Source organism: Schistocerca nitens, chromosome 4 (genome assembly GCF_023898315.1).
Source record: "Schistocerca nitens isolate TAMUIC-IGC-003100 chromosome 4, iqSchNite1.1, whole genome shotgun sequence".
In the NCBI taxonomy this organism is placed as follows: Eukaryota; Metazoa; Arthropoda; class Insecta; order Orthoptera; family Acrididae; genus Schistocerca; species Schistocerca nitens.
This window is the reverse complement of record NC_064617.1, coordinates 969,080,698-969,224,876: the sequence shown is the minus strand read 5'-3', so window position 1 is coordinate 969,224,876 and position 144,179 is coordinate 969,080,698. Positions and strand designations below refer to the sequence as shown.

General features: G+C 41.5%; 1 protein-coding gene across 3 annotated transcripts; it reads left to right on the top strand.

Annotated features, from left to right (window-relative positions):
- The first annotated feature begins 46,573 nt into the window (after positions 1-46,573).
- Positions 46,574-120,768, top strand: LOC126253658 (histidine--tRNA ligase, cytoplasmic). Of its 3 annotated transcripts, none has more exons than XM_049955173.1 (8): positions 46,574-46,713; positions 51,917-52,099; positions 80,705-80,917; positions 83,965-84,186; positions 84,492-84,698; positions 84,787-85,081; positions 94,083-94,369; positions 115,514-120,768. In XM_049955173.1, exons 2-8 carry the CDS (start codon positions 51,989-51,991, stop codon positions 115,721-115,723), a joined length of 1,545 nt encoding a protein of 514 aa, XP_049811130.1. In that variant the 5' UTR covers positions 46,574-46,713; positions 51,917-51,988; the 3' UTR covers positions 115,724-120,768. The 3 variants fall into 3 exon arrangements, with proteins under 3 accessions (XP_049811130.1, XP_049811129.1, XP_049811128.1); XM_049955171.1 differs by lacking the exon at positions 51,917-52,099 and adding an exon at positions 46,929-47,228 and having other exon boundaries at positions 46,591-46,713; XM_049955172.1 differs by lacking the exon at positions 51,917-52,099 and having other exon boundaries at positions 46,582-46,713.
- The last annotated feature ends 23,411 nt before the right edge of the window (positions 120,769-144,179 follow it).

Sequence of the window (144,179 nt, the reverse complement as noted above, 5' to 3'; positions counted from 1 at the left end):
GTCATCTGCAGAGCTAGTTGGCATATAAACTTGTACTACTGTAGTAGGCATGGGCTTCGTGTCTACCTTGGTCACAATAGCGCGTTTACTATGCTGTTTGTAGTAGCTTACCCACACTCCTATTTTTTTATTCATTATTAAACCTACTCCTGCATTACCCCTATTTGATTTTGTGTTTATAACCCTGTATTCACGTGACCAAAAGTCTTGTTCCTCCTGCCACCGAACTTCACTAATTTCCACTATATCTAACTTTAACCTATCCATTTCCCTTTTTAAATTTTCTAATCTACCTGCCTGGTTAAGGGATCTGACATTCCACGCTCCGATCCATATAACGCCAGTTTTCTTTCTCCTGATAACGACGTCCTCCTGAACAGTCCCCGCCCGGAGATCCGAATGGGGGACTGTTTTACCTCCGGAATATTTTACCCAAGAGGATGCCATCATCATTTATGCATACAGTAAAGCTGCATGCCCTCAGGAAAAATTACAGCCGTAGTTTCCCCTTGCTTTCAGCCGTTCGCAGTACCAGCACAGCAAGGCCGTTTTGGTTAATGTTGCAAGGCCAGGTCAGTCAATCATCCAGACTGTTGCCCCTGCAACTACTGAAAAGGCTGCTGCCCCTCTTCAGGAACCACACGTTTGTCTGGCCTCTTAACAGATACCCCTCCGTTGTGGTTGCACCTATGGTACAGCCATCTGTATCGCTGAGGCACGCAAGCCTCCCCACCAATGGCAAGGTCCATGGTTCATGGGGAAGTATTTGAATCAAGGTTGCTTTGTCAGGAAAGAGGGAAGGAGAGGGAAAGACAAAAGGATGTGGGTTTTAAGGGAGAGGGTAAGGAGTCATTCCAATCCCGGGAGTGGAAAGACTTACTTTAGGGGGAAAAAGGGACAGGTATACACTTGCACAACCCCAGGGAGTCACACCTAGTGATACGTGGCTGGCAACCACGGGGCCCCAAGCTGAGTCCTGGCATTGCTTCCACTTACTTATGCCAGGCTCCTCACTTTTATCTTTCCTATGTGGCCACCCTCGGCCAGCTCTTGTTCTTTTCCGACCCTGACGCTATTAGGTTTCGAGGGCTAGGGGTCTTTCATTTTCCAACCTATACTTCTCATGCAGCGTCTGACCCGGAGCGGGCGGCTGCAAAAGGCGTCTGTATCCCATGTTAGGGGCAGCCTCCAGAACTGCGGAAGGCAACAGAATACCACCGCAGATTATCTTCCCTGCATAATGCAGTCTCCATTTTATGCACAAAAAATGGCTTCCTCTCATGTTAAATCAGTGTCTGGAGGTAAAATAGTCCCCCATTCGGATCTCCGGGGGGGACAACTTGAAAGGAGGCAAAAAATCAAAACGAGAATTGGTACCTGGAATGTCAGAACTCTGCTGCAAGCAGAAAAACAAGAAAACCTTAAAAGAGAGATGGAAAAGAATCATATGGACCTCGTAGGAGTTGCTGAGGTAAGATTGAATGGACATGGAGAGTTGCAGTCAGATGAATATGTATTCTACTATTCAGGAGGAGAAGTAAAAGGAATTAATGGAGTAGGAATGATTATGACAAAGGAATTGGCTAAATGTGTGTAATATGTAGACTATGCAAATGACCGGATTATTGGTGTAAGGCTGAAAGGAGCACAAAAAGATTTACTGATTGTCCTGGTGTATATGCCAACTTCAGAACATGATGACCAAATTGTAGAGGAAACGTACAATGTAATAGAGAGAATAATGGACAAAAATAAAAAATGCTGCAAAATAGTAATGGGAGACTGGAACACCATTGTGGGAGAAGGGAAAGAGGGAAACATAGTAGGCAGTCATGGTCTTGGAAAGAGAAATGACAGAGGTGAATGGTTAATTGACTTCTGCAGGGAAAGGCAGCTGATAGTGGCAAACACATGGTTCAAGAACCATAAGAGGAGCCTCTACACTTGGAAATCACCAGGGGATAAATACAAAAACCAAATCGATTTTATACTGGTAGAAGAAAGATACAGGAATGGAATCAAGAAGGTGCACACATTACCAGATGCAGATATTAATAGTGACCAAAACTTACTTATGGCAGAAATAGAAATAAGAATGAAAAAACTGAAAAAGGCGACAATGGTGAAGAAGTGGGACCTAGAGAAGATAAGATCCAACAAAGAACAAATTCCAGAAATGCTGTCTCGGGACTTTCTAAACACATTACGAGACAAAGAAGCACCTGATAATGCCAACGAGTATTGGAATATGCTGAAAGAAGGAATCATTAAAGCAGAACAGCAAAATATAGGATATGTAAAAGGGAAAAGGTCAAAAAACCATGGGTCACACAAGAAATGATTTACACGATGGAGGAGAGAAGAAAATTGAAAAACAAGAACACTGAAGATGCAAGAAAGATATACTGAAGGTTAAATAACGAACTGCGAAGAGAAACAGAGCAGGCTAGGAAAAAATGGCTAAAAGAGGAATGTGATGAAATTGAAGAACTGGACAGGAAGGGAAGATACGACTTACTATACAACAGAGTAAAGACTATGACATGGGAACAAAACAGAGCAGGAAGTGCTACTATGGAAATTTTGAGTAAAGACGAAGAGGTAGTGTACAAAGATCGTGACGATGTCCTCCAGAGATGGGAAGAATATATAAAAGAGCTATATGACACAAATAGCAAACCAGAAACTCTGGAACTTGAATCACACAACAGTGTAAGTGATGAAGAGAAAGGACCGACCATCATAATGGAAGAAGTAAAGTCTGCCATTGCTGCAATGAAAAATGGCAAAGCAGTAGGTACAGATACAATACCAGGAGAAATACTAAAATGCTTGAACCACAATGGAATAAGAGAAATATTGAGGTTATGTAATAAAATATATGACAGTGGTGAATGGCCTGAGGACTTTTTGACAACAGTAATGATTCCATTACCGAAAAAAAACAAGGAACCAAGAAATGCAGCGAGCACAGAACAATCAGCCTCATTTCACATGCAGCCAAAGTGATGTTAAGAATAATTAATAAAAGACTTGAAAAAGTAATAGAGGAGAATCTCAGCGAGGAGCAGTTTGGCTTTAGATGGAATACGGGCACCAGAGATGCAATAGGGCTCCTACGAATCTTGGGAGAAAGGTTTATTGAAAAAGGAAGAGACCTATATATGTGCTTCATCGATTTAGAAAAGGCATTTGACAATGTGGTTTGGGACAAGCTGGCGACTATTATGAGGGAAAAGAGAGTGGACTGGAAAACCAGAAGACTTATAAACTCATTATACCTTAATCAAAAAGTTTCAGTTAATGTGGGAGGAGAAAGTACAAACTGGATCAGACTAGGGAAAGGAGTAAGACAAGGATGCTGTTTATTACCTACTCTTTTCAACCTGTACTTGGAAAATATGATTGACCAATGCTCATTAGATGACAAAGGAGTAGAAATTGGAGGAAGAAGAGTAGGGTGCTTGAGATTTGCTGATGACATGGTCCTTCTAGCCACAGGGGAAAAAGAATTACAGGATTTGGTGGACACCATTGCAACTAACGGAAAAAAATATGGAATGAAAATTAACACAAATAAAACAAAAGTATTGGCAATAGGAGGAAATAAGGAAATAAAAATTGTGCTGAATGGAGAAACACTAGAACAGGTGCAAAATTTTTAGTATCTTGGAAGCAGGATAGACACTGACTGGAAGTGCACCACAGAAATTAAAACAAGGATAGCAATGGCAAAAGAGGCATTTTATAAGAAAAGGAGAATCTTCTGCAGCGGTCTGGACAGAGAACTCAGAAAGAGACTCATAAAATGTCTTGTATGGAGTGTTCTTCTATATGGTGCTGAAACGTGGACTATGAGGAAAAAAGACAGAGAAAGGCTGGAGGCTTTTGAGATCTGGACATGGTGGAAGATGGAAAGAATAAATTGGATGGACAGAGTAAAAAATGAAGAGGTACTGAGAAGAGTGGGAGAGAAAAGACAGTTACTAGATGTAATAAAGAGAAGAAAAAGAAATTGGATTGGGCATATATTAAGAAAGAATGACGGACTGATAAAAACAGTTTTAGAAGGTTATGTAGAAGGGAAAAGGAAGCGAGGAAGGAAGAGATTCCAGATACTGGATGACATGATGGACGGTACAACATACAGCAGCATTAAGAAGGAAGCAATGGATCGCAGAAAATGGAGAGGCAAAGGACCTGCTAATATAGCAGATAACTGATGATGATGATACACACACACACACACACACACACACACACACACACACACACACACACACACACATATACAGACAAACTTGTGTGTGTGTGTGTGTGTGTGTGTGTGTGTGTGTGTGTGTGTGTGTGTGTGTACCTGTCCCTTTTTCCCCCCAAGGTAAGTCTTTCCGCTCCCGGGATTGGAATGACTCCTTACCCTCTCCCTCAAAACCCGCATCCTTTCGTCTTTCCCTCTCCTTCCCTCTTTCCTGACGAAGCAACCTTGGGTTGCGAAAGCTTGAAATTTGTGTGTGTGTTTATGTGTTTCTTATTGTCTCCTATCAACATACCAACGCTTCCGTTTGGTAAGTAACAGCAAAGAGTTGCCTTTAAATATGTCTGCTTTTGTCTGTATATGTGTGGATGGATATGTGTGTGTATGTGAGTGTATACCTGTCCTTTTCCCCCCTAAGGTAAGTCTTTCCGCTCCCGGGATTGGAATGACTCCTTACCCTCTCCCTTAAAACCCACATCCTTTCGTATTTCCCTCTCCTTCCCTCTTTCCTGATGAGGCAACAGTTTGTTGCGAAAGCTTGAATTTCAAACATTCCACGTGGGAAAAATATATCTAAAAACAAAGATGATGTGACTTACCGAACGAAAGTGCTGGCAGGTCGATAGATACACAAACAAACACAAACACACACACAAAATTCAAGCTTTCGCAACAAACTGTTGCCTCATCAGGAAAGAGGGGAAGGAGAGGGAAAGACGAAAGGATGTGGGTTTTAAGGGAGAGGGTAAGGAGTCATTCCAATCCCGGGAGCGGAAAGACTTACCTTAGAGGGAAAAAAGGACAGGTATACACTCGCACACACACACATATCCATCCACACATATACAGACACAAGCAGACAAATCAGACAGATCAGTAAAAATTTGAGTACAGTCGATATGATAATTTTCGTTTTTTTATGAATGTCTTTCCACCCTTTATGCACATCGACTGGAGGACTACTACAAGTAGGCCAGTGCTCCTGCATTGTTGTTCACCACCGAACACACGTCAAAGCACCTTTCTAAAGACAGTAACAAACTGAGATCAGACGTGAACACTCGATACAGCACGATAATACTGAGCTTTCAACTGTTCTGCAGTACCGCATCGCTAATGGTACCTACATGGCACCAAAGCCGAGAGGCAGGTGAATCACAGGCCGCAGCCCCTGCTGGCGACAGGCAGCGGCTGTGACCTTGAGGACTCTACTTTCGATGCTGGCCACTATAGCTAACATATCTTCCACTCTACTCTGCTTGATCTTCAACACCTGGTTCCACTTTAATATTTGGTAGCGCTCTGTGAAGAATGGGCTGCCATTCCCCAAAAAACCTTCCAGCACCTAATTGAACATATGCCTGCGAAAGTGGAATCTGTCATCAAGGCTAAGGGTGGGCCACCACAGTATTGCATTCCAGCATTACCGATTGAGGGCGCGACGAACTTGTAAGTCATGTTCAGCCAGGTTTCAGGATACTTTTGATCAAATAGCGTATGTAAGAAATGGGCATAGCTTCCACACATCATGTCTGTAACATTCCCTCGTTCGATGTACCACTTTTTAACATCTCCTCTGCAGAACGACAAACCCTAACTTATAACATACTGGTCTCCTTGGACTGTCTGGCAGAGTAAGTGAGAGATTTACTGGGCTGTGTGGGAGGTCCTCTTTGTGACTTACCTACGCGGTGACAGCGTAGTCACCTCCACACTGTCTCGACCTATAATCTTAAATGTTGGTGGTGTTGGGACAGCAACCAGCCACAAATTTACTTTGAGTTCCTTTATTCAAAGGAAACCGTTACTGGTTTCGAATCGTTGCGATTCATCATCAGACGGTTTACACGCTTTCTTTCTACATTTGGTGTGTTTTTATAGATTAATTGTCCTAAAATATAAATAAAACATAATTACAAACACGCCACACACAGATGTTTGTAATTATGTTTTATTTATATTTTAGGACAATTAATCTATAAAAACACACCAAATGTAGAAAGAAAGCGTGTTAACCGTCTGATGATGAATCGCAACGATTCGAAACCGGTAACGGTTTCCTTTGAATAAAGGAACTCAAAGTAAATTTGTGGCTGGTTGCTGTCCTAACACCACCAACATTTGTCTTCAAAAACAGCCACGGTCTCCAACATGTCATCATATGACAAAATTGCAATAATCTTAAATGCCCTAACCTGCAGTTCAACTGCTCGTACAGTGTTCGGCATCCTGTGGATTCTGGACTTAGCAAATACATAGAACTAAGTTTTGGAGAGAAATTTCGATGCTAATAAATAATGCAACACAGCCCTAATAAAAGCAGTTATATTCTAGAGACACGTTGGCCTCAAAATCCTTTGATACAATTTATTACAAAAAAATTCCAAAATTGTAGTTTACATGCCAGAATCCACCCAGGCAGTGGTCAGACGAATATGCCCCACTAAGTGGGTTCAAGACCACAGTCAGATACTGATTGCATTTGACTGTTGTCTGTATCAGGCTAATCCCAATTGTGATCGTATTAATATAATTCACTCAGCTGCCACGCAGGTCTTTTAATGCATAAGGCCAGGATCTTATATTACCAGATGCCATGCAACTCAGTCTTTACTTACACTTACTACTCCACACAAAAATAAGCATGATCATAACCAATTGGTCGTAATGATCACTGGCAGAAAACAAAAACAGAATTGCAACAGCAGGAGTGAGCGCTGTAGCTGACTTCGTGTTTTCAATGACTGTCATGTGGTTGCATTCAATAAGCTTTGCTCAGTTAACTATTTGTGTCTATGTCTCAGTAATTGTCACATATAAACATTCATTTACAGTCAAAATAACTTCACCCCTTACACGAACGTTCTTTTGTCACAGTCTTAATCAGATTTAGCCAAAAAGCAAAGCTTAGAATGAGATTTTCACTCTGCAGCGGAGTGTGCGCTGATATGAAACTTCCTGGCAGATTACAACTGTGTGCCCGACCGAGACTCGAACTCGGGACCTTTGCCTTTCTCGGTCGGGCACACAGTTTTAATCTGCCAGGAAGTTTCATATCAGCGCACACTCCGCTGCAGAGTGAAAATCTCATTCTGGAAACATCCCCCAGGCTGTGGCTAAGCCATGTCTCCGCAGTATCCTTTCTTTCAGGAATGCTAGTTCTGCAAGGTTCGCAGGAGAGCTTCTGTAAATTTTGGAAGGTAGGAGACGGATACTGGCAGAAGTAAAGCTGTGAGTACCGGACGTGAGTCGTGCTTTGGTAGCTCAGATGGTAGAGCACTTGCCCGCGAAAGGCAAAGGTCCCGAGTTCGAGTCTCGGACGGGCACATAGTTTTAATCTGCCAGGAAGTTTCATATCAGCGCACACTCCGCTGCAGAATGAAAATCTCATTCTGGAAACATCCCCGAGGCTGTGGCTAAGCCATGTCTCCGCAGTATTCTTTCTTTCAGGAGTGCTAGTTCTGCAAGGTTCGCAGGAGAGCTTCTGTAAAGTTTGGAAGGTAGGAGACGGATACTGGCAGAAGTAAAGCTGTGAGTACCGGGCGTGAGTCGTGCTTTGGTAGCTCAGATGGTAGAGCACTTGCCCATGAAAGGCAAAGGTCCCGAGTTCGAGTCTCGGTCGGGCACACAGTTTTAATCTGCCAGGAAGTTTCAGCAAAGCTTAGTTTGTAATCTTGCGGGAATGCACATGCCGGCCATCCGTACTGCTCGCCGGTCGAACAACTAGTCCTCAACAACGGCATGCTGTGCACCCTTCTCCACCACTCAGCCGCTTGTGACATCAGCCACCAAATTTTCCCTTAAAACAGACAAATTTTAATTTATACTTTCCCTGTTGCTTTCTGCGCATGTACACTTTTGATTTACTCGTCTGCCAATTTTACTCTGGCCCTCTGCTCTAGTTAAAGTTTTTTCAGACTACTTTTTTACCCTTCAGCAGCCTCTTGTTGGAGCAGTTCACCTTCTCCATCCCTAAGTGGTGTCCGCCTGAGGATACTGCATTGTATTTCAAAGTTACCCCTGGATTTTCTGCATCCTTCTGCCTTCACTTTCTTGCAAGTCACCGTGGCAGCCTACTGCACCTGACTCTGCTCTTATCGTAACTCTTTGGCATACTACCCCCGCTCTGGCCATCCACGTGTCTGCTATCCCGCTGAATTCTAATCAGTGCTTGCTTAATTAAAAAGGCTATAACTTTAGTTTCATTGCCAGTACAACAACTGCGTTTCTTTCTGAAGCCATCTCATATTCTAAGCTATCGAATGAAGTTCTTAAAACTATTGCTTATCTGACACATGGTCATTCGTGCACAGCACAGTGTCATGTTTCAGGTCATGTGGTCTATCATTGACAGAATGAAATGGTAACCACTCAGAGAGTGGTCCTACAATGCCAATGTGGACATGCTGGAACTTCCCCTTTGGAATTGAGAATTTACGATTGGGGGGGGGGGGGGGGGGGAGGGCTGTGTGTGATGGCCAGTTTTTGATTGCTGGCAAGGAATGCAAGTGCTGGCCCACATGAGACAATCCTTTTTAATGTTGGACCGACAAACCAATCCGTGATATGGGACACACCTGGGATGTGGAAAAGGTAAAAAATTGTCCTGCGATACAGCTCTGGGATGATTGCTCAGACTGGTCATTCAAAATGTCACACAAAACTTGCTTCATCGTGCAAGGTAGCATGCTTTGTTGCAATTGGTTTGTGGTGTCTGGTTTATTAAACAAGCTGTGGAGATTGCCATGTATTGCTTGTGCATCTGCGATTCTATCAAGTCCACCTGGGTGGAGGTAGCTGCGAAACAGGAATGTTAGTCGGCCACAATATTGTCAGCACTGTTAACATTTTGCGTATCAGTAGTTAACTGTGCTACAAAATATAGGTGATGGAATCTCCTGGGTGCAGTGGAGAATCCTCCAATGGGTTGTGGAATGCGTCTGCCAGTGGGTAATAAACTATGTGCATGGTAAGGGGTCTCCCTTCAACATCATTTTGAAAGTGACAAACTGCTTCATATATGGCTAGTAGTTTACACTCAAATGTGGATCATTTTTTTCTGGGTGTCGGTAAGTTTGCGCGAGAAAAACCAGACAGGCTGAGTGATTCCAACAACCTCTTGCCATAAAGCAGCCCTGATTATTCCTAGCTTCAGATGTGTTAATTAAATGTGCATTGGGTTATGCAAAGGTTGGGGTCAAGGTGTGTAACACGTGTTCTTCCTTTTTGTCAAAGACTGCCTGCATTTGTGATATCCAATTGAGGTGTCGCTTGCCTGATGTACTCTTGCCCTACAATGCTTAGGTGAGTGGTAGCATAGTCTCGGCTGCGTGTGGCAACTGGTTCCTGTAGAAATTTATGACTCCCAAAAACCAGTGCAGTTACTGTAGTTGTTGGGAAGTGGGAGGAGGCATATCTGGTCAGTTTCCTCAAGAGTAGGACGCACCCCACATGCATCATTATGGTGTTTGACAAAGGTCACATGGGGTTGCTGAAGTTGGCACACATTGTATGAGGTGTAATGATCCACATTTGAGTCCAGGAGGTGGGGTGCAATATGATTCAGTCACTGTTAATGACACACAGCATTGTCTCAGGAGCGCACTCGAGTTTAGATTAGATTAGAGATTAGATTAGTTTTTCGTTCCATAGATCATGCTGAGGAGATCCTCGTGGATGTTGAACATGTCATAACAATGGCCACTCGCCTCCGTAATAAAAGTTAGTCTAAGTGCCTTCAAATTCGCACAGGACAAAACATCGCGTTTTTCAGTGCTAGTGATTATGAGCGTTACGACACTCACATTAACGACCTGAACCATACGGACGCTTCCCACAGTGCCATTACAGTTGAACAACAATAGCCCACGCCATACGACTCCATTGTTCTGTTTCGTTATCCATTTGCCAATGGACCTTTCAGTGCCTTTGCTTTTCGGTTATCGAAATGCGGTTCTGACCGTTGTGACTAAAACCAAGTTCCGTGAGAGAGACTATGGCGTCACTCATATCCCAACCGCACCAGGCATCACAACTGACTTGCTTCCAGTCATGCACTGTGCTTCGCATTTGCACCATCCACACCCAGGACCAAAACCAACTAGGGACTCTGAGAATGTTTTCTTTTCACAACCTCACCTCGGCAAGGTCAGATATCACTGCCTCCTGGTCGGCCGAGTTGTGAACGACTGCACATCCACATGAACTCTCTGAGACACGGACTGTGCCACTGGATAGTAAATGGAGCACGCCTTCCTTCTTTACGGTGTCAGGACCTCATGTGCACCCTCACATACATTTTCTAGCATCTGAGACATCTGACATCGGGAAAGTTGTTCCTACCCTATTGGCTTCAGAACTTCACTCACACACGGCGCCGTTCTTCGAATAGCCACCCAAGTTCTATTCACATTGCTGTGTGGCTCTGATACCACCTGTGCCATGACGTAACTCGCCTCATCACATGCCTCGCTACGTCGAGCCACATTTCCTGCCCATCTTGTGCACCGATGCTCCTATGCCTCCTGCTTCTCCCACCCCATGCCACACCTACTCTGCAATGGTGCCTTACAATCAAACCACTGATTGCCATCATATTGTCCACCACCATCTGAAACTCGCATTGTTCCACATCGATTCTCCCGCAATGTTGTTTACCCACTTGGGGAGCTTTAATAACCTGAGAAGTGTTTGAAGTAGAAGTGCCACGGTCGTGATCGCTGTCAAGATGGTGAAGGTCATTGGGATACTGTGGAGCTACATGTAGTAATGCGGTGGCGTGCACAATTCGTCTCTGTAGTTGTTCATTGTTGAGGTATTTGACCTCATTGTCATGATGTAATGAGGAGCACTTGGCTGCCTTTAAGCGCAGCTGGTTGAAAAGTGCCTCACTTTGTAGCTTCAGGTCAAGTGGTGTGCTAAGCAGTAGAACAACCACCAAGTGTGTTGCAGTGCCAGCAGGCAGTGTATCACTAACAACACCACGGTCTACAGCTGGCCAACCCATCATAACAAATCTGGCAGTATCTGGTGGTGCCAGAGGAAGTCAGCTCTCAGGACTGATTCAACTCTCCCTGCTACTAAGAATGTCAAAGGAATTTGGGTATCTGTGCTGAGTCGACCATGATGTGTGCAGTTCCAGCAACTGTGATTACAGTCATTGGCCATGCACAGCAGCAGCAGCAACACCGACAGTGTAACAGGTGTGAGAGCAAGTGGTAGAGCGCTCACATAAGCCCCAGTATCAACAAAGAGATACATATAGTATATAGAGAAGTTGCAGCATTAGAAAATTGTAGTGAGATGCAGGAAGATCTGCAGCGGATAGGCACTTGGTGCAGGGAGTGGAAACTGACCCTTAACATAGACAAATGTAATGTATTGCGAATACACAGGAAGAAGGATCCTTTATTGTATGATTATATGATAGTGGAACAAACGCTGGTAGCAGTTACCTCTGTAAAATATCTGGGAGTATGCGTGTGGAACGATTTGAAGTGGAATGATCATATAAAATTAATTGTTGGTAAGGCAGCTACCAGGTTGAGATTCACTGGGAGAGTCCTTAGAAAATGTAGTCCATCAACAAAGGAGGTGGCTTACAAAACACTCGTTCGACCTATACTTGAGCATTGCTCATCAGTGTGGGATCCGTACCAGGTCAGGTTGACGGAGGAGATAGAGAAGATCCAAAGAAGAGCGGCGCGTTTCGTCACTGGGTTATTTGGTAAGCGTGATAGCGTTACGGAGATGTTTAGCAAACTCAAGTGGCAGACTCTGGTGGACAGGCGCTCTGCATCGTGGTGTAGCTTGCTGTCCAGGTTTCGAGAGGGTGCGATTCTGGATGGGGTATCGAATATATTGCTTCCACCTACTTATACCTCCCGAGGAGACCACGAATGTAAAATTAGAGAGATTCGAGCGCGCACAGAGGCTTTCCGGCAGTCGTTCTTCCCGCGAACCATACGCGACTGGAACAGGAAAGGGAGGCAATGACAGTGGCACGTGAAGTGCCCCCCGCCGCACACCGTTGGGTGGCTTCCGGAGTATAAATGTAGATGTAGATGTAGATGTACCTGTTATAAACGAATACTCAGGAACCCTCTGCCCATTGAAACGCTGCATCGGTGCAATTTTGTTGTGATGTGCACAGGCGTCCTGTTAATGATGAGCGACTTGTTGTACCTACATCAGGGCGCTGCTCTAATTTACTTAGGTGCAGGTTGCCTTTAGTGCTGTGTGATCTGCCCAAATCTGGTGTGAAAGTGGCGATAGCATTGCTGTGTGTTGGAAATGGAAACAGTTGATGCACTTGGTCGACGCGGCTTTCATTTATGCACAGAGTTTGGGCAGCAGTCAGCCGTGGGGGACGACAACCTCGGCTGTCACTGTGGGCAACTGTTGTCCGCTGCAGCCATGACAGGTGCTCGGGGTGGTAGAGCCCTGTTCCGGTTGGTCTGGCCATTGTTGGGCAGTCCGCGGTTGTGCAGAACGTCGTGGCAGCTCAGAATGGATTGTGCAAAATCGGTTTCGGTGCAAGGGTCATCTGCAGCGTAGTGTTGTTGACTGTTGATTAGAATGTGGTGTTGTGATAGTGCCCCTATTCTGTCAGCGAGTCGAAGTTTCAAGTCCAGTGGTGTCTCCACATGCACTAGCATCACTGTGTGGATGACCACTGGCAGTTTTAGGAGACAACGTGTCCATAGCATACGGCCAGGCAGGAGCGTTGGGTCAATACAACACACAGGCGGTGTGCTGTTCCCCAAAGTAGTCTTGTTGGTGACGAAATGTAGCTGCTTCTCAGACGTGTGTGATAGCCATTGGGAGTTTCGTATTTGTGAGAAGCTGGAATGTCCAAAAGCAAGTCACTAATAAGGTCCACACTGTCTTCGACGTGCTTCAAAAGATTGGTGAACTCCTCGTCATCCCCAATGATGCCACTGGCTGACAGCAAACACTGACTGTGGGTAAACAACATTGTGGGAGAATCGACGTGGAACAATGCGAGTTTCAGATGGTGGTGGACAATATGATGGCAGTCAGTGGTTTGATTGTAAGGCACCATTGCAGAGTAGGTGTGGCATGGGGTGGGAGAAGCAGGAGGCATAGGAGCATCGGTGCACAAGATGGGCAGGAAATGTGGCTCGACGTAGGGAGGCATGTGATGAGGCGAGTTACGTCATGGCACAGGTGGTATCAGTGCCACACAGCAATGTGAATAGAACTTGGGTGGCTATTCGAAGAACAGCGCCGTGTGTGAGTGAAGTTCTGAAGCCAATAGGGTAGGAACAACTTTCCCGATGTCAGATGTCTGAGATGCTAGAAAATGTATGTGAGGGTGCACATGAGGTCCTGACACCGTAAAGAAGGAAGGTGTGGTCCATTTACTATCCAGTGGCACAGTCCGTGTCTCAGAGAGTTCATGTGGATGTGCAGTCGTTCACAACTCGGCCGACCAGGAGGCAGTGATATCTGACCTTGCCGAGGCGAGGTTGTGAAAAGAAAACATTCTCAGAGTCCCTAGTTGGTTTTGGTCCTGGGTGTGGATGGTGCAAATGCGAAGCATATTGCATGACTGGAAGCAAGTCAGTTGTGATGCCTGATGCGGTTGGGATATGAGTGACGCCATAGTCTCTCTCACGGAACTTGGTTTTAGTCACAACGGTCAGAACCGCATTTCGATAACCGAAAAGCAAAGGCACTGAAAGGTCCATTGGCAAATGGATAACGAAACAGAACAATGGAGTCGTAAGGCGTGGGCTATTGTTGTTCAACTGTAATGGCACTGTAGGAAGCGTCCGTATGGTTCAGGTCGTTAATGCGAGTGTCGTAACGCTCATAATCACTAGCACTGAAAAACGCGATGTTTTCTCCTGTGCGAATTTGAAGGCACTTAGACTAACTTTTATTACGGAGGCGAGCGGCCATTGTTTATTGTGATTCCCTGCTGCTCTTTTGTCTGAAGTACCAGAAATAGATTGACTTGATGGCAAATCTGGAATGTTTATGGTGAAGTCACTTTCTAAATTCGACACTCGTCGTGGCACAGTTCGCTGATTGGCATCGGTAGTGATGCGAGCTTGGTCCGAAGATGTGGTGAACAATGAAGGCATTGTAGTTACGTTGTTCGGAACTCTAATGCCGTTCAAGCATTGGCATTTATTTAGCGATTTTACACGCGGAATGTTCGCGGAATTCACGAGCACTTATTGACAGATGTTGTCGGCGCTGTCAAAGAAACAGTTTGTAACAGCATCATTCTCGATGGCATAACCAACGCGACAGATTTTCGACTTAACAGGAAAATCGCGGCGCGATGCAGAAATTTGGGGTCACCTCTGTGGGAAACGAAGTACCAGCGGTGTGACAGCAGAATAGTGACACAGCATAGGGATACAACTTCCACAGTATTTATTGGTACGCACAATATACATAACTAGTGTAGTCGTTACGAGCGTACAGAGCATACTAGCTCGCACTGCCTCACAGGGCAACAATGCTACTTTTACCGAGTCAGTTAAAATGTATTTTTTTTTTAATTTATAAGGCTTTACAGCGTAATTTTCAATATTGTATGGAGTTCTTTATATTCGTTTATTTTTCTTCCTATTATTCTTCTGTCGTTTGGATTCTGTTTCTGTCGCCAATAATCTGTAAAATCTGCCACCCAGGACTGCTCATCAGTTGGTAATGCGGCGTCTGATGAGGCCAATGCGAGGATAGTTTCAGATAACTAATGACGATGAGAAATTTCACTATGTTTTTACCACTGAAATTGAAATATTTCTGCAGAAGATTGCTGTGCAAACAAACATATTAGGAATTTTTTGTCTTGAGTTTGCTAATAGCGGTTAGGCTTGAACTCCATGAACAAAGATCTCACGATTTTAGTTCTGCCGCATATACGTTTTTTCAGATACATTGCACATCACAATGTAGTGGTTAGGTTAGGACATGAGTTTAAACTGAAGACTACAAAACATATCTTCTGCTGTAGTTCAATTATTGGTCACTTAAAATCAGTCGACATAACATCTACCATTTCTGTCATATGTCTGCTGCTCGTGGTCTAGTAGCTAGTGTTGCTGCCTCTGAGACATGGGGTCCCAGGTTCGATTTCCGGCCAGGTTGGGGATTTTTTCCTTCCGAGTAATGGATGTTTGTGTTGTCTTCATCATTTCATCATCATTCAGGACAGTGGAGAGACTGGATAATGAAACGAATGGGACTTTGTAAGGGCACTGATAACATTGCAGCTGAGTGGTCCACAACCAAATATCATCATCATCATTTCTGACACACCGCACGGTGGCCACTTCGAACATTGCTCCACATTACGCAATAATAGCATTTAGTGTGTGAAGTGGCCCACCATGTTTGTCTGTTACCTATGACCAAGTGGTAGGTGGTTGTGGGTGTTGCAACACTGTATCAGCAAGTGACAGATGTCAACTATCAAGTAATTTTAAGTGAACTGGATTTTCTCTACTCCGAATTTATTATAGTCTGGAAAATTTTTATGTAAATATACATTTGCAGTTGTTATACTGCTTTTAACTTTGCTCAGAGGAAACCGTGCACTATTTTCCCCATGCAGACTCCTTGTTTTTCTCCAGACGCCTAAAAATCAGAACAATCTTGAGTGTGAAAAGACGGTCGTTTGAGAAGAGCACATTAATGGGTCTATAGTCAGTTTTTCTGGAAGACTGAAGAGAGTACAAGGAGCACAGTACCATATTCGTAATCCTGGAGTCACCGTGGCTATCCATAACAAGTGCAAGAATATTGCAGAGAAATGTGAAGAAACAAATTATGGTGTTTTTTTGTTTGAGATAAGTTTTCTTTTGCAGGTTGGGTAAAATTATGCAGTAGGGACCAATGGAATGAGGCACTGCAGTTTTTAAAACACTGACCTCATATTCGAGATTATGAATTTAGTTATTCCACGGTTTGCCTAAATAAGACACAGTATAGCTGGTAATTTTCGTTATGACAGTGAACAAAATGCTGGAAGTTGACAAGGAGATGTCAGATCTCATCCCACTGAAAGACACAACAACAGGTCTAAACATGTTTGGCGCACTTGCAAGCTGTTATGGAGATGTCTTGTCTGTCATGGGAAATATTAACGCCTGTAGTAACAAACGGTGCTCCAACTAGACTGGCGAAATCAGTGGCTTAGCAGGGCATGTCCAGAGAAAAATGAAGAATCATGATCTCCTCGACATCCATATACATTGCCTGTTTCATCAAAAACATTTCCAAAAGCGTAAAACTGAGTAATGTAATGAGCTTTGTTACGAAATGCACTAATTCTATTCTAGCAAAATGATTCAATCATCGCTGTTCAAAGCGGTTCTGGGCGGTGCTGTTTGTGAATAAGATTTACCTTATCACTGTGAGGTTCGCCGGCTCAGTGATACTAAAGTTCTAGAGCGCTTTATGTAAGTGCGCAAAAAAGTGTCGTTATTCACGGAAATGAAGGGAGAATGTGCTCCTAAACTGTTGGATGATAGATGGATTTGTGATTTAGCTTTTCTTAAGTGATGTGACTGGACATCTTAGCGACTTGTTTGTGTCACTTCAAGGGGAGGATATTCTCATCATCCATTTCTGCAACAAAATAAATGCATGCAAGACGGAACTATTACTCTGGGAAAGGCAGCTGAGAGCATGAAACGTCTCTTATTTTCTGAAACTGTCAGCATTAACAAACATTGTCATTGATGCAGATTTTGGAGAGTATACAGATCTTTTAAAAAAATTACGTACTGAATTTGAAACAAGATTCACTGATATTTCGCGCCTGAAAACAGATTTAGGAAGTTTTTCTACTCTTTACTCTGTGGACGTCGATTCTATAAGCCACCCTCTTCAAATGGAAATTGTAGATCTTCAGTGCGATTCAGAACTGAAAGATAAATATCAGATCAGAAAAACGTATGTGGCTTTTACGAACATTTGTTCACAGAATCGTTACCTAAAACTCCATAGCCATGCAGAACGAACACTTAATCTGTTCCAATCAACGTACAGTTGTGAACAGTTATTTCTCTAATGAAACTGTATAGAACACGACTGAGAACCTCTGTATCAGATTATCACATGAAATGCGTTTTGAATCTGAGCTGTGCTGAGTCAGTCATTCCCAATATTGAAGCTCTTACCTAAAGGAAAGTAAATAAAAGTAGAAAGCAGCAACAGAAAACTGGGGTGGATTAATTTCGTATATTTTCTTTTTTATTCAGTTTCCCTGTTTTGCCTTCTAGTTTGCCATCTTACATTAACTTCCGTATTTGATATATACACTACTGGCCATTAAAACTGCTACACTAAGAAGAAATGCACATTATAAACGGGTATTCATTGGATAAATACAGTATACTAGAACTGACATGTGATTACATTTTCACGCAATTTGGGTGCATAGATCCTGAGAAATCAGTACCCAGAACAACCACCTCTGGCCGTAATAACTTTCTTGATACGCCTGGGAATTGAGTCAAACAGAGCTGCCCATGCAGCTTCAACTCGATACCACAGTTCATCAAGAGTATTGACTGGCGTATTGTGACGAGTCAGTTGCTCGGCCACCATTGACCAGACGTTTTCAGTTGGTGAGAGATCTGTAAAATGTGCTGGCCAGGCCAGCAGTCGAACATTTTCAGTATTCAGAAAGGACCGTACAGGACCTGCAACATGCAGACGTGCTTTATCCTGCTGAAATGTAGGGTTTCGCAGGGATCGAATGAAGGGTAGAGCCACGGGTCGTAGCACATCTGAAATGTAACGTCCACTGTTCAAAGTGCCGTCAATTCGAACAAGAGATGACCGAAAAGTGTAACCAGTGGCACCTCATACCATCACGCCGGGTGATACACCAGTATGGCGATGACGAATACACGCTTCCAATGTGCGTTCACCGCGATGTCGCCAAACACGGATGTGACCATCATGATGCTTTAAATAGAACCTGGATTCATCCGAAAATATGACGTTTTGCCATTCGTGCACCCAGGTTCGTCGTTGAGTACACCATAGCAGGCGCTCCTGTCTGTGATGCAGCGTCAAGGGTAACCGCAGCCGTGGTCTCTGGGCTGATAGTCCGTGCTGCTACAAACGTCGTCGAACTGTTGTGCAGATGGTTGTTGTCTTGCAAACGCCCCCATCTCTTGATTCAGGGATCGAGACGTGGCTGCACGATCCGTTACAGCCATGCGGATAAGATGCCTGTCATCTCGACTGCTAGTGGTACGAGGCCGTTGGGATTCAGCACGGCATTCCGTATTACTCTCTTGAACCCACCGATTCCATATTCTGCTAACAGTCATTGGATCTCGACCAACGCGAGCAGCAATGTCGCGATACGATAAACCGCAATCGCAATAGGCTACAATCCGACCTTTATCGAAGTTGGAAACGTGATGGTACGCATTTCTCCTCCTTACACGAGGCATCACAACAACGTTTCACCAGGCAACGCCGGTGAACTGCTGTTTGTGTATGAGAAATCGGCTGGAAACTTTCCTCATGTCAGGGCGTTGTAGGTGTCGCCACCGGCGCCAACATTATATGAATGCTCTGAAAAGCTAATCATTTGCATATGACAGCATCTTCTTCGTGTCGGTTAAATTTCGCGTCTGTAGCACTTCACCTTCGTGGTGTAGCAATTTTAATGGCCAGTAGTGTATTTACATTCATTTTATCCTTCTTTGTTTACTATCAATGTTTACTTGAAATCGAAAATCTGTTTGGGATTAAAGGTATTGTGATAATCGACTTCATTAAATGTTCAACGTGTATAATTAGAACTATGGTTCCTTTAGTATGTATATCCCCAAACTGCTTACCAGAGTATTGATTTACTTGTGTCTAAACAATTTCAAATGCTGTATTCTGTTTACGACACAACAGTATTCCACAAAAGCAGAAGAAGCCAGATTTGCGCAGCCCCTCTTCGCTATCACCGTCAAGCTAACACTTTAGTGCTCCATGCTCCCGCTCACAGACCTCCGACAGAGCCAGCGCGAAGAGCGGAATCACGCTGCTCAATTGAGCGGTAACTTGAGCGGCCTAAATCGTTTCAGGTAAATGCTGCGATGGTTTTACTCAGCAAGGCCACGGCCGACCATTTGTCCTGTCCTCATAAAAACATCCTCAAATATTTTAGAGGCTGTACGAAAATTCCCGTTATAGACATCTAGGACTTGTAGAAGGGAGTGAGTTCGTACCATTTCCGTTCTGCAATGGTTTCAGTTCAGATCTTTAACTGATCCATTTCTGCTTGAGGAATTGAATTATGCGTGACACAGTACATTTATTGGGTAACAATTCGAAAGAAAACATAACGACACATCCATTTATCACTTAAGCACATCTGTCTATATCAACACTCAAACATTACGTATTTACATTATGAGTTAAAGATATGTATTGAAACCGTCGTAGAACGATGTGTGTCTGGACATGGGTTCCTAGAAATTCAAAAAAGTCCTAGAAGTTTGTAGCGGGAATATCTGAACACCCTGCACATAAAAAATCCCATCTCATTACGTGATGAAACGTGGATGGATCAGTGAATATAGTCTAAAAGAGATCAGTGTCCAACAGTTGATAATAAGCTGATGACGAACAAAGAAAATAAAGAATATGACTAGTCTACAAACTATATTATAGCTGCACCACCGTTCATGTTAGGGAATGTTAGTTTTGTGCGATATTCCGAGCACAAGTTACAGCCAGGTGCGGGCTGGATTGCAGTAATTTACACTGAACAGCGGTCGCGAAGTGGAATGGAGGCCAAGGGGCCATCAAACCGCTGAAAAGAGTAAACGCAGCGATTCGCATGCCGAAAGCTATAGGCAGAAGGGGACCACTGGCGCAATCGGGGTGCGAGGCGTACATGACTCGGAGCGATGCGTTAGCGAAACAGAGCCGCACAGCCGAGTATGAACAGGTGTTGCTTTCTAATGAGATTCAAGTGTGGCAGCTCCTCTGGGCGGCGGGGCGTGTCACACTACCGGCGACACGCGGCAACAGATGGGGCGACAGCGTCCCAGTCCACGGCAGGTCGTTGGTTCGACCCTCTGAGGCCGACGCGGGGTCCGCAGCCAGCCAGGGCGGGCCAATCTTCAGCTCGCTACCGCAGGCAGTCGTCTCGTCTCCTGACACACGTCAGACACTTACAAGGTGAGGGCCACAGGTTCGGATGCCAGAATGGGGGCGGTCGCTGCCGCCGCGTTCCCAGCTACGCCCGCCGAGGAAGAAGCCGCAGCGGGGCTGGCCTACAGCTCCTGGCAGAGCAGCGCAGAGTCAACAGGGATGGTGGCTGCTGAGTCGGCTGCTGGCGCAGCCCTCCTGACGTAATCGGAAATCTACAGCTGGCGAACAAGGCCGGCACGACACAGCGTTGTGTTGCACAGGTCGCTGGGGCAGTGGCCTCAGCAATGTGGGGCCTGTGATGCAGACCGAGGTGAACGGAGCTCTATAAAGGAAATGAATAAATCATTTGGAAAGTTCTCGCCGAGTTTTAATACGGCACTTTCTGGCACCCATCCACTACATTTGGTGTCAATACGCAGCATTTGGCGTCTGATGCCACAACAATATGTTTCATAAGTACATATGTTATATGTCATAAAGCTTCTAGACTCTTGCCTAAACGAATAATTCATCTTCACTGTCCCGCACAATGATCGTAGTTCATCTGCTCAAGCTAGATTACGTAGACTCTCTGAGTACATCGATTATCTTCTGTCTTTTTATTTTTATTTTTATTGGCTGCTAGCATACAAACATTTTAGCCATTACAAATAAATGTACTGACACACATAAAAAGGTGACAGTTTTCATTTCTTCGTCATACAACTGTTTAGGGCATACATTCAGATGTTTTCAGATCAAAATTATTGTAATCCGATTACAAAACACAGTAGACTGCTAAAAATGTATTTGTTAATTAAGTTCTTTAGTTAAGTTCAATTCATTTTAGATTTTTATGACTCCTTTCGCTAGAAACTGGTATATGGCATCATATGTACTCCTGGTTGTGTTTTTGGAAATTGTGATCGTGCAAAGTGACTGGCAGTGACCAAGTTTTAAGAGTTTCTTTAAAAAGTCGGCTCTGCCTTTCTCATAGCGTCTATACTGAAATAAGATGTGATTTACGTCACCAATTGTTTCCTCTTCACATTTACAGTAGGGTGTCTCCGATATGCCGATTTTATGTAAGTGGGCAGGGAAAGATCCATGATTGAGACACATTCTCACAATTTATTTTTCTTGAATGTTTGAGGTTCGCAAACCATGTTTGTCTTGGTATAAATGTCTGTCTATGTGCATAGCTTTTACCTCTTGTTTGTTGGTGTTCATTCCATTCTTTCTGCCATGAGAGAATCGCTTGTTGTTTTACTTTTAGGAGGTATTCTGTGTATGGGAGTTTAATGTCTATAGGTCTTCCACTGTTAATCGCATCTCTCGCTAGTTGATCTGCTTTGTCATTGTATAGAATGCTGGAATGTCATTTGATCCATACAAATTCTATAGTTTGGCTAGTCTTCTTAGCTTTGTGGTATTGATCCAGTATGTCGAGGGTGTATTTACTATTTCTTTTGTCCCAATTCCTGCAACTAAAGGATCTCAGAACGCTTTCAGAGTCAGTGATTATTACTGCCTTGGGGATTTTGAGAGACCTTGCATATTTGATTGTCTCTATAACAGCGAAAGTTTCAGCAAGAAATATAGAAAAAAGCAAATTGGGTTGGGTTGGTTTGTTTGCGGGAAGAGACCAAACAGTGAGGTCATCGGTCTCATCGGATTAGGGAAGGATGGGGAAGGAAGTCGGCCGTGCCCTTTCAAAGGAACCATCCCGGCATTTGCCTGGAGCGATTTAGTGAAATCACGGAAAACCTAAATCAGGATGGCTGGAAGCGGGATTGAACCGTCGTCCTCCCGAATGCGAGTCCAGTGTACTAACCACTGCACCACCTCACTCGGTAGAAAGCAAATCCGGTATGATTTTCCGTCCCCATTATTGAGCCATCTGTATGTAGTTCAAGATATCCTGCCCACTTTTCTGCCAGGTGCGATGTAGGTGAAAACTGCCCGTATCCTTTTCCTTTGTTGGAATAGTCGATGTATGTTACACGAATGTCGTGATAAGAGATGTGACAGTCATACAGGAACATTGGAAGAACCTCACTTCGTTTTACTTTCTTTTGGAGATGTTTCCAGTTTTTGTACCACTTGCAGATATAAAACTACTGTTTCCTGACATTTCTGTTATTCCCGATCTGAGAGAGCGTTTCACGCTTTTTTATCAGTGGGTGTTTAGTATCTGCCATCTACTGTAAGATGTAACGATCACACATCATTGTTATGCGAATATGTAGAAGCATTTCTGATGCTTCCAGGAGAAGGGCGTTGGTGAGGGAAGAATGTATAGCTCTGCAGTAGCTGCGTAAGCTTCTGTACTGCAGTTTATCCAGTAGTGTTAGGTAATTGTTGGCAGCAGTGTGATAGACCATGCAGCCGTAGTCTATACAGGAATGCATCAACGTGCAGTAGAGGCTGAGCAGAGTGTTGGGGTGAGCCCCCCCCCCACCATACTCTTGTCACTGATCTGATGAGGTTCAATGTTTTTTCACACATACTGATGACAGTTTGAATATGAGGTATCTGACTCATTCTGGAATCGAAGAGAACACTAAGAAATCTCGCCTGGGATTTTAGTGGTATTTTATGACCATAAAGTCTTATACTATTCAAGCAGCCTGGCATAGTTTGGTTCGCGAAAGGAACAAGTACCGATTTTTCTGCCGAATTCTGTAACCCGTAGCTACATAATGTTTGATCCAGTGTGCCCATCTCCTTTGATAGCTCACACACAGCCTGATCCATTCCTTTGGTCGACACATACAAACAAATATCATCTGAATATGGGAGGATTTTAACTGTAAAAGGGATAATCCTAGCCAGCTCGTTAGTATATAGTGCGATGAGTAGGTGGCTGAGGATAGCTCCTTGTGGAAGACCTGTTGTAAGATAACATGGCCCAATTAATTTATTTTGGCACCTAACACGTATGTGTCGTTCAGCGAGGAAAGTGCTGATTCCATAAATTAGTTGTGGCGGGATTCCAATGGTTTCCAACTTCTGTAGCAACACAGGTATAAGAACATTATCATACACTCCAACTATATCCAGGAATATAGCTGTTACATTCTCTTTTATTGTTGTTGCATCATAAATCTCTGAGGTTAAGATATTTAAATTATTTATTGTTCCCTTGCCTTTTCTAAACCCATACTGACTCAATGACAGGGTCTGATTTGATTCCAACCATCATTCCAAGCGATTTTTTTACCAGGCGTTCTAAAGTTTTACCGATACAGGAAGAAAGTTAACTAGATCTATATGATTTGGCCTGCTTCTTAATCCTTATGTGGTTTCAGACTTCTATTAGCATGTCATTCATCCATATTTGGTTAAATATCTGTAACGGTTTTATGAGTGCTATGTCTGGGAGATTTTCTATCATCTAATAGTGTATACTGTCCTTACTGGGTGTAGAAGTTTCGCTCTTTTTAATGCCACTCATGAGTTCTTCATACGAAAATGGTACCATGAGCGGATGATTGTAATCTCGTTGTTCCGGGGGGCGATATGGCTGCTCGGCTGCAGAAGCTGGTGAGTTTAAATTCACAGAGTCTTCAATCCATGCATCACTTAATGGCTGATGCATAGTGGAGTTCTTGTTTTTGAAAAATCTAAATTTCTTCCAAACATCAGCGATACTAACATTGTTATTTAAAGATTCACAGAAATTTTGCCAGCTATTCTTTTTACAGTCTTTTAACCACCTTAAACTTTCGCTGCTATTTTCCGATATGCAATGAAGCTTTCTACATTTTGTTGTTTATAGAAGTCACTGAATGCATGTTAACGCTGTGCTATGGCTCTGGAGCACTCTGGTGTCCACCAGATGGGGGAGGGAGGGGGGGGGGGGGGCGTTGCTTCAAAACCATGATTTCCTTTTTTCTTGGAATGGAAATTGTTGCAGCGTCTTCAATAATTGAAATTCGCTGTTGGTAGGCCTCTTTCGGAGCTAACAAATTGCTAAAAGACTGGCACTTCACCTGGACTGTTGCAGTGTACTTTGGCCCATCAGCATCCTTTATTTTCCACCTGCTGATTGGGTAGATAATTTCTACTGTATTTATTGGTAAGTATATTGTGATTTCCAGAGGGAAGTGATCTGAGCCAAAAGGGTCTCGTTTGACCATCCACTCTGTTACACAGTTGAAGTCAACAGAGCACAATGTCAAATCGACCGTCGACGGTCGTCTGTTTGGGTTATGTATCATAGTAGGAGAACCATCATTTAGAAGAATCAAATTGAACTTTTTGAAGTGCAACTAACTATCTGCCATCCGCATCATCTATTATGCAACCCCATAGTGAGTGGTGTGTGTTGAAGTCTGCACAAAGGATAAATGGCGTTTGAAATTGGGCTACAATCTGATCCAGTGAAAGATCTTGTATCTTACATTTAGGTGGTTTGTAAATGGCGACGACGGTGAATGCGCCATTAGGAGTGTAAATTACATCAGCAACTACCTGGCATTCTGTTGTCCCAATAGTGATGTCCAATTTTTTAAACTTAATCGTCTCTCTAAATTACGTGTCTACTCCTTCTCCTTTACCATCGCCTCTGTCGTTTCCGAGAACAGAGTATCCTTTGAATTGTATTCGTTGGGTTGGCTGAAACAAAGTTTCGCAAATACAAGCTACTGGTATGTGGTTGCGGCTAAGCTCCCGATAAATATTTTCTCTGCTCGACATTGCTGACCTTGCATTCCACTGGAGTATTTTAAAAGCCATTATCAGATTTGCAGAAGTCTACAACAGCATTACATATAAAATCCTGTGTCGTCACCATGTATGTTTCATTTTTAAGAGAAAGAAATATCTGCATTATTAAAGCACAAAGTCTTAACAGTAGTTTCTCGACCAGTATAAGATGTTGCCAGAGGAGTGGGAGGGTATGGATTGTTTTGTATTGAGTTCTGTGGACTCTGACATTCATGTGACGTATGAGAATAACCCTGCTTGTATGGACTGTGAGTAAATGGTTTATTTTTGTAAGACCTGGGAGCTGAAACCGACATAACTGCATGCTTAGGTCCCTGTTGTAACCTTTTGTCCATCATGCTCAAACCTTTTGGTTTCTCACTTATTTTAGGGCAGTCACTAGGAGAGAGCTCTCGTGTTGTAGAAACACCAGCAGTAGTCTGCGCAAATGATGGTCGCGGTTAGGAGATGGCAGTTATGTAAGAAGCTCCATAGGCTTCGCTGCACTTAGTTGCCATGTGCTGCTGATAAAATGGGCAACTGCAATCAGTAGCGAGGTGGTTTCCATTGCAATGCAAACACCTGGGCTCTCCAGCATGTGAACACTGTGAGGTCTCGTGGGCTCCCGTGCATTTGGCACAGCGGGCACTACTACGACATTGCAAGCTTACAAGCGGAGGCCGCCAATTGTGAAATTCAGATTCGATTCATACTGTGCATAATAAAAGCTCATGGCCAGAGGTGTAATGTGCCAAAGCACCAAGATGCACTTCTCAGCCGTTGTCGAGAAAAATCGACAGTTAAAAGAAACCGTTTCGGTGAAATACTCTCTGCGATTGACAATTTTCTGCAGCGTCGTGGCGCAGCGGTAAGCGCTCGGGTTCGTAATCCGAAGGTCGCCGGATCGAATCTCGCGCCATCCAATTTTTTTATTATTTGTTTTTTTGTAATATATATATATATATATATATATATATATATACTCTCCTGGAAATTGAAATAAGAACACCGTGAATTCATTGTCCCAGGAAGGGGAAACTTTATTGACACATTCCTGGGGTCAGATACATCACATGATCACACCGACAGAACCACAGGCACATAGACACAGGCAACAGAGCATGCACAATGTCGGCACTAGTACAGTGTATATCCACCTTTCGCAGCAATGCAGGCTGCTATTCTCCCATGGAGACGATCGTAGAGATGCTAGATGTAGTCCTGTGGAACGGCTTGCCATGCCATTTCCACCTGGCGCCTCAGTTGGACCAGCGTTCGTGCTGGACGTGCAGACCGCGTGAGACGACGCTTCATCCAGTCCCAAACATGCTCAATGGGGGACAGATCCGGAGATCTTGCTGGCCAGGGTAGTTGACTTACACCTTCTAGAGCACGTTGGGTGGCACGGGATACATGCGGACGTGCATTGTCCTGTTGGAACAGCAAGTTCCCTTGCCGGTCTAGGAATGGTAGAACGATGGGTTCGATGACGGTTTGGATGTACCGTGCACTATTCAGTGTCCCCTCGACGATCACCAGTGGTGTATGGCCAGTGTAGGAGATCGCTCCCCACACCATGATGCCGGGTGTTGGCCCTGTGTGCCTCGGTCGTATGCAGTCCTGATAGTGGCGCTCACCTGCACGGCGCCAAACACGCATACGACCATCATTGGCACCAAGGCAGAAGCGACTCTCATCGCTGAAGACGACACGTCTCCATTCGTCCCTCCATTCACGCCTGTCGCGACACCACTGGAGGCGGGCTGCACGATGTTGGGGCGTGAGCGGAAGACGGCCTAACGGTGTGCGGGACCGTAGCCCAGCTTCATGGAGACGGTTGCGAATGGTCCTCGCCGATACCCCAGGAGCAACAGTGTCCCTAATTTGCTGGGAAGCGGCGGTGCGGTCCCCTAAGGCACTGCGTAGGATCCTACGGTCTTGGCGTGCATCCGTGCGTCGCTGCGGTCCGGTCCCAGGTCGACGGGCACGTGCACCTTCCGCCGACCACTGGCGACAACATCGATGTACTGTGGAGACCTCACGCCCCACGTGTTGAGCAATTCGGCGGTACGTCCACCCGGCCTCCCGCATGCCCACTATACGCCCTCGCTCAAAGTCCGTCAACTGCACATACGGTTCACGTCCACGCTGTCGCGGCATGCTACCAGTGTTAAAGACTGCGATGGAGCTCCGTATGCCACGGCAAACTGGCTGACACTGACTGCGGCGGTGCACAAATGCTGCGCAGCTAGCGCCATTCGACGGCCAACACCGCGGTTCCTGGTGTGTCCGCTGTGCCGTGCGTGTGATTATTGCTTGTACAGCCCTCTCGCAGTGTCCGGAGCAAGTATGGTGGGTCTGACACACCGGTGTCAATGTGTTCTTTTTTCCATTTCCAGGAGTTATATATATATATATGTGTGTGTGTGTGTGTGTGTGTGTGTGTGTGTGTGTGTGTGTGTGTGTGTGTGTGTGTGTATATATGTATATATATGTGTGTGTGTGTGTATACATTTGAATTACAAAAAACAAAAACAAAAAAGTTACATAGCGCGAGATTCGATCCGGTGACCTTCGGATTATGAACCCGAGCGCTTACCGCTGCGCCACGACGCTGCAGAAAATTAATAATCCTAGAGAGTATTTCACCGCAATGGTTTCTTTTCACTGACGATTTTCTCGACAACGGCTGAGAAGTGCATCTTGATGCTTTGCCACATTACACCTCTGGCCATGAGCTTTTATTATGCACAGTATGAATCGAATCTGAATTTCACAATTGACGGCCTCCCCTTGTTAAATGGAAATATCTAAGGCAATTATGACATTGCAAAACTGACTGGACATATGGTGCAACAGGGCATTACATACTGCACAAATATACATACAGGAGAAGTTGTTGAGATTTAAATGTTACAACACACTTCGGTGTGGGAATTACTTTCAACTCTCCATTTTCTATTACTTTCTTTGTGAACCTGCGGACGTCGGTTACTAAAAATTCCGACTTTATTTCTGCAAGGATGTCTTGGTGGGAAAATGCAACATCAACATCACGGATAACTCCCCTTCTCTTTGTTAGGAAATTTGCAATATAAGCCTCCTTATTCTTCAGCCGAAAAACATCAAGCAACCACAATCTGTTCGAAGACTGCCCTGTTTTGGTTTCAGTTTTATACCTGTTTTTAGCAATAGCGGAGATATTAACTATTTCATGTCTTAAGTTAATACTTTCTGTAAACAACATTCTTCCAAGAACAATCGGATGTAACTTTCCTACATTACCTTTTGCTCCCTCTACAAAGACGGTGTAGGGATTTATTTATTTATTTATTTATCCATCTATAAACAAATTTCTTTGTATGGATGTCGTCATTATACATACATATGTACATTATTTTGTCACATAAGATAATGGAACACAAGCTATATATAATAAATTCTATATATATATATATATATATATATATATATATATATATATTACACACACTATTTATCACTGAATTACATAATGCAGAAGAACCTGCTTCAATCAAAAGAAATAGATCACAAGACTCCTTTAATACTTGTATGGTAAATTAAGATCTAGAATGGCCACTTTATAATTGATTAACCTGATTATTTATTTATGCCAATTTTATGTTGCATGAATTCTCTAATCGAGTAAAAACTATTTTTTAATAAATATTCTTTAAGGAATGCTTTAAATTTACAGAGTTCCTTTATGTTTTTGATTTCTTTTGACAACTTATTGTATATATTGACACCTTGGTAAAACATAGTGGTTTGGGTTTTAGTTTTATTCATTCTGTCTAGGTGAAAGCAATTACTGTTTCTGGTTTGGTGATCATGTATGCAGCTGTTTGCTAAATATTGCTCAATATTTTTGTGAATAAAAACTGTAGTTTGCAAGAAATATTCACTTGGGATTGTCAGAATAGCCCACTTTTAAATAGCTCACTGCAGTGTGCTCTTTAGTGACTCTTGCTCATTATCCTGATAGCTCGTTTTTGCAATCTGAACGAACATTTCACATTTTGGGCATTTGCACCCCAGCATGTTTTGCCGTAACGTATTATAGAATGTATGTGTGCAAAGTATGTCATTCTCTTGCATGAACTATTGCACGCAGTGACTAATATTCGTAAGGCATAGCATGCTGTGCTAATTTTTTTCCCAAGCTTCCTAATATGTTCATCCCATTTTAAATGTTGATCAACATACATACCCAAAGATTTTGTGCTGGTTACACACTCTATGGTTTCATTTCGAACTTTAAGTTTTGTCGTATTCGGTTTTTTCTTTATATAGAAGTTTATGTTATTAGTCTTTTTCACATTAAGGGGTACTTTGTTGTTATTTAACCAGTTGTGAACTGCCATAAGTGCCTTTTCAGCTTTTACATTTAACATTTCTGGTGTCCTGTCTGTAATTATTATATTGTTGTCATCAGCAAATAACACTATTTCACCTTGTGTTACTCACTGTGGGAAGTCATTATTATAAATAAGAAATAGTACTGGGCCTAACACACTCCCTTGAGTTACTCCAATGTTCAAATATTTTTCATCTGAAAGATGTTTCACTAATTAATTTGAGCTACTTGAAATTTGAGATATCTCCATCCTCTGCACTCTGTCTGCAAGGTAAGATCTAAACCATTTATTTACAACCCCCCTGATTCCTAGTGTCTCAAGTTTACCTAGTGGTGTTTCATGGTCAACTGTATCAAATGCTTTACTGATATCTAGGAAAATGCCTGTTACTTGTTCTCCTTTATCTAGGGCTTCTAGAACTACTCTTGTAAATTTTTCTATAACTGCTTCTGTTCTCTTTCCAGTCCTGGAACCAAACTTTTCTTTGCATAGGAGTTGGTATTTCTTTAAGTAGTCCATAAGTCTGTTTTTCATAATAGTTTCCATTATTTTTGAAAAAGAAGACAGCAATGAAAGTAGTCTGTAATTCTCCATATTTTCTGTATCCCTTGTTTTGTGTATGCGACAGATTTTTGCGTGCTTTAGATAATTAGGGAAGCAACCTGATGAGAATGACTCATTTATAATGTCTGGTAAGGGTTCTTTTATGCTGCTAATGCAGTCTTTTAGTAAACACTTAGGAACTTCATCTAACCTGTGGATGATTTTCTCTTGAATTTATGTACAACGCTACTGATTTCCTCTCCATTGGTGGGTAGCACTAGCATTGTGTGAGATACATAGTTCTTTTCCATTGCGTGTTGTGTTTTAGGAAGCTTTTCTTGCAGTTTTGTTGCTATATTACTAACGTAGTTGTTTATAAAGTTTGCCAGGCCCTTAGGATTATCTATTAAACTACCTTTATTTCTAACTTTTATGTTCATCTGCTTTATTTTGAGTTACCAGTTTCTTGTTTTACTATATTCCAAATGGCTCTGATTTTATTGTTTGAGTTCTGTGTGGTCTTTTCATTTTGGATTCTCTTTGCTTCCTGCAACAGTTTTCTGTATGTCCTCTTGTACCTGAGGAAAAAAACTGTAAGAAGGCTAGGTCACTCTTATCATTTTTGATAGATCTAAGATATTTGAGTGTTTCAGAGGATTTTCTGATACCTTTTGTTACCCAACTCTTCCTACTAGATCCCCCAACAGAAAGTACTACTTTAGGAAATGTTTCCTCAAATTTTAACTTGAATATATTCATGAATTTGTTGAATTTTTCATTTACATGTGTCCCTGAATATACTTCTGACCATGTCTGGCCAGTCATCTGTGTTGCACATTCACACCTTTTTGATTTAGAAAAAACCCTTCTGTTGCTTGTAACTTCGTAGATATTTTAAGTTTTGCACTTTGACCAAAGTGGTCTGATATCCTTGGTTTTTAACAGTTACTTCACAGCATTTATGGTTAATATCTGTTAGAATGTGGTCAATTATTGCAGATGAGTGTTTGGTTACTCTTGTGGCATTTGTTACCCGTTGTGAGATACCATAACAGTACAAGATATTCAAGACCCTGGTGCCGACTTCACCAATTTTAGCATATTGATATTTAAATCTCCACAAATAATAATATGTACTTTAGGATTACATATTTTGTCCAACACTTGTATTAATTTAGTGAAAAAGGTTTTGACATCACCATTAGAAGACCTATATAAACACAGTATATACAATTTTTTAGGGTATTTTGTTCTTTTAACTCTACTACTGAAAGTTCAAAATGTTTTTCATCACTCAAACAAATCATATCACTCCTAACTATGAACTGTAGTCCTTTTTTCACATAAATACATGAGCCCCCACCCCAATTTAATGTTCTGCTATAATAACATACTAATTTGTAGGACAGTAAAACTATGTATTCAATTTCAGATCCTTTCCACCAGTGTTCAGTAATGCAGACTATCAAGCTATCTATGGCTTCTGGCTCAGTTTCTAACTGTTGCACTTTGTTCCTTATTGACTGAACATTCTGGTGAAGTATTGTTAAATAATTATAGTTACTTATCTTGGGCGCTTCTTCTTCCTTCCTTCTATTAAAAAATTCTTTAGATGGGAAGGAGGCACTGATCTTCTTTTGTTCACACTGCTACATGACAGATCTTCTACTGTTGCTACTGCTGTAGCTGATGCTTCCTGACCTGTTTGTGGTAATGACACTGCTCCCATCACCAACGTTTTTCTTATGTTCACTTCACTCTATCCTGGATCTTCTGTTACTACTAATTTTGCATTCCTTGTTGTTACTGCTGTTGTAGTAGCTGTTGATGCTGACACTGATTCTTCTTCTGCCAACATTATCAAAGCTGCTCCATTTGCAACTGTTTCTTCTGTGGCATCTAAATCCTCAATATCTTCAATGGCCAGTTACTGTTTGAATGTTTGAGTGGAATGTCTTCTGTCTGGATGTTCTGTTGCCTCGAGTGGAATTGGGTCATGTATTTCACTGTTTATGGAAATATTTTCATTGACTCCCCAAGCTTTTCATATAAATAGGACTTGCCTTTCTTGTTTAAGTGCATTCCATGTTTTGTGAAGCACATTCTTTTCAAATCAGTTGTATGAAGAAAGAAAACATTGTCCATGGATCTGCAGATATTTTGGTAGATCCTGTTGGCTTTCTGGATCTCTCTATTTACACAGACCCATTCTGGTAGATCATGCCTGTGAGTTAACCCTATAACAATAACATTTTGATTTTTTATTCTGTTTAGGACTGTCTTTAGTGTTTGAGTAGCTTCTCTTAGCTCGTTTTTATAGATTTCATTTGCACCACCGAATATTACTATGCACTGATTTTGCCATGCGTGATTACTATAATTATAGTCTTTTAAAATTTCTTTCATACATGCACCTGGTTTGATGAAACCTGTAGCTCTGAGTCCATTCTGATATCGTATTTTTTCTGCTAACCCTCTTCCATTGCTATCTGACTATAAGACAACACACCGAGCGAGGTGCGCAATGGTTAGACACTGGACTTGCATTCAGGAGGACGATAGTTCAATTCCATGTCCTGCCATCGTGATTTCCCTAAATCGCTCCAGGCAATTGCCGGGATGGTTATTGAAAGGGCATGGCCGACTTCCTTCCCCGTCCTTCCCTAATCCGATGAGACCGATGACATCGCTGTCTGGTCTCCTTCCCCAAAACAATCCATCCAAATCCTATAAGAGAACATCTCTTGTTTTATTCCCCACAATGTTTTGCGTTAATTGATTTCTATTACCATGCGTTTCACGTCCAAATGGTCGTTTGAGATGATTGTTTTCATCGTGAACACATTTCTCATATCGTTTCACCTGCGCAAAGTTTTTGTTCACATCACATCTAGTACAGACATCAGTCATATCACATTGAATCCCAAAACTATGTTTTTGTATCCTGTAACAGTACATGAGGTAGAGAATGCTATCAGCAAACTAAAAAATAAATTATCCTGTGTCACCGATGGCATTCCAGACAAAATCATTAAACACAGCAGATATATTACTCCTCTACTTGTAGGTATAATTAATGCATCTTTCAATACTGGCACTTTCCCTAGAAAGCTTAAACAATCAATTATAAAACCATTATACAAAAATGGGGATCGTTATGATGTAAAAAAACTACAGGCCTTTCTCAATGTTATATTGTTTTTCAAAAATTATAGAAAGAGTAATGTATGGAAGACTCTCTACTTTCCTAAAAAAAAGTGGAATATTGGTCAATGAACAAAATGGCTTTCGAAAGAATAGATCAACTGAAACAGCTATATAGAACTTTCTAAAACTTGTCCAAATTCCATTGATAATAATGAAGTAAATTGTGGGGTCTTTTTAGACTTATCAAAGGCATTTGACGTTATTGATCATAAACTACTACTGCTCGAAAAACTTAGTTGCTATGGAGTCTGTGGTACTGCTCATGCATGGTTTAAGTCATACTAATCTGGTGGATGCCAGAAAGTAGAAATAGTTCATGGTGGAAAGTCATACTTTTCTGGTTATAAGAAAATTAGTTATGGGGTGCCCCAAGGTTCAGTGTTGGGACGCCGGTTGTTCTTGATCTTTATAAATGACTTGCCAAACTATTTAACACAAGCTGATTGTGTACTTTTTGCTGATGATAGAAGTCTCTTTATTAAAGCTCAAAATGAGACTGACCTTTACAGGAAAATTGAAACAACAACAGCTGAAGCAAGTAAATGGTTCAGGGACAACAGTTTATTTGTGAATGAGAAAAAAAATTATGGATGAATTACAGAAATGTGTCAAATAATGTGAAGCCCAATGTAACTGTGGAGCTAGGCCAACAGAATATACTACAAACGCCAAATACAAAATTCTTAGGAATTTGGTTAGATGAGCATCTAAAGTGGGAGAAGCATATATATGTGCTCAATAAAAAATTAAGTAAATGTAGCTATGTATTTAGAATGCTCAAAAATTGCTGCAGTGATCAAACAGTATTGTGTACATATTATGCAATTATGCATAGTCTTTTGCGATATGGTGTCATATTTTGGGGCAATTCAAGTCAGGCAAAACGCTCTTTTATCATTCAAAAACAAGCAATAAGGATCATAAAAGGAGCAGCACCTAGAGATCCATGTAGGGAATTATTCAAGGAATATAAAATCATGACTCTTCCGTCCATTTACATCTATGAAAATATATGCTTTCACAAGTCTAACCCCCAGTTTTCTTCTTTAAACAGTGAGTTCCATGACTATACAACAAGACAGAGTAATGACTTTCACAGAGAAGTGCATAAGAAAGCCCAGTACAACAAGAGTGCGATATACCACCCGAAAATTACCTATAATGCTCTTCCCTGAAAAGTTAAAAGGATTCAGAAGCTCAGCAGTTTTAAAAGTGAACTCAAAAGAATGTTAATTAGTAATAGTTTTTACAGTGTTAGTGAATACATGAATTCTTCGGTAAGATAGCGTGTCTTCACCTATCTTATAATTCACTCATATACAAACTTGTGTCATGGGGTAGACTCTTTTATGTACACACAAAAATTAATTAATTTGTCAATATAGAGTGTTATAATCATTGTTTCTTGTTGCTGTCCATTATACACAGAATATATGTAACTTATTTGTGTCCTATATTGTTACAAATTTATATCATGTAAGCTATAATTGATTTGCCTATATATTTAATTCAGATTTGTTCACTGATATTTTTTTTACATAATATGTTGTTATTCATATTTTTTCTGTATATAACACATGACAAATCCCATATCATTGTACAAGATATCCAGTGTCAATCACTTCTACAACATTGTCTAGTTTATGTAAGTCAAGAAATATTTGGTCTATTATTGTTTCAGAGAGCTTTCCATGTCTAGTGTATTCAAAGATGGTTGGTGCTAAATTATGTGAACAAAAGACATTGGTCAGTTTTGTAACATTTAAACAGTGGATTGTTAAGTTGGCATTGAAATCTCCAAGTACAATAATGCTTTCTGTAGAATGTCTTAACTCACTAAAAAGACTTTCAACACTGTCCAAAAATTCCATAAAGTTGCCTGATGGAGAACGAAATACACACACGATAATTATTTTAAGGTCTGTAAGTTTGCAAACGCAATATTCAAATACTTTTTCAGTGTTTTTTTATCTTACTGAACTTGATTTCTGTATATTCAATTCCTTGTCTGACATAAATGCATGTTCCTCCCCCTTTAAAAGTTTCTCTACAGAAGCTACTTCTTCTTTATTCTATCAATTGATGTACCTTAGTTATGGACTTTGTATCAGGGGCTTCTTCTATAATGATTTATAATTTCACACACAAACACCTTTTGCAGCTTGTTTTTGACAGTAACACCTGGGAGACCTTTCGATTCCTGTTTCCTCAGTAACTGATCGGAGATGCAGACACAACACACATAGTCTCTTTTGCATTATTTATCTTACTTACGTAGTTTTCTTCCTCTGGTTCTTTATAACAGTTAGGAAAGCACTTCCTGACACACTCATTACTAAATTTTGTGCACACTCATACTATGTATCGTTGATTTTAACGTAATTCACAGAGCTAACACAACTAAATTCTCACTCGGCGCCATCTTGATATTTCATTATCTTACTCCATATCCGTTTAGCACGTGGAGGTAAAAATTAGAGGAGTTGTCATGACGTCACAAACTTGAAGCCGACCCAAGTGAAGATCCGCCATGTTAGCTACCCCAAAACATTCGCTTCTGGTAGTTTGATTCCGTGTAGTCTTGAAGTGTATTGATAAAAAATGCCAGCTTACTGGTGTACTAATCGTTCTGATTGTAGTATAAAGTTTAAACAAACAACATTTCATTCATAAGTGGACTTGTTTAAGCGCTATTTTCTTATATATACTTGAAATTCTGATGCACAGTAAAGTTTTACAATATGGTTTTATTTCTGTGATTTGACATTAGATTTCCTACCAATCCAACACAAAGAACTCTCTGGAGGTCAGCAATACACTTGGCGTTCACAGTTTGGTTATTCCCAAGTAACTGAAAAGTCCTGGCAAGAAATATCCTGGAAATGGTGACTAATGTTTTAAAATGCGATAATTTAATATCAAAGTTATGTAACTACATGTTGTTAATTAAATCTTCAGTATCCTGTTACAGTGGTTCAATTATGAGTACTTAAAGGGTTACATATTTGTTAAAACAAAGTTCCCTATATATGTCCAGGCTATTTAGATCATTACATTAATCACTGTTGGCGTGTTACCCTGTAAATTGCTGTTATTTGCCACACTGAATATCACTTGGTAGGTACAATTTAAAAACAAAGTAGCTGTGTAAACTACAGTGGGCCTGACAATCTTAAATTCCGTTCATTTCCTTCGTAATTTAGCAAATATTTCACTTTGTTGACATGACAGCTGGCTTGTTTATATCTTCCCTGCATACATCTATGGGACACAAAAGGAAATAAGGCAAGTTTCTTGCAAACTTGAACATTTAAAATTTGCCTTTGACTTGAAAATGCAATGAATACAAATCGGTGCCTCTAAACTATCAACCATTGCTTTTGGAGTTCTGGCTTTCACAGTTACCGACACAAATACAATTAAAAGGAATAGAAATGGATTACGAAAGCACACGTTTCATAGCACATACTTCTCGGTTATTCGAAGTTTATAAACAAAAAGGAATTACAGTACTGAGGCCAGAAGCGTCATATTTTCGTGTCGTATTACTGTATTAAATAAGGATTTAAGACCAGAACAACGGTTGAAGTTGCGTTCCTTATGTTGTGTTTTTCACTAAAACAGTGTAACATTTACTATATAAAATAAATATCGCGTGCACACGACAGAAATAACGAACAAGAAGGAGTTGTAAAACTCGTCTGCTAATGTTTTGGGGGATCCAAGATGGCGGCTGGCCCCGCCCACTGACTTCTAAACAACTTACAGCGTAAGTCTGTAGCGCCATCTCCCCTTATTGTACTACCTCCATGGTTTAGCACTACCATTGATTGATATATATTATCTTTACTAGCATATTTGTTGTTACTAGGAAACATGTTATTTTCTGTGGGAGATACCGTTGTGGTCACTGAATTGTTCAAGTTTTGGGTCTAGTTCAGCAGGGGATACAACCCGTCGGCTTAAAGAAAAGAAAAAAATTCCTTGACGTCTATGTTTATGTGCTGCTCCATGACTCTGCTGTCAATATCTTTATTCTTGGCTTGTGTGTAACTTCTGTGTATTTTCTTACAGTAAATGTGTTTTTTTTCGTATCCAGGGTGTAATTACAAAGCTAATAAAATGTTTTCTTGCCTTTAAATAATATTTTTCATCAGGTTATGGGCCCAGTACACGTGTAAAGGCAAACAACACAGTTTAATTAAAACAATATTTGAAATGAGCGTATGTCTGTAAAGAAACATGACTGCTAGCGGCGATTATAAGGTCAGCATTGATAAGCTTGAAGGACCTGACGACTGGGCCAAATGGAAATGGCATATTTCTATGGTGTTACGTTCATGTGGACTAGAAGATATTATTAACGGTACACGTGAACGTGTAGAGTTGCCGCAAGATGCGACAAGTGAACAAAAAGAAGCGTATGTGGAATGGCTCAAGGACGACGCAAAGGCAGCAAGTCTTATAGCAAGTGTGCTAAGTAAACCTGTTGCAGAACTCGTCTTAACGTGCAAGAATGCTAAAGAAATCTGGGACAAATTACGCGCCCGATTTGAACGTAGCAGTACTCAGCGTTTGAATATGTTGATTGAAACATTTTTCCGTGTTAAACGTGATGAATCGGAAGATATTAGTGCACATGTGGCCAAACTGCAAAAGGTATTTGTGGACCTGAACGATGAATTATCAAAACATGAAGAAAATACGCTATCTGAAAGAATCTTAAATGGTCTAATTTTGTCTACACTGGGAAAAGACTACGACAATTTTAAGGATCTCTGGGATACGATACCGACAGAAAAGCAAAGCTTGAATTTATTGATTGAAAAACTCTGTACTATTGAACTGCGTGAACAAGACGTTAATGGAAGTGCAGCTTTTGTCGTTTCTAAAACAAGAAAACTGCAAACAAGTAATCAGCAAGTAAAGATGACGAAGTCACAATTAAAACAGAAGTTTCCATGTAATAAATGCAAACAATTAGGTCACTGGGCAGTAGAGTGTCCACAGAACACTCGTGACAGCAATAAAAGAAAAGAGAAGAAGCGAGGCAGTGAACACGCTGCATTTACTTCATACGCTATGGGTGTGTGTACCAGTAATCACAGTGACCCAAATAAATGGTATTGCGACAGTGGCGCTACAAATAATATCACTCCCAACAAACAGTATTTTGTTTCGTATAGTGAATTTGATGTTCCTCAAGTAATTTCATTGCGAAAACAAGATGTAAAAATGTGTGCGTACGGTCAAGGAACAGTTTACATCCAAATCCGACGAAACAATAAATGGTACAATGCTAGAATAGACAATGTTTTATACGTCCCTGATGCAAGTGCTAATCTGTTCTCTGTGAGAGCCATTGCCTGCAGAGGCTACAGTACTAATTTTAGTTATAATAATGTATGTGTTCGAAAACAAGTCAGGGGCAATATTGTTATGACAGGTTATGTGAAAAATGGACTTTATGTGTTGAACATGCGTGTTGTTAGAAATGCAAAAATGAATCGTATGAGCTTGATGACTTCATCCGAAACATTGCAAGTGTACCATGAAAGGTTTGGTCATCAGAATAAACAACATGTGAAGAATATTTTAAAAGGAATGAACATTAATGTGGAAGATGCCAAGAGTGAATTTTGTGATGGCTGTGCGGTTGGAAAGATGCATAGGTTGCCATTCAAAACACAAACAATACGCGCTACCAGTACTGGTGAATTAATCCACGCGGATGTAAATGGACCAATGAGCATGAAATCTTTTGGAGGCAAGCATTATTATGTATGTTTCAAAGACGATTTTAGTAAATTTCGTCGAATTTTCTTTTTAAGACACAAAAGTGAAGTGTGTACTGTGCTTAAGCAGTTTTTAAATGAAGCACGAACTAATGGACATGTTGTCAAACAATTTAGATGTGATGGTGGCAAAGAATTTAACAATAAGAATGTCAGTGAACTGCTTGCAGACAGGGGAATAGAGCTACTGATTGCTCCTCCTTACACTCCTGAACAAAATGGTGTGGCTGAACGGGAAAATAGAACCATTGTTGAAGCTGCCCGGTCAATGCTAAATCCGAGTAAATTACCTAAAGGGTTGTGGGCAGAGGCATGTAACACAGCAGTCTACCTAATAAATCGTACTGGAAAATCTTCAGTTGAAAATAAAACCCCTTATGAACTATGGTTTAATCGACCAGTAGGACGACTTGATCATCTCAGAATTTTTGGTACAGGCTGCTATGTTCACATTAACAAACAATTCCGTTCCAAGTTTGATAAGGCAGTTTTTGGACGACTTGTTGGATATGTTAATGACAAAGATGGGTTCAGAGTTTGGATTCCATCTAAAAGAAAAGTGGTGTTGAGTCACGATGTAAAATTTAAGCCAGAAATTGTTTGTGATTTACATAGTGATCATATTGAATTTGAAGTCCCTCGGGAAGAATTTAATGATCCGAATTCATCTAAAGATGACCAATGTAAATCTCCTAGGCTGTACACTTCTGGAGGAAGCCAAACTCAAGAAAAAATTGGCACTCTCGATTCTAGAGAAAGTCAAGAGTCGAGTGAATCTGAAGAAAATAAAGAATTAACAGAATTTCTAAAAGCAGAAGCTGCTGAATCTTCTATTGAAGAGAAACAGAAGAATAAAAGACAACGAAGAAAACCAACCTGGATGGAAAGTGGTGAATTTTGTATGGCAACAAAAGTTGATGCACTTGGATACAAAGATCCAAACTGTTTTTCAGAAATATTGCAGTCAAAAGAGAAGGAAGAATGGATGCAAGCTATTAGTGAAGAACTTCAATCACTTAAGAAAAACAATACCTGGGTGCTGGTTGACCGTCCGAAGAATGTCAAAGTATTGCAAAACCGCTGGGTTCTACGGCGAAAGGTCGCAGTCAATGGAGGTACTCGCTTTAAAGCCAGACTGGTTGCAAAAGGCTGTATTCAGAAAGCAGGAATTGATTATGACGACGCCTTTAGCCCTGTGGCACGTTATGACACCATACGAACTCTGTTGGCTGTAGCCGCTTCAAAGAAAATGCTGCTAGAACAATTCGATGTAAAGACAGCTTTTTTGAATGGAATACTTGAAGATGAAGTATATATGGAACAACCAGAAGGTTTCTAAGATGGTACAGGCCGAGTATGTTTCTTAAAAAAAGGTGTTTATGGGTTGAAGCAAGCGCCACGTTGCTGGAACAAACGTTTTGTTGAGTTCATGAAGAAAGCTGGTTTTTCAAACAGTGATGCAGACCCATGCCTATTTTATCGTAGAAAAAATGGAAATAGCCTTTATGTGGCAATCTACGTTGATGATGGCCTGATTGTCGGCAGTAACAAGAAAGAAATTGCTGTTTTTATGGATGTTTTACAACATGAATTCGAAATAACAACTGGCAGTCTTGACAATTTTCTTGGCATAAAAATAAAGCAATATGAAGATGGAGCAATAATGATAAGTCAAGAGAAATACACAGAAGAAATTCTGCAAAGATTTCGAATAGCAGAATGCAATACAATCTCAACTCCTATTGGACGTGAGGACAATAATCAAAACGAAGAAGTTTCGTCATCTGTACCCTACCGTGAAGCAATTGGTTGTCTCATGTACCTTTCAACAGTAACTCGTCCAGACATCACTTTTGCAGTCAATAAAGCTGCTCGAGCTATGGAGAAACCAACCACTGAAGACTGGAATAGAGTAAAGCGCATTTTCCGGTATTTGAAAGGGACCTTAAATTTTGGAATTGTATATAATAAAAAATAAGAGTTAAAGATTTACGCTGATGCAGATTTCGCAGGTGATAACCGGACAAGGCGCTCAACAACTGGAATTCTTGCAAAGTACTCAGGTGGTGCAGTGTCATGGACAAGTCAGTTGCAGAAAGTAGTGGCCACATCCACAACCGAGTTGGAAATAATTGCAGCTAGTGAAGGAGCAAAAGAGTTAGTTTGGTTACGTCGTCTGGGGTCAACAGAAAGGTCCGATCTTACTCGTCGGCTTTGACCCGTGACGTAAGCGTGTTGTGGTGTGTGACGTCATTACGGCGCGGAAAACCTAATACATGGTTTGATGTACTCTTGTTTAAAGAACATGTATACGTAATATGAAGCAATTTGATGAACATATTGATCTGTAGCGTAGCCCACTTGAGGTTAGGTTGGGAGTTTTTTTTTTGGAATGCGGCCGCCTATGATTCGAAAATATTGATTTGACACTAATGAAGCCTGTGGGGGGATGGGGGGGCACTGCAGACACCCCCCCACCGCATAACGACATATTTAGTTTCTCCCCACCCAAAAACCCCCAATTTCCCACGCTTGTCCCGTTACAGTCATTAGGCTTTTTGTGAAACTTGTGTATTTCAGTGTTTACAATACGTATTCGATGTTTTTATATCCGCCATATTGGAATTGTTGTTTATGGTCGTTTCCGCGGTATTTGTGACGTCATGGGTCAAAGCCGACGGGTAAGATCGGACGCTTCTGTATTTCCGTCGTCTGCTATCAGAATTAGTGGAAATGTCGGGGCAGCCTCCAGTTCTTTACATTGACAATGCTAGTGCATTGAAGTTGGCAAAAAATCCAGAATATCGCCGACGTTCTAAACATATAGAAGTCCGACATTTCTATGTTCGTGAAAGATATCTGAACGGTGAGATTTTCTTGGAACACATTGATGGACACAACCAGTTGGCAGATATTTTTACGAAACCTCTTGAACGAGTTCGATTTAATTTTCTATGTTCAGAAATTGGCATGCAAGAGACAAAGCAATAATTTCATGATTTTTTCTTTTGGAGGAAGTGTTAAAAGAAAAGAAAAAAATTCCTTGACGTCTATATTTATGTGCTGCTCCATGACTCTGCTGTCAATATCTTTATTCTTGGCTTGTGTGTAACTTCTGTGTATTTTCTTACAGTAAATGTGTTTTTTTTCGTATCCAGGGTGTAATTACAAAGCTAATAAAATGTTTTCTTGCCTTTAAATAATATTTTTCATCACTAGCATATTTGTTGTTACTAGGAAACATGTTATTTTCTGTGGGAGATACCGTTGTGGTCACTGAATTGCTCAAGTTTTGGGTCTAGTTTAGCAGGGGATACAACCCGTCGGCTTTGACCAATGACGTCAGTATTGGCCAGAGCGCATGTATTACAAAGATGAAAGAGCTGAGAAGAATATTTAGAAACAAAGGAATGCAAGAGAGAAAAACTGTACTTTACATATATAAGGGTCAGTAGTATTTTCACGTTAATGATATCGCAAAATACAATGGAAAGAAATGAATGAAATATATTACTAGCAAAGAATACATCACGTTACATGTATGTCAGTTGTAGCTCGAAACTCTTTCGAACTGTATTGCTTAAATGCAGTATGGGATACAAGTTTAGCGTACGTCGATTTCTTAGTTTTAACTAGCATTGCTGTCCTGTTGTTCACTTGAACTATGTATCCCCAACTTCACTAAACCGTAAATGAAACACCCGATACAAATTAAAAGCTCATTCGAATTGTGTTGCTTAAGTACAGTACGGAATACGAGTTTGTCGTAAGTCGATTTCTTCGTTTTCACTAGCATTACTGTCCTGTTCTTCACTTGACTGATGTACCCTCCGCTTCAGTAAACCCTAAATGGAACACGGGATACAAATTGTAGATGTGTTGTTTATTTCGTCTCCACTATTACTAACAGTCTTTTCTTACGTACATATCAGTACTACTGATGACAGAAGGACCTACGTATGTAATAGATGTATACGAGACTTCCGTTGACCTCTATATATATACACTGGTAACGAAAAGGTGGAAATAGACGTTCGTTACATTTGCAACCTGTACCTCAACTGAACTACACGGAGACAAGAAGACGGCACATGTACAATTTGTTGCCTTGGACGCTAATAGTATCCCATTCGTTACTTGAGCTATATAGCTATACGCAACATTTGTACCTTGCTCGCCAATTGACATATATAGTGTCAGTGTAAAGGCGAAGTGAAGGATGGGATACAAATTTTAGTTGTGTCGGGGGTTTCGCCTTTAATATAGCAAGTACACATTCGAAATGTACTGATACTAGTGCTGGGAAACGAAAGAAGATCGACAGCTGAGAAATTTCTATTACGTACTTCACAACACGAAAATACACACATTGGTGGAATAAAACAGTGAAATGTCAAAATAGTGAAATACAGTGAAAGAAGCAAATGTAAAAGTGAACTTACCACACGGAAATATCGAGGAATAACCGAAGCTCGCCTAGACAGACAGTAACGAAAATCACATACCCACACTCACAACATAACGAAACCTCTCTCTCTCTCTCTCTCACACACACACACACACACACACACACACACACTCACATTTACCAACGCCCCCCCTTCCACTGTGAAATTAGCTGAGATGTTTAGGACAGTACATTTTGCCAACATGTTTAATAAAACATTTAAACGTTTCTCTTTCCCTATAAGAGATTTCACCGTGACCAGTACCACTCTATACTGTTAGTGCAGGCGCCTGTGGATAATGATCTAAATTCAATGTTGTGGTTTACTACAAGATGTTGATAACTCCTATCCCTAAATCCCTATATGAAGAAAACCCGTCTGAAATAACAATAGAACCCTCTTAAACCTGATATTCAATTAACCTAACTAAAACTTCCTTACTTCTATTTGGTATTACTCTGAACACTACATCGTCACAATGCTGACCTGAAACTACTGCCCCCCCACACTCATAATCCTACCGGAGGCTTCCCCCCTGTTGTACTTCCTTTTCCCAAAATGCGACTCGTCAATTTCCACCATAACCCCTCGCCTCAACGGCCCCCTATATTTCATATATTCCCCACAAACTTCCCTACAAAACGAGTACGAGTCCACTACGTACGCTTACTCACACGACATTCATGGACACAGAGCCACACAGTATATCTTAAACACCAACAGTAAGTGATTTTCATTATGTCTCTCAGTGCGAGCTTAGATTTCCCGAACCACGTTCCCTTCCTAATAGATCGCCACAATCGGTCTCTGCTGCACCTCCATACATATAAGTCGTGAGTAAGGCGACTTGATACACTGGTGAGGCGCATATGTTAGCCGCACTCACGACATCGGACGTATTCAGCAATATGACCACACATTTTCAAGAAACAAATTATGGTCAACATGTCTTCGCCCATAGCTGCTCCTAAATCGTCAAGATTCATTGCAACAGACAAATCCATTCCTATAAACGAAAATGAGACGCCAAAAATTGTTCTACAATAACAAACTAATATTCCAAATTACCTCAATATCATTACTAATAAAATTAAGTATCGTTTGAATAAGAAACAACCAATTAATTTAATTTAATCACACGATGAATAAATTAAGGTATACCAAGCGATCGCTTTTAGATTCACATTCAATTATTTTAATGTACAATGATAGAATTTATCCGGAACACAGAACTGTTTTATTATCTATGCCTCGAAGTGAAGACTTTACTATCTATGACTAATGTATGACGTCATTGGTCAAAGCCGACGGGTTGTATCCCCTGCTTCACTAGACCCCAAGTTTTTACGACTAACAGACTTTTGGGAAGCAGGCTGCTCATTGCAATTCCAGTCTCCTATATTTACACTCTAGTTGCTGTCTACTCCTAGAACTTCGACAGTGCGTGCAACACATGGAGGTAAAAATAAGAGGAGTTGTCGTTACATCACAAACATGAAGCCGACCCAAGTGAAGATCCGCCATGTTAGCTACCCCAAAACATTCGCTTATGGTAGTTTGATTCCGTGTAGTCGTGAAGTGCTTTGATAAAAAATGCCGGCTTGCGACGCTTACTGGTGTACTAATCGTTCTGATTGTAGTCCAAAGTTTAAACAAATCCCATTTCATCCGTAAGTGGACTTATTTAAGCCCTATTTTCTTATATATACTTGAAATTCTGATGCACTGTAAAGTTCTACAGTATGGTTTCATTTCTGTGATTTGACTTTAGATTTCCTAGCAGTTCAATGCGAAGAAGTCTCTGGATGTGAGCAATACACTTGTTTTTCATTGTTTGGTTATTCCCAAGTAACTGCTGAAGAAGTCCTGGCAAGAATTCTCCTCGAAATGAGCACTAATGTTTTAAAACGCGATAATTTAATATAAAAGTACTGTAACTTCATGTAGTTAATTAAATCTTCAGCAAAATATGTGGAACACATTTTACAGAGGTTCAATTATGAATACTTAAAGGGTTACATATTTGTTAAAACAAAGTTCCCTATATATGTCCAGGCTATTTAGATCATTACATTAATCATTGTGTTGGCGTGTTACCCTGTAAATTGCTGTTATTTGCCACTCTGAATGTCACTTGGTAGGTACAATTTAAAAACAAAGTAGCTGTGTAAACAATTTGCAATTGACGTGAAAATGCCACGAATACAAATCGGTGCCTCTAAACTATCAATCATTGCTTTTGGAGTTCTTGCTTTATCAATTATCGACACAGACACAATGAAAGCGAATAGAAATGGATTACAAAAGCACGCTTTTCATAGCACATACTTCTCTTCTCGGTTATTCGAAGTGTATAGACAAAGAGGAATTACAGTACTGAGGCCAGAAGCTTCATATTTTGGTGTCGTATTACTGTATCGAATACGCATTTAAGACCAGAAAAACGGCTGAAGTTGCGTTCCTTATGCTGTGTTGTTCACTAAATCAGTGTAACATGTACTATATATAATAAATATCACGTGCACACGACAAAATAACGAACAAGAAGGAGTTGTAAAACTCGTCTGCTAATGTTTTGGGGGATCCAAGATGGCGGCTGGCCCCGCCCACTGGCTTCAAAACGACGTATAGCGTAAGTCTGTAGCACCATCTCCCCTTATTCTACCTCCATAGTGCAACATTAGCAATATCTACCATATCTACGTCCCCTTCAACATTACTATTGTGCTTTTTACTTGCCTTTGCCTTCTTCGGACCATGTGTGTCAGGAACTGCTGGCTGTTGGGGTGATGGTCATCGGTGTCTTGCCTTTTGTCGCTGAGTGTTGCTTGGCCGACACTGCGACAAGACAGCTGAACTTGATGAATGCTGATCCACCTCCATCTGATCATTGTGAGGACAGTGATCTTGAGAGCACATTTCGATGGCACCCAATTGATGCTTATTTGTAATTAACACTTTTGAAAGAGGCTGCATAATGACAGTCTCGTAGTTGTGACTCGTATGCAAATCGATAGCCAACCCTTGGCCGGTATCGACGGGGAATTCTTTTCTTCTGTCAAGTTTTCTATCTTTCACACATAATACAGCTGCATTATCTTTGGCCGCGCAGTGAAAAAAATATGCACCACATGGAAAGTGACAAAATGAGTGGAGGTCTAAGTAGTGCTACTGTAGTGGAGAAAAAGACGAATAAAGGCAAAGATGCAATGAATGGAATTGATCAGAAAAGTAAGGTGAGTGTTTGAACGAACCTTACGTTTTGTGTTTTAATAAATTTTACATCGTTTTATATTGCGTGCTCTAGAGTTTACACTTTCGATTATTGTTGACGTTACCAGTTTACGATGTACGTGTCGCCTCCCTTACGATTAAGTCATGTCATAATGAGTATTGTGTAGAGCTAAAGAACCTGTTCTTACATCTAACAATCGACACTTCATCTTTTTAGGTGGCAGGCTCTAATTCAAAGACGAAAAAAGTTGGATCGCTAAGTGACTTACATATGTTGAATGAATTTCTTGCTGACGCTAGTTATTTCGGTGGCTACGCCCCCAACAGTAGTGACAACGCAATTTTCGAAGCTATAAGCAATCCCCCATGGCCAGTAACAGTTCCACATCTCGAGAGATGGCATCGACATATGAGAAGTTTTACAAACGAGGAGCGTCAAGATTTTAAGAAAAATACTATTCCAGCGCAGTTCACAAAGTTGTTTCCTTCGAACAGCAAATCTGCTTGCGAATCTAAGGTGAGATGGTGACCTTTAATTACCGGTAATATTCGTTCGCTGCAAATCTTGCTTGAGATAAAGGTATTCGTTCTTCAGAAACTGATGCGGATGCCCCGAAAATCGTAGCAAAAGCCAAAAGCGTAAATGTTAAGTTAGCATCAGTCTTGAGTTTACGGGATGCGAACTTTGTGTGATCATATTTGCTTCCAATCTCCTGTTTCGTATAGTTAATTAGTGTGGTTTGTTAGGTTTATTATGTGCATTTTGTTAATTCGTGTTGAGGAAATCTACAGTATACAGTGGGGTCTGTGGGAGCTTCATGCATCAGTGCATTTCATGCACTGTTGCCTAGCTTTCACTGGGGTAGAAAGTGATTGGTTTCCCCTAACGAAGAGAGCATTGAAATTGTACTTATGTTTTGAGAATCATATGGTATATTACTAAGTATTAACTCAGTATGTAAAGTCAATTTAAAATTTAAGTACACACTTTTTGGTCTGGACAAAACTGCACTGTTTTTGCTTCTATTTTACACACTTGCTTTACAGTTTCCTTAGGCATCTCTTTTTCCTCATTTATTTAGCTATTTTAAATTTTTATTGAATGTTTGTGTTCTGTTAGAAGTCACTGGAAATGCTTAACAGATCTTTGTAAACTGACAGCAGTGTAAATAAAAAATCATGCTGCCAGTTGGAGATTTGCACTGTAGGATTCGAAAAGTATGTAGAAAGTGAGGAAAGAAAGATGAACTAAAACCTATTTTTAGAAAAGTTTCCCATGTAGAATCAGTTGTAAATATAAGAATACTGTATATGATTGACAGAATGGATAGTTGTAATTTGAAGAACTACTAGCTTTCCTTGGAGTTCTAGTGAAGGAACAGTTTACCTTAATTCCTCTTCTTAATTAATTGGATAAGTGCATTTGCAGGTGAGAGGAAGAACAGAGTACTCTATCTCAGATGAGGTCGTGTCCAATGAAATGAAATGAAATGTCGTGTGACCAGGGCCTCCCGTTGGGTAGACTGTTCGCCTGGTGCAAGTCTTTCAATTTGACGCCACTTCGGCGACTTGCGTGTCGATGGGGATGAAATGATGATGATCAGGACAACACAACACCCAGTCCCTGAGCGGAGAAAATCTCCGACCCAGCCGGGAATCGAACCCGGACCCTTTGGATTGACATTCTGTCGCACTGACCACTCAGCTACCGGGGCGGACTGTGTCCAATAAAATATGCGTATATACAGACCATTGTCAATTTGTGCTTCGTTTATATTGTCTACCTTGTAGTGGCACTGTATTTGAAATCTGTTGATATACTCACTCTGTAACAACAACAGTGTTGCACATATTGGTTCCATTATCATTTATGTGATATCTTCACTGGTGATTTATTTGATACAACATCTCGTCACGTTTTCAATCTACAGTAAACAAACCTTTTATTGCCAAAGGTCTCTCTGGACACCCCTCTGAATGTCTGACATGAGTGCTTTCAGAATGTTTCAACAGACATATTTTTGCTTAATTGGAATCAATGAAGAAAATAATGAGCTTGTAAGAAACATGTTTGGACTGTCTGGGAAACATTGAAACAGAAGCATCTATCCATTAGATCCAAGGGAGTAAGTGAAAGGGTGTATTCTATTGTACAGATCGCTCAGGAAACATACTTGTCACTATTAAACAAGAGCTTTCATGCAGATACAGTGATTAGTGATAGTTTGATCTCTTGACTTAATGTTAATTGTTGCCTCAGAAGCCTCTGATGAGAAGAATGAATACATTATATTGATTAATGGAGTAATGGGATTTTTCTTGACATCAGCAGTAAACATTTTGGCACATAATCAGGATTGCCACAGATTCTGGAAATTTGGGAAAAGAAGCTGGAAAAATTTTTTTTTGTCTCTGCAGATGAAATGGTTTGTTTATTGAGGTGCTGTGCATTGCTGCTAGCTGGATGCAGACAAGTACATGCACTGTTTCTCTACTCCCTCATTCATACTACTTCTCCTCTTCCTACCACTCCCATCAGCTTGCAGTCTGTGCTACGAACCTTCTTGCCGCTAGCCTGGCAGCTGCCGACTAGAAGCAGGGAGGCATGAAGAGTGGTCTGTTTAGAACTGATTCTCAGAAACTGTAGATGCAGTAGCTGGAGACAGCAGTCATGTGTGCATGAGTTGTCAGAGTCTACATCTGTATCCATACTCCGCAAGCCACCTGACGGTGTGTGGCGGAGGATACCTTGAGTACTTCTATTGGTTCTCCCTTCTATTCCAGTCTCGTATTGTTTGTGGAAAGAAGGATTGTCGGTATGCTTCTGTGTGGGCTCTAATCTCTCTGATTTTATCCTCATGGTCTCTTTGCGAGATATACGTAGGAGGGAGCAATATACTGTTTGACTCTTCGGTGAAGGTATGTTCTCAAAACTTCAACAAAAGCCTGTACTGAGCTGCTGAGTGATTGTGTGAACGAGTTTGTGCCTGAAAATTTACTTATGAGTGTGTGTTTGTCATTTCTATGTGCCTGTCTGTGGCTCAGCAATCATCCATACGGTGAGTTGCTACCTATCATTATTATTGGTTCTCAGAATACTTGAACAAGTCATCTGTTACATGGATTGATCATTGTGGTCTCATTTCAACAACATGCTGTCTGTGGCTCATTAATAGCTGCCCACATGAATGGATTTCCATGCCGGGCCAAAACCGGAGGCTGTTTCAGTGGTATCTGTAATGGATGGGGCCTGCCGATCTAAAGCCATTCAGTTTCCACTAATGTACCGACACTGCCCATCGGATCTAGTCTTACCGATCTGCCTGCAGGCTCTCTCTGTCTTTGTGGCGTAATGCAGTGGATTTTTATGATTTATCCATGGACCGAGGACTGTGGTGCTCCTAAGCAGGCCAGAGGCAATGGGCGATGGGTTTCAGGAATTGCGACACTCTCATCGCAAAAATGTTGTACAGTGAGGCAATTTAAAGACATTTTATTTGTTCTAGTCCGTTTTGGCACTTCAAAAGTAGTTTATATGTTAGAAAGTATGGACGATAAGAAGAAGAAAATTGTCAGTCACGGTTTGTATGCTATGTATTCATATATTTCCCAAGAGAAAAATCAGACAATACGTGTAAAATAATAGATACAAAACAGTGGGTAATAACTGACAATAGCGAACATAGTAGAACCAACATTTTATTGGCGATGACGTACAGTGTTGGTTTACACAGTTCTTCCCTGCTTTATACACTTCTTTCAAGAGGCCTACTTTTTTCTGAGATTATTTCTGAAATCAGTGAAGGTATTTAAAATATGTCTTGTGACTCCAAGGAAATGCATATTTTTGTCTCAAAATGTGTTTCCTTTTATTGAAATAAAATATTAGTGGTCTTAATGAAACACGTACACCTTTGGCTTGCTTTCTCCATCTAAAAACAGTTCATTACAAAAGCAATATTGTTTCTTGTACTGTAGCTGCAAAGACAGATTGTCAACTTACAATTAAGATCTCAAAATTTGCCAGTGAAAAATGCTAAAACTTGCCTGGAAATCGGGGAAATATCAGGGAATTTCACTTGGGGAAACTTGTGGCAACCCTGATAATGAGTGAAATCAAAATGAGTCTACTTCTCATCAATGTCAGGAAATCACACTCTAACTATTAATAAACAAGAATGAGAAAAGGAAAACCAATCGTCGTTAGTGGATAAGATTTGATGCTCTTATATGCATATAACAGCACAGGCACTTTACCAGCTTTCATTCTACCACCCTTTATTTAGTATAAGAACACTCTGTCATGGTCTCCCAAATGCACCCACACACAATCACAGTGTCAGTGACAGATGGTTGCTCAGGCCAGTAGAGATGAAGGTGGAGGGGAGTATGTGGCAACTGTTGCTGGACAAGGTGCACATGGCAAGGAGGGGGGGAGCAATTAGTAAACAACACAATACTCACCAATAAACAGATGATGTCATCAACATGATGAAGATATGAGCTTTAAAAGTGACTAGTGGATGATGTCACTAACAACATGAAAACATTAACAAAACAAAAAATGGCAAACTAATGAGACCTCTGCAGCAATTGAGAGTTTGGGATGGAGATATTCTTACTATTAATGTCTTAAAATCCGCCTACATGTTGCCAAGGTTATTTTGAGCATGCTGCAGAAAATTCGCTAGCCAACCCTTACCTGTTACACATCGTCCAGATGGTCCCAACTATGTCGCATGTGATTTCCAAATTGTTCGAGCCTTGTAAAAACACATTCATGGTCTTTGATTTACTTTGGATGAAGAAGTGCCCACCGCACCAGGTTCCGAGGGCAAACATTTGTCCTTGAAAGTGTTGACTGTCTTGCCTCAGTGAGATAAAAGTATTAGAAGTTATGGTGATTGCTTTTGAAATAATAAATAGTATACTTAATTTTTTCCCAGCTGTCTCATTTTCATTTGACTGCCTATTATAAGTTACGAGAGCAGACATGAATTTGTTTTCACGGTGTTTCGTCTTAGCATGTTACAAATATTGTGTGCCTACAAAGATGTACATAAATTAGAATTATGTAGCTCTGTTTAACGTAGGAACTTATCTTACGTTTTAAGCTTCCTCTTTCAGTACACAAAACTGTAAACGTTTGAAAATGTGATTTTGTTACTTTTGTCTGGTTCTGATCTCTTTTGGGCAACATAAAAGAATACGCGTTGCTGAAAGAAGAATTTTTGCTCCTCTTTCATAACTTATTGCTGTGGCTGCTGTGATGCTGTGATGATCTCTAATATGACACCATTTCTGGAACTTCTGTATTCTGTTCGGACTGGATGCCTTAAAACATTAAATAATGTTTTGTGGTCTACGTTTAACCGCACTGTTGTACAGGTAAGTGCTTTTAAACTGTAAAGAATGAACTTTCTTAAAAATGCTTTGTAGAAGACCAGTAGGATCATGTAAGCCATCCCAAAGAAAAGTGCATGAACGTAAAAATATTCTTGTGTAACATCGGAATTCATGCTTAAAATTACATTTTATTACTCATTATCACAATGAATAGTGAGAGTAACATGGTTCAGTCAGTAATTACGTAACATGTTTAAAATGAAGTACCAAATATTCCCGATTATTGTCAATAGGTGTCAGATTTACTATTGTATAATATCATGAAAGGTAAAAGATGAAACTTCCATAAACCCAAAGGTTTGTGATTGAACATGACAGTACTTTCCAAGGCATTGTTCTGTTGGAGGTGGTATGCCAATCTCTTCGTTAAACATTTTGAACTTACTTATCCAGCCAGTAACAGATCCCCAGGTGGGCCCGGGGGTTTGAATAGGCCCGAGGTGTTCCTGCCATTTCATAAGAGGTGACTAAAAGGAGTCTCTCACTTTTTGGCCTTTATGAGATGGTCCCCTGTGAATTTTCCCGAAGAGAGAGCCAATTGGGGAAGGGCGCCTTACATGGTGCATAAAGTCCATTGTGCATAGAGATCTTGAGCGCACTTTCTCATCGTGGCACTGCAGTCCCACTCATCCTCCATCTTTTGAGTGAGGACACCTTCCTGGGTGCGTTTTCCTCCACCCGCTATGCAGTGTCGTTTCCTGCACCGATGAGGACCATGGAATTCTTTGCACCTGATATCCAGCACGGTAGCCAGTCGGTTGTGGGGCCACCATGTACCCTGTTGGTTGTAGCCCTGTGACTACACAGGGATCGCTCTGCTGATGCCTGTGCCGTTTACTCCCTATGTACGCCAAGGAGTAGATGCCCGTCACCCTGGGGCATCGGGGCTCCTGGCAACGGCCATTCTGCCAGGTGGGCTTTGCTGCGGCAGGGTGGTGCCCGTGGGGAGGGCCCATGGTCAGAGTGGGTGGCATCAGGATGGATGACACACGATGAAGCGTACCACGTCATCACTTGCTGATGATCAAACACCAGCTGTCTCTAAGCGTTCAAAGTCTCAGTACAATGGAAGTAAGTATGATCCTAAATCGTTCCCCTCCCTGTCCACACCATGGCAGGAACGCCAGGCTAAGGATGGCAGTGAACCTTATTTGCCCCGGTACCTCATATGTACGAGAGCTTATGGGCACTCCTCTGTCTCAATGAATCCTCAGGTTTTTGTAAAGCATTTAGAGGACAAGTTTGTGGAGGTGGAGGGCTTGGCCAAAATGCAGTCAGTGCCAGTCTTGATAAAAACTGCATCCTCTGCCCAGTCATAGGCATTACTGGCTTGTGACAAATTGGTCTGGCGTGTCCATCGAGGTCCGAGGGATAATCAGGTTACTACCGGTGCCTTCATCTTGGATTTCGAGGGTTACACGTTACCTGAGAAGGTCAAGGTGATGGTCTACCGCTGTGATGTCAAGCCTTATATCCCTCCCCCAATGCGGTGCTTTAAGTGCTGGAAGTTCGGCCATATGCCTGCCCGCTGTACTTCCAGCACCACATGTTGAGATTGTGGATGTCCGTCCCATCCCAATACTATATGTGCCTCTCCTCATCGGTATCAACTGTGGAGAGCATCATTCCCCTTGCTCACCAGACTGCACTATTTTACAGCGAGAAAGGAAAATCGTGGAATACAAGACCCTGGACTGAGTGACCTACACTGACGCCAAGAGGAAGTTTTGAGCACCTACATCCTGTGGCTATGAACTCCTCTTACGCCACTGCTATTAGAAAAGTTGTAGCCACATCAGTTCCGCGAGTTCCTGTCTGCTCTCAGCGCTGGATGACTACACTTGCCCCCTTAATGGTGGTGGGGAGGGGGGGGAGGCGCTTCCCTCCCTGTTGCTCTCGCACCACCTACCTCGGCAGCACTGTCCCCCCAACCATCGGAGACACCAGTCCCCCACCTCTCAGCTGGAGAAGCGCAAGTCTTCTTTGGCTCCTCTCGCTAGGAAGGGGTCCCTTGGGTCACTCCCTTCACAGGTTTCTGCGAGTGGGAAAGATGACACCTGCCAGTGGCTGAAGTGCCCAGCTGGTTGTAGGGCTTCATGATCTTCCTCAGTCTGGGAGACTGAATCAGTGAAGCTCTCCCAGCCTGAGAAACCCAAGGATCAGCCAGAGCAATCCAGAAAGAAAACCCCCAAGACCAAAGGAATTGCGGTGGCATTCACACCCCTGCTGCCTACAAGCTCTGCTTCTGAGGATGAGGTGAAGGTTCTGGTGTCTGCTGAGGACCTAGATCTCACCAGATCCTTAGACACAATGGATCAAGGCTCTTCAGGAAATAAGTCGGTGGAAGCAAGTGACCCTGAGGCATAGACTACCTCATTGAGTGTTTCATGCCTTTGCAGTCTCACGATCATGTCATCCTCCAGTGGAATTATGGTCATTTTTTCCACCACCTGGCTGAGCTACGGCAACTGTTACACTTGACACCTGCTTTCTGCATTGGCCTCCAGGAAACCTGGTTCCTGGCAATGTTAACCCCTGCCCTTCATGGCCACAGGGGATATTACAAGAACTGTAGCGAATATAATAGTGTGTCAGATGGAGTTTGCATTTATGTCCTGAACTCGGCACGTGGTGAACCTATGCCTGTTCAAACCCCTCTTGAAGTTGTGGCTGTCAGGATATGGACGATGCAGGAAATAACTGTCTGTAACGTGTGTCTCCCTCCAGATGGTGCAGTACCCCTTGAACGTATGGCTGCACTGATGGTTGATCAACTCCATGAACCTTTACTGCTTTTGGGAGATTTTAATGCCTGTAACCGCTTGTGGGGTAGCACCATGCTTACTGGCCATGGCAGACACATAGAAAATTTACTTTCCCAACTCGAGCTCTGCCTCTTAAATACTGTAGCAGCCACACATTTCAGTGTGGCTCATGGTAGTTACTCGGCCATTGATTTATCAATTTGTAGCCCAGGACTTCTCCTTTCTATCCACTGTAGAGCACATGACGACCTGTGTGGTAGTGAACCCTTCCCCATCTCCCTTTCACTCCCCTGGCATCATGCCCACCTATGCCTACCCAGATGGGTTTTAAACAAGGCAGACTGCGTAGCCTTCACCACTGCTGTCACCGTTGAATCTCCTCCACGTGGTGCCATTGATGTTGTGATCGAGCAGGTCACTAAACCGATAATTTCTGCGGTGGAAAACGTGATCCCTCATTCTCTAGGGTGCCCCTGGCAAAAGACAGTCCCTTGGTGGTCTCTGGAAGTCGCTGAGGCAGTTAAAGAGCGTTGGCGAGCTCTACAGCGACGTAAGTCCCCTCTTCCCTAGAGCACGTAATAGCCTTTAAGCGGCTCCATGCCTGTTTTCGCCTGCTTATACAGCGATTGAAACAGGAGTGTTGGGGGAGGTACGTGTCGACCATTTGGTGCCGCATGTCACCTTTCCAAGTCTGGCTCTTGCACATTGCCCCGACACAGCCCCTGTGCCAGATCGGATCCTCAGTCAGATGAGTAAACATGTTGACATCTTCCACCGGATCTGGTGTGATGGCGTCTTTCCATCACAGTGGTGGAAGAGCACCATCATTTCAATGCTAAAACCCTGTAAAAATCCACCTGATGTGTATAGCTAGTGACCCATCAGTCTCACCAACGTTTTCTTTAAGCTGCTGGAACGTATGGTGTGTCAGAGGTTGGGTTGGGTCCTGGAGTCATGTGGCCTACTGGCTCCATGTCAGGGCGGCTTCCGCCAGGGTCACTCACTTATAACCTTGTGTCCCTCGAGTCTGCCATCCGAACAGCCTTTTCCAGGCGCAAGCACCTGGTTGCCGTCGTTTTTTACTTACGTAAAGCATACGACATGACCTGGCGACATCATATCCTTGCACATTGTATGAGTGGGGTCTCTGAGGGGCCTGCTCCAAATTTTTATCCAAAACTTCCTGTTACTCTGTACTTTCTGTGTCCAAGTTGGTGACTCCCATAGCTCCCCCCATATTCAAGAGAATGGCGTTCTGCAGGCCTCCATATTGAGTGTATCTCTATTTTTAGTGCCCGCAATGGCCTAGCAGCAGCTGTGGGGACATCGGTCTCCCATTTTCTGTATGCAGATGACTTCTGTATTTCGTATTGCTCCTCCAGTACTGGTGTTGCTGAGCGGCGTCTACAGGGAGCCATTCACAAGGCGCAGTCATGAGCTCTAGGCCACGACTTCATTTTCAGCTGCTAAGTCTTGTGTCATGCACTTCGGTCAGCGTTGTACCATTCGTCCAGAACCTGAACTTTATCTTAATGACTTTCCACTCACTATAGTGGAGACATATGGATTTTAGGACTGGTTTTCGACGCCCGATTGACTTCGCTACCTTACCTTAGTCAGCTTATGTGGGAGTGCTAGTAGCACCTCAATGCTCTCCGCTGCCTGAGTAACACCAACTGGGGTGCAGATTGCTCTACACTACTGCAGCTCTACAGAGCCCATATTCAGTCCCACCTTGACTATGGGAGTCTGGTTTACGGTTCGGTGGCGCCCTCAGTGTTGCATTTCCTCGACCCAGTGCACCACTGTGGCGTTCACCTAACAGGAGCTTTTAGAAAGAGTCCAGTGACCAGTGTCCTGGAGAAGGCTGGAGTCCCTCCATTGTGGATCCGACATGCAAAACTACTCACCAGTTACGTTGCGCACATTCATAGTTCTCCTGAGCATCCGAATTACCGTCTCCTTTTCCCATCGATGGCAGATCATCTCTCGCATCGACGGCCCAGGTGGCTCACGATTGCAGTATGCGTGCGATCCCTTCTCTCCGAACTTCGGTGCTTCCCTTTACCACCTCTACTTGAGGTCCATTCACATACACCTCCGTGGTGTACCTCTCGGCTGGAGCTTTATCTGGACCTTTTGCAAGGCCGTAAGGACTCTGTTAACCCCACCGCTCTCCGCTGTTACTTCCTCTCAATTCGTGACGTGTTTTGGAGCTCTGAAGTTGTTTACACCGACGGCTCGATCCAGGTGTCCGTCTCTGCCCTGGAACAGTCCAGTCGTTCAGTGGTGCTGTGTGAACCCCAGGACAAGTCAGAATCCCAGGCAGTGAACTTGCTGACAGGCTGGTCAAACAGGCTATGCAGTAACCGCTCCTGGAGATGGGCACTTCTGAAACTGACCTGCCTTCTGCCTTACGCCACAAGGTTTTTCGGCTTGGGGAACGGAGTGGCATAACAGTATGCACAACAATAAGCAACTATGACAAACATCTTATACAAATGCAAGAAAACTTCCACATCCAGAAAGCCATAGCAGAAAACAAACATGTGATAAATGAACAAACACACATCAGCACAGGCTCCCTACTACACTTAATAAAGGAAATGATAACATAAAACAAAAAAAAACTCTTCCCCACACCATCTAGAGACACACACACACACACACACACACACACACACACACACACGCACGCACAAATGCATACACGGACAGACCACAGATACTTCAATACTCATAAGTTTGGCAATAACATTCGATCTTTGGCAAAAACATTTGACAGTCGGCAACAGAAACCAAAACATTGCATTAAAACAAGCGTTCAGTGCATAGTGCTGTGGAATGTGGAAAAAACCACAAATTGGCGTTCATAAGAAGAAGAACAACACCAAAAATGCAACAGGAGCGTAATATGTAAGAAATTGTCCACGCAACCTGTAAGTACAGTTCAAAACATTACTACTAAATAGGAAATACCAACCACCAGAACTGTTTATAACCTATAGGCACAGTGACAAAATGTAAATAAAATAGCTAACATATGTACATATTCCAGGCCACTGATGATTCCTTGCAGAAAATAAAGGAAAAACGCGTATGGCACTAAAATTGTGTTTTATTCAGTTGCTGTCAGATGGTCCATAAGTAAAAATTATCAATATACCGTAAAATTGCATATCATTAAGGAGACTGCGAATGTGTGGAAGTCTTCCCTGCGGGCTTTTTGCAGGGAATCAGTTGTCCTTTGTTGGCTCCACATTGGCCATACATGGCTCACACATGGTTATCTCCTGCGTTACGAGAACCCACGCCAGTGGCACTGTGGCTCCCGAATGACAGTCGTCCACCTCTTGCTGGACTGCCCACTTTTAGCTGCTCTGCGGTGGACCTTTAACTCCCCAAACGCCCTACCTTTGGTGATGGGCAACAATGCCTCAACAGCAGCTTTGGTTTTGTGTTTCATTCATGAGGTTGGGTTTTATCATTTTATCTGAGTTTTAGCGCATGTCCTTTGTCCGTCTTGTGTTCTCCATCCTAGGGCTTTTAGGGTGGAGGTTTTAATCGTGTTGCAGAATGGGTGGCTTATCATTTTTAATTCTCGTGGTCAGCCACCCATGGTAATCTGCTTTCTTGTTTTTAATCTCCTCTCCTTGTTTCTTTCACCTCTCTGTGGTTTTCTTGTCCTGTTTTGTCCATTAAAGTGTTTGTTGACCTTCTGTCGTTCTTCTGGTTCTGGGACTGATGACCTCAGAAGTTAAGTCGCATTGTGCTCAGAGCCATTTGAACAATTTTTGAACCTTCTGGTTCTTCCTTTCTCCTGTTGTTGTGCCGTACATCGTCTTTGTTTTCTTGTTTCCCTTGGGTAATTGTTCTACAGGGAATATGGGACCAATGACCTCGCAGTTTGCCCCCCCCCCCCTCCTTTGTAAACCAACCAACCAACTAGTTAGAGGGGAACATGCAGTAAAACATGGATGCTATTTTACAGTCAGATGTGGTTTATGTTTCTCTTACGAACAAATCGTTGCCAGAGGTGAAAGAAGCAATAAGCTACAGTCCCCCAGGGGGTCCACAACTCTTCTGGGGATATGTGCGTGGTGAGCACGGGGCCCCGTGCTATTGCAGCCTTCCTTCTTTCCAGGGCTGTATTTACTTGCCCTTGCCCTCCTTTCCTCTCCTTGCTCCTTTCCTTCGCCCTCTCCTCTCCCTCTCTTGGTGTCCTTGTTTATGTTGGTTTTGCAATTTGGTTTTGTTGTGTAATCATCCCATCCTTTTGGCATTACCTGGTCCCCCTCTGGGGTTTGACCTCCATTACTAAATTTCTATTCTGTAGTGTGAGTCATTTGGGAAAGAGCACCTTATCTAGTGTTTCCGATGTGTGCCCTCCTAGTTCATTCCACCTTTTCTTTCATGTTGTCTGATGCTAGGGTGCATAGCCAGCCCGTGTGGTGGGGTCGCTATGTACCCTTTTGGTTGAGCCCCCTGAACACACAGGGATCACACTGCTGATACCTGAGCTGTGACCTCCTCATGTAAGCCTAGGAGTGGTTGCTTGTCATCCTGGAGCATCGAAACGTCCGGCAATGGCAGCCGTGCCAGACAGCCCTTGCTGTGGGTGGGTGGCACCCGTGAGGAGAGCCCCTGATCAGAGTGGGAGGTATTGGGGTGGGCGCTATGCAAATGAAACGCATACGGGTCCAGAACTCTGGCTGGTCTTCTGCATCCATCTCTCCACGTGGAACTGATTCTTTTAGTGCTGCTCCTCCTGCCCCTTTGGCCTTCCCTTCATGGTTACCCCCTGGGAGAAGGGTCAGGCCCGTCGGCTAGGGGCGAAGCCTTTCCCTCACTATCTGGTTTGCACCAGGACTGATGGGGATACTTTACCAATACCAAACCTTTTTTTTTTTTTTTTTGTGGAACACATTGAAGACAAGTTTGGCAAAGTGGACTCTCTGAACAAGATGCAGTAGTGTTCATTGTTGATCAAAACTGCTTCAGCTGCCAAGTCTGCAGCCCTTCATTCCTGTAACCATCTTGGCACGATTCCTGTATCCATTACCCCCCACCAGTCTCTAAATATGGTTCAATGTGTGATTTTTCACAGGGACCTCATCCTTCAAACTGATGAGGAACTTTGGGACAGCCTCGAACGCCCGGGTGTTCACTTTGTTGGGCGTGTTCAGAAGGGTCCGAAGGACAATCACATTGATACTGGTGTCTTTATCCTGGCCTTTGAAGGGGATACCCTCACTGAGAAAGTAAAGATTATGGTTTATCTCGATGTGACGTGAAGCTGTACATCCCACCTCCTATGAGGTGTTTTAAGTGCTTGCATCTTGGACATATGTCTTCCTGCTGTTCACAGGCCCCTCTGTGGTGACTGTGGACATCCACTCCATGAGGGGAGTTCTTGTGTTCCCCCTCCTGTGTGTGTTAATTGTCATGGCAATCATTCTCCACATTCACTAGATTGCCCAGTATATAAGAAGGAAAAGAAGTACAGGAGTATAAGACCCTTGATCGTTTAATCTATACTGGGGATCGTAGAAGTATGCACGTCTTCATCCTGTGTCCATGATGTCTAGTTATGCTTCAGTTACATCTTCAACCCTTCTTCCCCCTTCCTTACCCCAATCCTGAACCCCTCTCCCCCCCCCCCCTCCACTGTGACTCCCACACCCTCTCCTCTGGGCGCCGCTCCCCCTCCCCTGCCGGAGAAGTGTCCCACTTCTTCAGCGTCTGCCAGTCAAGGGCGCCCCTCCCGGGATATCCCTTCCCGGCACCTTCCAGGCCAAAGGTTTGCTGCCACGCGATGACCGCGAGAACCACGGTTTCGCCTGATCTCTTTCTGTTCCCGATCTTGCTGCCGCCGGCTCCTTCATGCCGCAGAGCCCTCCTCGATCTCAAACAGAAAAGAAGAAGAAACATAAGTCCCGGGACAAGGAGCCTCTGGTGTCACCAGAGGTCCAATCCCCGGCTTCGCAACCTGATTCTGACCTGTTCATGGATGTTGCCCCCTCCTTGTAGGTGACAGGTGGTGAGCCGGCGGCATGAGTGGCTTTACCCTGTTCAACCCCCATTTGAATCATTGTTCTGTGGTTATCCAATAGAATTGTAATGGATATTACTGTCACCTTCCAGAGTTGAAATCCCTTATTTCGTCTTACTCTGCAGCGTGTTTGGTTCTACAGGTATCTCATTTTACTGACGATCACTCACCGACCCTCTGTGGCTTCCGTGTTTTCTGTCGAAATCAGGTCGGCCCCTGCAGGCCTCTGGTGGCATTTGTATGTTGGTCCATACAGATGTTGCTAGCACGTGGATTCCTCTTCAAACTACATTGGAAGCTGTTACTGTTAGGGTCCACCTGGACTCTGAGGTCACGATTTGCAATCTTTATCTCCCTCCTGACAGGACTCTTACACCTGCTGCCTTAACTGCCCTTCTTCAGCAACTTCCTCCTCCCTTCCTCCTCCTCGGGGATTTCATTGCTCATCATCCCTTGTGGGGCAGTGCCTTTCCATCTAGACGAGGTCTTCTCATAGACCAGTTTATTGCAAACCACAACTTGTGCCTTCTTAATAAAGGCTCCCCTACTCATTTCGGTGCCGACCATGGTAGCTTTTCAGCCATTGATTTTTCTCTTTCTTCTCCCTCTCTCCTCCCTTCATTACACTGGTCTCCACATGACGACCTTTGTGATAAAGACCATTTCCCGTTGATTCTCTCGCTTCCTTCCCGCTCCCCGATGGACAGGTTACCTCTTTGGTCTTTCCAATGCGCCAGTTGGCCTCTATACACTGCACAGGTTGTGTTTTCTCCCTCTTTGTCAGGTTGTATTGATGACGTCCTAAGTGACGTGTCCGACGCGATTGTTCACGCTGCTAGCCTTGCTGTACCTCACTCATCTGGACAATTTTGCCGCTGGCAAGTCCTGTTGTGGCGTACGGCCATTGCCATTCGTGATCGCCATTGAGCTTTGCAACACCTTAAGGGGCACCCATTTGTTGCCAACTTTATTACCTTTAAATGCCTTCTTGCTAAAGCCTGTTACTTAATCAAACAGAGCAAACTGATGTGTTGGGAATGCTTTGTTTCTTCCCTCAGTTCTATTGTCCCTATGTCACAGGTATGGGCTACACTTCGCTCTCTCCAAGGTTGGCATCAGCAGTCCATCCTCCCAGGCCTTCACCTCCCAGATGGCCTTTGCATGGACCCGTTGATTCTCGCAGACCATCGTGCGACCCATTTTGCAACAGCATGAGCCTCCTATCCGGCAGCTTTCCTTCACCAGAAACAGCGGGTCGAAGCTTCTGCCTTATGTTTTACCCCTTGTCGGTCAGAATTTTACAATGGACCTTTTACTGAAAGGGAACTTCTTTCCGCACTTTCTTCTTCTCATTATACGGCCCCTGGCCCAGGCTCCATTCATAACCAACTGCTTCAACATCTCAGTGTTCCACAACAGCATCATCTTCTCCGGGTGTTTTAACTGTATTTGGCTCTAGGGTGACTTCCCTTCTCAGTGGAGGGATAGCATCGTAGTTCCTGTCCTTAAGCCTGGTAAGAACCCCCTGTTTGTCGAAAGCTATAGTCCAATTAGTCTGACAAAGGTTGTTTGCAAGTTATTTGAACGGATGGTAGCCAGTCAGCTCAATTGGGTCCTCGAATCTCGGGATCTATTGTCCCTTTACCAGTGTGGCTTCCGAGAGGGACGGTCTCCTATCGATCATTTACTTCACGTGGAATCCACAGTTCGGCAGGCTTCTTCCCAGCACCGCGATTTGGTTGCAGTATTTTTCGACCTTTCCAAGGCCTATGACATGGCTTGGTGCTATCACATTTTACTTTCACTTCATCACTGGGGTCTTCAGGGCCCACTCCCGATTTTTATCTGCAAGTTTCTGTTCCATCGGTCGTTCAGATTTCGGGTTGGTACTGTTTTTAGTTCTCCACGGACCCAGAAGAATTGCATCCCACAGGGTTCTGTATTGAGTGTACTTCTTTTCCTCATTGCTTTTGATGGACTTGTGGCCTCTGTTGGTCTTTTTATTGCCCCTGCTCTGTATGTGGATGATTTCTGCATTTGGGTTAGTTCCTCTTCGATGGCCTCTGCAGAGCGGCAGCTCCAGGGAGCTATACGGCGTGCCTCTGCGTGGACCCTCTCACACAGGTTTCAATTCTCTCCTTTAAAATTGTGGGTGGTCCACTTCTGTCACCATACTACGATCCACCCCGAATCGGAACTCTATCTCGATGCACAACAATTACCTGTGGTCTCACAATTTCGTTTCCTGGGTCTTCTTTTCGACAACAAGCTCACTTGGCTGTTCGACAACAAGCTCACTTGGCTGCCTCATATCAGACTTCTGAAGGTAGGATGTTTCCTTAAACTCAATGTCCTTCGCTTCCTTGCCCACACCTCTTGGGGTGCGGACCGCTCCATCCTTCTCCACCTTCATCGCGTTTTAGTGCTGTCTCGTTTGGACTATGGTTATCAAGTTTCTGGTTCAGCTGCTCCTTCCACAGTGCACCTGCTGGATCCGGTCCACCATCGTGGTATCCGTTGGGCCACCAGTGCCTTCCCTACTAGCCCTGTTGATAGTCTCCTGGTTGAAGCTGGGATCCCCCCTGCCCCCCCTTTCTGTTCGGCGGTCCCATCTTCTGGTTTCTTATGGAATTGGTGTCCGTTCCTCTCACACTCATCCTTCCTATTCTATCCTGTTCCCAGACCATGGACGTCACCCACCAGATTCCCGCCCTCGGGCGGGTTTACTGGTTGGGCTCTGCCTTACGTCTCTTTGCCGTGTTTTTCAGCTTCCTTCTTTGTTTTGTCTCCCACGCTCCCTCCCCAACACCCCACCTTGGTTAGTTCCTTGGCCCCGAATTTGGATGGATCTCTGCCGAGGTTCGAAAGATTCCATTCCTCCAATGGGGTCCCGTTGTTTCTTCCACTGAACTTTATGAGAGTTTTGGGATGCTGTTGTGTTTTACACTGATGGCTCTAAATCTGCTGATCGTGTGGGCTATGCCTTCACGTCCTCTGTTGGCACGGAAAATCATCTCCTGCCACCTATATGTGGGGTGTTTACTGCAGAATTGATGGCAATTTCCCAGGCCTTTACCTTTATTAAACAGTCCCAGCACAACCACGTTTTGTTATATACAGACTCAATGAGTGGCCTTCTGGCTATTGACTGGTGTTTTTCCCGCCATCCCTTGGTCTCGGCCATCCATGACCATCTCGCTGATCTTCACCGTGCTGCTTGTTCCGTTGACTTCCTTTGGGTCTCTGGCCAAGTGGGTATCCCAGGTAATGAGCTTGCTGGGGAAGCAGTCACTTTTCTGTAACCCCTCCTGCAGCGGATTTATGGCTTCACATCAAATCTCACTTCGCACAATCATGGGCCAACTCTTGGGAGGCTACCTCCCTGTCTAATAAACTTCGTGTGATTAAGGTGACACCATCCCTGTGGGGTTCTTCCTTCTGCCTCTCCTGAAAGGCCTCAACCACCCTGTGTTGTCTCCGCATCGGCCATACCAGGCTGACCCATGGTTTTCTCTTGTGTTATGAGCCACCCCTACTTTATGGTTGTGGAGCCTTCCAGTCAGTAGCCCACATTTTGGTGGAGTGCCCCCTTCTTTTGACTCTGTGTTCTAACAACAGACTTCCCTGCACTTTACCTTTAATGTTGGCTGACGATTCCCGGATGGTCGAACTGGTTCTCAGTTTCCTCAGTGAAAGTGGTTTTTATTCTCAGTTTTAAGGTTTTTAATCTCACTCTGGTGTTGGGTCAGGGCGGTGAGGGCTGGGGTGTCTCCCACTGTAAGCTGTGTTTGGAGATTCCAGACTCCCTTCCCTGGCCAAGATCCTCTTTTCTTTCCCTTTTACTCTGTTTTTATCACTTTTTAGAATTGGTTAGTCTCCTTTTCCCATACGCACTTCTACATTCTAGCGGTTGAACACTTTTAAATAGCAGGTGGTCTTGCCTCTACTGCTTCAGAGGTGGGGGATATTTCCTGTCTCTAGCATGGCCTTGGGGTTGCTCTCTTGCTGACTTCCCTCATTATTTTGTTTTTACCATTGACGACACGACTGCACTTCTGCATTTTTAGCCTTTTTCCTTTTATTGTTCTGACTTTCCTGTGATGTCAAACTGTCTGAATGGACCACATTTGAAACAAGGGACTGATGACCTTGCTGTTTGGTCCCTTCAACCCCAATCAACCAACGAACCAATAAGCTACGGAACAAAAATCTGTGGACTGGAGTATAATTTAGAATATTTTTAAAGGTCTCCTCACACCTCAGTATTTATTGTGTGGTACTGAGTATTGTGCAGTTATAATGACCATTGGAAAGTGGTAATGACAATTTGTGCTATATACTGAAAGAGACTATAAATCTTCAAAAATATTTATACTTGCTCAATATATTGTACCATCTAAAGGTAATTGCAAAAAAAAGCAGTTTATGCCGAGACTTCAGGTTTTGCGGATGTGCTATCAACTGGCACCAAATGAATATGAATAGGCCAGGGAAGATGGATAAAAGGAATCATCTGCCAAAGTGCATTCAGGGAAGAAGTTTGATTACATATTTAATTCCTATTCAGTAGTTAGCTGTAGAAACATTCACCAAAAGTGTTTCAATGCAGGAAAATACGTTCAACTGCTTATTTGTTTGTTTGAGAAGCTTTAATTATTTATTGCAGAAATGTATAACAGGACTACTTACCGATACCCTACAATAATGTAGCTTACTGTTGTCAGCTTTATAGATCACTTGCAGCATTGTGGAGAGTGAAATCTGATTAATATATGAGCAGTATCTTTTCTGGGTCTGTAAGATGTAATAAAGTTAATAAATTCATTGAAAGATTCCTTTGCATCCTTAAAACAGTTCCAGTAGTTATGTGGCTCTGCTGGAAATTCTCTTAGCCTGTTAGTATGGCATTGTTGCACAATGCCTTCCAAGCCTTCCAGCCCCCCCCCCTCCACCCCCCTGCCCCACTGCTGCTTCTTCTGGCTTTTCTTTTGCAGCACATTAGAATCTGCAATTGCGATACATGTGGAGTCTATATCATCTGATGCCAACATATTCACTGCAAAGGCAGTAACTGTCACATCTAGGCGTAAATATTGTGCTATAGTATTGTGCCATTCTCAGCATTGGACTTGCAGAAAATATATTGACACAATATTATCGCGAAATAAATATTGAATGTGTGTGGCCCTCTTAAGGAAAATAAACTCCCACAGAGCTCACAATTCTGTAGTGAGTACCCTTGTAGCAAACATGGTGTCCAAGTCATTGCAGTACTTTTTCTATTTCAATGCTGTAATTTTAAGCTCTGACAATTAACTTTTCTCATGCTTATTATCTAGGACAGAGACCCTGCTGACAACTGAGCTTGCACAAAGGTTGTCGATTATGGCTTATTCTGTTTTGTTCCCTTTGTTTTATGCCACATATTTTGATTAACTCATGTTTGATCTCCACATCTGGGTTTGACAACCGCCTTTTCGAAAACTTTGTAAAAAGTGTGCAGGACCATATAAGGAAGGTTGCCCAACATCAAGCAGTGTAGCCACCGTGTGCGCGTCATGACATATCTGAAGGTGGTAGCCCATGCCAACGCATGGATCTCACTGCTGAGGCCGGAGCTTCACCTCCTCGGGGAAGCTGAAGAGTAGGTGCCTGTCCATTCATGGTCACCAGGACTCTGGGCTCTGGCCGTCATGCCATGTGGTGTTTACCCTGGATAGGTGGAACCTGTGGGGAGAGCCATCATTCAGAGTAGGTGGCAACATGATGGATATTTTTTTTTGGCATCATGAAACGTTTAGAATTATCAGTCAGTGGATGTGAAGACCCGACAGTCTCATCAAGCTGACTGCAATTCAGTGCAGATAATTACAACTAGAAACTTTTTCCCCTTAACCACAAATTTGGAGGAAAGTAAAATCAAGCAAATTGCAGACGCTCCCTTCAGTATTCAGTTTGTACCCTAACAGTTGGAGGACCCTTTCTCTCTGCTGAGCCAGTGTTCTCTGTGGAGAATAATGAAAACATATTTGTTGAGCTATCGAGTTCGAGTCTCGGTCCGGCACACGGTTTTAATCTGCCAGGAAGTTTCAAATCCTACCCATTCCTGGTAGTGGTTCATGGTATGGGTTCCTGTAGTCATGTCCTAGTTCATGAACCACGGGCAACATATGAGTGGCCAAGTAAGTGGTCCCGACAGTCGGGATACCAGTTACTTTGGAATAAGGCTGGGCATCTCGGACATATTCTGAGTCGTGGTCACCTTTGTGCTCATACGGCAAAGACTACCAAATCCACCGCTTAGTCCCTCAGCCGTTAGGGGTAAAACCCAATGGGACTCGGGGCAAGTAAGGCTAGCGACCTGCTTCCCTGGTACTTTAAATATGATGCTGGCAACAATCAGAGCAAAATGCCTCGGACCTTTGGAGGTGACGGAGTCCCACCTCTAACTGACAAACCAGGGACTCCTAAGATACGACTTGGCAAACAAATGGTAACGAGATGGGGAGCTATTAATATCAATGGGGGCTACTCTGGGAAGAAGGAAGAGCTGGCAGAGGCTGCAAGTAAGATGGGGCTGGACGTTTTAGCTGTTAGTGACATTTGGGTAAGGGGTGAGAAAGAAGAGGAAGTGGGAGAATACAAGGTCTACCTGTCAGGAGTCAAAGCAGGAATAGCACAATGGGGTGTAGGGCTTTACATCAGGAAAGAAATGGAACCCAGTGTAGCTGCAATAAGGTATGTAAACGAACGACTGATGTGGATAGATTTGACAGTGTCTAGCAAGAAAATTAGGATTGTGTCAGTATATTCGCATTGTGAAGGGACAGATCAAGATAAGATGGATAGTTTTTATGAGGCACTTGGTGATGTAGTTGTTAGAGTAAAGGAAAAGGACAGTGTTCTGCTCATGGGTGATTTTAACGCCAGGATTGGAAATCGAACAGAAGGGTATGAAAAGGTTATGGGTAAATTTGGAGAGAATATGGAGGCCAACAGGAACGGGAAACAACTCTTGGATTTCTGTGCCAGTATGGGCTTAGTAATCACAAACTCCTTTTTTAAACATAAGAACATTCACCGGTATACTTGGGAAAGCAGGGGAACCAGATCTGTCATTGACTACATAATAACAGATCAGGAATTCAGGAAGGCTGTGAGGGACACACGTGTATTCAGGGGATTCTTTGATGACACTGATCATTATTTAATCTGCAGTGAAATTGGGATTGTGAGGCCGAAAGTGCAGGAGGTCAGGTCCATATGTAGGAGGATAAGAGTGGAGAAACTTCAGGATAAGGAAATCAGGCACAAGTACATAACAGCTATCTCAGAAAGGTACCAGTTAGTTGAATGTAGTCAATTACAGTCATTGGAAAAGGAATGGACAAGGTACAGGGACACAGTACTAGAAGTGGCTAAAGAATGTCTTGGAACAGTAGTGTGTAAAAGTAGGATGAAGCAAACAGCTTGGTGGAATGACACAGTCAAGGCAGCCTGTAAAAGGAAAAAGAAGGCGTATCAAAAATGGCTACATACTAGAACTCAGGTAGACAGAGAAAGTTATGTTGAAGAAAGAAACAAAGCCAAACAGATAATTGCAGCATCCAAGAAGAAATCTTGGGAAGACTTTGGAAACAGGTTGGAGACTTTGACTCAAGCTGTTGGAAAACCATTCTGGAGTGTAATTAGCAGTCTTCGAAAGGGAGGTAAGAAGGAAAATTACAAGTATTTTGGACAGGTCAGGAAAACTGCTGGTGAATCCTGTGGATGCCTTGGGCAGATGGAGGGAATATTTTGAAGAGTTGGTCAATGTAGGTGAAAATGCGATCAGTAATGTTTCAGATTTCGAGGTAGAATGGGATAGGAACTCATCAAATACAGTGGAATGTCAGGTTTTAAATGGCTACACAGGATAATTGAAATGGCCTGGGAGTCGGGACAGGTTCCATCAGACTGGACAAAAGCAGTAATCACACCAGTCTTTAAACATGGAAACAGAAAAGATTGCAACAACTACAGAGGTATCTCTTTAATCAGCGTTGTGGGTAAAATCTTCTCAGGTATTGTTGAAAGGAAAGTGCGAGTATTAGTTGAGGACCAATTGGATGAAAATCAGTGTGGGTTTTGGCCTCTTAGAGGTTGTCAGGACCAGATCTTTAGCTTACGGCAAATAATGGGGAAGTGTTATGAGTGGAACAGGGAATTGTATCTGTGCTTTATAGATCTAGAAAAGGCATATGACCGGGTTCCTAGGAGGAAGTTATTGTCTGTTCTACGAGATTATGGAATAGGAGGCAAACTTTTGCAAGCAATTAAAGGTCTTTACATGGATAATCAGGCAGCAGTTAGAGTTGACGGTAAATTGAGTTCATGGTTCAGAGTAGTTTCAGGGGTAAGACAAGGCTGCAACCTGTCTCCACTGTTGTTCATATTATTTATGGATCATATGTTGAAAACAATAGACTGGCTGGGTGAGATTAAGATGTGTGAACACAAAATAAGCAGTCTCGCATATGCGGATGACTTAGTTGTGATGGCAGATTCGATTGAAAGTTTGCAAAGTAATATTTCAGAGCTAGATCAGAAATGTAAGGACTATGGTATGAAGATTAGCATCTCCAAAACGAAAGTAATGGCAGTGGGAAAGAGATATAAACGGATTGAGTGCCAAATAGGAGGAACAAAGTTAGAACAGGTGGACGGTTTCAAGTACTTAGGATGCATATTCTCATAGGATGGCAACATAGTGAAAGAACTGGAAGCGAGGTGTAGCAAAGCTAATGCAGTGAGCTCCCAGCTACGATCTACTCTCTTCTGCAAGACTAAGTTATCTGTGCACCGTTCAATCTTTCGACCAACTTTGTTGTATGGGAGCGAAAGCTGGGTGGATTCAGCTTACCTTATCAACAAGGTTAAGGTTACGGATATGAAAGTAGCTAGGATGATTGCAGGTACTAGTAGATGTGAATAATGGCAGGAGGGTGTCCACAATGAGGAAATCAAAGAAAAACTGGGAATGAACTCTATAGATATAGCAGTCAGGGCGAACAGGCTTAGATGGTGGGGTCATGTTACACGCATGGGAGAAGCAAGGTTACCCAAGGTACTCACGGGTTCAGCAGTAGAGGGTAGGAGTAGTCGGGGCAGACCAAGGAGAAGGTATCTGGATTCGGTTAAGAATGATTTTGAAGTAATAGGTTTAACATCAGAAGAGGCACCAATGTTAGCACTGAATAGGGGATCATGGAGGAATTTTATAAGGGGGGCTATGCTCCAGACTGAACGCTGAAAGGCATAATCAGTCTTAAATGATGATGATGATGATGATGATGATGATATGATGATGACCCATTCCTGAGCATTACTCTCTTGTAAATAACTTGGTGATGTATGCATTACCATAACGCCCAATAAGAAACTTAACATGGTGCAGGCAGATGAACTGTGTGAACTCTTGGAGATGTGAGGGGCACACTTTGTACATCCTGTAGGTCGAGGTCCGTCACACAACAAGGTTGACAACGGTGCAGTCATCCTTACTTTTCAGGGGGATCCACTTCCAGAGGTGGTCAAAATCATGATGTACTACTGCAATGTGAAGCCATATTTCCCACCCCCGATGCGGTGCTTTAAATGCTACTGCTTCAGGCATAGGTCTTCCTGATGTATACATGACCTGATTTGTGGAGATGTGTTCAGCTGCTTTACGAAAATTCCCAGTGTGTACTACCACCCATCTGTGTCAGTTGTGGGAACCACCACCCTCTCCAATCCTCAGTGTGCTATCCTAGTGAACGATTGAAAAATCCAGGAACTCAAGGACACAGGTCACCTCTCATATATTGAAACTTGGAAAAAATGATAGTTTGTATTTAGTCTCATTGATATCGGCTTCTGGCAGTACCACGGCCCTTGTCATCAGCAGTACCTGACATATTTACTACCTTGATGTCGATATCTGGTAGTCGCAAGAATAAACTAGGACATTGGGGTAATAGGCTCTTTCTTGTTGTTACTCCTCCAGCAGTCTTTGGGGACCACTCCAAGCACCCAATTGGAAGAGCAGAATCCTCTTCTGGTATCTGCTGGTGACAGGGCCTCCTTTCAGGAATCCTCTCCTACAAATCAGCAAACCCACACAAACCAATGGGTGAAGAAGCCACATACTGTGGACTCCAGAGCTGCCCACTCCTCTCTTCCTACACCCACAGCAGAAAAGCCTCCACATGATTCTCACCCATTAAAAGTTGTTTAAGTAAAAAATAAGACATTGCTACCCTAGTGACTATGAAGGTGCCAGAAACCCCCACTCTATCAGACTAATGTTTGTAGTTATTGTTCCATCCCCACCTTAACTGACAGTGATCCTGTGCAGTGATATGAGTGCAGTGCCCGTTGCTACAATTGGGAGATGGGGTTATCCTAGACATGGCCTGCACCTGAAAAGGAGAGGGAAAGATAAGGTGGCTGAACTTCTTCCAGAAAATGTACGGGGGGCCACCATCACACAATAAAAGATCCCTGTGGTTACTGGTGTCAGAGGGGCACCATTTTTAGGTTAGAATGAAGTTTCATGCAGCCAGTTTTGAAAGAAGTCACTATAACAGAAAAGCCCCACAAGAATGCACAGAAAAGTAAGGTTAGCTTATTCCACCAAAATATTAGAGGATTGAGTAATATGGTTGAAAGAGCTTCCTGCCTGCTTGCAAAATTTAGAGGAAAAGATAGACATCCTGTGCCTGTCTGAACACCACATAACTACAGGGTTAGATAAGTTACATATAAAAGATTATAGTCTAACAGCTTACTCATGCGGAACTAATATGTGAAAAGTTGTTGCATATATTAAGACAACATAAGTTCAATAGCATTGCCACAAGTAGATTTTGTAGTGATAAGCACATAGACGTGTGTGCTTGTGATTTAATGCTGAAAAGCAGTTCACTTTTAATTGTATCAGTATATAGATACCCAATGTGAAATTTTGAATCATTTATGAGGAACCTGGATACCTTACTGTGCTGTCTGTCAGAGATCAGCAAGCAGTTAATAGTCTGTGGTGACTTCGGTGTAGATTTTCTAATGGGTTCCGATAGGAAAAATGATCTGGAATCCTTATTTGGATCCTACAATTTGCTCTCAGTAGCTAACTTTCCAACACGGGTGGATAAAGACAGTAGGTCCCTAATTGATGATGATTTCTTTGATGAGGCACAAACCAAGAAAATAACTGTTTACCCAGTAACAAATGCTCTCTCTGATTATGATGCACAGTTAGTCAGGATAAATGACATAGTGCCTTACAGTGTGGATACACCTCAGTGAAAGTCAGTCAGAATCGTTAATGACTACAGGGCAAATGTTTTTAAGTGGATTTTTCAAGAAACAATCTGGGATGAAATTTATAAAGACCAAATGCCAATATAAAATTTAATCTATTCCTTGATAAATTCATATCAGTATTTGAAAATAGCTTTCTGCATAAGCTAAGCAGAAGGGACATTAAACAGCCATGGAGAGGGGGAAAAAAAATACTCAAAATTACTAAGACAGGTAATCAAGAAACATGCACATAATGTCAGAAACCCGTACATCTGACAACGGAGTTAAGGCAATATGGAATATAGTGAAGAAAGAGACAGGACAACCAACCACAGAAGAAGATAACATTACTATTGAATAGAATGGAAGGGTTATAAATGATAAGTCACTGGTAGCAAATGTATTTAATAATCATTTCTTAAACATAATAGAAAGCATAGGAACCAACAGTTCAAGAGAAAGACCACAGAAATATGTTGAAGTAACACTCATATAATTACATCATATGAATGTACCACCAACTTCTACTTCTGAAATTAAGAGGGTCATACATTCTCTCAAGAATAAAAGCTCTTCTTGTTTTGATGGTGTTTCCAATAGAGTACTAAAGATTTGTTCCCATACAATAAGTCTGGTATTGTCCGAAATATGTACTGCGTCACTAACTCCAGGCATTTTTCCATCGAGACTAAAATGTGCCATTGTGAAACCCCTCTTTAAGAAAGGTGATAAGAGAGACGTCAGTAACTGCCAAGTTGTTTCACTGCTGACATCTTTTCCAAAATTTTTGAGAAGGTGATGTATTCTAGAATACTATCTCACCTTGTCTACGATAATATCCTCAGCAAATCACAGTTTGGGTTTCAGAAGGGTTGCTCTACTGAGAATGCCATTTACGTGTTTGCACACCATATATTACAAGCATTAGATAACAAAATAGCACCAGTAGGTATTTTCCGTGACGTATTAAAGGCATTTGATTGTGTGAATCATAGTATACTCCTAGATAAATTGAAGTTTTATGAGATTGATGGTATAGCCAACCAATGGATCATGTCATATTTAACCAAAAGAATGCAGAAAGTTGTACTCATTAGTAATTCAATCAACAGAATCCAGGGACACAATTCTGACTGGGGAGAAATCATGTATGGGGTTTCCTAAGGCTCAATCTTAGGTCCACTGCTGTTTCTAATGTATGTAAAATGATCTACCATCTAACATACAAGAAGCAGAATTAGTTCTTTTTGCAGATGACACCGGTATCGTAATCACACCCAGTATACATACAGAAATGGAAGAAATGGTGAACAAAGTTCTCAAAAGTATCATTGGCTGGTTTTCTGCAAATGGTCTCACCCTGAATTTCAGCAAGACACATCATATTCAGTTCTGCACCTCTAGCAGTACTGCACCAGTAATAAGTGTAACATGTGGTGATGAAATAATACAAAGGGTGGAAACTTCAGAATTCTTAGATGTCCATATTGGTGAGAATTTAAATTGGAAAAACAACACATTTTGGAACTCTTAAAACAACTTAGTTCAGCCACATTTGCACTTAGAATCATAGCAAATTTTGGGGAGAGAGAAATCAGTAAGTTGACATATTTTGCTTATTTTCATTCAGTAATGTCATATGGAATAATGTTCTGGGGTAACTCATCTTTAAGAAAGAAGATCTTCATTGTTCCATAAAAACACGGAAGAACTGCCGGATATCAGTAACGTCCTGCCACGATATTTCGGCGCAGAGTCTTCTGGCCATCTTCAGGTGAATGCCACTGTAGTAGTACTGGCGAGTACGCCCTGAGCTCCGCTATTTAAAGCCTTCTGAGGTGACATCGCGCATGCGCAGCTCAGCTTGCACGTTCATAACGGCTCCGTGCGCTGCGCCTCGCGCCCTCCACTGTGAAAGCCTGGCGTATTGGTGTCAGGCCGATTTCCATCTTTATGCAGATAACTACGTCGACTACGAAGTTTCTCTATAACAGTAATGAACGGGAATGAAGCTGTGGAAATAAGATTGTCTGACAACGAGACTCTCATCAATCGAGATAGCGGTTATCAGCTGAACTCTGCTTGGAATCCTGTTATAGAGAAACTTCGTAGTCGACGTAGTTATCTGCATAAAGATGGAAATCCACCTGACACAGATACGCCAGGCTTTCACAGTGGAGGGCGCGAGGCGCAGCGCACGGAGCCGTTATGAACGCGCACGCTGAGCAGCGCATGCACAATGTCACCTCAGAAGGCTTTAAATAGCGGAGCTCAGCGTGTACTCGCCAGTACTACTACAGTGGCATTCACCTGAAGATGGCCAGAAGACTGCGCCGAAATATCGTGGCAGGAAGTTACTGATATTTGGCAGTTCTCCCGTGTTTTTATGGAACAATCAGTACGCCGGGAAAGCTTTAAACATCACATCAAGCAACTCTACGGGGAGGAAGTGATGGAATGTATTCGAAGATTCGACAAGTTACGTGAAAGAAGAGCGAGGCTGCTGAGCTCGTTGATATTCTTATTAAGTTGCAGAGACAAGGGCATTATTCCAACGTTTGCCAAAATTGTGCATTTCATAAATACCACTGCTGCGAACAACATCAAACGTAAAGCAAGCATGGCTTTGGTGAGAGAAAGGATTCGTTTTACTCGGCGTGAATTGGATTCTGTGTCAAAGGACATGTTCCACATACATTTGGAATTGGCAGCAAGACTATCTTCTCTGTCGTGGGACTGGGTGGATGGTGTGACATGGGCTAAAGCAAACTGGAGCCATGATAAAGCTGTGACAAGGCAAACTGCCAAGATTGACAGACTTTCTAAACAGATGCAGCAGGAAGTTCCAACTCGACGATCTGTTGTTAATTTGACAGAGAAAACTTTAGATGACGCGACCGTGTCTGTGCTAGCAAAAGGACTGAATTTTGCTCCCACACCTGTTTCACCGCCGCTAGTGGAGTTCATCAGTGCCATCGAAGAAGCTGTACGCCGTCTTGATACAGATGAAGCGGAGGAAGTTCGTCGAGAGTCTTGCCGTGTATTGACCAGGGGTGCACCAATGAAGAATAACATCTCGCCCACGGAGAGGATAGCCCTCCGTAAATTACGAGCAGATGTGGATACAGTAGTCTTAAAATCTGACAAAGGAAACGCTACTGTCCTCATACCAAGGGATGACTATATTAATAAAATCAATGTTTTATTATGTGATTCAACGTATCGCAAAATCGATAAGGATCCCTCAAGTCGAGTAGTGCGAAAAACAGCAGAACTTTTATCAAATAGTTCTCTACCGAAGGAGGTCATCAAGAGACTGAAACCAAACAGTTCAGTTCCACCTAGGCTATATGGACTGCCTAAGATCCACAAGGAAAATGTGCCATTACGTCCAATTGTGAGTAACATTGGAGCAGCCACCTACGACCTAGCAAAATTCTTGGCATCTTTACTCAAACCAATGATAGGCAAGTGTGCACATCACATAAAGAATTCTGGTGATTTTATCATTCGACTTCAGTCACTACAACTGCAAAGTAGTGATTTATTGGTCAGTTTTGATGTGGTTTCACTGTTCACAAAGGTGCCTCTGGTGGACTCACTACACCTCATTGGCAATATGTTTGGTGCAGACATTACAGTGTTGTTTGAGCACACTCTCTCCTCTACATATCTTATATTTAACAACGAATTTTACGAACAATCTGATGGTGTCGCCATGGGGAGTCCTTTGTCTCCCCTGGTAGCCAATCTTTGTATGGAGGATTTTGAGGAGAGAGCACTCGACTCTGCCAGTTTTAAACCGACAGTATTTTGGCGATACGTTGACGACACTTTTATAGTGTGGCCTCATGGTCTGGACCGTCTCCAAGAATTTTTACGTCACATGAACTCCATACATGAAAACATAAAGTTTACCATGGAGATAGAGAGAGATGGTTGTCTGCCATTTTTAGACGTCTTGGTGCGACGGAAGAGTGATGGCACACTTGGTCACTCGGTGTACAGAAAGCCCACTCATACAGACCTGTATCTACAAGCTACTAGTTGCCACCATCCAGCACAAACAATGGGCGTTCTCAAAACCTTGGTCCACCGTGCCCATACTATCTCTGACGCTGACAGTCTTCAAGCGGAACTGGAACACCTGCAAAAAGTATTTTTGAAGAATGGCTTTTCACCTAGGCAAGTGAACAGAGTGATGAAGACATACAAACGACGGAACAAGGAAGAGGAAGAGGCCTTCGGGTCGACTGTTTATCTACCATTTATTGGGAATATTTCATCACAGATAGGCAGAATATTGAGAAAGTATCAAGTGAGAGTCATCTTTCGCCCTCCTTCCAAAATTTCATCACTGGTGGGATCCGTTAAAGACTACCTGGGCCTGCGTAAACCAGGGGTTTACAAAATTCCGTGTGAATGCGGCAAATCATATATAGGGCAAACAACACGAACTGTGCAGGAACGCATTGTGGAACACCAACGGCATACTCGCCTTCTCCAACCCACCAAGTCCGCAATCGCCGAACATTGTATTTCCACAGACCATTCCATGAATTACGACGACACAAAAATTTTGGCCCATACATCAAACTTTTGGAGCTCGATTATCAATGAATCTGTGGAAATAAGATTGTCTGACAACGAGACTCTCATCAGTCGAGATAGCGGTTATCAGCTGAACTCTGCTTGGAATCATGTTATAGAGAAACTTCGTAGTCGACGTAGTTATCTGCATAAAGATGGAAATCGACCTGACACAGATACGCCAGGCTTTCACAGTGGAGGGCGCGAGGCGCAGCGCACGGAGCCGTTATGAACGCGCAAGCTGAGCTGCGCATGCGCAATGTCACCTCAGAAGGCTTTAAATAGCGGAGCTCAGCGCGTACTCGCCAGTACTACTACAGTGGCATTCACCTGAAGATGGCCAGAAGACTGCGCCGAAATATCGTGGCAGGAAGTTACTGATATCCGGCAGTTCTCCCGTGTTTTTATGGAACAATCAGTACGCCGGGAAAGCTTTAAACATCAAGATCTTCATTGCCCAAAATTGTGTTGTAAGAATAATATGTGGTGCTCATCCGCGATCATCTTTTAGACATATGTTTACGGAGTTGGGCATTATGATTATTGCTTCACACTATATTTATTCCTCCATGAAGTTTGTTGTAAATAATCCACTACAGTTCACAAAGAACAATGAGGTACATAATTACAATACTAGAAGAAAAAATGACATTCATTACTCAACGTTAGGGTTGTCTTTAGCACAGAAAGGGGTGCACATTGTTGCGACAAAAATTTTCAACCACTTACCCAGTGATATAAAGTGTCTAACAGACAGCAAGGTAAAATTTGAAAATAAATTGAAAAAGTTTCTCCTTGACAAGTCCTCCTATTTCGTAGAAGAATTTCTATGTTTGTAATGTGTAAAAAGTTGTGGGTAGGAACTGCTAACTCAGTCTGTATATCTTGTTTTCATTTTGGGAAAAAAATAAGAATAATAACGTGGTGATGTTTAGAGTACAAACAGATGTACAAATTAATTTGCAATATGAATGTAAAATGACTCGTTCCACATCATGATGATTTATCATGCAAAATGATCCATGGAACATGAAAATAACTGTGGTGTGAACTGTTGCTGTGGCCCTTTCATATGTAACCAGGACACCCTCAATGACAGTATAAATGTAGCTGCAGTGGATATTACTGTCACTGGTGACCTTTCCCCTACATTTTGAGGTTACTGCCTGAACCTTACTGTATCCTCTCAGAAGCCATTTCTGATGCCTAGTGCAAACGACATATCGGTGATGACTTTACAATCTTCACCCAGTTGTGCGAGCTGATCACATAACTAGATGCTCCACTCAACCTTAGACCAGAGGACCCTAATCAGATGCCAGAATGATGCTGCAAATTGACATCTGCACTTGAACCCATTAGTGAGTAGTACATCAGTTCCACCAGTCACTGTAAATAATCACAGCTGTCATTGATGTCGACATGAGTGGTGACCTGTGGCTGCCTGCAGCATGTGCTCCCAGTTGCTCCTGGAATTCTCTCTTCCATCTTGTGGACAATACTGCAGATATACCCATAAAGCACACTTTTGTTGTGCCTCACTCATAAACCACTCCTCCAGTGTTCAACAGCCACTTCATCTGGCTGTAGCTACTCATGAAAGCTGTTCTTGAACCTAGCACTTGCAAATGCAAAACAAATAAAGAAATTGAAAATACTGTCAAAAATTAGTTGCTCCTTACTTGCAAACAGAAAAATATAATAAATTAAACACTTCGCATGAACTTTATACTCTGCATGATGCAAATGGCAATGCTGGTAACTTTTGACACCTGAGAATCTGCTGCATGACTGCTTGTTGTCTGGGATGCTTACCATGTAGGGCCAGCACGGGATATAGAGAAGATCCAAAGGAGAACAGCATGTCCGATTGCTGGTCCATTTAGTACGCACAAGAGCATCTCTGAGATAAGCACCAAATGTCCTTGGCAAGACACTAAAACAGGTGCTGTGTACCATGGCCAAGTTACTGTTAAAATTATGGAAGTGTACAATTCAAGACAAGTTAAGCTGCATACACTAATTCCCATGTATCATGAAATGGTTGTAAAGGGAAAATCTTAGAATACCAAACTCATATGGAGCCTTACTGACATTTTTCCTGGACACCATTTGAACATGGAGCAGGGAAGGGCAGAAATGAAAGGTGTACCTAATGTACTCTCTCCCATACATCGTAATGTTGCCTTCTGAATTATAAATGTAGGTGTAGAATTAAGTAGTAGATATTTTCTAGTCTTAAATTTAAAACGATACTTACAGATTAGTACTTAATGAAATGTATCAGTTAATGAAGATTAATAACATTATTTGCTCATGAGCTATGTAATGTGTCTTTAATTTTGGCTTTTAATAATACTAATTGGTTTGTGCTAAAAGTCACACACACTGAAAAAATCTCTCTCTTTGGACTAACCCTACAAGGTTTTTTTGTGACATCACATGGTAAGCTCCTTGATGACCTCCACAAAGCTCTGCCTTTGGCATGGTGACTTGCTTGCTATCAGCTCATTCTGGTCAATCTCTTAATTTGTTGTATCCGCTGCAACGATGCGCGTCCTCTAGGTCTTTGGCTGTCAACTGGTCCCTTTATGATTGTTTGTTGCATTGCCACTAGCCTTCTAGCAGTGTGACCAAAATCGTTCAAATGATTATGGTCGACAAGAATCATCAGTCTTAGTCTGATGCCAAGCTGCCTCAGAATAGATTCATTAGTTCGATGTGTTGTCCATGGTGTTCCAAGTAATCTTCTATAACACTACATTTTGAGAGTGTCAGTCTTGCTATGATCCTCTGTTCTCATTGTCCAAGTTTACAAGATTAAGAGTTTGAATGAGAATGATCTTGTCTTGACAATGGTGGAGGTGTCCTTCCAGATGAGAGCAAGTTAAACTGAAAAATTTCTTGTAATTGAAAACTGCCTGTTGATCTCAAGCTTTTAATCCTAGTATCAGTGACAAACAAATACTAAATATTCAAAATGACTGATGACCTCATAGCCAGGAATTCTTGTGATGTCAGGTCTGTTGTCATTAGGGTGATCTACAAGCATCACTTTGGTTTTTGTGTTGTCGATTTGAAGACCATACTCAATGCTTCGCTCAGCCAACCTTCATATAATGATTTCCAGCTGATGTTTGTTGCAATTATCAGTGTCATCTGCACACCTGAATTAAATTTTCTGCCACCTATAATGATGCTATCCTACCAGTCTTCAAGAACTTCCCTCACAATGTTCTTATTGTATGCATTGAACATTAGTGCAGGGAGAACGAAACATTCTCCTACTGGTATTCCTAGAAAAGATGTGTGAGAGGGTGTTATTGATTTTTAAAGTTGCTGTGTACATACTTAATGTTGCCGAATAGGCCTTAGAATGTATATACTACATGTTGAACTTCGTAATGAGAAGTTTTTCTTAGTGGTCTTGGCTAATTTCTTTGCTGTTTTGTGCCATTCAGCACGTTTGTAAAGGTCCTATCATCTGTGTAATCAGAGAAAATGCATGTTAGCATAGTCGTTAAGTACTCAGAGAAGATGATAGAGGACACTATGATGTGGGAAATCTGTTTGGAGACAGAACTGTTATTTAATTTGGCATTGTAATGTTTGTCATGAACTTGTGTAAATTTTGCAGGAGGGAATGGAGGGCAACAAGTGACAACTAAAGTTATTGTAACTGATGTTATTGCATGTGCTTCTTGTTCTACAAACAGTGCTTAGTTAATATTAAGCCAGTTCTCCAACTTGTAGTCCATTTTGTATAAAATATATACATATTTTGCATGCGTGTGTACGAGAGTGCGAGAGAGAGAGAGAGAGAAATATAACATTTGATTTCTCTGCTGATTTCAGGGATCACTTGCAGTAAACAAAATGCCAAAGGGAACTGCTCAGGGACCTGAGGATGCACATGCAAATACTAAGTTCACATTGAAGACGCCAAAAGGGACACGAGATTATGGACCCGAGCACATGGCACTTCGCACAAGTGTTCTTGAGAAAATCATTGCTGTGTTCAAAAGACATGGAGCAGAAACTATTGATACACCTGTTTTTGAACTCAAGGTGAATTTTGATTAACTTTTCCTGGAGTACTCGTTACCGACCTTCCTTCAGTTTTTGGGCCATTTAACATTTTATGTGACATTCCCTCACTCTAGAAGCATTAGTATTCCTTCATTTTAATGTGATGTTAAAAACTGTTGGTGCATCATGAAAACCAAATGTACATGCAACAATTTATTATTATTATGTTGAAAAGCTAAGTAAGTAAAATATGTCAAGAGGATGCAGCTTGCTAATCCAGCTTCATTGCTCCCCAGATGCATTGTGGTACTTTTTGTAAGAAAAATTATGTTGTTACCATCTGGTTTCTGTAGTGGATTCTTTATGTACACAGTCTTAAAGAAAGGTTTTCAGAGACCTCCACAAATTGTAACTGAACTGCCTGTAGATTGTCTTAATCTTGTAATAACAGAAATTTAGCCACACAACACCATAACAATATCGTTCGCAACTGGCATCGAAGGCCATCCTACATAATATCAAGAAGTTACTGTGTCGTGTTTGTTCTAGCAGCATGTTGTCTTTTTATGAGAAGTTCATGATTGTAGTCAGTCCCACTGTCTTGTAACTTGCTACTATTATAAAACTGTAGTGTGTGGTAATTCACAAGGCCCATAAACAGTTAGGTCATCTGGTATTGGAATGAAATACTTGTTACCCATCTCTATGCAATAGATGCAGTACTTTCATAAGATATGAAGTGCTCTTCGGGTGATTACATCATATTGTTCTATTTTTGCTTATTACAGGTGCACCAAAATGTTTAAAATTTTACCTTCTAGTGCATATTATATGGTATTTTCAATGGTTATAGTGACAGCTTCCAAGAGGTATACAAAGATTGGTCTAAGTAGGGATTCCTGTGCTTTTTCAGCTGATTTTCCCAGAAGCATGTATGTAGAGAAGTCATTCTATTAAAAGTTAAGTTTCTTACTGCTCCAAAAACAAATGACATAAGGGCATTGTTTCTTGTCTGGTTTACTATGTATTCTTCAGAGGACTCCTTCACTTTATTGAGCAAAATCCAGTACATTTAGATTGCTTATATCTGCTCTCTCTCTCTCTCTCTCTCTCTCTCTCTCTCTCTCACACACACACACACACACACACACACACACACACACACACACACAGAGAGAGAGAGAGAGAGAGAGAGAGAGAGAGAGAGAGAGAGAGAGAGAGAGAGCTGGGGGGGGGGGGGGGGGGGCGTGACAGCCCAAGGCGGTGTCCATTTCTGTAGCTGAAGAAGAGGCAATTATTGATGGAAAGTGGGATCTTTTTGTGGTGTTTAAACCCCATTGTAGTCTCAAGAGCGGAAAAAAACAAAGTTTCTTACCACTGCCTAGTCAACAGAGTTGCAAAAGAAAAAGAAAAGAAAATAATCAGGTAGCAACAAGGCTGTAATGTTGCCTGCAAATCTTTGTGGACATTGTCAATTCAAATAAATCCTGCTAAGTTGTTAGACTTCTTTCTTTGCCTTCACAAACTCCCATGTTTGAACCCTGTTGTTTGGAGGTCTACATCAGGAGCTTCTCCAGTGACTGAACAGTGTCAGGAAAGTTCTACTGTATCCCTTATTGAGGGATGTCCATCAGTGAGTTTTCTGTTGATAGGGTAGTGATGTTGTGTTATCTTCCGTGCACTCATGGCTGACAACCTTTATTGGTTATATTCTAGTAGCAGATTGTATGAGTAATGGGAATGTATCCAAACAAATCACTTGGAAAAATGTAATATGCAGCCCATCCCTTCCCATTCATGTTGATTCAGATTTCCTTAAACTGTAACAACTGAGAGTGAAATAAAGACATCTACCTGTAGCAGTCACCAACCAGCTCAATGACTTCAACAGCAGTGATCACTGGACATCACTTTGACAAGACCAGACTGTCACAAACTTGCTCCTCATGCCAAATCGAACTATGGAGGTACTAGAAAGTCTTTCCAGAAGACAGAGGTGCAACGACAGGAGTTGCACAAACCATTGTACCTGCAACAAGGAACTGACTCAGTTAAGTCGCACAAAAAAAAAAAAGAAAGAAAGAAAGGAAGAAGATCTGACTCAGTGGGGAGCTTCAGAATGCCTCCAATGTGGAGCTGAAGGGCAGTCAATAACCCACCTAGCTCTGGTTTTCCCTGATACATCCTCTAAGGGGTCTGCTACAAGATGTCCATGCTCTCACCACTGAACCGTTAGGATGCTTGGCCTACAGTGACCTGTGTTTGTGATTTAAAAAATGCAGTGGACAAAATATTGTTCATTTGGTTTAAGTTTTTAGTAGTTATTGAAATGTTTAATTTATTTTTTCCAATGTGTTTAAGTTCAGCCAAGTAATAAATAATAAATCTAATCAAATCAGAAACAAAATAAATATGTTTATTCTGCTATCAAGATAGTTTCCCATAAGGGATTTCTTGCACATTGCAGCAGCTAGCTTGTTCATTGATGGTTAGAAGCCATGGAGGTAGAAGCCTGTAACTGTGAGAACTATTTAAATCAGAGTTTTCAAGATTTGTGCTGCATCATAACCCTTCTTTCAATAACTGTTCTACCTAGATCTAGCTAGATCTTTAGGGATGTTAAAATCTGAACCTTTCTTGCGACCATTCTGATTCAACCTGTAGGGGGTATGTGGTAAGCTTTTTGGACCTTAGAGCCAATACTTCTCACACAAGTAGCTCCTTAGTTGGTTTCACAAAGCTGAGTGCGCCCTGTTAAAGACCTCACATCAAAGAAAAATCTCTTGCTCATTTTTTTTTCTCTCTCTCTCTCCTTTCTGTTTCTCACTTTGAAATACAAATAGTTGTACACATTTTCTTAGTACTATGTTGTAAAGGTTGTGTGATGCTTTACTATTCTTCTTTATGCTGTCATTACTGATTTTAACATAGATCTATGTACATTGAGAAAATCTCTGCAAGCTACTACTTATCATGTATTAATCCATATTTATCGTAATGGCTAGTCCTTTGTGGCATGTGTCGCTTGTATTTTTAACGTAAATTTTTCTGTTTTGCACTTGCTATTTTATTAATATTTATTGCAGGAAGTGCTTACTGGGAAATACGGTGAAGATTCAAAATTGATATATGATTTAGCTGATCAAGGAGGGGAAATACTTTCTTTGAGATATGATCTCACTGTCCCATTTGCTCGTTATTTGGCAATGAACAAAATAAGCAACATAAAACGTTACCACATTGCCAAAGTTTATCGCAGAGATAACCCAGCTATGACAAGAGGTCGATACAGGGAATTCTATCAGTGTGTAAGTTTGGTTATAGATGTTGAGCATAGTACATTGTCTGTCTTGTCAGTAAAATTATCGCCAATCTGCACTTGCTTGTTTTCAGTGTTTCCTTGTATGATGTGTATTGTTATTATAATTATAATTATTATTACTACAAAAATAATAAATCATGAAATAATAAATCATTTTTGTCATATTGTAAAGGATCATTAGATTGACTTTGGTCTCCTGCATCTCATTTCATTATTTGATAGTTTTATAATAGTTAATTTTACTTGCCTTTTCAAACAAAAATTTATTACATTTGATAATATTTTTTAAAGGATTTTGACATCGCAGGCCAATATGACCATATGATTCCTGATGTTGAATGTGTTCGTGTTGTATATGAGATACTGAACAGTTTGAACATTGGAGATTTTATTGTGAAAGTCAATCACCGACAACTTCTTGATGGTATCTTTGAAGTTTGTGGGGTGCCTGCAGATAAATTTCGGTCCATATGTTCTGCTGTAGATAAGCTTGACAAAGTAGGTATTGACACTCTTTTTCATGGCATGTGCCATTTAGTTAAATTATTCATTGTGTTTCATATATGTTTTCTCTTTTAAAATTTAGCTATCCTGGGAAGAAGTGCATCATGAAATGGTTTCAGAAAAAGGTCTTCCAGAGGATGTGGCAGATCGAATTGGACAATATGTGCGGCTCAGTGGTGGACAGGAATTGGCTGAGAAACTACTGTCAGATATATCATTAAAGAAATCGAAAGATGCCTGTGAAGGCCTTGAAGCTATCAAGCTATTTTTGCACTATTCAAACTTGTATGGGGTTTCTGATAAAATTAGGTTTGATCTTAGCTTAGCTCGTGGGCTTGATTACTACACTGGAATTATCTACGAGGCTATCTTATTAGGTAAGTGTGTCCTCACATTTATGCAGTGCATTGTTATTTACATGTTTTCAGAAGAGTTCTGTAGTGTTAGTAACAAAAGAAGTGATGTTAAGTATAAACCTGCTTACCAAAACATAATGGGAACATGAGAACGAACGAAATTATTCAAGTTAGCGAAGGGAGACAAAAAATTTTATAGTCGTGGGAAACTGGAATTTGATAATTGGAAGAGAAGGAAAAGTAGTAGGTGAATATGGACTGGTGGAAGGACTGAAAGAGGAAGTCGTGTGATATAATTTTGCACAGAGCATAATTTGATCATAGCTAACACTTGGTTTAAGAAAGAAAGCTTTATACATGGAAGAGACCTGGAGACACCAGAAGATTTCAGATTGATTGTATTATGGTAAGACAGAGATTTCGGAACCCAATTTTAAAATATTAGACATTTCCAGGGGCAAATGCGGACTCTGACCACAGTTTATTGGTTATGAACTGCAGATTAAAACTGAGGAAGCTGCAAAAAGGTAGGAATTTAAGGAGATGGGACCTGGATAAACTGAAAGAACCAGACATTGTAGAGGGTTTCAGAGAGAGTATTAGGGAATGATTGACTAAAACAGGGGAAAGGTATACAGTAGAAGAAGAATGGGTGGCTTTGTGAGATGAAATAGTGAAGGCAGCAGGGGATCAAGTAGGTAAAACGTCGAGAGCTAGTAGAAATTCTTGGTAAGCACATGAGATATTGAATTTAATCAATGAAAGGAGAAAATATAAAAATGCTATAAATGATGCTGGCAAAATGGAATGCAAATGTCTAAAAAATAAGATGGACAGGAAATGCAAAATGGCTAAGTAGGAATGACTAGAGGACAAATGTAAGGATGTAGAAGCATACATCACTACTGGTAAGATATACTACTTACAGGAAAATTAGAGAGACCTTTGGAGAAAAGAGAACTGCCTGTATGAATACCAAGAGGTCAGATGGAAAACAAGTCCTAAGCAAAGAAGGGAAAACAGAAAGGTGGAAGGATAATATAGAGGTCCCTTACAATGGAGATATACTTGAGGGGCAGTATTATCAAACCACTGAAAGACTTGAATTGAAACAAGGCCCCAGGAGTAGACAACATTCCGTTAGAGATACTGGTAGCCTTGAGAGAGCCAGCCATGACAAAACTCGTCCATCTGATGAGCAAGATATATGAGACAGTCGAATTAGCCACAGACTTCAAGAAGAATATAATAATTCCAATTCGAAAGAAAGCAGGTGTGAAAATTTCTGAACTATCAGCTTAATAAGTCACAGTTGCAAAATCCTAACTCAAATCCTTTACAGAAAAATGGAAAAACTGGTAGTAGCCAACCTCGCGGAAGATCGGTTTGGATTCCTTAGAAATGTAGGAACACGCGAGGCAAAACTGACCCTGTGACTTCTCATAGAAGATAGGTTGAGGAAATGCTAATCTATGTTTATAGCCTTTGTAGACCTAGAGAAAGCTGGAATACTTCCTTTCAAATTGTAAAGGTGGCAGGAGTAAAATACAGGGAGCGAAAGGCTTTACTTCTACAGAAACCAGACAGCATTTGTAAGACTTAAGGGGCTCAAAGGGAAGCAGGGGATGAGAAGGGAATGAGACAGGTTTGTAGCTTATTCCAAATGTTATTCAGCCTGTACATTGAGCAAACAGTAAAGGAAACAAAAGAAAAATTCGGAGTAGGTATTAAAGTCCATGGAGAAGAAATAAAAATGTTGAGGTTCGCCGATGACATTATAATTCTGTCAGAGACAGCAAAGGACTTGGAAGAGCAGCTCAACAGAATGGACAGTCTTGAAAGCAGGATACAAGATGAACATCAACAGAAGCAAAATGATGATAATAGAATGTAGTCAAATTAAATCAGGTAATGCTGAGGGAATTAGATTAGTAAATGAGATACTTACAGTAGTAGATGAGATTTGCTATTTGGGAAGCAAAATAGCATGTTGGTCGAAGTACGGAGGATATAAAGTGTAGACTGGCAATATCAAGAAAAGCTTTTCTGAAGAAGAGAAATTTGTTCACATTGAGTATAGATTTGTTTGTCAGGAAGTCCTTTCTGAAAGTATTTGTATCGAGTGTAGCCACGTATGGAAGTGGAACATGGACAATAAACAGTTTAGACAAGAAGAGAATAGAAGCTTTCGAGATGTAGTGCTACAGAAGAATGCTGAAGATAAATAAGTTGATCAAGTAACTAATGGGGAGGTACTGAAAAGAATTGAGGAGAAGAGAAATTAGTGGTACAACCGGACTAGAAAAAGGGATAAGTTGGTAGGACACATTCCGAGACATCAAGGGACCACCAATTTAGTGCTAGAGGGAAGCATGGGGGGTAAAGTAGAGGGAGACAAAGAGATGAATACAGTAAGCAGCTACAGAAGGATCTAGGTCGCAGTAGCTACTCTGAGATGAAGAGGCTTGCACAGGATAGAGTAGCATGGAGAGTTGCATCAAAAAAGTCTTTGGACTTAAGACAACAACAAAAAAACATGATTTAGTATGGATGGATACAGTCTGTGGGTTATTTCCAAGAATTTTCTGCCATTCATTACAAAAATGGCTCTGAACACTATGGGACTTAACTTCTGAGGTCATAAGTCCCCTAGAACTTAGAACTACTTAAACCTAACTAACCTAAGGACATCACACACGTCCATGCCTGAGGCAGGATTCGAACCTGCGACCGTAGCGGTCGCGCAGTTCCAGACTGAAGCGCCTAGAACCGCTCGGCCACACCGGCCGGCCATTCATTACACAATGAATTGAAAATTCTCTGTTCTCAGGCAACATATGCTTGATAATATTGAAGTCTGATGACTGAATGGAGAGGAGGAGGGGATACTGGCAGAATTGAGCCAGTGTGGTCGGGTCACAAGTTGTGCCAGGATGTGCCTATCGGTAACAGTGTTGCCTGTAAAAGGAAATATCGCAGATTATATTTCTGGTACAGCACACAGTCTTAATTGGCCAAGAAGTTTCAGACTTCCTTCATTCCAAAAACAAATGACTGGAATAGTACAGAAATCTGAGTGTTCTTGCCTCAGAAAGCTGCTGTGTTTTGGGATGTAAGTGTTCCCATTATTTTGCATGCAATCTGTGTTCCATCTCTTGGGATAATTCTACTTTTATTTAGGGCATAATATATATTTAACTTATTGAAAGAAATCAAAACAGGTTAATAAAACATGAAACTGCAGAAGACATAAATAAAAATAAAAATAAAAATTAAAAGGATCATAATTTAACCTACAGTATAAGAACTTACTTCATTTGCAAGTCTTAATAAGGTGTGAGGGAAGACAAAGGTTTAAGCAATGTCCTGTTAGTAGGAACCACCTAGAATCATTTGTGAAAACCTTGGAAACCGTATCAGGATAGCCGGATCAGTTTTACAGCCTGTATCCTCTTCATATGAACACATTTCTTACTTCACATTGCATTTTTGTTTCTTGCAGTTGCAAGAAAAATATTACACTCTTCTAGCACAATTAGATGGCTATAAAATATTACAGAGAAGATTAGGAGTTCACCGTGGGAAAACGTTCAACTTGTGCTTAAAAAACAATAGTTTCTTGTTAACAGTCTACAGCAACTCGTTTGGAGCTTGTTCTAAATGTGTGTTGCAGAGAGCTGCACACTTTATTGAACAATTATTAAAGATATTTTCCCAATAGAATGGTCATTCCTCCGTCTTGCTTCGAATTGTTTGAAAGTTGAGAAATATTTTCAGTCGTATTATACATCTGCCGACTGCTCAATATCTAAACAATGAGTAGTTACTTTTACTCCTTTCATTATATGTGTTCCACCCAGGAATTTTTAGCAGCATATCCTGTGCAAACAGATTCTTCCCTCCAAAAAAAGGTTTACTGTTTGCTGTTTTATCCATTTTCTTACCTTTGTTTGATGCTTGTACATTATTTTGTAGGTCCCCCGCCAGCTCCCTGTCCCCACTTGAATAAATGGCTTGATCACCTGGTTCTACAATGTGGCCTGTCTTGTAAAAAAAAAAAAAAAAAAAAAAAAAAAAAAAAAAAAAAAAAAAAAAAAAAAAAAAAAAAAAAAGGAATGTACAATAATATGATTTCAAGTCTTATTTATATGAAAACAATCACATTTACCTAGTACAAATATGGGTTGCTGGAAATTAACTCTGCCATAGTCCTGTGCTTGAAACCATCTTTTTTTATTTTAGCAATCAGTGACAGATGCTGTTTCCCACAGAATAAATGCTTTTCGTGTTCGCAAGTATGTCATTCATGGTTCAGACTTTTGTTAGCTACGATCTAGATCAATGCATTGGTCTGTGGAAAGACCATTATCTGGATCAAATGCACAAATCTGGCCTTGAATTTCCAGTGGTTTTCTTAAAGCGTTGCAGGTACATGAGATACAAAGAATGCAAATGGGCACTGACGGATTAATACCAACATTTAACTGTTTGACATTGGAATAACAGGGTTGCAAACTGCAAATATAAAAATATGGGAACCTGTGGTTTGGAAGAATTAGAAAAAGAAACAATCCAGAGAAGAATTATAAATGAACTTGAGATAAAAGAAATGAGATGTAGATCCGAGGATTCAGCAATGCTGGTTTCATATTCCAAGTTACCAGCTGTAAATTTAAATGTAATTCAGAAGTCTTAAGATTTGAACAAAATACAGGGTGTTTGTAAATGAATATCAGGGTTTTAACGCTTTATAATATTTACTAAACTAAACTTACAGTTATAAATGATATGTCAAATGAAAGAGCAACTGAAACAGTTGTGTTTGGCACTAGTGTGCATGCGCTGCGCACAATGTTTTTGCAATCCGCTAGACGGCGGTAGTAGTGAAAATGGTGACTAGTGAACAGAAAGGGTTTTGTGTTTTGCAGTTTGCAAAGACCGAATCTGTAGTTACTATGCAACGTGTGTTCTGGCTGAAGTTAGGTTGTGATCCTCCAAGTGATAACAACATTCGTAGATGGTATCATCAGTTTGAAGGTACCGGCTGCCTTTGTAAAGGGAAGAGCACAGGATGACCAACAGTTAGTGAAGAGACTGTTGAGCGAGTGAGAGTGTCGTTCACTTGTAGGCCAAAGAAATAAGTCCGGAAGGCTAGTTGTGAATTACAAGTTCCCGTGTCGACTGTTTGGAAAGTTTTAAGAAAACGCCTACAACTACGTCCTTACCATTTACAGTTACATCAGGCTCTAAAGCCGGCAGACCATGGATTATGTGCCAACTTCGCAAACAAAATTTTGTTTCATGATGATGAATATTTTCTGGATCATGTTGTCTTCAGTGATGAATCGACCTTTCACCTTGTTAGCACTCACAATGTGCACATCTGGGGCTCCGAAAATCCTCACGAGGTGGTACAAATGCAATGAGATTTCCCTAAAGTGACTGCTTTTTGTGCCGTATCCCAGCGGAAAGTTTATGGGCCTTTTTTTGGTGAACCTACTGTAACTGGCACTTCTTAGTTTGATACACTAGAGCAATGGCTCTTCCCTCTGTTGGAAGAAGATGAGCCATGGAACTTCATTTTCCAGCAAGATGGCGTGCCACCTCACTGGCATAGCGAAGTACGCAATTGGTTGAAATACACTGTACCCAAGTGCTGGATAGGCTGCAAGGGGCCCAATGACAGTGCTTGCTTTGCATGGCCTCCACATTCACCCGACCTAACGCCATGTGATTTTTTTCCTTTGGGGCTTCATCAAGGATCATGTGTATGTGCCTTCGCTACCAGCAGACCTCCCTGAATTAAGAAACCGGATTGAAGCAGCTGTTGCTACAGTCACTGAAGACACACTTATCAACATTTAGGAAGACCTCTGCTATAGACTTGATGTGTGCCGTGTGACAAATGGTGCTCACATTGAACATTTATGAGGTTCTTGGTAAAACTGTAAGTTTAATATAAAGCATTAAAACCCCAATATTCATTTATAAACACCCTGTACTGTTAAGAAACTCCATAGAAAGAAAAAAATTGAAAATTTTTAGCAGTTGGTGTCCTTTTGCATTTAAACCTCTTCCAGTCTTGCACCTGTTATTATTTTACTGTCCCTTCTGTAAACATATGCAATCATTCCTTTGTGCAGAAAGTGCATTGTGGTCTTTATGTGTTTTTTTTTTTTTTTTTTTTCTGTCTGCAGTATGGTAATTCCACCAAATATGGAAGCTCAACACCATCCACTACATTGCATTAATTCCCTTTGTCAGACGTTGTGAGAATGGAGGAAATGGTAACCTCTTAGTTATTAATGACTACGATATTATTGCGGCTGGACGTGATGGTATTACTATTTACTTACAGTGAGTCAGTGCCTAAACGGAGTTGGTGGTTGCTGTAACTATTTGAGACCAGGCTAAAGTAACCTGAATATGGCACTGTTCATGAAGCAATCAACTACAACTGAAAACAGATTCCCGTGAATCCCCACGGAACAAGGCACTGTACACTGATGTGAAATGCACATGGAACGACACACAAGAAGGGCAAGTTAGCACTGCTCCACGTATACATGTGTGTGAGTTGCCAGAAGATAGTGCAGTGGAAACCTCGCCATGCACGTGCCTCCAGCAGCCGGCCTACGCTGTTGCAGTTGGCAGCTGCTGCAAACACGCACATGCAGTGACACCACACTTGGTGCACACACCCTAGTTGCAGGATATAACAATAGTATATGTGCAACTGACTTGAAAGCATTGACAGTGTGACAGGTTTTCCTCAGTCACCACTACTTGTTTACTGTAATGACAGTGTGTGTTTACTATAATGACCAAGTGCAATAATATCATGGTTGAGTAGGACATCCGTTTAAATAACAACATTAATGATGATGATGATGATGATGATGATACATCCACAGTTCTTGTTCATGTTTGATGCCATTTACCATCTGTAATTTGGGGGTAATTGAAGGTCTGCTTTTCCTAGCCAATAGGAGGTATTCCTCTTAAACTCGTACGAAAGTGATCCCTATCAATGTACTCTTAAAGGTGCTTAATTCATTAGACAAAAAATTGCAGGCAACTGGTATATTTTGTGATCTGTCAAAGGCATTTGACTGTGTAAATCACAATATCCTTTTAAGTAAACTAAAATATTATAGTATAACAGGAAATGCTGCAAAATGGTTCAAATCTTATATCTCTGGCAGGAAACAAAGGGTGTTATTAGGAAAGAGACATGTATCAAGCTATCAGGCATCATCCAACTGGGAACTAATTACATGTGGGGTCCCACAAGGTTCCATTTTGGGGCCCTTACTTTTTCTTGTGTATATCAATGACCTTTCATCAGTAACATTACCAGATGCCAAGTTTGTTTTGTTTGTCGATGATACAAACATTGCAATAAACAGCAAATCAAGTGTAGTCTTAGAAAGATCAGCCAATAAAATATTTGTGGGCATTAATCACTGGTTCCTAGCCAATTCTTTGTCACTAAACTTTGAAAAAACACACTACATGCAGTTCAGAACTTGTAAGGGGTGTCCCAAGAGTATATGTCTAACATACGATGACAAGAAGATAGAAGAAGTGGACAGTGTTAAATTCTTGGGATTACAGCTTGATAATAAATTCAACTGGGAGGAGCACACCACAGAACTGCTGAAGCGTCTTAACAAATCTCTGTTTGCAATGCGAATTTTGTCAGACATAGGGGATATAAAAATGAAAAAGCTGGCATACTATGCTTACTTTCATTCCATAATGCCATATGGGATTATTTTTTGGGGTAATTCATCAGCCAAGCTAAAGTTTTCCGGGCACAAAAATGTGCAGTAAGAGTTATATGTGGTGTGAACTCAAGAACATCCTGCAGAAGCCTGTTTAGGGAACTAGGGATACTAACTACTGCTTCCCAATATATTTATTCCTTAATGAAATTCGTCATTAAAAATATATCACTTTTTCAAACCAACAGCTCAATTCATGGAATTATTACTAGAAATAAGAATAATCTTCACAAGGATTTAAAGTCACTTAGTCTTGTACAAAAAGGTGTGCATTATTCAGGAACACACATTTTCAATAACTTGCCAGAAGCCATAAAAAGCTTAACAACCAATGAAATTCAGTTTAAGAGAAGCCTAAAGGCTTTATTGGTGGCCAACTCCTTCTACTCCATTGATGAATTTCTCAGTAAAACCAACTGATTTGTGCTGCGCAATTTCAGTGCAGTAATGTGTTCATTGTAAATCTGTGTGTGTGTGTGTGTGTGTGTGTGTGTGTGTGTGTGTAAGTAAGTACAATCTAACTTCTGCACCATTTCAGTGCAGTAATGTGTTCATTGTAAATAAGTATTATAGTAGTTGTTTTACATGTTTATTACCTTATAAATAAATAAAAAACTTTTTTATTTTAAATTCGGTGCCTTAGTATTTGTAAAATGACTTCCATATAGTGTTCATTAAAAAATGAAGATCATTCCACTTGGGACCTGTGGAATGGTACATTAGCTTATTTGTTTTAGTTGTAACTATGTGTCATGTATTGTTGTTTTTCTGACATGTTCCACATCCTGGAGGACCTCCTCACTACGGATCAATTGGAATGAAAGTAAATCTAATCTAATCATACCACTGTAATTATTTGATTTAGCGTGCATCATTGGGAGATTGGATGAAATGACAAAGAACATCCCAAAACAATGAGTTACATATCCTTAGGGTGTAGTAGTGTGAACATAAATGTGTTTGACATGATTCAAAAATGTCCTTCTTAGAAGATTGTATTGGTGGGTGGGGATGACAAGCTTTTTGGTTATATTCTTAGGGACTGTTTCTCAAGAGAAAAGTTATTTTTGTTGTTTTGATCCCAACAAATCATGTAAAAAATAGAAAGCAAGTTAATTTAGTTCATTAATTGATATACAAATGAACCATTGTTGCAAGTTAGATATAATGCACAAATAGGCTTATTTTAAAGTAATTATTACTTAAGTGCTCATAGTGATTTTGTCTTGTTGTAGGTGAAAACAAAGCCAACGCAAATGAAAGTAGTGGAGTTGGCAGTATTGCAGGTGGTGGTAGATATGACAACCTTGTGGCAATGTTTGATTCTAGGCACAAAAATGTGCCATGTGTTGGTGTCAGCATAGGAGTAGAGCGGATATTTTCTGTCATGGAAGCACAATTGGCAGCAAATAATTCAAAGATGCGTACAACTGAAGTGGAAGTTTATGTGGCTTCTGCACAGAAGAACTTGCTGGAGGCACGGATGAGTCTCTGTAGGGAGTTATGGGATGCAAACATTAAGGTCAGAACATTCATTTCTACTAAAGGAAGTGGAACTTGACTTATTCATTATGATAATCTACTGTTTCCTGGTTGCATAATTTTAATAATAGAGATGTACTGTGTTTTATGTAAAAATCTGACATCCAGCCTGCCCCCCGCCCCACCCTCCTGATTCCTCCCATTTAACCAACCTGTGGTCAACTTCCAGGAATTCCTTAGCTCCAGCTTGACCCCACAATCGTTCCCCAGGTCCTTTCCTGGATCCACCCATCCAGCAGTTCCTACCAACCAGCTGTCCAGCAGGATGAATGGCTACCGCCAGACTGTTGCCAAGAACAAAGTTGACCAGCTGGTAATACAAAATATGTTTGAGCAAAACGTGCTCAATTTTAATGGCTGCTTCACAACCAGAGCTACCTGGATCCTTCCCTCCCCCAACAGCTTCTCTGAACTACTCGTCTGGGAGTTGTCCTTACAATACATCTTCCGCTCCCGTAATCATCCTGGCCTCAATCTCTGATAATCCTCTGTCCCCACACCTTGCACCCAGCAGTCTCCCCTTCTTCCGTCCTGTCAATCCGTCCCAATTTACTTCCCCGTGCTACCTTCTGCGTGCACCACTTGCTGCTCACCACTGGCTCTGACACTTGTGCAGCACATGCCCAGCCTGTGCAGCTGCCACTCTTCCCTCCCAACATTCCTAGTCAGCAATCTGGGTGCCTCCTTCCGAGCCACTAGTTGGCCACTCCTAATACATCACCTTCCCTGCCTCCCGCCCGTCTCTCTCCACCACGCACTGGCATTGTGTGTGCAGACAGTGCTATGTAGGGGCACACGCACACACACACACACACACACACACACACACACACACACACACACACACACAGAGAGAGAGAGAGAGAGAGAGAGAGAGAGAGAGAGAGAGAGAGAGAGAGAGAGAGAGGGGGGGGGGGGGGGGGTATGTGTGTGTGTGTTGTGTGTTGTGCGCGCTAGTGCACGAATGTGGTGCGTGTGACCCCCCTCGAGACGCGCGCGCGCGCGCGCGCGCGCGCCCACACACACACACACACACACACACACACACACACACACACATTGTAACTCAAAAACAGGATTACTGTGGAAGCTAAAGTCTACTCAGTTCTGTCAGTTCAACAGGAGCAAATGGAGGTGTGGAGCAGAGTTGCCACATCTAGTAGGGACTTAGTGCAATTTTACATTTCATTCAACTGACTCAAACTCACAGCCACTGACTCTGTGTAAGAATGGAACCAACATCAATGTCTTGTGGAGGACCTTCACTATGTTTCCATTTTAGTTTTATTTGTGGCAACAAAGTTATTAAGATTATATGTACACGTTACAAAAATGCACTTTCTGATGACATTGCCAAATTTTTGACATGTAGGGCAACTTTTTCGTTATTGAAGTTGGGTGAACACATTAACAGTTGCATACCCATGCTGTATGTTGCACTGGCCAACGCCAATGGGGGGGGGGGGGGGGGTCAGCGACTGACCCCCCAACCATCACACATTCTCTAACTAGGATAAATCACATTACTTATGTGTTTCTACAATTTTGGCAGATTGGAAGATTAAAATGTCGATTATTATTACTGGGAAAGGGTTTCTGGGACATTTTTAGTAAAAAATAAAGTTTTTTTACGTTTATTTGTATTAATTTCACAATTACAAGGATTATTCAGATTCACATTCAGAACACTTTACAATACGAACTACTACTACTTTCTTGGTGTGTACAGGGCAGATATACTTCCTGCAAGAAGTGCAAGTCTTCATGTGCTTACGGTCGTTCCTTCTGGTGCATAAGTAACAGCTTCCTTTCTTTGGCAGATTATGCACAACTGCACGTGTTACTTTCCATTGCGGCTCCGGAACGTTGTTTCCTCTGCTCACATCACCTTGATTTTGATTACAATCATACCCAAAAGTTGATAACGCTGTAGTGCATGTTGAGTGCGTCTTTTTATGTTGAGGTCACAAAAGTTCATGAGCAAGATCTTTCAGGTACTTCTTTCTTCCAGAACTCTTTGTTGGGTAATTCTTTGTCCATTCCTTGTGTGTATCTTGAAATACAACATAGGAGTTGTATGCTGCAATGTCAATCAAGTTGAAAAACACCGCCATTGGCCAGCGACGCGTTGCTCGACAGCAGCTGTACGTTCTTACACACTTATCGAATGTATCCACTCTGACTAAAGTGGCATCATCACTAAGGGCAAATTGGATTGTTCCTGGTGTAGGGTTTTTTTTTTTTTTTTTTTTTTTGAGAAACAGGACGATGTTCTATAGGAACATCGCGTTTGTCACTTAGAGTAGTACCAACTGTAGTTATTTTCTCTTTCAAAAGATCAGATGCGAGTGGAACAGTAGTGAACTTTCTGTCCATGGTAACATTTCTTCCAGATTGTTTCAAGTTAGACATTTCAATCAATCTTCTAACTATTTCAGGGCCACTGTTATGGTTCTTCTCATTAGCGTGCTTTCCAGTGTAGGGATCCGCAGCGAAGCAGTATTTCGTATCTGAATCACATAACAGGTTCACCTCTATTCCATATTTTCCTGGTTTTGTTTGAATATATAGCCATGGAAGGTCACAAGTTCTTCATCCACTGTGACTGACTCACTAGGATTATAAAAATCAGGAAATTTACTATCATGTTCCATATATCCCTGATAGGAGCAAATTTGTCGCTCTGTTTTCTAGGTGCTCAAGTTAGAGCATCATCAAAACACAAGCACTTCAGTAAGAGTCTCAGTCTATGCTCCAAAAATGAAGCTCGGAACATCGGAAAGTTTTCTTTACTAAATATTTCACTTAAACTGTCCTTGTTCTGTCTATGGACTCCACAGTTCAATAGAATTACAATTGCTGACACAATTCCTTCCCTTTCAAATGATTTCGAATTTTGTATGAAAATATCTTCAGATGATTCCCTAAGATTTCCAAGCTTTTGATTGGTACACATGAAGATGTTATCCAGGATGTTATCATCGAAGTACACGAGAAAAGTTTTACCTGGTGTATCAGGTTTTATCCCTGGCTTAGTTCCTTTCGGGGTTCTCATTACGTTAGCAACAGACCACCTCCTCTGATTTACATAAGGGCTTCTCTTCCATATCATACTTGACGGGGCCACCATGTCTTTTTCAAGTTGATCAATTTGTGCTTTCGGCCTGGGTCGTCTTCTTGTTGGTTGAATATTAAAATATGAAAACAGAACCGAACACTAGCAAACTAAGCACTCTACTGAGTCACACAACCTAATATACTCCAAAATATCTGCAAAAAGTAATTAAAATCAATACTTTCCCAGTTCACTTTCATCCAACTCGCTGCTGTCAGAAACTACTTGATCTGGAATTTCCGTGACTACATCTTCAGTTTCACTGCTTGAGCCTTCGGATAGTTCACCACTAAATTCATTGTCTGAACTCTCAAGCAAATTTCTAATTTCGTCATTGTCAATTTCATCTTCTTGTACAATCTGTCAAATGCCACAAAGATATTACCTTCCACTCACCACACTGTTTACCGGTTGACTGCGAGTGGTGATTGTTGACCTGCTATACCTTCAGTTATAACAATCGCTATAACTCAACAATGAGTGTAAACCAAAAGCTGTTCTTATTGTCGATTGTAGCAACTATAATTACAATAAATGTCATGTATTTATTAAATAACCTACTGAACACGACAGGAGTTTTAGCCTAAAAACTTCGTTGGGGTCAGTTACTGACACCCCCCCCCCCATTGGTATGCAACTGTTAAGTGAAAGAAATCTTAAGAATACTTCACATTTCCATCTGCTGCAAACTGAATCTGTCAGAGTTTCCTAACAGGAGATACTGTTAGTTAAATATTATGCTCAATGATCCGCTAGTGTGTCAAGTACTAAACACTTGCCTGTAGGTCTGTAATTAGCCTGTTATTAAGTTTCCTGATCATTATTCTTATTTCTAACAGAGCAGAAGATAATTTAATTGGATAGATAAAAAATCTATTCGCCAAATGGTGGCAAACACACACATAAAAGGAGGTTGTAATTAGGCAAGCTTTCGAACTCAGTGGCTCCTTCATCAGGCAAGAGGTTTGGAGGAAAAGGAAGAGAGGTGAAGGAAAAGGCCTGGAGAGGTCTAGGAAAAGGGGTAGATTTCGGGAAGTCAGCCAGAATCGCGTGTCTGGGAGACTTACCGCATGGGAGTCTTTCCTTCTCATCATGTGCAGTTGTGTGTGTGTCTTGCTGCTGCTTTGTGACAAGATTTTTTTTTTTTATCTAGGGTTAAATTATAGAGGAGATTTATGCATGTTTAACACAATGACAAAATGTATCTTAAATGGGGCTACTGGTATTGAGGGAAAGACCAAAGTAATACAGACCAGTACTTCAGTATTGCTATTGTATTGTAAACAGTGATATTTGCTGAATACCTGATATGAACTTAATTTGGACTTAGATACTGGTAACGTCTTGTTATCAAAATCTCAGAACTTAAGAAAATATAATTTTGTTATGTTGGCACTTAGCATTGTAAACTGTCCATTTCAAAATGCCGCTGAATCCATGTATATTCCAGTTTCTGTTGTGATAATGGTACTCCAGTCAAATGTGTAAATTTATTATTATTATTATTATTATTATTACTATTATTATTATTACTACTGGGAATATAACCATTAATCTGGCCCGTGTTAACTCTACCGGATTGAAATGGCAGTGGTAAGATAGCAATTGTAGTCTTATACGTTTTTTCCAGTTCATAGACTTTGTATATTTGGAACTATGATTTATGGAGAGATTGTATATTTGGAACTATGATTTATGGAGAGATATTAGTTCCATAAGCTCCACATTTCTAAAGTTATCACTTATATCAATGTTTCAAAGCTTAACCAAACCAACAATTTTCCCCTTTCGCTTTGTCAAGGTGGGTGTCTTGTGAAGAACAACTGAATGGCAAGATGACTTATCTTGAACAAGAGATTATGCTTTTCCCAGATTTTGAATTAATGATTCTACGAACCACCCTGTAAATATACAACAGGTCATTTTTTTGTGATCACCTCCTGTCTCCTTTGCCTTAAAGACCAATGACTGGTTGAGAGAGAACCTTGCAAAATGCCTGCATGGTGAAGTGGTAGTCCGCCGCCGCCAAACACCCCCCCCCCCCTCCTCACTCCCTTCCGCCCCAATGCTCTCCTCTTGCTGGAAGGCATTGCCATCTTTATTTTGTTGTGTTGTGTGTCTGTTCCTACTTGAGAACATGGCCAGAATAGATCCAAGTTTCATCAAGCGACTCTGTTCCACTGGTATTAAAGCCACTGATCTTCCTTAAAAATCATTGCATTGCAACTATACCCTGTCTTCCCATCGACACCACAGACCCACAGAGATGTCCATTTGAAATCCTGGGCCATGCAAAACTGTGACTCAAATGTTTGACTTCCTTGAAAGAGGCCTGGTTGCTTAAGACTGACCAGTAACATATTTAGTGTTAATGTTCCTTTCTGTGTTAATAATCTTAAACATGATGAGGAACCACATCCTCCGCAAACAAATCTATCTTGGTATTTCACTCCTCTATGCAACATTTTTCCTCAGAGCTCCAAGTTTTGATGTTTTCCAGCTTCTTTTTATTTCTCAAACATTTCCTTGCCAATCTTCACAATAATGTTTTTTTGTTTGTCTTCAAAACTGCAACAGTTCTGTCAATTACATTTTTAATGGAGAAGAGTGGACCATCATTAAGTGTGTCAGTCTCAAAGTTGGCATGTAACACGCAAACCATTTGTCTTGATTGACTTTGTACAGCAGTCCCCTGGCCAAGGGAACAATGCCGAACTTCACCAGTCATAACTTTCTGCAAACTTCCTTCTGACATTGTTCAGTACCACACAACAAATAACAGTGACAACTAGTTAAATGCTAACTCATGCAACAGTAAAAATTATAACAAAACTACAGAGCAGCTGTGAACACACAGGACAGCATGCTGCCTGAGACTAAATCACAGTGCAAGTGGGAAGTGTTGTGGTGGTGTGTTGAAGGTCTGGCAACCGTGTGTGTTTGCTGCGGCTACAGTTATTGTGGGATTGGCAGAGTGCAAACCATGCCTCCCACATGGGCTCCCCTGCTACTGCTCCCATGATAATTGTCAATCCTAAAGTAATTCTGAGCAGACTATAGCAAGTTTTCTGCTCTCTCTCTCTCTCTCTCTCTCTCTCTCTCTCTCTCTCTCTCTCTCTGTGTGTGTGTGTGTGTGTGTGTGTGTGTGTGTGTGTGTGTGTGTGTGTGTGTGAGGGGGGCGGGGGGGGGGGGTGTTGCGCGCGCATGCGTGCACCTGTCGATGATTCAATACTTTTGCTTTTCAGTGAATGGTCTCCTTTACTCCTGAAGTGTTTACATTTCTGTTTCTGGTATTGGTGAAGTGAGTGTAGCTTTATTTGATATGAACAGAGAGGTAAAAACAACATTGGTCCTAGACCGGTATTGCTTGCACCAAAATAGGGTTTGACGAGGCCCTTTACTAATTCTTTGTTACACACAATTTTTTCAGAACTTGATGAGCCAAATGCTCTGCATGTTTCGACCTCCAACACTTCGCATTGGGAGATTAGGTGTGGTGAGGTTGCATCACCCTTACCACGCAGCCTACACTTTGGGGCTTCTTTCTCTATAGCCATCATGTGTAGGTGTTTAAAAAAAGTTCCCATGGGCCATCATCAGTCCTACCATGAGTTTAGTCTGTATCCTCTTCAAGCCCAGGTTTACGTACGTTCTCTTAAAACATGGCTTTGGCATAATTAGCTTGCCATGTTTTTGTTTTTGAATCATAGTCCCGTATTCTACATGCTGCCTTCTAGTCCAGTTTTGTAGTCTTGATTTGACCATCCCCTTAGTGATGATAACAGGCTCTGAGCCAACAAATGGAGTTGTTGCAAATGTCCTGGCCAGCCTATCAGCTTGTTCATTACCACTGATTCCTGAGTGACCAGGGACCCACAGCTGATTTACCATGTTGCTTTCTCCTAGCCTCACAAGGGCTTCATGGCATTCGACAACAATCTTTGTTCTGCTTGTAGGGGCTGCTAAAGATTTCAGACATGCTCGGCCGTCTGAATGAATGGACATGTCACAATCCTTGTAGCACGTATGCAGATTCTTCCCCACAAATAGTCTGGCAGCAGATATTTCCAACTGCAATACAGTGGAGAGGATGTGTTCTCTAGTCCTGGCTGTAGCTGTATACTCTGGCCCCAGCATTTTCATCGGTTTTCGACCTGACAATAAACCAGACTGCTGCCGACAGGTGTTGTTATACCTTGATGTGGACAGCTGAAAATGTGTGCCCCAACCGGGACTCGAACCCGGGACCTCCTGCTTACATGGCAGACGCTCTATCCATCTAAGTCACCGAGGACACAGATGAATAGCGCGACTGCAGGGACTTATCCCTTGCACGCTTCCCGTGGGACTCACATTCCCAAATGTCCACAATTCTACATATGTAAATTACCTTATAGACAGAACAGTTACTCATCATCATCAGCCAATTCAATCATTAGATGATGTGGCCTCTTAGAGTCGTGGATTCAGGTAGGCTTTCAGAAGTCTTCTCCAAGTGGGACGGTCTTGGGCAGTTCTCTGCCAGGTGTTACCAGCAATCTTCTTGATGTCTTTGTCCCATCTGTCTGGTGGTCTTCCTCTAGGCCTCCGGTGCTCTCTCGGACTCCACTCCAGTACTAGCTTCGTCCATCTGTTGTCTTTTCTTCTTGCGACGTGGCCAGCCCACTGCCATTTCGAGGAACCTACTGTCTCTAAGATGTCCTTAACCTTCGTCACAGACCGGATGTCATCTGCCCTTTTCCTGTCCTTTCTTGTATAGCCCAGCATTGATCTCTCCATGGCTCTCTGTGATGTCCTAAGTTTCCCTTTTGTGAATGAGTTCAGTGTCCATGTCTCGCAGCCATACGTCATCACAGGAAGAATGCATTGATCAAATACTGCTTTCTTCAGATTTACTGGCATTTTTGATCTGAATACTTTTGAATTCTTCCCAAATGCTTGCCAGCCAAGCTCGATGCGTCGATAGATTTCTGGCCTTATGTCTCCCTTCATATTTATAATCTGGCCAAGGTAGACATATTCACTGACCTCTTCTAGTAGACTGTCCTTGACTTTCACATCTCCAGCTGGGACCCATTTGTTGGTTATTACTTTTGTTTTGGAAAGGTTCATGTTCAAGCCAACCAGCTGACATTCCGATGCAAGATCTGTAACTAAGTTTTGGAGCTCTGCGAAGTCTTTGGCCAGTAAGGCAATATCATCAGCAAATCTCAAGTTGGCAAGCCTTCTTCCATTAATTCTAATTCCCTTACCTTCCCAGCTCAGCTTTGACATAGCCATTTCCAATACAGCAGAGAACAGTTTTGGGGAGATGGGATCGCCTTGCTTGACACCCCTCATGATGCGGAATTCTTGAGTTGATTCGCCGATGTTAACATAAGCTGAAGAATTCTCGTAGATTTTCCTGAGCACTTCAATGTATGCTACTCCCACTCCTTGTTCACTCAAAGCTTGGAGGACAGCTACGTGGCTAACGGAGTCAAATGCCTTTTCAAAGTCAACAAAAGGCATTACTGTCTTCATATATATAGTTAAAAGGCTACCCAGCCATTTACCTTCGTCTGTGCGAATGCGCACAGGTTGCCCAAACTCTTAGGGGAATCGCCAAAACGTGTGCGAGTAATGAGTGGATGGGCAAATGTCTATAAGGTACTTTACATATGTAGAATTGTGGACATTTGGGAATGTGAGTCTCACGGGAGGCGTCCAAGGGATAAGTCCCTGCAGTCGCGCTATTCATCTGTGTCCTTGGTGGCTCAGATGGATAGAGCGTCTGCCATGTAAGCAGGAAATCCCGGGTTCGAGTCCTGGTCGGGGCACACACATTTTCAGCTGTCCACATCGAGGTATAACAACAACACCTGTCGGCAGCTGATGTTGTCAGTTAGTCATCATTTATTCCAGTGAAAAGCTGCACGATCATCAACAGCAACTGTTCTTTCGAGAACAAATTACTGTCTTCGTATATAAACCAGACGGCGTCCTGCATGTTGTTGTGCTTCATTCTTCCACTGCTTCCTACTCCAGTTGTTACATGGAAAGGCTTATTGAAGCAGCTGGAAGTTAATTTAGCACATTCCCTACATTGTTGTTTGGTTTAGCATGTCTTAAAGGTACCCAGTTGTTTCCAGTTTTCAGCCTGCATGCCTATGCCGCTGCCTCTGTTTTAATCCACAAGTGTAATTGGGGCAGGTCCGGTGTGATTTCTATGCCATTGGTGGGTGTACTGCTAATTCTGTTATGATTAAGCAGGCCAGTCTCTGCGACTTGCCAAGCTCTTTAGCAACCACCTTCTATTCTTTTTGGTTCCACCACACTGTAGCCCTGTAAATTATCATGGGTCTTACCACAGTGTCGTATATCCAGTACATACTCGTGGGGTTTAGACCCCACTTTTTTCCAAAGGATCTTGTAGTATTTGTAAGTGTACCATTCACTTTGGAAAATATATTTACACCATGAGATCAAAAGTGTCCGGACACCAGACTGAAAATGACTACAAGTTTCTGGCACCCTCCGTTGGTAATGCTGGAATTCAATATGGTGTTAGCCCACCCTTAGCCTTGATGACAGCTTCCACTCTCATGGGCATACGTTCAATCTGGTGCTGGAAGGTTTCTTAGGGAATGGGAGCCCATTCTTCACGGAGTTCTGCACTGAGGAAAGGTATCGATGCCGGTCGGTGAGGCCTGGCACTAAGTCGGCATTACAAAACATCCCAAAGGTGTTCTATAGGATTCAGATCAGGACTCTGTGCAGGCCAGTCCATTACAGGGATGTTACAGTCGTGTAACTACTCCACCGCAGATCGTGCATTATGAACAGGTGCTCGATCATGTTGAAAGATGCAGTCACCATCCTCGAATTGCTCTTAAACAGTGGGAAGCAATAAGGTGGTTAAAACATCAATGTAGGCCTGTGCTGTGATAGCGCCATGTAAAACGAGGGGTGCAGCCCCCTCCATGAAAAACATGACCACATCATAACACCACCGCCTCCGAATTTTACTGATGGCACTACACACGCTGGCTGGGCATTCGCCATACCTACACCCTGCCATTGGATCAATACATTGTGTAGCGTGATTCGTCACTCCACATGATGTTTTTCCACTGTTCAACCATCCAATGTTTATGCTCCTTACCCCAAGCGAGGTATCGTTTGGCATCTACCGGCATGATGTGTGGATTATGAGCAGCCGCTCGACCATGAAATCCTAGATTTCGCAACTCCCGCTTAACTGTCATACTACTTACAGTGGATCCTGATGCAGTTTGAAATTCCTGTGCAATGGTCTGGATAGATGTCTGCCTATTACACATTACAATCCTCTTCAACTGTTGGCAGTCTCTTGTCAGTCAAGAGACGAGTTCGGCCTGTACGCTTTTGTGCTGTATGTATCCCTTAACGTTTCCACTTCACTGTCACATCCGAAACAGTGGACCTAGGGATGTTTAGGAGTGTGGAAATCTCGCGTACAGACGTATGACACAAGTGACACCCAGTCAACTGATCCCATTCGAAGTCTGGAAGCTCCACAGAGTGCCCCATTCTGCTCTCTCACGATGTTTAATGACTACTGAGGTTGCTGATATGGAGTACTTGGCAGTAGGTGGCAGCACAATGCACCTAATATGAGAAACGTATGTTTGGGGATGTCCACATACTTTTGATCACATAGTGTATGTGAGGTGTCCATGATACTTTCACAGTCAGTGCTCATGGTAGTTTTGCATATTTCATTGCCCCCTTTACTGGTAGAGGTTTGTTGCAGAAGTGTGTGTCCTGGATACGCTTCCATGTGAATGTTACTTTTTCTTGGGGCCGACCCTTATGTCCCTATTTCTGCACCAGATTTGCACAATGCTCAGTGCGTGTTATGCCATTGTTCTATTAGTACTAGCAATTTTGCAAATTTTTACTACAAGTAAATCATCTGCATGCCCTGGGCAGAAGTAATCTCTAGTATTTAATTCTTCAACAAGTTCATTCACCAGTAGGTTCCACAGTAATAGACGCAGAACACCTTCTTAGGGATACACAGTTTTCTCATTCAACATGGTGGCTTTCTATCTTCCATTCTTAATCAACCTATATATGTTGGTCATAATGCCATGCTCTTCTACAGTTCTAATTTGGATTCAAAGGTTCTGTTGCTAAAAGCCCCTAAATAGCCAGTGTCGAGCTTTTTCCACCTTGCCAAGAAGGTGATTAAGTGATGTTAGGCAAGATTTGCTGGTTGGTGTATGTCTTGGTTGTCATGTAAAGGACCTCACTTAACCTCTTTTTCATAATAAGCACAGTTGTTGGTTTTTATAATGTGTTTTAGAGACAGGAGAACAAACTGTTTGGCCTCATATTCGTAGTATTGGTATGATCGATTCTCCCTGACTTTGGAATGAAAATTACCTGCAAGAATTAGGAATGACTCCTGCTTGTTGCAGTAGAGATGGAAAAATTCCATTGAGGCCTGATGGCTTGAATAGCCGAAATGTTCCTAATTTTCTTGAAGTCAGCACATTCTCTGGCAGATTTCAAGCTCTCCCATTGGCTACCTGTAAACCAGTACCTCACTGCAGCTGAATCTTGGTCTGTGTTATCTGCCAACTGGCATTGAGGGAAGTGAGTCTTGAGGAGCACATCCAGCATCTCACATGCTGTTCTTGTATACTCACCATCCTTCTTCCTTAGTGTGCCTGCTGGATTGTTTGATATTCTAGTGACTATTTAATGAAGTCTGGCACATGTAGCTGTAGCTTCCACCTCCTCACAGAATGCCTTGCAGGATATTCCCTCCATTGTTCGTGATCTATATTAATGACGTAGAAGACAATCTGAGTAGCCCTGTTAGATTGTTTGCAGGTGATGCTGTCATTTACCTTCTTGCAAAGTGACAGATCACCAAAACGAATTGCAAAATTATTTGATAAGAAATCTGTATGGTGCAGAAAATGGCAATTGACCCTGAATAAAGAAAAGTGTGAAGTTATTCACATGAGTACTAAAAAAAATCCACTGAATTTTGATTAAGCGATAAGTCACACAAATCTTAAGGCTGTAAATTCAACTAAATATTTAGGGATTACAATTACAAATAACCTAAATTGGAATGATCACATAGATAATGTTGTGGGTAAAGCAGATCAAAGACTGCAATTCATTGGCAGAACACTTAGAAGGTGCAACAGGTCTACTAAAGAGACTGCTTACACCACACTTGTCCGCCCTATTCTGGAGTATTGCTGTGCGGTGTGGGATCCGCATCAGGGGGGACTGATGGATGACATCGAAAAAGTTCAAAGAAGGGCGGCTCGTTATGTACTATTGCAAAATAGGGGAGATAGTGCCACAGATGTGATACGTGAATTGGAGTGGCAATCATTAATACAGAGACATTTTTCGTTACGACGGGATCTTTTCATGAAATTTCAATCACCAGTTTTCTCCTCTGCTTCAGTAATTCAGTAAGACCCAGGACGGGAGCAACTGAATTACATTCTCTGCCAGGGTTTTGACTACTGTTGTTGTGCCCTGAAATGAGAAATATTCTTCCCACTCCTCCCACAGTGGTATTCTGCCGTCCACCAAACCTATACAATATACTCGCCCATCCTTACACAACCCCTGCTCCCACCCTTACCTCATGACTCATACCCCTGTAATAAACCTAGATGCAAGACCTGTTCCATACATTCTTCCACCACCACCTACTCCAGTCCAGGGATGAACATCACCTATCCCATCAAAGGAAGGGCTACCTGTGAAACCAGCCATGTGATCTATAAGCTAAGCTGCAACCACTGTGCAGCATTCTATATGAGCATGACACCCAACAAGCTGTCTGTCCTCATGAATGGCCACCGACGAACTGTGGCCAAGAAACAAGTGGACCACCCTGCTGAACACGCTGCCAAACATGACATCCTTCATTTCAGTGACTGCTTCACAGCCTGTGCCATGTGCATCCTTTCCACCAACACCAGCTTTTCTGAATTGCACAGGTGGGAACTCTCTCTGTGATACATCCTATGTTCCCGTAGCCCTCCTGGCCTCGATCTTTGTTAGTCAATGTCCTCACCCATCCAGCCCCTTCCCTGTTGTCATCCAACCCCCCCCCCCCCCCCCCCCTGCAGGCCTGGGGGTTAGAATAGGCCCAAGGTATTCCTGCCTGTCGTTAACATATAAGTAAGATGAGTCTCACACTTTTTGGCCTTTATGTGATGGTCTCCTGTGGGGTTTGATTTCCAATTTTAAAAAATTTTCCCAAAGAGCGGGCCAATTGGGGAAGGGCACCTTACGTGGTACATAAAGTCCATCGTGCATTGAGATCTTCGGCCCACTTTATCATTGTGGCATTGCAGTCCCGCTCATCCTCCGTACCTTGAGTTAGGACACCTTACTGGGTGCGTTTTCCTCTGCCCACTATGCAGTGTTGTTTTCTGTGCCGACGAAGACCATGGAATTCTTTGCACCTCATATCCAGCACGGTAGCCCCAGTCCGTTGTGGGGCCACCATGTACCCTATTGGTTGTAGCCCCCTGACTACACAGGGATCACTATGCTGATGCCCATCCCCCTGGGGCATCAGGAATCGTGGCATTGGCCATTCTGCCAGATGGCCTTTGCTGCTGCTAGGTGGTGCCCATGGGGCGGGCCCCTGGTCAGAGTGGGTGGCGTCAGGGCAGATAATGCACGATCAAGTGTGCCACGTCATCACTTGCTGGTGATCAAACTCCAGCAGTGTCTAAACGTTCCAAGTCTCAGTACAATGCAAGGAAGTATGAACCTAAATCGTTCCCGTCCCCGTCCACACCATGGGAGCAACACCAGGTTAAGGATGGCATTGAACCTTATTCACCCCAGTACCTCGTATGTGTGAGAGCCGATGGGGACTCCTTTGTCTTGATGAAGCCTCAGTTTTTTGTAGAGCATTTAGAGGACAAGTTTGGGGAGGTGGAGGGCTTGTCCAAAATGTGGTCAAGGTCAGTCTTGATAAAAATGGCATCCTCTGCCCAGTCACGGGCATTAATCACTTGTGACAAGCTGGGGGATGTTTCTGTTACCATCACAAGAGCTTAAATATGGTTCTAGATATTATATTCCACAGGGACCTTCTTTTACAATCTGACGACGAGCTGTGCACGAACTTAGAGCAACGAGGAGTTCATTTCGTCTGGCATGGCTATCAGGGTCTGACCGATAGTCAGGTTGCCATCGGTGCCTTCATCTTGGCTTTCGAGGGTGGCACATGTCCCGAGAAGATCAAGGTGATGGTCTACCATTGTGATATCAAGCCATATATCCCTCCCCAAATGCAGTGCTGTAAATGCTGGAATTTTGGCCATATGTCTTCCCGCTGTACTTCCTGCATCACATGTCGAGATTGTGGACATCCGTCCCATCCTAATATTCCATGTGCCCTGCCTCACATCTGCATCAACTGCGGAGAGCATCATTCCCCTTTCTTACCAGCCTGCGGGATTTTAAAGCAAGAAAGGAAAGTCATGGAATACAAGACCCTGGACGAGTGACCTACACTGAGGCCAAGAGGAAATTTGAGTGCCTACATCCTGTGGCTATGACCACCTCTTATGCCACCACCATGAGAACAGTTGTAGCCACATCAGTTCTGCGAGTTCCTGTCGGCTCTCAGAGCTGGAAGACTACACCTGCCCCCTTGATGGTAGGGGGCACTTCCCTCCCTGTTGCTCCCGCACCATCTACCTCGGGAGCACTGTCCTCCCAACCATCGGGGACACCAGTCCCCACTTCTCAGCTGGAGAAGCGTAAGTCTTCTTCAGCTCCTTTCACTAGGAAGGGGTGCCTTGGGTCATTCCCTTCCCAGGTTTCTGCTAGTGGGAAAGATGACACCCGCTAGTGTCTGAAGTGCCCAAAAGCAGCATATGGTAAGGCTTCATGATCTTCTTCAGTCCTGGAGACTGAATCAGTGAAGCCCACTCAGCCAGAGAAATCCAAGGATCAGCGAGAGCAATCCAGAAAGAAGACCCCCAAGACCAAGGGAATTGCAGTGGCACCAACACTACCGCTGCCTACAACCTCTGCATCTGAGGATGAGGTGAAGATTCTGGTGTCTGCTGAGGACCTAGATCTCACCAGACCCTCAAACACAATGGATGTAGCCTGTTCAGGAAATAAGTCGGTGGCAGCAGGTGACCCTGAGGCATGGACTACCTCATTGAGTGTTTCACACCTTCCCAGTCTCACAATCATGTCATCCTCCAGCAGAATTGCAGCAGTGTTTTCCACCACTTGGCTGAGCTACGGCAACTGTTAAGCTTTATACCTGCTTTCTGCATTGCCCTCCAGGGAACCTGGTTCTCGGCAATGTGGACCCCTGCCCTTCGCATCTACAGGGGATATTACAAGAACCGTAGTGAATATAATAGTGTGTCAGGTGGAGTTTGAGTTATGTCCTGAACTCGATCTGTAGTGAACATGTGCCCCTTCAAACCCCTCTTGAAGCTGTGGCTGTCAAAATAAGAACGACACAGGAAATAACTGTCTGCAATGTATATCTTCCTCCAGATGGTGCAGTACCTCTGAATGTATTAGCTGCACTGATTGATCAACTCCCTAAACCTTTCCTACTTCTGGGAGATTTTAACTGCTTGTGGGGTGGTACCATGCTTACTGGGCGAGGCAGAGATGTCAAAACTTTCCTGTCACAATTCGACCTCTGCCTCTTAAATACTGGGGCCACCACACATTTCAGTGTGGTTCATGGTAGTTACTCGGCCATTGATTTATCAATTCGCAGCCCAGGACTTGCCCCATCTATCCACTTGAGAGCACATGACAACCTGTGTGGTAGTGACCACTTCCACATCTTCCTGTCACTGCCCCAGCATCAGGCACACGGATGCCTGTGCAAATGGGCTTTAAACAACGCAGACTGGCTAGCCTTCACATCTGCTGTCGCCGTTGAATCTCCCCCATGTGGTGCCATCAATGCTGTGATAGCACAAGTCAATACAACAAGAATTTCTTCGGCATAAAATGCGATCCCTCGTTCTCTAGGGTGCCCCCGGTGAAAGGCAGTCCATTGGTGGTCGCCGGAAGTCGCTGAGCCCATTAAAGAACTTCAGCGAGCTCTACAGCGACATAAGCGACACCCTTCCCTAGGGCACTTAATAGCCTTTAAGCAGCTCTGTACCCGTGTTCGCCCCTTACAAAATGATGGAAACAGGAGTGTTGGGAGAGGTATGTGTCAATCATTTGGTGCCCCCATGTCACCTTTCCAAGATCAGACGTCTTTTTGGCTACCAGACCCCAAAAGGTGCCCTGGCATTAACATCAGTGGCGTGTTATCTACTGACGCAAACACAAATTGAAGAGCACTTTGCTGAGCACTGTGCTCGAGCCTCTGCCTCGGAGAACTAACCCCCTCCCCCAGCCTTTAGCACCCTCAAAACTGCGGATGGAGAGGAAAGTCCTCTCATTCACTACACGCCACAGTGAACCCTATAATGTCCCTTTTACAGAGTGGGAGCTCCTCAGTGCCCTTGCTCATTGCCCGACACAGCTCCTGGGCCAGATCGGATCAACAGTCAGATGATTAAACATCTCTCATCTGACTAAAAGTGATATCTCCTTGTCACCGTCAACCGGATCTGGTGCGAAGGCATCTTTCCATCACTGTGGTGGGAGAGCACCATCATTCCGGTGCTAAAACCCAGTAAAAATCTGCTTGCTGTGGATAGCTATCGGCCCATCAGACTCACCAATGTTTTCTGTAAGCTGCTGGAACGTATGGTGTGTCGGTGGTTGGGTTGGGTCCTGGAGTCATGTGGCCTACTGGCTCCATGTCAGGGCAGCTTCTGTCAGGGTCTCTCTATCACTGATAACCTTGTGTCCCTCGAGTCTGCCATCCGAACAGCCTTTTCCAGGAGCCAACACCTGGTTGCCGTCCTTTTTGACTTGCGTAAAGCGTACGACACAACCTGGCAACATCATTTCCTTGCACATGGTATGAGTGGGGTCTCTGGGGCCTGCTCCTGATTTTTCTCCAAAACTTCCTGTCGCTTCTTACTTTCCGTGTCCAAGTTGGTGCCTCCCTTAGTGCTGGTGCTGCTGCTTGCAGTGTGGTTTCAGTTGCCCGAGACTGCAGGTGTGTGTGTGTGTGTACATGTCTATCATTGACAAAGGTCTTAATGGCTGAACGCTTTGTTTGTGACAGTCTTTTTGTTATGCCTATATGTGATTCAGCATCTCCGCTATATGGTATCAACTTTCCTTTTCACAACACCTTCGTAAAAACTGAGACTGCAGTTCTGTAGGTGTGTTTCCGTATTTCTTGCCTCATTTTATTTATTCTGCTTCCATTGGTTCCAGTACAGATGCTTGGGCATTTTATGTTTCATCAAGCACTTCAGTTTTTGTTTTATTCTGTGTTATCTGATTCAGTTTGATGATGACTAGTTATGTATTAGGGAGACACAACAGAGCCCCATGCTGTGCAAGACTAATTACCCAGAGGGGTTGCCTGGCGTCCCTGAAACTCCATTCATCCATTCGTGACACATCTTCTCATCCAGTACCCTGACACCCCTCAGCTCATATGGGTTGGGTACCTGGTGAATTGGGTAAGGTCTATGAAAATGGATGTGAGAGAGATGGGGCATTGTGCGACACACTTCATGTGTGTCATTTTCTGAGGCCTGTCCAGCATGAGCGAACCTGCCAGTATCTCTGCTACAGCTGTCATAGCTCTCAGCTTCACGCGAACGTGTAACTCTCTCCATCTGCACGGTCAGTACTTCAACAAGGCCTTGTCCCCAGAGGAGTACATTGTTCAATCAACAAGATATGTATTTCTTAGGAATATCATTGTTAGGTTGCTGCATAAGTTCATAGAATTTTTGTTTTCTGTGTTGGTAGTCTGGTTGCCTTGGGTTTATTTATCGATTGGCATTTTTTTATTTGTAGTTCACTGTTCCTATTGGGAGTTTACATTTTGTCATTTGGAGATAGTTAGTGGATGTGTGGATACTAGAAAATGGAGTGCCAAGTTTTAAAAAAATCAGAACATTTCCAACCTACCGTATTTACTCGAATCTAAGCCGCACTTTTTTCCGGTTTTTGTAATCCAAAAAACTGCATGCGGCTTAGAATCGAGTGCAAAGTAAGCGGAAGTTCTGAAAAATGTTGGTAGGTGCCGCCACAATTAACTTCTGCCGTCCAATATATGTAGTGCTACACATGCATGCTTTGCAGGCACAAAGATAAATACTGGCGCCAAAACCTCTGCGTCAGTAAATAAATTTAAAAAAAAAAAGGTGGAAGACGAGCTTTTTTTCCTCCGCCCCGAGTTTCGACCACTGCATTTTCATACATTATCCATCGAAGTAAATACAAATTCTGTATTGTTCATCTTCGAATGTTGTAGCGTTTCAATGTACTACGAAAATCCGACTGGCAAGACTGTTAAGGATGTTTGTCAATATGGCCAACTCTACGTTCTGAATTTTTTCCTACCTGTGAGAAGAGATGGTTGCTAATAGGAACTTTTATGAATAGTGAATCACATGCAGTATTCTCTTCACCATAAGAATAATACGAATATAAACATTTTGCCATGTATTCTTTCGTGTTTGCTGCTATCTCATTTAAATTCTGTCTGGCTAATAAACTACGAAAGTAGAGTGAGACAACAGCAAACGCGGAAGAATATACATATCATGTCATGTTTATATTCGTATTATTCTTAAGCGTAATAGTGATACAGTCAGAAATGGAGCAGGGCAATTGACTAGATTTTTGAATCTAAGATGACTAATTTCTGTGCAGAATGTAATGTACTAAAGAGGCGTCTGCAAAGATTTTCAAACGGAGAAAAATTTTCGCTAAACTCTCATTTTAATTGTAAGCGGGGGTAGCACGCACAAAAGCAAGCCATGCCGCGAGCGGCGACAGGCCGTAAACACTCAATCAGAATGCGACAAACAATGCATGACACGGTACAGTAATGCATCTTCAGCTCAGAGTGACGTTAACACCTACAACAAAGAGAACGGCACTTATCAGATCAAAGAAAATTAGGCAATCAATTCAAACCAGACGAAGCACATGGAAAAAGTAGCGGACCCGTATAAATACGGACGGAGCGCCTGACACACAGCAATGGCTACCTGGTAAAGCTTAACCGCAAAGCTTACAACACGAACCAAACGACTGTAGCTGTATCGTCATTCATTCGACCTAAATTGTGTCTCATCTTACAATGAACCAACTTTGTTTCGATTTGGAGGTGCGGCCTAAAACTTTTCTCTCCCCTTGAATTTCGAGTCTCAAATTTCAGGTGTGGCTTAGATTCGGGAAAACTTTTTTTCCTTGATTTTGAGTCTCATTTTTCAGGTGCGGCTTAGAATCGAGTGCGGCTTAGATTCGAGTAAATACGGTATTCTTCTGTTTGAGTTCAGTAGAGGGATGACAGCAGTGGAGGCAGCCAGAAACATTTGCATCATGTGTGGGGATAATGTTATTGGACAGAGCACAGGAGGATTGTTTTGACTTTGTGACTCCATGTTCAAGAAGACCTGTGGGATTTAATGAAGAGCATTTAAACACATCAATCCAGAGTTATCCATGTCAGTGTACTTGAGAACTGGCAAATGTGATGAACTGTGATCATTCCACCATCGTGCTACATTTGCACACAATGGAGAAGGTTCAAAAACCGGTTTTGTGGGTACTGGATACTGTAAGCCAAAAAAAATAAAAAAAATAAAAAAATAAATCTGCTGGTGGCCATATGTGCATCTGTGCTTGCCCGTTATCAGTTGGCTCGTGAACAACCTCAACCATTTGTATCCAATATCATTACTGGTGATGAGAAATGGTGTCTTTATGCGAACATAAGGAAAAGAAAGGAATGGTTGAGCCCAAAGAAAGCAGAAACTCCCCACACAAAGTCCTGCATGCATCCACAAAAGATAATGTTACACATCGTGAAACAGCAACAGTTTGGTGTACTACGAATTGCTTCCCCAAGTTGTAACAATCACTGTTGGCATTTACTGTCAACATTTGAGATGTCTTGCAGATGCAAGCCAAGAACAATGACCAAGAAGACTACATAATAATAATAATGGCGTGTGACGAGGGCCTCCCGTCGGGTAGACCGCTCACCTGGTGCAAGTCTTTCGATTGGACGCCACTTCGGCGACTTGCGCGTCGATGGGGATGAAATGATGATGATTAGGACAACACAACACCCAGTCCCTGAGCGGAGAAAATCTCCGACCCAGCCGGGAATCGAACCCGGGCCCTTAGGATTGACAGTCCGTCGCGCTGACCACTCAGCTACCGGGGGCGGACTTAGAAGACTACATGAAGTGTGTGGACACACAGAATTGTTGTAGGTGGTTTATAAACAAGTTTACATGGGACGATGCCATATTAATGCCATTCTTATGGCATAGATTTACTTGTAAATATTCCTTTCAAAGGCAAAGCAAAGTAACCACAGTGGCACACAGCACCAGAAAACTGAAAATATTCTGATCATGGCTTATCCATCACTCTTGCCTCTGTTGGCTATGGCAGTATGGTCATCATTTCTTTCTTATACAAACATACAGATATTTAACAGTAATCTCTTCTATAAGATTCAGCTTCTTTGAATTAAATTTCTGAAGTTGGTATGATATGAAGTCATATCTGAATTGATTATTACATGTGATTAAATGTTTATACTGATTCTGGGAGTACTTTCTCAATAAAATTCTCATTATTTGCCTAAGGGGATTGGCCATTTTCAGTTTTGACATTACCATTACTAAATTTCTGTCTGTTTTTGCATTCTTGTGGAGATCTCTGAAAATATGCTGAAACTTTAAATGAAACACTCTCCTAAGCCATTTTCTGGTTCCGCGACAATAATCGTAATATAACAACTGTCACTACGTAAATTTAACTTTAATGGTGATGGAAAAAGCATGCTTTGATGTTTTTTAAATAAATATTGTAGAGAATTGTATATTATTTCAGGCTGAGCAGTCCTACAAACGAAATCCAAAGTTATTACAACAGCTTCAATACTGTGAAGACTCTGGGATACCTTTAGCAGCAATCCTTGGTGAAAGTGAACTTCAGCGAGGTGTTGTAAAACTGAGAGATGTGAAGACTAGGCAAGAATCAGAGATACCAAGAGATTTGATTGCTAAAGAAATTCGTAACAGGCTGAGCAAACCCACATGATAATTTTGTGTTACTATTCAGAATTTCGTGAGGAACTATCATAACAGTAAGAAGACAAAATGTATGTTGGACAGTTTTGTACGCAAGTTGTATGTTTTGTGATAAATACTCAATCTTGTATAACCTGAAACAAAACATTGTTACCTCTGAGTGAAACATTGTGAATGAAAAGGGATTTTTTTTAATAGATACTACAGCATTAAGCTTAGACCAGTTTGTTGCAACTGTCTTAAGATGTGTTTTGTTCCCTTTTTCATGTTTGCTACCACCAGAACTTGCAAGGTTTTGTCAAAAATTAAAATTTTATTGTAAACATTGTCTAGCCAGTTTTTGCCTTGGAGCCCATTGCGAAGTGATACTCAGAAGCAGTCAATTGTGGCTATTGAAGGAAACATTAGACAACATATGTGTCATTTGTCACATACCACAACTGTCATTCTTGTGAATCAGGGCACAGCATCTCTTACCAACATGTATTAGTGTACAGTCAGTGTATTTAGTCCCAGCAGAGCAATAGTTTCAACTTTAATAAGTTTGTTGCATTTGGTCAAAAGTAAAGAAGTTGATCTGTGTGATATTTTATGCTGAACCACAAACAGACACAATGAAAAGACTGCTAAATGTTTAGTGTATGGATAAAAAAGTCCTTCAGAGGCAGAACACACATGCACTGTGGTGGGTATTGTCCATGAGCACTCTGGGCCTGACTGCAGGCTGGCCCAAACGGCCATAGACTGTGTGTGTGTGTGTGTGTGTGTGTGTGTTTCTGCTTTTGAAGGAGGACTTTTTTTTCTTTAAAAGCTAAATTTTAGCAATCTTTTCCTTGTAAGTTTCTGCAATTCAGTGCCTCCTCTACATGGTGAGTAGCAATATGTCCTTTTCATAATATTGTTACTATTCCTTTCTGGATTTTCCATTGTTTGATAGTCCTAGTTAATATCCAAGAGAGTTCTACTTTACTCTTTCATTTAAAGTAAAAGCTTATGACATAAGATAGGTAAACACGCATGGCAGTATATTTGCCTAGTAACTGAGAGTCAAGTTTGAACCTTGCTATTGAATTGCTTCTAATTAGGTTTTGGTTGTTGTGCTTACTGAAATACAAATTCTGGGAATGAGCTATAGTTTTGTACTGGCAGCATGTATTCCAGTTAAGCACAATGTTTCTGTTTATTACATGATTGTGTATGTATAGGTGTTGTCATCTAAAGTTACCAGTTTTTCTGTATTCAGTTAAACTGTTAATATTTGTCTCCATACATCTTGGAGTGTTACAGTCTAATAAATTTAATTCAGCTTAATACAGACCAATTAATTCCACACTTTTTGTAGCACTATAAGAAAACTGTAAATTCAAATATAATGTAGGTATTGGCCATTGAAGTATTGGTATAAATCTCAGAAGCAGTGATACATCACCCAACCATCAGTTAATAGTTGTATCTATTGGACCAGAGAAATGCTGTTTCCTGTTGTCAAGAAATCCCTGTACATTCCAAAGTTAAATTGAAATTTTTCTGACCATGAGCCTGGGGAAGCTCTGTGTGTACTGTATACTATCCTTCATTATCCAGGTTCTTTGAAATCACAATTTCTCAGTAACATTGATTTAGTGTGGAAGCGTAAATCTTGCTTGATGTCTATTATAAAAATACTGAAGTGTATAAAGTTCTGCAATGTAATTAAAAAAAATTTCTCTTATTGAGAATTTGTTGCCACTGTTTCACCACTGACTCGTACATTAATCTTGTTTCCTATTGCATTTTTTCATTGCTTATAAATTTACATTGCATTGGTGCACTGCATTAACAGGCAGACAAATGGTGTGATATGCAGTACAAACTTGAATGAACTGTTACATTAGTCTTATGATATATAGGACAGGGAACATTGTAAGGGTGTTGGTAAACTGTGGTATATAGAATAGCAAATTACAAATGAATTTAGTTGGCATGGAAATTTAATTTATTGATTGCACCAATAAGAAATTGCTGTATCAATTGACATGTGGGAAATCATCTTAAATCATATTAAATTCTACAATGTTTTAATTAATAGCTGTCAGGCTTTCTTCATTGAGAAATAAGAAGATTGCATCATTGGTGAGATTCTGACAGCTAGTTCATTAATACACCTCCACATTTTAACCTTGAAATTATTTTTTTTTTTTCTCTCGTATTTAGCTTAGCTTGTGATTACCACAAGGAAAATTTTACACATTTCAGTACCCAGCTGTCCAATTCTAAATTTTATAAATAACCATCATCACTTTTTTTCACCACGAGCATAGTTTTCTTTGAACATAAGCCTCTCCATTTTCTCAAGCCTTTCCGTACTCCTGTCACTAGCCTGGCCAAGTCGTCTTCTCAGAATACTTCCTTCCACTAATTTTAGCCACTTACCCCTTGGCCTTTTACCTTCCATTTTCAACTTGTTCATGTTTGTAGAAACTCCTCTCATCTACACTCTTCACGTGCCCATATCATTTTGATATTTTTTCATTTGTATCTTGCAGAGGCTCCCCAGGTATTATATTCCTTCATTTATCATCTTTTGTATTTTTATTAAAGCTGTTACTTCTAAAAAAAGTTGTTTCACATGTTTGCACCACAATTTTTTTCCTTTACCTTCATGGTCTATTTCTGCAGCATAAAATGTAATTGGTGTATAATTTATGTGGTATATCACCTTCTTAGTTTCTGGAGAGGGGTCGGGGGACACTAGTTTGTTTCATATCATTTTTGCCACAATTCTCATAAAATTATCAGCTTGCTTTGCATGTTGACGAATCTTGTTGTCATTTATTCCGTTTCCTCTCTTACATTCCCTAGGTACTTGACATGTCCCACCATTTTCAACTGTTCCCAAACCCAGTGTCATGTTATGGGTCTATCCTTTTTCCTTGTAGTGACCACCATCTCGTGCTTCTTTGCATTAAATTTAGGCTGTACTATTGTGTAACTTTTTTCAAACCTCTAATTGCTTCTGTATTTCTTCCCAATTGTTTCCTCACATCATCAAACTGCCAACAAACCATATTATTCTAATTCTGATTCCTATGTCTTTTGCCACCCTTGTGATTATGTAATCCATCACAACTATGAAAAGTAACACAGATAATGCATTTCCTTGTTTGAAATTATTTCTTTACTTCTACTGCTCTGTTTTTTCCTCCTTCCACTCTTGCACAAGTTACACTTCCCAGGGTCAATTTTTTTTACCCTCACTTCACTCTTCTTCTCTATTCCTTTGCTCCCAAGTGCCTCCCAAAATTTACTTCTGGATACATTGTTGTTTGTTTTCTCCAAATTCAGTAAAGCTGTCAGGGGATCTCTCCTGTAAGCATAGTGGTGTTCCAGCAGTTGTCACACTTCAAATATGTGGACATTTGTGGTCTGAAATCATGGCCTGGCCTCAAACCTTACTTTTCTTCCCTATCCACTGTTTGCCGATGTCTCTTCACAACCTTCTCAAAAATTTTTATACAACGGCACATAAGAGTAATTCTCCTATAGTTTTTTAATTCCTTTTAGCTTTCATTCATGAAGGCAGACATAGTTAATCCCTTCTTCCAGTCTTCAAATGTTCTTGTAGCTGTATACAGCCAGTTTGTCTCCACTTCTTCTGCTGCTCAAATCATTTCCACACTTATTTCATCTAAAGCCAATGCCTTTCCACTTTTCATGATTATCAGTGCCTTCTCAATTTCTGTTCACATTAGAGCTTTTTCTGGTTGATCCTCTTATCTCCTCTAGAACTTCCTCCAATACTTCATCTCGATTCAGCAGTTTGTCAAAATATGTACCTCGTATTTCTTTGTGGTCCTCTCATTTTTCTACCTCAAGCATTTCTTTAAGAGCCACTTTTTACATTCTTCTATTTCTGGTGATTCCACACAGTTATTTTATTTTTTTCCCGTCGCTACCCTGTTCCGTTGTCATGATCCTTTTTTCCACCCACTTTCTCCTTTCCTTTGTGATCACGTTTTGTGCCTCAAGTATGGAACACAAATCTTCACTGTTAAATGCCACTAATATATGCATCTTACTTCTGTATTGAGGAATTCCTTTCCTAATTGTTTTTTATTTTTGATCATTAATCTTCCATATCACAGGCTGTTGCTTTCACTTTTTTCTTCTTACTTTTGTTTTAGTCCATATTCCAATGTGGATACCAGTGTCAATCGCATTGTTGGATGTAACTGAATAATTGTTGGATAAAATCTTCTTACATGAGCAAATCAGCCTCTCTTCACTTTATAAAACCTGCTATCCAAAGCCAGAAAAAAGAATGATACAACTTTATTTCTGTGTTTGCAGTAATATGATCTGAGAGTTTAAAAAAATTTCATTCTAACCTTTTAACATTGTGTTCTGCAGGGATAGAGGAATAATGATTTAGTATATAGGAAAATAGACAAGAAAATGAATAAAGCATACACATTTGTATGAATTTGAAAACTGTAGTTACAGTATGGATTTAAAAGTGACTGAAAATCCAGTTTCTAAAGGATTAATTCTGTTATGTATGTTTTGTTCAGACCTACATAATCTTTGTTAATTAATGAAGTTGAGATAAGAATGGGAACACAGTATTCATAAGTAAAATGAGGATTAATGCTCAATGTAAAATTGTATAAATACCCTTTGACAGATGCTCCATATGTCTTTGTTTATGAGTGTGCCTATTGCTGGAGGTTTTCGTAGCACTTATGGTTTAATATATTTTGCACTCTTGTTTTTTTTTTGTACAATACACTGTGGTAGATATGACAGTACCTTTACATGTGTGTCAATGCATCATACTGGAAAATGTAACTACTTCCATATGATTAGCTTACTCCAATTTGACACATGTGTATGTATCTGATCATCAGTATTAAACATGTTGTATGATGATTCTTTTTAAGGTAAAATGATTTAATTTTATTTATTTATTTATTTGTATGCAGTTCTTAAATGCTTGTCTGTAGAGAGCTTTGGTGTGTATAATCATTTATTTGGCAGAAAGTTTTTTCCTTTACAAATAAAGGTTTTCTGAACATCTCCCTTCTTTCATTTTTGTACAAAGTCCATCTTTTACATAAAATCATTAGCAACAAATGAAGCATGCTTGAAGAGTTTTTGAAGTTATATATATGGTGGTTGAGCACTAACACAAGTGACAGTTCTGTTCCCTTCCTTTTAATTTCCTAGTGTTTCAAGGAATTCATATGGCCAAAGAAGCTAGCAGTGCCAAAGTATAGATATTTACTGCTCATCTTCTGTCCGTAAAATGTGATTTTATCCATTGTGATGTTCCTCATGTACTTTCCTCAATTACATTAAATAATTATTTGTTATTAAATATAAAATAAAATCTTTGCATTAATGCAGTTGTAAGAAAACTTTAAACATTTGATATTGTATATTGTTCATGTTGGATAACAGTAAAAATAATGACTTTCAGCAACTCTGCACCACAGGGATTTCTGTGTCTTCCTTGTAATCAGGCAAATACTTTCTGTATTTTTACAACAACAAAATCATATTGTTCTGACAAGTGGATCATAGCACATGATGATATGCCAGTCAGATACGATCATCTTGCTGGAAACCCAGGAGGATTCAAATCGAGATCAGTGCCAGAACATAAAGAATTATAAAGATCATAAAACTGCAGTATAAATGACTGAAGAACCTGTTAAAACAATTTTAGGAATCTTATTGCAGTTTGCATACGGGTATCAACCTCAGTGTTATAGTAGAAACCAAAGATACTGCTACCTTCAACTTCTTTAAACTTCAATTTTTACTCAGTAAACCAATAGATTGTGTGTTATGTTGGAGAGAGAGAGGGGGGGGGGGGGGGGGGGCACACAATTCTGCACATAATACAGCAGTTGCCCATAGTTTCACATTTAATTCACCTCTGATCAGAAAGCATACTTCAGTTTTCGCCACTCCCCTACCTCCCAAGAGTCTTCTCATAGTTGGGCTCATTAATCACCTCACACCTGCAGGAACCCAATTTCCCTATAAAATACTGAATGATATACATAAGTCATGACCACATCACATGGTAAAAAAATCAATGGTTAAAAAGAAGTTCCCCAGGAACTAATTAGTTCAAATTTTAACTAATGTTTTGCACTGTTGTGGTTTAACAAGCAACAATCATGCTGTTGAAAATATTTTGCTGGATTTCATTTGTGGTCAAGCTGAAAAAGAAGCAGTATGGGTATTCTAGTACGGTCTAGAAATACAGCCAAGAGTTCCCACTAGAAAATACTGTGTAGCAGAATACTGTGCCTCTAATTAAGATTGTTTGAATTAGAACATAACAGATGAGCTGTCAGAAAGTCTGCTGTGGCCACTTATCCGAAAAAGAGTAAAGAAGCAGAACACACTATCTGCTGGAAATCAATAGATTCTAGCTCTTAAGCTCAACTGGTAACTGTGTATTTTTACACGGTTATCTGCTGCTCAAGATCTGCTGAGTGATTAATGTTCTGTAACATAGGTATTTATATTACAACCTGGATTTTCTCTGTGCAAATTTAAATGGGTTTTGACTATTGCTGGGGAGAGCTGGACTTTGTCTAGAAGAAAAATTTTCAGCACAAGCTCAAAAAGCTAGCCATTGTTGTACAATCTTGAGACTTGTTTAAAATGTGTTCTGCAGAGTACTGCATACTTGTTTATCTGACAAACAAGGGTGTGCTCTTCATACCATCGTTTCTGCTTGTGAATGTTACTGTTGTTTTTGAGCTGAGATGAGTGAGTAAATGTACTGAGAGTTTTTGTCAGTATGCTCAACTGGTTAAAGAACTTTTATAAGAGAGGACCTCACATATCATCCTTATTAGATGCTTCTGTGCAACAGACACTTTCTTCCTTAATGACAAGTTACCACAGAATATGATTCCATAGAATATTAGTGAATGAAAATAGGAAAAGTTAGTCAACTTTTTGACACTTATCTCTAAAATCAGATGTTATCTGCTGCTAAAGTTACAGAGCTTAGGTCTGTAACATAAGTTCCAGTTTAGGTTCTTTTCATTATAAACAGCTAAGAATTTAGAATACTCTCCTTTGATTTATTGAGCTACACTTTTGCATTATATCTAATGGCATGGGCAGGCAGGTAGGAAGAAGTGGATTGCATAGACAGAGTTGTACCTAAGTTCAGTGACAGATTAGCTTTTAATTTTCAAGAAAGTTTCATTTATATTATGAAGCAAGGAAATTTCTCCATTAGGCGTGCTTATAAATAAATGTCATATGTTGCAATTAAATTACAGTTAAGTGACTTGTGACCCTGGGTCTGCGGCACCCTTCAAAGTATCAACCCTGCCTGACGTTGCTTAACTTCAGCAATTGTGCAAGAGACACTGTATCCAACTCAGCAAGGATCAGGCTTGACTACAACACTTGCATCATCGTGAAAGACATCCACTTTTCCATTGTGAATGTACACACATCAAAAAAAGTTTTGCATCACCCCGGTTCCTTGAACTCCTGAAGATAGATGTTGACTGTGGATATTGTATCACAGACACAGTCCCTTTGACTGTTCAGAGATGTCACTAAACCCACACAAAAATGTAAACAACTATGCATGAGCAGCACCTATTAGATGGAGGGGGTCTGACAGCCAATCAGTTAGTCATTCCACCAGGAAGGAGGTACACGCCTCGTATTGTCTGTAGTTCAACCATGCCTAGATGGTCAATACCACGGCTCGATTGCGTCCGCATTGTTACTTTGTGCCAGGCAGGGCTCTCAACAAGGGAAGTGTCCAGGTGTCTCAGAGTGAACCAAAGTGATGTTGTTCGGACATGGAGGAGATACAGAGAGACAGGAACTGTTGACATGCCTCATTCAGGCTGCCCAAGTGCTACTACTACGGATTATGGCTCAGAGGAACCCTGACAGCAATGTCCCCATGTTGAATAATGCTTTTCATGCTGCCCCAGGACGTCATGTTAAGACTCAAACTGTGTGCAATAGCCTGCATGATGCGCAACTTCACTCCCAATGTCCATGGCGAGGGTCCATCTTTGCAACCACGACACCATACAGTGCAGTACAGATGGACCCAACAGCGTGCCGAATAGACCACTCAGGGTTGGTATCACATTCTTTTCACCGATGAGTGTCGCATATGCCTTCTGTCAGACAATTATTGGAATAGTGTTTGGAGGCAACCCGGTCAGGCTGAACGCCTCGGACACACTGTCCAGCAACTGCAGCAAGGTGGAGCTTCGCCGCTGTTTTGGGGTGGCATTACGTGGGGCCGAGGTACGCCGCTGGTGGTCGTGGAAGGCGCCGTAACGGCTGTATGATACATGAATGCCAGCCTCCGACCGATAATGCAACCGTATTGCCAGCATGTTGGCAAGGCGTTCGTCTGTATGGACAACAATTAGCACCCCCATCGTGCACATCTTGTGAATGACTTCCATCAGGATAACAACATTGCGTGACTAGAGTGGCCAGCATGTTCTACGGACATAACCCTGTTTAACATGCCTGGGATAGATTGAAAAGGGCTGTTTATGGACGATGTGACCTGCCAACCACCCTGAGGGATTTACGCGGAATCACCGATGAGGTGTGGGACAATCTAGACCAACAGTGTCTTGATGAACTTGTGGATAGTATGCCACGATGAATACAGGCATGCATCAATGCAAGAGGATGTGCTACTGGGTATTAGCGGTACTGGTGTGTACATCAGTCTGGACCACCTCTGGTCTCACTGTTTGGTGGTACAACATGCAATGTGTGGTTTTCATGAGCAATAAAAATGGTGGAAATGATGTTTATGTTGATATCTATTCCAATTTTCTATACAGGTTCTGGAGTTTTCGGAACCGAAGTGATGCAAAACTTTTTTTGATGTGTGTATGATGGCAGATCATCTATGTGTAGGAACAAGAATACACCCAAATGTCGATTCCTTTGGTACTTCTTTAGTATTTACCATTTTAGAGATACTGTTTCTTAGTGCAACTGGCTGCATTCTTTTAGTTAGATAGAATAAAAACAGTTACCAGCAACTTCTCTGGTACCATAGTATTTGAACTCCTCTACAAGAATACTGTGAATTGTACACTCAGATGCTAGTGACAAGTTTTACTACAGAGGAACATATTAGGGATGTAATATAGTTGTTGGATATTGATGAATTCAGAACAGAAACAGGAGTCAGGAGAGGAGATTCCATATAGCCAAAACTATGCACAACAGTCATGGGTGAAATTTTTGGATCCTCAAGCTGGGAAAACCAAAGAAATAATACTTGTTTGTGGGACATATTTGAGCCACCTTTGTTTTTTGGATAATTCTGTTTGCCACTGGTGCAGATAAACTTCAACGGCTATTGGAAGAAGTTAATAGAGGTGATTTATTAGTTCACCTAAAAACCAATTAAATATTGTGTAATCAATAGTTCAGAAAGATTACAGTACAAATTAAAAGTGAAGTCATAGAAATAGTAGAGGAGTTTTTGCTGTAGTGTAGTTGGAGACAATGATTCAATAGAACATAAAATAACAAAAAATAAAAATGACTACAAGTACTTTTGGTAACCTAATTTCCAGAACTAAGCTGTCCAAGGGTTTGAAAGGGAAATTGTACATCCTGGGTGACTTGTGTTCTGGGCATTGGGCTGTGGTCTAAGCCGAGCTTCTGTGCCCAACATTGTGTCCCCTACAGCATGAGACATCCTCAGAAGTGATAAAAATGTAATTAGTTAATTTCAAATGTAAACTTGTTTAGCTAGCTGAAACAGCTGAAGTATTTATTGATGACTGTGCAGTGGTTTATTAGTGATGTCATTCAATCATGGAGTCATACTGATGAACGTTATGGAACTTGTAATGCAGAATAATTGGCACTCTGCTTTATTTAGCCGTAAGACCCACAACTTGCCTAATTTCAATGCTGCTGCTTTCACATTACAGTTGTATTGGTGTTTTTGAATTTCTATGGCAGCTCTTAAACATTTGAGCATAGTAATGTTTGGGCCTTGATAAAACTTTAGTATTAGAGAATCAAACTTGTTGGTTCCTTGGTCACTGTGTGTATGTTATTGCTGGTTTATCCATGTTGTCCAGACGTGTGTTCTTTAAGATGGCTGTTGATGTATCTCTTAGTAGTTCATATATACTCTTAACTGCTTGTGCAAGGGGTTTTGTATACTCCTACCATGACAAGTACTGGAGTAGGTCCTCTGCAGTATAACGAATATTCATGCATCTTTCTTTTCAGTTTGAACACTGTTTCAGTACTGTGTTTTCTACCAATGTGACATGTGGCCATTTTTATAAGAGGGAGAAAAACTCTCCCTTTAGCTGCTGCTTCCCCCCTCCCCCCCCCCTCCCCCCGGAAGTGACAGATCTATTTGGATGTTCTAGTTTTTGCTAGAGTAACCATTTCTGCTGTACTTAAGTCTTAAATAATGGAGTTCTCCCTCCAAGTACTGTTGCTTGCACATTGTTTTAACCCAGTCCACAAATGTCTTAATTACTCCCCTTTTCTACTTGGAATAGTGATTGGAATTTTTGTAACTAAAATTTCAACACACTTTGTTTTTCTATTGAGAGCTTTATGTAGAAAGTAGTGTCATTCAGAAAATTTAAAATTTCTGAAACTTTGTTTTCTACATGATGCCATATTGTGAAAGTGTCAACTTAACAAAACTGAGCAGTGCATTTATTCTTGGCCATCTGAAAGGCTGCTCCTTCAAATTTTTCGTTATAGAAATTCACTAAAACTGCCCTGGATGGATTCCTTATAACCATGCCATCTATTTGCCCATAGAAGTTGTTTTCTCCTAGAATGTAGGTTGAAAGTGTGGTAGTATATAAAGACTAACAATAATGGAAATTCCTGGATGGAAAAATAAGAAAAAGGCAACCACGTACCTATAGAGGACTGGTGCATAGTGCACAGAAACACACATTAGAAAATATATATGACTGGGTTTTGAGATCTTGATCTTTTTCTAGTAAGACTTCACATATTCACACACAGACACCCAAACATACATGCCCGCGATCGCTGCAAGACTTATTACTGAAAATCGGTTGATGTGAATGGAGGGATTTATAGGGTCATCTGAGAGGTGGAGATTAGTATCTGGGAAGGTGGCACATTGAGTTGAGAAGACCAGGTGAAGCAGAGTTTGGAGCAAGTATTTAGGTTATGGAGGAAGGAACAGAAATTGATGTTGCCATAGCTCAGATCATCTGTGAACCTGAAGTAGACAACAGGTTTTAGGTGTTGACTGGATAGGAAGGATTTCTCCAGATGACCCATAAATAAGTTGCCATAGGGTGGTGCCATATCAGTACCCAGGGCAGTGCTATGGATTTGTTTATATATTTGGCACTGGAAAGTGAAATAATTGTGGGTGAAGATGTAGTTAGCCAGGAGGATTAGGAAAAGGGTATGGGTTTGGATCAGGACGATGTTGGTAAAGATGTCATGGGGGATGCTGTTGTAAAGGAATATTGTATCCACAGTGACCAACAAAGAGTCTGATAGTAACAGGACAGGAACTGTGTAACGGCAGTCGAGGAACTGAGCAGTGTCATGAATGTAGGCTGTGAGATTATGGACAATGGTTTCGAGTTATTGATCAACAAAGGCAGAGGTTCGTTCACTGGGATTGTTGTACTCGGCTGCAATGGGACGAACAGTAGAGGGATCTGTGGCTTTGGCTTTGGGGAGTAGATAAAGGGCAAAGTGCAGGGTTCGGTATTAGGTCCTATACTCTTTTCATTGTACGAAAATGATTTGTCATCAGTATTGTCTAATTGCTAGTACATATCAAATGTAAGCTGATGACCTCTGGTTGCATCTAAGTGCAAAACTAATGAACCTGAAGACAGCTATCGAGAATCTCAATGCTGTCCTGTGTGCACTATCTAAATGGGTACAGAATATGGGGTTAAAGCTCAACCCATCCAAAATGCAACTCATACTGGTTGATCATTCTAGGCTTATTAGCCTGAAATACCAGGAATCCCTACCAACTTTAACCGTAAGTGGTACAAATATCAATTTTTCTCCTTCAACAAAGAGTCTAGCAGCAATAGTAGGTGAAAATCTAAAGTGGACTAAGCAGTAAGTCCTAATGGAAAGCCTGGTCTGTGAATTTGCAAAGGACATAGGAAATTTCTTCAAACGCTGTTTAAAGGTTCTAATTTTCTACCATAAAAGCTCCAGAACGCATGCTGAGGTGACAATTGTGCAGTTACTAATACACAGATCAGGAGTTTCATGTAGGTAAACAAGTTTATTTGTGAAAATTAACCAGTTGCGCCTCAGTAGCCTCAGAGGTTGTCTCCTGCAGGAGAGGATGGAATGTGAGGCACAGAAATATACATTATATAAGATCATAGTGCCCATAAAACCAAAATCACCAAGGATATAAATACTGGTTTTGAAAGGCTGCGTTGGAAGTTTTACAATTGGGTATTATCAATATTGACTTTTTGCAATGAGACATAGACTTTTAATGTGACAACAATTTAAAACCTTAGGGTTGCCCAGTGAGAATGTAGTTTATTCGTCTCATAATGTACAGTTACAAATCACAGATTTTTGTACTGGAGACACATCAAATTACTTTAAAAAATAAGGTTATAATAATTAACACATTTAAGCAGGCATTTCTGAAATTTTAGACGTGAACAATTTAACAAGAACATAAAGAACACTTGTGGTCATTTTGCAGCTTGCAATACAGTTTATACAATATATTAACAATTTATTATACAATACATAATCTTTATTGTTTCTTCTCTTTTCAAATTCCCAAATTGCCTTCACGAATTCTTCAGTTGAATAGTAACATTTTTCCACTAGTGTATTAAATAACAGTCTTTGTAGTGGGTTAAACTCCATATTTAACAGATTGGTGTTAATTAATTTATGAAGAGAGGCAAAAAAACCAAGTACAGAACTTGTTTTTGTGCAGAGAAATTAATTGTTTGTTTCTCACATACTTGTGCAGTTGAAATGAACAATACATTAGTTTTGTTCGGGCTAGTGTTTATTACTTGCATTTACTGTGTTTAATTTTCTAGCCTTTTTACCTGGATAGCTGTAGGCTGATTTTTGTAAACATTTCGTGCTATTTTTACATCAGCTTATGAAATGTTTTATCAGTGGTAAGGTTGTGTTACAAGAAACTTAATAATCTATATACATGCAGCCGTAGTTCCTACTGTCACTCAGTTCGAAAGAGCTGCAGCCATTAACCTCTCCTTGTTGAATTTGAGCAGATTCTGTACAACTTCTGTTTTTGTGCAGAGCAGATGATCTATTTATTTATATACTTTTGTGGTTGAAATGAACCATATTAAATTTCTTTTTTCTGTATTACTTTAACATATTCCTATTTATTTAAGTTTGGGTGGCTTCCAATGTACTTTCGTCGAAAACTTGGTTTAGTTAGATTTTCCTTCACAGGATAATTATAGCAAATTACTTCTGGGTGATTTTATACATTTATATTACCTTTTTTAATTGAATAATAGTTCATGAGGGTAAAGTGAGGGAATAATGGAAGTTTAGAGTTCAATGTAACATTGACACTGAGATCACCAGAGAAAGGCAGGGCAGGATCATGGTTTCAAAATGTAGCAGCCACCAAAAGAAGCATCCACTCCTTCATAAATAAATATATAAAATTAGCTATAATTGCTCACCACAGTTAACATCAATGCAGAGTGCCAAGTAAATAAACAAGGCTTGCAATTTGTCTGCCTCAGCTGCTACAGTTGTACTTTTCACTTAAATCTAGCTAGTTTCAAATATATTAATCTTATACTTATTTATCTGATTGTATTTAATGGGGGAAAAAACTGACGGCTTTCTTGCACATGTAGAATAAATAGAAGGCACTGTCTGCTGCCAAAAAGTCCACTAGGATGAGTCACGTCTTTATGATAGATCCACGTACACACTTAGTGGGGATCTCCAGGGAAACAGTTTTCAGTTAAGAAAGAGCCTTCAACATGCACTCAGTATGTTTGCTGTGAGTGTTGACTTATATGTGGTATAAGCTCACCTGTTAGCGAATCATGGATGTCAGAAACAAATGGTGCCTATTGTCTGGGTTCAGATGTCATAACTAACTCAAGTAGGAAATATCATTAGCTTTGCCTGTGTGGTGGAAGCACACCTACTGGTTTGTAGTCTTCTGTTTGAAACGGTTTTTGATGTTGTTCAGAACTGGGCAGGGAGATTAAATCAAAGGGGTCACTGTTTCTGAAACATCTTCGTTGATCCATTATGGACCGTGGGACAATGGCTGGCATCTATTTCTTGATGCAATAACTTACCAACAGCCATTTATATTGTAGAAATTTATTTTATGAACTTCTGTGCTACCTGTTACGGCATTACATTGATGGCATCTTCAGGCCCCACACATCATAGTCGTTACAGTCTGTGTCGTCTGGCCACCAATTGCTGTTGCATAACGATTTGATCCACGGATCCAGTTATATGGCTCCTTCCGTGTATAGCAATTTTATGACTATGACGTGTGGGGCCTGAAGATGGCATCAATGTAATGCCGAAACTGGTAGCACGTAAGAAATTCATAAAATAAATTTCTACAATACATACAGCTGTTGGTAAATTATTGCATCAAGAGATTTCTGAAACAATCCTAGAAGTTGACCTATTCTATCAGTTCAAAACTGTTTAGCTGCTTTCTCTAAGTTAGGTGCGTATTACACATAGGAAGCAACAATGTGGCTAGTAAAGTATTTGTAGCATAACTGTTGTGGATTGTTTGTTAGGAAAAATCATTCTGTAAGTTGTGACCAGATATGAAGGTCTTATTTCAATAGTTGTACAAGTCCACTATTGAAATAAGCCCTTCATATGTTGTGAAGCTTCCAGCCAGTTCAACAGATATGGCTTTTACAACCTCCTAACCGTATTGATTGATTTTAGGAGTCACACTTTATAAAACGCAAATGGAGTTCACATTAACATCCAGAAAGGAGCAGTAAGATTTAATACATATGTTTGTATGTCATAATTAATGTTTGTGCAGTCCCTTTCATTACTGATGCCAAGTTTATCTATCATTCAAAGCATGCTTCAGCATTATGGGAGGCAGACAAGATGTCAGGACTCTCAAGTTGGCAGTCCACACCAAGTTTTAACCACTTTGTTTCTGAATTTTCTACTGTTCATAAAATCAACCTTTACACCGATAACACTTTAATGTTGACTAAACCTCTGCCATCCAAAAATGCTTGAAAAAAAAATGCGACACATATTATCAACAAAATGAATCATTATCCTGCCTAGAAAGCCAATTTTGAGGAATCTAAGAATAAAAGCACAAAAAACCACGTGTGCTCCCATTGGGACTGTGAATAAATGATTAATGTAATTACAGGGCAGACACAGACATTTAAGCAGTCATCCTTCATGCACTCCATATGCAAATGGAATAGGAAGAAACCCTAACACATGGTACAATTGCAGGTACCCTCTTGTACTGCACTTCACAGCAGTGTACAGAGTGTAGTTACAGATGTCGATAGAATATACAGTAAGCTCTATATTGTACAGGTTAAGGCAGATCAGACACTTGCATAGGTAACTGATAAGCATGGATAATGAAAATACATGTTTTCATGGGAAACAGCTATTGACTGTATTTATGAAACTTAAAGTCTGGTGCAATACATGCTGCAAATGGACAATCTATTTATAAAATTGCACTTAAAACACATTGTATGTAGTAGTATCACGTGCATTCAATTTGCTTTCAGGAATTAATCGTTCTAGTTTTTCTCTTTTTCATTCACTTTTTTCCTGATGATGATTTTCATTTCTACAAAATCAAATCCTCAGTATAGCGAAATGAATTTTGCCCTGTGTAGTCTAATAATGGTAGATTGCAGTGGATGGTCCAAAATGACTGCACTAAGCAAGAAATTGTCTCAGTTTATTTGCTCATGGGGGAGGGGGGGGGGGGGGGTTATAAGGTTAGGACTTCCAGAGGGAAGAGAGAAGATAAGCACAATAACCCGAGACCCATCTCAGAGGCGAATGGAAAATGCCATGGTAAAGAACCTAAGCTATTTATTGTCTACTCTAGGCAGTGGCTTGGAACATGAGAGAGTGAGAAAGGGGGGGGGGGGGGGGGAGAGATTTTTTGGTCACAATTCTGAGAGCCCTCAACCTCACAAGCCAGGCAATCCTGCAGTGTGATTTGAATGGCAGGGCAGCTATGTTGATGACGATTCTTTATTTTCCGGTGTGAACTGGTCAGTTGTCATCACATCAGCTGCATGGCTACAGATGAAAAGGTAGCTTGTATTATGGCCTGTGGGCACCTTGTATATGTTTTTCTTCCTTCAAATACAAAACTGTGACATCCTGTTCATAATTTTCATTACTGTCTTCACACCCACCCTGTTCCCCCCACCGGTAACACAGACAAAGCATCTGTCAAATCGCACCACAGAATCACTTGACTTGTGAGACTGAGGGCTCTCTGAACTGTGACTTAAAAATGAAACGTCTCTCTCTTCTGTTCTGAGTCGCCATCTTGAGCAGGGTTCCAGCTGCTGCAGTGATGCGCCAGCCCCCAAGCCAATAAGCCATGTGCATCCACCAGTTCCAGATGCTGCCACCCAGATGCATGTCTGGATACCATACCAGATGCTGCTGCTTCTTCACTCCAGGCCATCTGCCAGCCAGCCAGTCAGGGTCACATATGGCTGAGCCATCTGTGCCACCTCACACCACAGCAGAGGCAGCACCACAGACAGCCTGAGTATGCAGATGTTGAAGGTTCCCACACTGCTGTGCACACTTGCACAAACGTCTGAAAGCAGGATGCCCGTGGCCCAGCTTTGTGTGATGTGGGCATTAACCTCCAGTAAACATACTGGGAAATACATAAGGGCTACTCCTGACAAGCAGCTGCTGTAGATTCATCATGACCCACCATCCTACACTACAGAACTGCCACACACATTACAGTGTTAACCTTGGACATAATCTGATATTTGCAAAAGTCATAATGTGATGATTGTGTGCAAAAATAAATGCAAATAAAAGAAATGGAAGTATATGTATGCAGCAATTTCCCGTCATCAGAACAGTGTTAAGGAAGAGGTTTTCAATCTAATAACATGAAGGTAACACAAAATATATTATATATGTTTGTTTGTTTGAGACCCTTCCAAAAAGTTAATGTCTTGACTCTTACTTTTTGTATATCTTTACTGCAGTCAGTGCTACAAAAGCCAAGTAATATTATACAGGATAAGACATATTTTTTAGAACTAAACATAGACTGTATCTGCGAGTTTTTCATGTGAGAAATCTAACAAAGTGACTCTGGCATAGACATTTATTTGGGCGTTCTTGGGAGAGAGTTGTTTTCTCTTTACAGATGTGCTTTACAGCAGTCTTATCTTTCTTGTGACAACACCAAAAAGACTGTGACTCATGTCATCTTATGCAGTGAAACAGAGCCTGGCACATGGAGAATTTTGACATAGTAAAATAGTGCAGGAAGCAAGCTTTCCTCATAATTCTCTGGGTGCTGATAAACTTCTACATTCTGTGCAAGGAAGTAAAACAAACAACTAACATAATTTTATTTTATAACAACTATCTGTGGAATGAGTATGTGCCAAGCAAGATCATAAGAGATGGAAAAGAGCCACCGTGGTACAACAACCAAGTTAGAAAACTGCTGCAGAAACAAAGGGAACTTCACAGCAAACACAAATATAGCCAAAGCCTTGCAGACAAACAAAAATTATGCGAAGCAAAATGTAGTGTGAGGAGGGCTATGCGAGAGGCGTTCAATGAATTCGAAAGTAAAGTTCTATGTACTGACTTGGCAGAAAATCCTAAGAAATTTTGGTCTTATGTCAAAGCGGTAGGTGGATCAAAACAAAATGTCCAGACCCTCTGTGACCAAAATGGTACTGAAACAGAGGATGACAGACTAAAGGCCGAAATACTAAATGTCTTTTTCCAAAGCTGTTTCACAGAGGAAGACTGCACTGTAGTTCCTTCTCTAGATTGTCACACAGATGACAAAATGGTAGATATCGAAATAGACAACAAAGGGATAGAGAAACAATTAAAATCACTCAGAAGAGGAAAGGCCACTGGACCTGATGGGATACCAGTTTGATTTTACACAGAGTATGCGAAGGAGCTTGCCCCCCTTCTGCAGCGGTGTTCCGTAGGTCTCTAGAAGACCGTGGGGTTCCAAAGGATTGGAAAAGGGTACAGGTTATCCCCGCTTTCAAGAACGGACATCGAACAGATGTGCAGAACTATAGACCTATATCTCTAATGTCGATCAGTTGTAGAATTTTGGAACACGTATTATATCCGAGTATAATGACTTTTGTGGAGACTAGAAATCTACTCTGTAGGAATCAGCATGGGTTTCGAAAAAGACGATCGTGTGAAACCCAGCTCGCGCTATTCGTCCACGAGACACAGAGGGCCATAGACACGAGTTCCCGGGTAGATGCCATGTTTCTGGACTTTCGCAAGGCGTTTGGTACAGTTCCCCACAGTCATTTAATGAACAAAGTAAGAGCATATGGACTATCAGACCAATTGTGTGATTGGATTGAGGAGTTCCTAGATAACAGAATGCAGCATGTCATTCTCAATGGAGAGAAGTCTTCCGAAGTAAGAGTGATTTCAGGTGTGCCACAAGGGAGTGTTGTAGGACGGTTGCTATTCACAATATACATAAATGACCTTGTGGATAACATTGGAAGTTCACTGAGGCTTTTTGCGGATGACGCTGTGGTATATCGAGAGGTTGTAACAATGGAAAATTGTACTGAAATGCAGGAGGATCTGCAGCGAATTGACACATGTTGCAGGGAATGGCAATTGAATCTCAATGTACACAAGTGTAATGTGCTGCGAATACATAGAAAGAATGGTCCTTTATCATTTAGCTACAATATAGCAGGTCAGCAACTGGAAGCAGTTAATTCCATAAATTATCTGGGAGTATGCATGAGGAGTGATTTAAAATGGAATGATCATATAAAGTGGATCATTGGTAAAGCAGATGCCAGACTGAGATTCATTGAAAGAATCCTAAGGAAATGCAATCCGAAAACAAAGGAAGCTGGTTACAGTACACCTGTTCGCCCACTGCTTGAATACTGCTCATCAGTGTGGGATCTGTACCAGATAGGGTTGATAGAAGAGATAGAGAAGATCCAACGGAGAGCAGCACGCTTCATTACAGGATCATTTAGTAATTTCGAAAGCGTTACGGAGATGATAGATAAACTCCAGTGGAAGACTCTGCAGGATAGATGTTCAGTATGTGATTTTGTTGAAGTTTCAAGTACATAAAAAAAAATGTTTCAAATGGTTCTGAGCACTATGGGACTTAAAATCTGTGGTCATCAGTCCTCTAGACTTAGAACCACTTAAACCTAAGGACATCACACACATCCATGCCCGAGGCAGGATTCGAACCTGCAACCGTAGCGGTCGCGCAGTTCCGGACTGAAGCACCTAGAACTGCTTGGCCACCGCGGCCGGCTCGAGAACATACCTTCACCAAGGAGTCAAGCAGTATATTGCTCCCTCCTATGTATATCTCGCGAAGAGACCATGAGGATAAAATAAGAGAGATTAGAGTCCACACAGAGGCATACCAACAATCCTTCTTTCCACAAACAATACGAGACTGGAATAGAAGGGAGAACCGATAGAGGTACTCAAGGTACCCTCTGCCACACACCGTCAGGTGGCTTGTGGAGTATGGATGTAGATGTAGATGTAGATGAAATCTCGCAGACAGCACAAACTGCAAAGCAGTAATCCATAGACTAGACTCTTCAACTAATCAGTAGGAAGTCATTTTATGGAAATAATTAAGACAAAATCAGAAACAAACAAAAATGAAAAAGTTTGTCAACTTTTGCCAGTGAGGCATGAAACTAACTAAGAAGGTTCGACACAAAAACTACAGCTTTTATTGAAAAATAAAAATGGATTGTGAAAACTCCCAGTAACAGTTTTATAAAATTACACATTTTATTGGTCATGATATAATTTTTTCTACTAAAGTCATTTTATCTACAAAAAGAAAGTAATTTCCTGACATGGAACAAGCTTGTTCCCAACCCAGTGCTCCCAGCTTTTCTTTTTTCTCTTAAAAAATAAAAAATAAAAGATTGCTTTATATAATTTTATAACAAGAACTAAGTATTGTATCCACCCTAAAACAGATAGTCTAAATTTTTTCAATTATGTGAGTATTACTGCTACAGTGATGTTTGTGAATGTTGCGACACTCATAAAGAATGGCCCCTTATGAAGACAAGCTCAGAGGATGTGTGAAACAGTGTCTCAGCAATTAGTGATTAATATCATGGGCAAGTGGCATAACAAAGGGCCAGCAATGGCTTATTTTGTAATCTTGAAGGTCAGTATTATATCAAGTTCAGTCAATGGAGAGCCATCACACAAAGTGAAAACTCACAACTCCCAGTAATGTCAGTATGTGAATGTGTTAAAGTGGGGTAGAATGGTCAGTTCCCAAAAACTGGAGTTCTCCTACTATGACACTGTGGCTCATGAAGGGCATGCTGGTATGTGATGTGTGTGTGGAACCAGTGGATAGAAGAAAGTAATATACAGCAATGAATGAGCAGAATGTAATCACAGCAAGGCATGGCTGCCATCTTGCCAACATGGCCAAAATGGACCACAACAGTATATTACGTTGCAATGTTGGTTCAATATGGGAACACTACAGGAGTGTGTATTCATGATTTGACAAACGACATGTATGCTGTTTTCAAGCAGAAAAGAATGCTTCTCACTATGATGGATACTAGTGAGCAGTATAGTGAAATGTAGCATTTTTGGAGAAGTCTCATTTAATCCAATCCTGCAGTGATGGCCACATGTGAGTTCAATACTATTGTAGTAACTGCTTTAGGAATATCTGACTGTTTTAATTAAAATGGTGTTTTAAAAGATTTTATAGTATTGTCTGTTACAGATATTTGCATTTTGTTCATCAGCAAGTAACAAAACAGGAGACAAACATAGTATTAATGAAGACTGATTAGTATAATTTTCTGTGTTACATTATTTTAAAAATGTTGAAAGTGTGCAGTCACAAATTTGCTGATACCTAAATCAGCTAATGTAACTTTACTGCTTTTTTTTTTTTTTTTTTTTTTTTTTGTAAACACTTAATTTGATAAAGTGTGCAGTCACAAATTTGCTGATACCTAAATCAGCTAATGTAACTTTACTGCTTTTTTTTTTTTTTTTTTTTTTTTTGTAAACACTTAATTTGATAAATTATTGTGTCGCCTCAGATAATTTTTTGATTATCACTGCTTCTATAGAGTAACAGAATATCCATAAAAGAAAAAGAAAACTGATGCATGAATTAATATAGTATCTGTAAAGTATACATATTGATAATATGTTTTGTAATACTTCTACTTACTAAAATTTATGTGTGTAAAAGTTCAGGAAATATGTGTAGTATTTAAGGAATAGTCTAATATTCTGTGACCTTTACTAAGGTTTTCAACTGCATCAATCACAGAATACTTTTAGGAAAAGCAGCCCAATATGGAATCCGTGGACAAATGGGTAACTGGCTCAGATCATATCTAGAAGACAGACAACAAAAAATAGTATTAGGTGTTAACAATCTACAAGTAGGAGATGCAGAGTCTGACTGGGGAACAGTACATCATGGAGTTCCACAAGGGTCAGTCCTAGGAATCCTATTTTTTATATACATTAATGACCTACCCCTGTCCTCAAACAGTGCTAGCAATATCACAATGTTTTCAGATGACACAAGTATAGTGACAGCCAGCAAAACCTCCACTGAGATAGAGTTAAATGCCAACCAAGCACTTGCAAATGCTCTGAACTGGTTCACAGCAAATTCTCTAGCAATAAACCTCAGTAAAACATATTACATGCAGTTCCAATCCAGTTACATAAGCACAGAAGAGATTAACATTGCACATGAGAGCCAGTTCAGTGCACAAAGTTCCTAGGCATTCACATAGGTAACCGGCTCAACTGGGAATTCCACAAACAGCAAACACTAAAAAAGCTTAGCTCAGCAACATTTGCCACCAAATAATCACCAAAATTGGAGACATCAACATGTCAAAGTCTGCATATTTTGGCTACTTTCATTCAGTGATGTGCTATGGAATAATCTTCTGGGGAAACTCACCACTTTCAAAAAAAATTTTTGTAAGCCAGAAAAAAGTAGTCCAAATTATATGTAGTGTTCCTCCAAGAACCTCATCTTGCAATCTTTTTAAACAGTTAGGTATATTAACCACTACCTCACAATATCTCCTAATATCTCCTCTCACTCATGGCTTTTACACTTTTCAATTCCTCTGAATATGAAACAAATGAGTCGTACCATCATTATAACACAAGATGGAAAGGTGATATGCACTGTCAACATAAAAATCTGTCTCGGGTACAAAAAGGGGTAAAGTACACAAGTACAAAAATCTTTAACACACTCCCAAGTAATATAAAGTGTCTAAAAGAAAATAAAATGCTAATAAAAAAAAGCTAAAGGAATTCCTACTGGAAAAATGTTTCTACTCTTTAGATGAATTCTTTAGCAGAGATAAATAATTTGAGGAGTAGTTCAGATTCTTCACCCATGAACCATGGACCTTGCCGTTGGTGGGGAGGCTTGCGTGCCTCAGCGATACAGATGGCTGTACTGTAGGTGCAACCACAATGGAGGGGTATCTGTTGAGAGGCCAGACAAATGTGTGGTTCCTGAAGAGGGGCAGCAGCCTTTTCAGTAGTTGCAGGGGCAACAGTCTGGATGATTGACTGATATGGCCTTGCAACACTAACCAAAACGGCCTTGCTGTGCTGGTACTGTGAACGGCTGAAAGCAAGGGGAAACTACAGCCGTAATTTTTCCCGAGGGCATGCAGCTTTACTGTATGGTTGAATGATGATGGTGTCCTCTTGGGTAAAATATTCCAGAGGTAAAATAGTTCCCCATTCAGATCTCTGGGCGGGGACTACTCAAGAGGACGTCATTATCAGGAGATAGAAAACTGGAGTTCTACGGATCGGAGCGTGGAATGTCAGATCCCTTAATCAGGCAGGTAGGTTAGAAAATTTAAAAAGGGAAATGGATAGATTAAAGTTAGATATAGTGGGAATTAGTGAAGTTTGGTGGCAGGAGGAACAAGACTTTTGGTCAAGTGAATACAGGGTTATAAATACAAAATCAAATAGGGGTAATGCGGGAACAGGTTTAATAATGAATAAAAAAATAGGAGTGCGGGTAAGCTACTACCAACAGCATAGTGAACGCACTATTGTGGCCAAGATAGACATGAAGCCCATGCCTACTACAGTAGTACAAGTTTATATTCCAACTAGCTCTGTAGATGGTGAAGAAATTGATGAAATGTATGATGAGATAAAAGAAATTATTCAGGTAGTGAAGGGAGATGAAAATTTAATAGTCATGGGTGACTGGAATTCGAGAGTAGGAAAAGGGAGAGAAGGAAACATAGTGGGTGAATATGGATTGGGGGAGAGCAATGAAAGAGGAAGCCGTCTGGTAGAATGTTGCACAGAGCATAACTTAATCATAGCTAACACTTGGTTCAAGAATCATAAAAGAAGGTTGTATACATGGAAGGTATCAGATAGATTATATAACGGTAAGACAGAGATTTAGGAACCAGGTTTTGAATTGTAAGACATTTCCAGGGGCAGGTGTGGACTCTGACCTCAATCTATTGGTCATGAACTGTAGATTAAAACTGAAGAAACTGCAAAAAGGTGGGAATTTAAAGAGATGGGACCTGGACAAACTGACTAAACCAGAGGTTGTACAGAGTTTCAGGGAGAGCATAAAGGAACAATTGACAAGAATGGGGGAAAGAAATACAGTAGAAGAAGAATGGGTAGCTCTCAGGGATGAAGTAGTGAAGGCAGCAGAAGATCAAGTAGGTAAAAAGACGAGGGCTAGTAGAAATCCTTGGGTAACAGAAGAAGTATTGAATTTAATTGATGAAAGGAGAAAATATAAAAATGCAGTAAATGAAGCAGGCAAAAGGGAATACAAACGTCTCAAAAATGAGATCGACAGAAAGTGCAAAATGGCTAAGCAGGGATGGCTAGAGGACAAATGTAAGGATGTAGAGGCTTGTCTCACTAGGGGTAAGATAGATACTGCCTACAGGAAAATTAAAGAGGCCTTTGGAGAGAAGAGATACACTTGTATGAATATCAAGAGCTCAGATGGCAACCCAGTTCTAAGCAAAGAAGGGAAGGCAGAAAGGTGGAAGGAGTATATAGAGGGTTTATACAAGGGCAATGTACTTGAGGACAGTATTATGGAAATGGAAGAGGATGTAGATGAAGATGAAATGGGAGATACTATACTGCGAGAAGAGTTTGACAGAACACTGAAAGACCTGAGTCGAAACAAGGCCCCGGGAGTAGACAACATTCCATTGGAACTACTGACGGCCTTGGGAGAGCCAGTCCTGACAAAACTCTACCATCTGGTGAGCAAGATGTATGAGACAGGTGAAATACCCTCAGACTTCAAGAAGAATATAATAATTCCAATCCCAAAGAAAGCAGGTGTTGACATATGTGAAAATTACCGAACTATCAGTTTAATAAGTCACAGCTGCAAAATACTAATGCGAATTCTTTACAGACGAGTGGAAAAACTGGTAGAACCCGACCTCGGCGGAGATCAGTTTGGATTCCGCAGAAATGTTGGAACACTTGAGGCAATACTGACCCTACGACCAATACTGACCCTACGACTTATCTTAGAAGAACGATTAAGGAAAGGCAAACCTACGTTTCTAGCATTTGTAGACTTAGAGAAAGCTTTTGACAATGTTTACTGGAATACTCTCTTTAGAATTTAGAAGGTGGCAGGGGTAAAATACAGGGAGCGAAAAGCTATTTACAATTTGTACAGAAATCAGAAGGCCGTTATAAGAGTCGAGGGGCATGAAAGGGAAGCAGTGGTTGGGAAGGGAGTGAGACAGGGTTGTAGCCTCTCCCCGATGTTATTCAATCTGTATATTGAGCAAGCAGTAAAGGAAACAAAAGAAAAATTCGGAGTAGGTATTAAAGTCCATGGAGAAGAAATAAAAATGTTGAGGTTCGCCGATGACATTGTAATTCTGTCAGAGACAGCAAAGGATTTGGAAGAGCAGTTGAATGGAATGGACAGTGTCTTGAAAGGAGGATATAAGATCAACATCAACAAAAGCAAAATGAGGATAATGGAATGTAATCGAATTAAGTCGGGTGATGCTGAGGGAATTAGATTAAGAAATGAGACACTTAAAGTAGTAAAGAAGTTTTGCTAATTGGGGAGCAAAATAACTGATGATGGTCGAAGTAGAGAAGATATAAAATGTAGACTGGCAATGGCAAGGAAATCGTTTCTGAAGAAGAGAAATTTGTTAACATCGAGTATAGATTTAAGTGTCAGGAAGACGTTTCTGAAAGTATTTGTATGGAGTGTAGCCATGTATGGAAGTGAAACATGGATGATAACTAGTTTGGACAAGAAGAGAATAGAAGCTTTCGAAATGTGGTGCTACAGAAGAATGCTGAAGATTAGATGGGTAGATCACATAACTAATTGAGGAGATATTGAATAGAATTGGGGAGAAGGGGAGTTTGTGGCACAACTTGACAAGAAGAAGGGATCGGTTGGTAGGACATGTTCTGAGGCATCAAGGGATCACAAATTTAGCATTGTAGGGCAGCGTGGAGGGTAAAAATCGTAGAGGGAGACCAAGAGATGAATACACTAAGCAGATTCAGAAGGATGTAGGTTGCAGTAAGTACTGGGAGATGAAGTAGCTTGCACAGGATAGAGTAGCATGTAGAGCTGCATCAAACCATTCTCAGGACTGAAGACAACAACAACAGTTCAGATTATTTCCTTTGTCATTGTATCTGTATTGTTTTTATCACTATTGTATTTTTGTTTTATATTGTATTGTTTATTATCTCTATTACATTATTGTATTGTTCCAGTTTTGAATCATTCATCTACCATGTGTAATATACCTTATTTATTTATTTATTTATTTGTATGTATGTGACAGCAACTGCAACACAGGCACATAAAGATGACAACAGCAAAGTTCATCGAACTGGAAGAATATGTGACTGGTTTTCTGAACATTCCCCCACCATATTACATCAAGATTGACCTGCAAAATTACCTGACTTGAATCCCATAGAAAATCAGTGGGACATATTGGAACAGTGGTTAAAACACCAACATCGGCATCCCTGTAATTTGGTGGAATTGCATTATCAAATCCCCAGTGAGTGGCTTAACCTGGATGTGACATTCCTGAACAAACCTGTGGATTCACTTCCTAACTGAATCCAGGAAGTTATCAAGTCCAGAGGTGGAAGCTCGTGGTGTTAAATGATGCTTGTAATGATTTCTCCAGGGGTGAGTGATTTTTTGTTTGGTGAGCGTCTGTTATAAATAGTAGCAAAAAGCTTGCCAGAACACAGTTTGAAGTCTTTTCTTTTCCTACTTCCTGTAAACACTTTGGATGACAGTCATCATTTAAAAGAACACTAGAGGTGGTTTTTTTGCCTTTACAATTGCTTTGTTATGATTGTACTATGAAGTGTTGATTCAATGTTGTGTTGGTGGATTATTATGAAGTCTTTTATGAATGTTATCCATAATGATGAAATCAAACAATGGAAAATCCAGGAATAATTGTAACAATATTAGAGAAGGAAAGTTGTACTCACCATATAGAGAAGATGCTCAGTCGCAGACAGGCACAACAAAGATTCTCACAATTATAGCTTTTGGCCATTAAGGTCTTTGCCAACAACACACACACACACACACACACACACACACACACACTCACGCAAAATGCAACTCACACACACATACATGACTGCAGTCTCAGGCAACTGAAACCAGAATGCGAGCAGCAGCACCAGTGCATGATGGGAGTGATGACTGGGTCGGGGTAAGGAGGAGGCTGGGGTGGGGAGGGAGAGGGATAGTATGGTGGGGGTGGCGGACAGTGAGGTGCTGCAGTTTAGACAGAGGGCAGGGGAGAGGTGAGGAGGAGGGGGCGGCGGAGTAACAGAAAAGGAGAGAAATAAAAAGACTGGGTGTGGTGGTGAAATGACGGCTGTGTAGTGCTAGAATGGGAACAGGGAGGGGGCTGGATGGGTGAGGACAGTGACTAACGAAAGTTGAGGCCAGGAGAGTTACAGGAACGTAGGATGTACTGCAGGGAAATTTCCCACCTGCGCAATTCAGAAAAGCTGGTGTTGGTGGCAAGTATCCATATGGCACAGCATGTGAAGCAGTCATTGAAATGAAGGATATTATGTTTGGTAGCGTGTTCAGCAACAGGGTGGTCCACTTGTTTCTTGGCCACAGTTTGTCCTACCCTCTATCCTTCCCACCCCTCTTACAGTGGTATTCCACTGTCCACTGAACCTACACAATATACTCATCCATCCTTACACAACCCCTGCTCCCAATCTCTTACCTCATGGTTCATACCCCTGTAATAGACCTAGAAGCAAGACCTGTCCCAGACACCCTTTACCACCGCCTACCCCAGTCCGGTCACTAACATCACCTATCCCATCAAAGGCACAGCTACCTGTGAAACCAGTCATGTGATTTACAAGCTAAGCTGCAACCACTGTGCTGCATTCTATATGGGCATGACAACCAACAAGCTGTTTGTCCACACGAATGGCCACAGACAAACTGTGGCCAAGAAACAAGTGGACCACCCTGTTGCTGAACACGCTGCCAAACATGATGTCCCTCTTTTCAATGACTGCTTCATGTGCTGTGCCATATGGATCCTTCCCACCAACACCAGCATTTCTGAACTGCACAGGTGGGAACTTTTCCTGCAATACATGTGACGTTCCCGTAACCCTCCTGGCCTCAACCTCCTGTCCTCACCCATCCAGGCCCCTCCCTGTTCCCATTCTAGCACTACACAGCCGTCATTTCACCACCACACCCAGTCTTTTAATTTCTCTCCTTTTCCGTTACTCCGCCGCCCCCTCCTCCTCACCTCTCCCCTGCCCTCTGCCTAAACTGCAGTACTTCACTGTCCACCACATCCACCATACTATCCCTCCCCCTCCCTGCCCCAGCCTCCTCCTTATCCATACCCAGTTGCCACTCCCATCATTCACTGGTGCTGATGCTCACAATGTGGCTTCAGTTGCTTGAGACTGCAGTCATGTGTGCGAGTTGCGTTTTGTGAGTGTGTGTGTATGTGTGACTATTTTTGACAAAGACCTTAATGGCCAAAAGCTGTAATTGTGTGAATCTTTTTGTAGAGCCTGTCTTTGACTCAGCATCTCCACTGTAT

Coding starts and splice junctions, on each gene's coding strand:
- LOC126253658 (XM_049955171.1), top strand. CDS start 46,600: ATGCACCACATGGAAAGTGACAAAATGAGTGGAGGTCTAAGTAGTGCT. Junction 46,714..46,928: donor GAATTGATCAGAAAAGTAAG/GTGAGTGTTTGA, acceptor TCATCTTTTTAG/GTGGCAGGCTCTAATTCAAA. Junction 84,187..84,491: donor ACAGGGAATTCTATCAGTGT/GTAAGTTTGGTT, acceptor TATTTTTTAAAG/GATTTTGACATCGCAGGCCA.